Here is a 144,179-nt window from a genome sequence, read left to right on the forward strand (position 1 = left end):
ATGTTTAAAATCCATGCATTGAAGGAAGAATATATTACAGCCCATCTGTGGTCCCTGACCCTAACCTGGCATCACCCACAGGAGAGCATAGGTCAGCGTGTATGTTGTACAACTTGACGGTTTTACGGGCGTTCGCTGATGCTTGCAGTCGCCGAGAAAATCGCAAAGTGGGACAGGCCCTTTAAGCTCTTGTTAATCTTTTAAATTGCTTTGCTTCCAGAGTAAAAAAACATCTGGTGAGGCTAATTGGTGTTCCTGCGTTGGAGGATAAACAAGGCCTCTTATAGTAAAAAATCTGATAATTGTTTCACAATGTGACCTTAAGAAACATAGAATTGGAACTCCAGAAACAAAGAACAGCAAATGCTGGTTTATACCAAAGATAGACACAAGATGCTAGAGTCAGGCAAGTCAGGCAGCATCTCTGGAGAAAAGAGAATGGGTGACATTTTGGGTCAGGATCCTTGGGGGAAAAAAAAGGGGGGGGGGAAGGGGAGAGAGAGAGGTGAAGCGCTGGAGGCGAGGAAGGACCAGGACCAATCTGGGCGTTGTTGGTTGGGGAAGGTGTGATCTCAAGCAAAATAATGTGGATCTGGTAAAATGTGTCGTGAGAAGGAAGGGGGCAATCGGGGAGTTGAGTATGGAACTCTATTTGGGAGTTCCATTGCTAGAGTCTCAGCAAGTATCTTCCTGCTAGTATTGCTGATCTGATTTTTAGAAAAAAAACACTGGTTTCATGTGGAACCCTCATTAATGTTCCAAATAACAATAATGTTGGTTTGAAGATGTTTAAATATTTTGTTTCTTGCCATATGAAACATTTGATAGTCTATTTATGCCACATCCAGCCAAACTAATGAATGCTTGCAGGCAATAATGCCTTACGCAGTGGTGTTGGGAAGAAATTTCACGAAATGACCTGATGATGAAGTTGCCACAAACAGCTGTGGAGGACAAGACATTGGGTATTTTTAAAACTGAGATTGATAAGCTGAGATTGATTAGTAAGGACATCGAATGGGGAGAAGGCAGGAGATTGGGGTTGAGAGGGAAAATAGAGCTGCCATGATCGAATGGCGGAGCAGACTCGATGGGCAGAATGGCCTAATTCTGCTGCTACGTCTTACAGTCTTATAAAGTTGCTACTGTTGTGTCTCACCTTCATAGTCTAATTTTTATTTCGTTACTTTATAATTTAATATATTTGGCCCATCAGTTAATACTCCATGAATCAGAGAGACCAGGAAGATGCAAGCCTTATCATGCTTTTTCTAATTAATCTGCTGAATAAAGGATTTATTGTTCACATGGCATCCTACACTAATAAATGCAATCATTGTGCATAATAGTTCATAGCAAGTAGGTGAGTAGCTGTCCCATGCAAGAAAGAGTCTGAATTCTAACATTGCCTGTTGGAAAGTATAATCATTTCTTTGTGTGCCCATACCTTAGATGACTGCATGGGCTTGACGTATTTGGCACATTAAATGTATTTGTATTCTGTTGCCTCTATCACCATCGAGGAACGATGAATATCACAAGCAGCAGCTGAAAATATGAGTAATCTTCAATTACATTAACTGAGAGTCAAAAAAAAAAAGACAAGTTCAAAAATGCTTTTCGCAAGGCAAGATGTGAACAAAATTCCAAAGTAGTCGAGAAACTATGAATCGAGATGCACCCTCCCATATATATTTTGTCTTTGTATTTTCTGATATGGATGATTGGAATACATTGCAATGATATTCTTGCAAATTGGATATTTCTTGGGGCATTGTATGTATACTTGACCCTCGTGTTTGGAATGGTATTACCACCACTGCCCAATTGTTTCTTAGACCATGGGATTGGAGATTCCAACTATGGCCAGATCACAAAGACTAAAATTCCAGAAAGGCAATGCCAATACAAACCACCCAGTCATCCCTTTCAGCATTGCATTGCCACTATCAGCTCATTGTAAGCTTTCTCTTCTCACACAAGTCCTCGATAAACCGTACATGTAGGATGGTGGGAAACTAGGTTTAGTCATAAGAATTTTGCAATCTTTGTTTCAAGATCCAGGCTTAAAAAATCCCAGCACTGACAACGCCAACTTGCATTTATATGGCATCTTTAATGCGGTAAAGTGCTCCAAAGGGACCTTCTTTGCAGGAACTTTATTGCACAAAATGAATCACTGAGCCACGTAAGGCAATATGAGGTGAAATTATAGAGTTGGGTTTGCCATAAAGGAGAGGAGAGAGTGAGTGTGTTTGAAGGACAGAATTCCTGAATCCAGGACCAATGCTGCAGAAGCCAGTGCTGCCAAAGATGGATTAAAGAAAGCCATGAGATACCAAGTGCCAGAATGATTTAGTGATACAGTGTGCAAACTGGCCCTTTGGCCCATCGAGTCCATGCCAACCAATGATCCCTTGTACACTAGTTATCCCAGTTATGCATCCTGCACACCAGAGATGGTTTACAGAAGCCAATTTACCTACAAAGCTGCACGTCTTTAGAATGTGGGAGGAAACTGGAACACCTGGGGAAACGCACGTGGTCACAGGGAGAACGTACAAACTGTACTGACATCTCCCGTAGTCAGAGTCTCTGGCGCTCTCAGCTAGCAACTATACCGTTTGCCACTGTATCATTAGCGGAGCAGTAACTCAAAATATATCAATGAAGTCTCTACAGTTCTAGTCACGTCGGCTTATACATACTAATGCATTTGGATCACACATAGATGAGTATGATGTAACTGAATTGACATGGACAAACAAGAGATAGTCTGCCACAAATTGACAGTGGTTTATGTATTGAACAAAAGCTACAGAAATGGTCACAGTTTGTTACTGGGGACGAAATTATGGATTATTTAAAGGTCTCATAGACATAGAAACATAGAAAATATGTGCTGGAGTAGGCCATTCGGCCCTCATGTAAGCAGCAAGTTTGAAGAATACACACACAAAAAAAAAAATATATACATCTTACGTTGCCAATGTAATGTGGGCATGAGTTTTCCAAAGAGAGCTCTTGGAGCCCTGTGTTTTTAACCACATTTGAGAAACTGCAACGATCCAAACAGCTGGCAACTCTTATCCATAAATGTAAGATCTGTTGAACTAGGCTTCCTATCTTTCCATATATCCCACTGAACTTATGAGGTTGTAAATGGGGTTCGATATGGTCAAACTTGAGCTACATGCCATTTAAAAAGTAAAAATAGCCGTAAATATTTTCGTATGGGGTAGAACAACAATCCAAGCTCATACTGAAAGAAGCTACAGTGCTTAACAGCTGTGGAGATCAAATAAAGCCAAAAAATGCAGAGGGGAGGGGGTTAAGTTGTAAAATATGTTGTTTAAATCTTCAAAAGTAGTTTCTACACAGCACAAAATTCTGATTAGGTTGCGATTTCGCAGGGCTCAGAGTACAAAGTTAAAACAAGTTGACCTCTTCAATCATTGAATAACACCCAGAAACAACTTCTCTGGGGTACTTAAGTAAAACACCATATGCTGGAGTAATTCAGCAGGCTCTCTATGACACTCTAAGTCTCTATGACAAATCCAGGACTAGAGTGTTGCAGGAATCTAGAAGGTTACTTGATAGAGAGTCATAGAGTGATACAGTGTGGAAACGGGTCCTTCAGCCCAACTTGCCCACACCGGCCAACAATGTCCCGGCTGTAATGTCTTCTGTAAGACCTTGTTGTGACTAACACAATGAGTACACGTCCGACATCTAGTAGGAAAAGTTTATTCTGCAATCAACTGAAACTTCAGGAAGGTCACGAGGCACAGGTACATTTACCAGCTTCTGCTTTTGGCCTCAAGGGGCACTGGCATTTACATTACATATTACATTACATATACATCACACCAGCTACACTAGTCCCACTTGCCTGTGCTTGGTCCATATCTCTCCAAATGTGTCCTATCCGTGTACTTGTCTAACTGTTCCTTAAACGATGGGATAGTCCCAGCCTCAACTACCTCTACTGGCAGCTTGTTCCATACACCTACCACTCTTTGTCTGAAAAAAAATTACCCCTCGGATTCCTATTAAATTTTTCCCTTTCACCTTGAACCTATGTCCTCTGGTCCTTGATTCCCCGGCTCTGGGCAAGAGACTCGGTGCATGTACCCGATCTATTCCTCTGCTGATTTTGTACACCTCTATACTATCACCCTTCATCCCCCTGCACTGCATGGAATAGAGACTCAACCTCTCCCTACAGCTCACACCCTCTACTCCTGGCAACATCCTCTTAAATATTTTCTGAACCCTTTCAGGCTTGACAATATCTTTCCTCTAACATGGTACACAGAACTGAACACAATATTCAAAATGCAGTCTCCCCAGCGTCTTATACAACTGCAACATGACCTCCCAACTTCTATACTCAATACTCTGACTGATGAAGGCCAAAGTGGCAAAAGCCATTTTTGACCACCTTATCTACGGGCGACTCGACTTTCAAGGAACCATGCACCTGTATTCCTAGATCCCTCTGCTCCACAACACTACCCAGAGGCCTACCATTTACTGTGAAGGTCTTGTCCTTGTTCGACATCCCAAAATGCAATACCTCACCCTTCTCTCGATTAAATTCCATCAACCATTCCTCCGCCCACCTCACCAATCGATCCAGGTTGTGCTGTAATCTTTCACAACCATCATCACTATCTGCAAAACCACTTACTTTTGCACCATCAACAAACTTGCTAATCTTGCCCTGTATGTTCTCATCCAAATCATAGATGTGGTTGACAAACAGTAACGGGCCCAGCACTAAACCCTGTCACAGGCCTCCAGTTCGAGAAGCAACCTTCCACCATCACCCTCTGCTTCCTTCCATGGGGCCAATTTGCTATCCATTCAGCTATCTCTCCTTGGATCCCATGCGATCTAACCTTCCAGAGCAGCCCACCATGCGGAAACTTGTCGAATACCTTACTGAAATCCATGTACACAACATCTACAGCTCTGCCCTCATCGACCTTTTTGGTCACGTCTTCAAAAAAATCAATCAGATTTGTGAGACGTGACCTCCGACGTACAAAACCATATTGACTATCCCTAATCTGAGCTGCTCCACCCATACGCTCCTGCCCGGTCCCTCAGGTCAGCTGGTCAGCTGCTCCTGGAGGTACCGAGGTCTAGTCGGAGGCTCAGAGGGGATAGTGCCTTCTCTGTTGCTGCTCCGGCACTCTGGAACACCCCGCCGTTGCACATCAGACAGGCCCCCTCACTGTCCATCTTCAAATCCAGTGTTAAAACACATTTGTAATCCCTGGCTTTTGACCATGCCTGAGGCTTTGCTTCTGTTTGTGGTGTTTTTGATGTTTCTTTATTTTACATGTCTTTTCCTACTATTTCTTTTGATTTTTATTTTTGGTGTGTATTAACTTTTTTGTCAATGATTAGTGATGTACAGCACTTTGTTGCAGCTATGTTTGTTTTTAAAGTGCTCTATAAATAAAATTATTATTATTATTATTATTAATCAGCCCTTGCCCATCCAAAAGCCTGTATAACCTATACCTCAGAACACTCCCTAGTAACTTATCAACTACAGATGTTAAGATCACCAGCCTATAGTTCCTAGCATTTTCCCTGCAGCCCTTCTCGAAGAGAAGCGCAACATTTGCCACCCTCCAGTCTTCCGGCACCTCCTGTATTTAAGGACGACTCGTAAATTTCAATCAGCTCTCCTGCAATTTCCTCTCTAGTTCCCCCGCAATGTCCTCGGATATATCTGATCTGATGGCATGGACTTGGTGGGCTGAAGGGCCTGTTCCTGTGCTTTATGACCCCAGGACACATCGTGTGCACATCTGTGACCATCATTTTTATAAACTTTATTTTTGGGGTGTTGGTGTAAAACTAGTTGGCATGGAGTGAGATTGATGTCACTTGTCATGTCATTATCAGAATCAATCACTGCCTGCATCTTCTCTCGCTGACTTGCAGCTGCTGGAGGTCTTTTGTTCACCATCAAATAACCAAATTGGAATTAGTGATGGGAAATCACAGCATCACATTTGTTGCAGGATACACCCAAACCAAACTAAAACACTGATACATCCATGCTGGGAATTCAACTAAGTACAGTACCACAGATGCCTTGAAGTCAAACTGCTCAAGCACCTGCTACACCAGGACATGGAGACGTTACACAAACACTCTGTAGAAATCAGTCAGTAAATAAGGCTTACCAAAATGCTGCCTGGATTAGAGGGTATGAGATACAAGGAAAGAGTGGACAAACTTGGGATAGACAGAAAATGCTGGAGGAACTCAGGCAGCATCTCAGGAGAAAAGGAATAGGTGATGTTTTGGGGTGAGACTAGCCTCACTGCGGCATGGTGGCACAGCCATAGACTTACTGCCTTACAGCGCCAGGTCTGAACCTGATTCCGGGTGCTGTCTGTATGGAGTTTGCACGTTCTTCCCTTGACACCGTGGGTTTTCTCCGGGATCTTCGGTTTCCTCCCATATTCCAAAGACCTACAAGTTTGTAGGTTAATTGACTTGGGATAGGTGTAAATTGTTCCTTGAGTGTAGGGTGGTGTTAATGTGCGGGGATCGCTGGTTGGTGTGGACTCGGTGGGCCGAAAGACCTGTTTCCGCACTGTATCTCTAAACTAATCTAAAAACTAAACATCTATCAAAAGAAAAATGACTACCGTCAGAACTGTTTTATCTGGTCCTCTTTAGTCAGAGGATGGTAAATGTGTGGAATTCATTGTCACAGAAGTCTGAAGAAGCCGTCATTGGGTAATTTTAAGGCGGAGATAGACAGGTTCTTGATTAGTATGGGTGTCAGGGGTTCAGGGGAGAAGGCAGTAGAATGGCGTTGAGAGGGAAGGATAGATCAGCCACGGTTGAATGGCAGAGTAGACTTAATGGGGCGAATGGCCTAATTCTGCTCCTATAACTTATGAACGTATGATGAGTGCTGTCCTTCAGCAGCCTAAGAGTTAAAAGGGGATGCATTCACTAATGAATTCCATTGGCTTTTTGTGGGCGTAGGTTTAGTGCGGAAGCAGTATGTGAGATCTCATTTACAAACATTGCTGGGCAGCTCAGAAAAAGGGAACTAAATCCCTGTAATTATCTAGACTATAATTCTGTTCATCACCACATTGCTGCAGTAAATGGATTTTTTGCAGAAAATAACTGAAAACAACATGAAGTCCCAGCTCCTTGTTTTCCTATCTCTCTTCTGTTTCTGGACTGCCTTCTCTGAGGTAATAAATATTGCTTTTAGACCTAACAGCATGTGAAGTCTTGGAATCTTTGCTTGCATGTCTGAGCACCTACTCCTTTTTGGATTTCTGATCTGCTTTGCTAATTGTTGTGCAACTTTTAAGTATAGTTGTATGTACAGTGTCTTCTGTTGAAATATAAGAAAATTACTTGCAATATCTCAAGCTGTGCGAATTGTAGTTGGTCCAGTTGTAGACAAATGTTTTTATATATAATTTTCTCATGGGTTTACCTGTATTGCACAGAACGCTCGCAGTGAATTTTGTTGGTATCTGTGATGCACGTTGCTCAGTATACACGCTGTTCATGTTAAATAATCGATGAGCAATAATGGATGCTGACTTTTATATGTTGCTGAGTTGATTTATGGTCAGCATCTGATAAATAGTGAAACTCTGTTTATGTATTCAATCCCAAACTCTAAGAGAGAATACGAGTGTCAACTTCTCTCTTTGTTTCAATCTGTTAAAAAAGGAGTTTTAATGTTAATAAAGTCTAATTCACTTCATAGTGTATTGAGCTTTTAGTAGCGATCAATCATGAGTGATGACACAAAACGGCAGGAAAGACTATTTTCGTCTTTTTATCTATACTTGCTCTGGAGGGAGAGCAGCAAAGGTTCACAGGTTGAGTCCTAGAATGGGGGGGTCAAATTGACTACTTTCTTATATTCGCATATGTACAGTATTGTGGATGAAATACTTATAGAAATACCATGCAGGTAAGGTAGCATTTGTGGAGAGAGAAACAGGGATAACGTCTCAGGTCGACCTTCTTTCATCAGAACCCAGAAATGTGAACAAATACAACACAATAAGAAAGGGAGGGAGGGAGGGAGGGAGGGAGGTGTATTGCTTTTATATACTGTACATCTTTGGATATCTCAAATCATTTTGCATTGTTATAATGTAAATTCATAATTGTAAAAGATGATGTTAATATCCTAACAGATGGAAATGAAACTTCTGAAAATATAGTTTACTAAAAATATAAACGTTTGTCAGCACTGGGACTGTTTCGAAGAATGAGAGGGGACCTCATTGAAACATACAGAATAGTGAAAGGCTTGGATAGAGTGGATGTGGAGAGGATGTTGCCACTCGTGGGAGAGTCTAGGACTAGAGATCATAGCCTCCGAATTAAAGGGCGTTCTTTAATGAAGGAGATGAGGGGAAACTTTAGTCAGAGGGTGGTGAATCTGTTGAATTCTTTGTCACAGAAGGCTGTGGAGGCCAATTCAGTGAATATTTTTAAGGCAGAGATGCATAGATGTTGATGTTGATTAGTACAGGTGTCAGAGGTTATGGGGCGAAGGCAGGAGAATGCGATTAGGAGGGAGAGATAGATCAGCCATGATTAAATGGGTATTGATGGGCTGAATGGCCTAATTCTACTATCACTTCTGACTTATGACATAAGTATGAGTTTTATTGATTTTGCCCAAGGGTGAAGAAAGGAAGAAATAGACAACAATTGTTTATATGTTGGTTTCAAGTTTAGTTTAATAATCTATATTTTAAACTATAAAAGAGTAGGCAATCTGTATATTCCCTTAAACAATCTGGTCGAGAAACGGAATAATTGACCAATATTGTGTGCAAATCGGAAAATGTTAATTTAAAAAATGAATTCAATATCAAGAACAAAAAGAAAAATGGAAAGAATGAACAGATTGTCACTTTTTAATAAAAATCTCCAGTACTAGTTTAATTCTGAAGGAATAGGATGCCACAGTTTTTAATGTTAATATTCAGTACCAGGGAGTTGTTTTGTCATATTTGTGACATTATATAAAAAAAAGAGTCCAGGCTTAATAAGCTTACTTTCTGAGGATTTTAATGAGGGCATATCAAAAAAAAAACATATTTCACATTCTTCAAGGGCTTGATTATACTGTTAGGGTATAATATTGATATCTAGTGTATGGATACTGTTATTATCTGGAGTATAATAAAGTGGCACGGTGGCGTAGCGGTAGAATTGCTGCTTTACAGCGCCAGAGACCTGGGTTCAATCCTGACTACGGGTGCAATCTGTATGGAGCTGATATGTTCTCCCTGTGACTCCGGGTGCTCTGGTTTCTCGCCCCCCCCCCCCCCCCCCCCCCCCCCCCCCCCCCCCCCCCCCTCCCAAAGAAGTACTGGTTTGTAGGTTAATTGGCTTCAGTAGAGTTATAAATTGTCCTGATGTGTAGGATAGGATTAGTGTATGGAGTGATCACTGGTTGGGGCGGACTCAGTGGGCCGAAGGGCCTGTTTCCATGCTCTATCTCTAAAGTCTAAAGTAAAGTCTAATAAAGCTTTGAAACCAGGCTTTCTAATTTACCCGTTTATAGTTAATGGCAGTTCCCGGACATTTTACCACTATTTGGACTGCAATATCTGGCTCAGTACATTTATTGCACAACTAAATCCCAAGGGATCCAGCTTAAATAGGCAGTTTATTCTAAGGGTCATGAGAAGCAACCCGCTGGCCTCTGAGTATGATGCCAGGCTCTTTAGTGTTCAATATGAACTGTATACTGACATTATTCCAGTTATCGGATAATTCAGCATCTTTAAACATGAAATTCATAATTGACTATTATTTGATTATCTGAAATGTTTCGCTAGATGTTATTTTAGTGCAAAAAAAACATCATTGCTCTTGGACTTTACACAAAACAACTAAGAATTTCGCAGGGAAGAACACAGCGGGTTTTTTTTAAACGTTTTAACAATGTTATCATTTGGCTTGCAGCTTTTTGGCCCCTTCCCACAACACATAGTTTTGGAAGAAATGTTGAGTAGAAAGAAAAACATTAGATCAAATCTTACAATGCTGAGCACATGGAGGCTCTAACTGCTGTTATACAAACAATAAGGGGAAGCAGAGGATCTTTTACCAATTGGCAAGCTGCCACGGCTTGCTGGTGGCCTGCCCTTGGAGTTGGCACAGGCATCTGCTGGGACTCTGGTTCCCAGTTGTCAGGAGAGACCTGGAACAGTTGTGGACCTCACTGAGTGTGTGTGTGGCTATCTCCATCTCCTGCGTTGCCTTGGTAACCGGTGAAGCCTTCTCCTGCTGTTCAGTCGCCATTACAGCAATCCTTCAAAAACACTCAGCCACTCTCAAAAATAAATGATTAAAGAGCAAGTTTATTATATTAAGCATATATTATATTATTATTATACAAATAATCATAAGATGTCCCATCTAAGCTAGTCACATTTACCTGCATTTAACCCCTTATAACTCTACACCTTTCTTATCCATTATTATTATAATAAGATTATTATTAAGTTACTCCAGTATTTTGTGTCTATCTTTGGTATACACAAGCATCTGCAGTTCCCATGTATTTCATAGGCGTGGGTCCATGTTATGCCTGTATTTCTATGTTCTTTATTTTAGTTTTAGTCAAGAACTCTCCCTCAACTATATTTCCCGCTACATTAATGGAGTTAATGTTGCTTTTTTTTTTGCACTTGCACAGAAAATGCTTTTACTGTTTTTGTCAAATGTCACCTTGTTCTCACTTTCAGGTGTCAAGGTGGCAAACAAAAATAATTCTTCATGCTCTATATCTGGAATTTCCTTTCTCTATCCTGATCTCTCTGTCTCTGTTTCAGGGGAGAGACACACAATCAATATCCATTACCAGCCCACAGACTCCTACAACTATCTTGACTACACCTCCTCCCACCATGCTTCCGGTAAGGACTCTGTTCCATTTCTCCATCTCTGATGATAAGACTTTTCCCACCAGTGTTTTTTTTATCCTTAACCATGGTGTCCTCTCTGCTATAGATGACAAGACTCTCTGAACAGTGACTCTTTTTATTTCTCTCACATCTCCTCTCCTTCCAGCTAGAACAAGATTCTGGGTTCCTTTATCACCATCTCCCAGCCTCCACATTCAATAGATCATTCGCAGTTATTTCCACTACTTTCAACAACATGGAACCTGAAGATGCATCTTTCCTTTCCTTCCACTTTAAGATCATAAGGAATAGGAGTAGAATTATGTCATTCACACCATCACGTCTACTCCACCATTCAATCATGGCTAGTCTATCTCTCCCTCCTAACCCCATTCTCCTGCTTTCTCCCCATAACCTCTGACACCTGTACTAATCAACAATCTATCTATCTCTGTCTTAAAAATATCTACTGACTTGACCTCCACAGCCTTCTGTGGCAAAGAATTCCACAGATTCACCATCCTCTGACTAAGGAAATTTCTCCTCATCTTCCTAAAAGAACACCCTTTAATTCTGAGGCTACGACCTCTAGTTCTAGACTCTCCCATTCGTGGAAACATCCTCTCCACATCCACTCTATCCAAGCCTTTCACTATTCGGTATATTTCAATGAGGTTCACCCTCAGGGGACCATTTTGAGGGGATAATTCCTTTTGTGATTCCCTTTTTCAGATTCAGATTCAGATTTCGATCATTAATCTCCACCAAACATTCCCCTTCTGACAATTGCCCTTGCAATTGCCAAAGAAACAACACCAACGCTTTTATCTCTTCCTTTCCTGTTGTCCAGGGACCCAAGCAATCCTTCAATCTGAAACAGCGATTCACTTCCAATCCATGCATTGCACTTCGTACTCACAATGGGGCTTATTCTACATGTTGAAACCTAATGTAGATTAGATGACACATGTGCCCTTGGAGCTTGCATGTTTCTGTTACTTTAATGCTCCATTTCATTCTCATTCTGACCTCCTACACTCTGCCAACAAAGTCAAACCTAAGCTCAAAGAACAACACCTCACCTGGGCATGTTGCAACTCATGGGACTTTGAACAATTCAGCAACTTAATTCAGCAATAAATAACTTTTCCTGTCCGAGTAAGAATTGTTAATGTAAGGTCAATCAGGTTTTCTCCCTCCACAGGTGCCAACTGATCTGCTAGATATATTTTCAGCATTATCTTTTGTTTCAGATTTCCAGCAATTGGCTTATTCAACTTCCCACACATTCTTTATTCATTTTTTAACCGTCCCAATTCACCCATGAACTGGAATGCTCAGAAAATCCTGGACAATCTTGGTCTTCTTATCATTGTCACTTCTTTGTTCATTTGACACTCTCCCTTTCTCCAACCTCGACTAAAAACGTCATCTGTCCATGTTCTCCAGAGATGCTGCCTGATCCACTGAGTTCGACTTTCAACTTTAGACTTGAGAGATACGGTGCAGAAACAGGCCCTTCAGCCCACCGAGTCCACACCAATCAGCGATCCCCATACACTAGCACTATCCTACACACTAGGGACAATGAACAATTTTACTGATGCCAATTAACTTACAAACCTCCACATCTTTGGAGTGTGGGAGGAAACCGGAGCACTTGGAGAAAATCCACACGGTCACAGGGAGAATGTACAAATTCTCTACAGACAGCACTCATAGATAGAAACCAAACTGGGTCTCTGGCATTGTAAAAGCCCTGTCCCACGGTACAAGTTCATACCAAGAGCTCTCACGAGTTTGCCCTGATTCAAACTCGGAGATTTACGGTAATGGCCACTCGTCGGTACTGGGGGCGCACGTGGACATTTTTCAACATGTTGAAAAATCTTCACGAGTCTTCCCGTGCTTACCTGCCGCTAGCGAGTCTTCCCCAGTACCTGCCGTTAACGTTACGAGCCGCTAAGAGACGTCCCCGAGCTCCGACGTACCCGCTACGTTCATTCTCCGTGCTTACCACGAGTTTGATTTTTTTTTTAACTCGGGAGAGTTCTTGGAATGAACTTGTACCGTGGGACAGGGCTGTAACTCCAGCACTTTGTGTCTTTATTTTTGCCAAAAACATTAACTGTGTTTTCTCTCCATGGATTCTGCCTTCCTTGTTGTGTATTCCCTGCACAATTTACCTTTATTGAAAACATCTGGAAATGTTTGGTTTTCAAATAGAAACCTAGCATGCACTTTCCTCCACTTCCCCTCTTCTCCAGCTGCTTCTTCCTATTGAAATCAATGGATTGGTTGAGTCCACACCAGGTGAACTGAGACAGACTCAGTTGGTAGGTTTCCAGGCCTAAATGCCAAGAGATCGAAGGTAGTCAACACTTCTCCTCTTGGACTCTGTGAGGTGTCTTGCTCGGAGCTCCCAGTCAATGCAGAAAGCTTCAGTTGTGTTCGTGAGCCATGAACTTTTGCCCAGTGAAGTGAATCCTGAGCAGAGCTGCTGGCTTTTGAACAGAAGATTGAGGCCAATGTCTGATTACTTGCCTTTTGGAATCTCTCTGTTTATTCAAGTTGTGTAGTGTCTGGAAAAACCAAGTGCGGTGTAAAGGAAATGCTACAACCAGAATATAAATTCTCTCTTACTTGTGTCAACATGAGTGTGCTAACTTTGGGAATCTTTAAGAGTCCATTTGAACCATATTAACCTGAGGTATCTTAGACCATAGAACAGTACAGCACAGGAACAGGCCTTCAGCCCACATTGTTTATGCCGAACACGATGTCGTTAAACTGATCTCATCTGTCTGTACATGATCCATGTCCCTCTATTCCCTGCACTTCCATGTGCCTGTCCAAAGTCTCTTAAATCTGCCTCTACCGCCACCCTTGGCAGTGCGTTCCAGGCCCCCACCAATCTCTGTGTAAAAAAAACTCGCCCTGCATGTCTCGATTAAACTTGCCCCCTTCAGACCTTATTGCTTGCCCTCTAAAGTAGGACATTTCCACCCTTCCACATTTCCATCACCTTAAAGATGATGATAACTATCCCATTCAGTTGAAGTTTAATTTAGTTTAGTTTATTACTGTCACGTGTACCGGGTAAGAGCGAAGATCTTTGTTGCTGCATGTTATCCAGTTAGCGTAAAGACTATACATGATTACAATCAAGCCATCATAGTGTGTACAGAGACAGGATAAGGGAATAACATTTATTGCAAGTCTGATAAAAGATATTCGGAGAAGATATTCTGAAGAAGGGTCTCGACCCGAAACATCACCTATTCCTTCGTTCCATAGATGCTGCCTCACCCGCTGAGTTTCTCCAGCATTTTTGTCTACCAAAGATATTCAGAGGGTCTCCAATGAGGTAATGGTTGGTCAGGATCGCTCACTAGTTATTGATAGGATGGTTCAGTTGCCTAATAAACCACCGGGAGGAAACTGTCACTGAATCTGGAGGTTTGCACTTTCACACTATAATACTGAACGGTTTTTGCTGACAAAATGGTAAAGATTTGTGTTCCAACCCAGGCAAGCCATGTTAACTTCTCTGGATAGTGGTATGTATAAAGTATATTCTAAATAATAGCAATGGCCATAGTAGGTGCCATAGGACAAAGATCTTTTAAACATTTACAGGACATGGTCATGTAAAATTATGCCACAGAAGAATATTATTAAACAGATGGAATTGTTCCATGATTAATTATGAAATTGCTCAATAAATGCTGTTTCAAACTTCTTCACTATCCCTTAAACCAGGTGTCATAATCTTGGTTTTGGTTTAATTTATTGTCACGTGTACTGAGGTACAATGTAAAGCTTTTCTGTCGCATGCTATCCAGTCAGCGAAAATACTAATCTATGCTATACTATACTATAATACTATTGATAATACTATATATATGATAATACTATACATGATTACAATCAAGCCTTCCACAATGTACAGGATAAAGGGAATAACAATTAGTGCAAGATAAAGTCCCGTAAAGCCCAATTAATGATAGTCTGAGGGTCGCCAATGATGTAGATGGGTCAGGACCGCTCTCTAGTTGGTGAGAGGACAATTCAGTTGCCTAATAACAGCTGTGAAGAAACTATCCTTGAATCTGGAGGTATGCGTTTTCACACCTGTACCTCTTGCCTGATGAGAGAGGCGAGAAGAGGGTGAGACTGGGGTGTGACTCTTCCTTGTTTATGCTGGTGGCCTTGCCAAAGCAGCATGAAGTGTAGATGGAATCAATGGAAGGGAGGTTGGTTCGTGTGATGGTTTGGGCTGCGTCCGCAAATCTCTGCAATTTTTTGCGGTCTTGGGTGGAGCTACTCCCTAACCATGCTGAGCTATGCAAAGGCTGACTGTAGTTTAGTTTACTTTAGAGATACAGTGCAGGAACAGGCCCTTCAGCCCAAAGTGTTCGCGTCGACCAGCGATCACCCCGTACACCAGCACTATCCTACACACGAGGGACAATTTACAATTTATTACCGAAGCCAATTAACCTACAAACCTGTACGTCTTTGGAGCCTGGGAGGAAACTGGAGCACTGGGGAAAACCCACGTGGTCATGGGGGGAACGTACAAACCCCGTATAGACAGCACCTGTAGTCATGATTGAACCCAGGTCTTTGGCGCTGTAAGGCAGCAACTCTACCTTTTGTGCCACTGTGCTGCCTTCAACACGCTATGCCCACAATGTAGCTTTCCTATTTCTTTCAACCCTCTCTTTGTACTTGTGTTGCGTTGTCCAGCCTCAGTCTGTTCCATTGAAACTGTTACTTTGCTGACCCTGAATCCAGAAACATTCACTTAGAAATGCCCAATATACAATCCCTTCAAGCTGCCTCATTATTATGCCCCCATCACAGAAGCCATTCACCTCGTACTTTGTCAAGAAATGATTGGGAGCATTGGATATATACAAAGACAATAAGACTGGGAGAAGGAAATTGCCTATCATTGTTCCGACTAACGTACTTGCTAATGATATTTAAATGATCAATGCAATTAGATTTTTTACCAAAAATTGTAAGGTTTTCCTTACTAATATTAAATGTAGAAGTAGTGTTAAGATAGATTGAACATGACGCATATGGTCTGTGAAAAGACAGGACTCAGTGCTCCTTGTCCTGTGCATTATTACATTCCCACATTGTTGCCGTTGGTTTGATGTCTTTATTTATTCAAGATTCCCAATGCCTTCTTTTTGTCTTTTCTATTCATGCGAAGGATGTAGATCACTTCGGACCAAAAAAAATAGTATCTCAGTCAGAAACTCCAGGCACCACAGTGCCTGTGCTATCAGTTCGACTACCTTACTATCAATGTCCTTGGATCCCTTAACATGCTCATCAGATGACAGAAGATGAGGAGGAATTTATTTAGCCAGAGGGTGGTGTATCTATGGAATTCATTGCCATAGATTGCAATGGAGGCCAAGCCATTACATATTTTTAAAGTGGACGTTTATAGGTTCTTGATTACAAAGGGCTAAAACTCAAAGGTTATGGTGTGAAGGCAGGAGAATGGGGTTGAGAGGGAAAAATAGATCAGCCATGATCGTATGGCGGAGCAGACCCGATAGGGCGAATGGCCTTATTCTGCTCCTATGTCTTATGGTGTAGTTTGGTTTAGTTTAGTTTATTGTCACGTGTACCGAGGTACAGAGAAAAGATTTTGTTGCGTGCTAACTGGTCAGCGGAAAGGCAAAACATGATTACGATCAAGCCATCCACGGTGTACAGGCACATGATTAAGGGAATAACATGAATAATATTTAGATATTAGATAAAGTCCAGTAAAGTCCATTCAAACATAGTCGGAGGGTCTCCATTGAGGTAGACAGTAAACTCAAGACTGCTCTCTAATTGTTGGTAGAATGGTTCAGTTGCCTGATGTTATGATCTTATGAACTCAGTATTGCACCAATCTGCAGTATGACACCAACTAGCTTGTGTTGTGATCACTGCACTCCTTATTTCTGCAGACATTCTGCTTGACATTTGTATTCAGTAATAATACCGCGTAGGTTCACGAGGTTAATTCCTGGGATGGCGGGACTGTCATATGTGGATAGAATGGAGCGGCTGGGTTTGTATACTCTGGAATTTAGAAGGATGAGAGGCGATCTTATTGAAACATAAGATTATTAAGGGATTGGACACTCTAGAGGCAGGAAACATGTTCCCGATGTTGGGGGAGTCCAGAACTAGGGGCCACAGTTTAAGAATAAGGGGTAGGCCATTTCAAACCGAGATGAGGAAAAAACGTTTTCACCCAGATGGTGGGAATCTGTGGAATTCGTTGCCTCAGAAGACAGCGGAGGCCAATTCTCTGGATGCTTTCAAGATAGAGTAAGATAGAGCTCTTAAAGATAGCGGATATGGTGGTGAGAAGGCAGGAACGGGGTACTGAACATGGATGATCAGCCATCGGATCACAGACAATGGCGTTGCTGGCTCGAAGGGCCGAATGGCCAACTCCTGCACCTATTGTCTATTGTCTATTATCTAATACTTTCTTGCAGGCCTCCTTGGGGTGGAAGATTGCATTCTTCACGTGGTCCACCCTGTTTTGACGAATGCAATCAACCCGGTGTGCACAATCAAATAAGATCAAATAGAACAAGTTGTCCTACAACTTTAGGCTGTGCACGCCATACACAAGAAGAAGAAGAAGCAGGCCTCCTTAATGCAATCTCAATCTTTTAGTCTTGGATCACCTGGGGTTAGGCTTTTAACTGGGTGTTTTGGTGAAACCCATCAATTAGAGGTACACTGGGAGGCAATCTGGTGAAGCATCATATGCAACATTGATGCTCTTTGAACCTTTGTCAGTATGAAACCTGATGACATCTCTCCCTGCAATGACATATTACCGTGTACATTGTATCTGTTGGTATGTTCGGTGCAGAATGCATCATGTATTCAGTCGCACATGCAGTTTAGAGTCACTGCAGCAAGAACGGAAGTGGTTAATGGCTCCCACATTATATTCTGAAGCCCACTGCTTATCACTAGAAGCAATCGTTCTTAGCTCTCCGAAATGAAACCTTTATTTCTTCTGTTGCAACTGAAGTTTTGTTTGCAAGCTTTGTTGGGACCTGTCAATGAAGCCGATGGCTTGCATCTTCACTCTAAAACAGGATTTCCTTCCACTGAGCAGGAAGGAACTGCAGATGCTGGTTTAAACCGAAGATCTGGAGTAACAAAAACCTGGAGTAATTCAGCAGATGACACAAACAGCTGGAGTGAAACGTTTAGTCCAAAACACGAGTCTCATTTTAAAGATTCTGTTCATCAATGCAGATACTGTTCTTCTGGCAGTTTAATTGAAAAGTGGCAACTGCGTGACCCATATGTAGTTTTAAACCATTCATTAGACATTAGACCCAAACCTAAGTTATAGGTTTGTGCCAGTTAAAGAAGTTAACCACAACCTTTTCAGTTTATTATTTTTACAGAAAGGCATCATGGAGCTAGTGTAAGGAAATGGTCGCTCTGAATTGAGAACATGGTGAAACATTTTAATCGTTATTATTCATAGCCCCTTGATAAATTTGTTCTTAAGATGGATGCGGCCTGTGGGGTGGGGGGGATTCCCTGAGCTAAAGGATTTCTTTGAAAGGGAAACTGACGTTTTCTGAACAGCTCAGCTTGTGTAAATTGTTAAACAACCGTTTACATAAACAGATTGAAAGCAGGGTCTTTATTCTCTGCAGTGCTTGGGGTTAGACCTGACTAGGTCTAACATTCAAACATTACAGTAAATTGATTATCGGAGAAATGTAAGGCAACCACAATATCTCTCATTACATTGGCTGGCAGCAGATAATGCACAGTAAGACTCATTCATACATACTCCTGGGTTTCAGTACAAGTAAAACGATATCTTGAAGTAAAAAACCTGCACAGCCTTATCATCCATTTTTCATTAATTGATGGTTGGTACATTTGTTCGATTGATCCATGTATACAAGCTAGATATTAATAGCCTGTGCTTTTTGCATGTGCTCATCGTAATTTTTCAAAAGGAAGTGAGCCTGAGAAACTAATAAGACCAGTGTCTTAATAGTTGTGCTAGGATTTCGACAGCCACGGATCTGGGGTGAAACTGCACTGGTACTGGTTGATGGATGCCACTATGGTCAAGAGTTTTCTGGTGTGCTTGGATGCATGCACCCCTGATAAAGACTAAAACGTGTTTGAGCTTAGTTTATTGTCACGTGTACCGAGGTACAGGGAAAAGCTTTTGGTGCGTGCTAACCAAGCGGAAAGACATTACATGATTACATTGATCCATTCACAGTGTACAGATACATGATAAAGGTTGAGGCCAGTTCATTGGCTATATTTAAGAGGGAGTTAGATGTGGCCCTTGTGGCTAAAGGGATCAGGGGGTATGGAGAGAAGGCAGGTACAGGATGCTGAGTTGGATGATCAGCCATGATCATATTGAGTGGCGATGCAGGCTCGAAGGGCCGAATGGCCAACTCCTGCACCTATTTTCTATGTTTCTATGTTTCTAAAGGGAATAATGTGAATAATGTTTAGTGCAAGATAAAGGCCGATCAACGATAGTCTGACGATCTCCAATGAGGTAGATCGTAGCTAAGGCCTCTCTCTAGTTGTTGATCAGATGGTTCATTTTCCTGATTACAGATGGGAAGCAACTGTCCCTGAATGCGGAAGTGTGCGTTTTTTCCACACTTCTGTATATCTTGCCTGATGGGAGAGGGGAGTGACTCAGCCTTGATTATGCTGGTGGCCTTGCCGAAGCAGCGTGAGGTGTTAATGGAGTCAATGGAAGGGAGGTTGGTTAGTATGATGGTCTGGGCTGTGTCCCCAATGCTCTGAAATGTCTTGCAGTCTTGGATGGAGCTGTTCACAAACCTTGCTGTGATGGATGCACCCCGATAAAATGCTTTCTACGGCGCATCTGTAGAGGTTGGTGAGAGATGTTGGGGACATGCCATTACCCCTCAGCCTCCTAAGGATGTCGAGGTGTTGGTGTACTTTCTTGACCATTGGTTCAATAAGGGTGGTCCAAGACAGGTTGCTGGTGATATTTACTCCTACGAATTTGAAGCTTTCAACCATTTCTACTTCAGCACCATCAATGCAAACTGGAATATGTTTACTGTTTCGCTGCCTGAAGTCGATCGCTATCTCAAGATTCAAGATTCAAGATTCAAGATTCAAGATTCAAGATTCAAGATTCAAGATTCAATTTATTTGTCATTTGGACCCCTTGAGGTCCAAACGGAATGCCGTTTCTGCAGCCATACATTACAAACAAATAGACCCAAGAAACAACATAATTTACATAAACATCCATCACATCGCTGTGATGGAAGGCAAAAAAAACTTATCTCTCCACTGCACTCTCCCCCCCCCGATGTCAAAGTCAAAGCCCCCGGCTGGCGATGGCGATTGTCCCGCGGCCATTAAAACCATGCTGGGTGGTGCAAGGCCGCACACCGGGTCTTGATGTTAGAGCCCCCGGCGTGCGCTCGCAGAGTCCTGCAGCCATTCCAAGCCGCGGGGGGCGGTGATGTCAGGCCCCGCTTCAGGAGCTCTTCGACCCCGCAACTCGGGCGGGAGAAGTTGCCGTTGCGAGAGCCCTGAAAAGCGGTCTCCCTCCAGACACCCGCGGGCTCCCGGTGCCGCCGTCCGCCAGACCCGCAGTTGCAGCCTCCGAATCTCCGGAGATCGGGCCGCAGCAGCAGCAGCGCTCCACCACCGCTCCACCCGCTCTGGACTTGGTCAGTTCCGCGACGGTGAGGTGAGTCGTTGGCACCAGAGTCCCCGGTCTTCTCCTGTTGGAGGCCGCTCCTCGTTGCAGCCCCAACGACAACGGAGAACCGACAAAGAAAAGGTCGGGTCTCCCGTGCAGGAAGAGATTTAAAAGTTACCCCCCCCCCTCCCACCCCACCCCCCCCCCCCCCCCCACACACACACCCCAACAAAAAAAATAACAAAAACTACATAGAAACATAGACAAAAAATAATAAAAACGCAGACGGGCTGCAGAGGCCGCTGCTGGCGAGAGTCGCGCCGCCCACCGGAATTTGTCTTGCTGACATTGAGAGAAAGATTGTTGCCTTGACACCAGGTCATGACGTTCCATCAAGACTTGCTGGTTGTTGCACAGAAAAATGGATGGGAGTGTTGGGGATTAGTGGAACGGGTGTGTGTGTGTGGGGGGGGAGTTATAGAGGGTGTATGGGGTGGAAGAAGTTGCTGCCAGTTCTTTGAACTACAGCCCCTCTTCCCAAAAGCAGCAGTCATAGAGTCATACAGCACGGAAACAGGCCCAACTTGTCCATGCTGACCAAGTTGCCCATCTATACTAGTCCCTCCTGTCCACATTTGGCTCATAAAGAGTCTACACCATGTACCTGTCCAAATGTCATTTGAATGCTTCAACTACCTCCTCTGGCAACTCGTTCCATACATCCACCATCCTCTGTATGAAAGTAGCTCATGTTCCCAGTAGATTATAATCACAATTACGCTGGAATGCGGCACCTTCTGCAAGAAGATAATACTCGTGTCTCCTCTGATTTGATTGAATAGCACGCAGAACAAGTGGTGCACAGTGTTCAACTGAGAAGGGAGTTGAAGCAGGTACCATCACAACATTTAAAAGACATTTGGACAGGTACAAAGGTTTAGAGGGATAGGGGTCAAACATGGACAGGTGGGACTAGTCTAGATGTGCATCTTGGTTGGCGTGGTCAAGCAGGGTCTGTTTCCGTGCTGTATGACTGTGATTCCACTGCTTTTGGGAACAGGAGCAGTAGTTTAAAGAACTGGCAGCAACTTCACTGTATCTGTACTCGTGACAACAAACTAAACTTCAAATGTTTTTAAGAATCTCTTCTGTACTCTAATCTTTTGGTGATTCTATCCGGGGTCTGCACAACAAGACCTCTCGATTTTTAAAGCAGGGTGCTTCTACCGGATAGCAAAGATGCTACCCTCACAAATGAACCCATGGATCAAGGCTTGGAATGAAAGCATCCATGCATTGACAGAGTTGCCAACCACAAAATTAATGTAAGAACAGATGTGAATTTTTAGGGCCATTGTTCCAAATGGAATTCTGGACCATTCCCGTCCCATGCGGTGGCTGATGGAAAAAGACCACAGGCAGGTCATTGAGGTTTCAGAATATTATTCCCATGGAGTTGCAACAATTTTCCAAAGATGGAATGCATCACTTACTTTAGTTTACGTCACAGTGGCCCCCATGGAAACAATGGCTATATGGCATTCTAAATCATGTAGCAATATCTAAGCAATCATTAGTTTCCCAGTGAAATGACTTAAGGTCACGATAAAATTAAAATTGCAGTCAGCAATTCTATTTTCTTTTACACAACCATTTATTTGACTTGCAGAAGAAAGGAGGATATCATTCAAGGTAACAATTAGACCATTTTCTAAACGGGGTGAGGATTCATATCAGGAGTGCTAGTGCAGGATTCCCAAAAGGTTAATTTGCAGAAGGTAGACACAAATAGGATTGGAGTAACTCAGCGGGACAGGCAACATCTCTGGAGAAAAGGAATGGGTGACGTTTAATTTGCAGGTTGAGTCATTAGTAAGGAAGGCAAATGCAATGTTAGCGATCATTTCGATAGGATATCCCACCTGCCCTTCATCATTTTTTCCCCGTTAAGATGCTGATGGTATGAGTGTACAGCCCTCCTTCAGCACACATGTCATCCCTTTGCATTTCTTTCAGGTAGCCTATAACTTCCCACTAGTCTAAGCTCTGGTAGCTATGTGACAGCATGGTGGCGCAATGGTAGAATTGCTGCCTTACAGCGCCAGAGACCCGGGTTCGATCCTGACTACAGGTGCTGTCAGTATGGAGTCTGCACGTTCTCCCTGTAACCGCGTAGGTGTTCTCCGGGCACTTCGCTTTCCTCCCACACTCCAAAGACGTACTGGTTTGTAGGTTAATTAGCTTCGGTAAGTTGTAAAATTGTCCCTAATTGTAAGTTAGTGTACGGGGTGATCGCTGGTTGGCTCGGACTCGGTGGGCCGAAGGGCCTGTTTCTGCACTATATCTGAGCAGTCCTGAACTACTATCTATGTCATTGGAAACTCTCTGACTATTCTTGATCGGACGTTACTGGCTTTATCTCGCACTACACATTATTCAAGTTATCCCCTTTATCATATATCTGTACACTGTGGATGGCTTGATTTTAATCATGTATTGTCTTTCCGCTGACTCGTTAGCACGCAACAAAAGCTTTTCACTGTAGCTCGGTTCCAATGTGACAATAAACTAAACTCAACTCATCTCTAAAGTCTGAAAGTCTAAAGTTGAGCAATAAGTTCGGGATGAATCTGACAATCATGGCCACCAACTCAGATATTGGCTCTGGATTGCAGAGGAGGGATTGAGAGGTAGTATAATTGTGTGGTGAGTCTCTAGGCATAAGCAGCTTGCAACCAGGCAGGGAGAGAAGGGTCAGAGGGCGTGATTGGACACGGAATTTTCTGCTGAGATTTTTGACAAGAGTTTCTATAGCCAAAGCTTGCTGGGCGTGCAGGCAAATGGTTTGGAAGGAAAAGGACATGGCTAAAAATAATATTTGAGAAATCTAAACTGCAACCACATCATTCCCCAAAGACGTAAGAAATTCTGACCACATCTGACAATAGTAAATACCACACTTCTCTCCAACCATCTCTTTTTTTCTAATCAATCGCCAAGAGATGTGGAAGCCAATGAGAATTCCTGTAAATTGTGATGTTAGTGTAGGTGGCTTATTTTGCTACTTACAATAGTGATGTTAATGGGGATCATTGGAGTCCTGAAGAAGGGCCCTGACCCAAAATGCCAATTGTCCATTCCCACCACCGATGCTGCCTGAGCCGCTGAGTTCCTCCTGCACTTTGTGTTTTGCTCCAGGTTCCAGTATCTGCAGTTCCTTGCATCTTAATTGAAGTCCAGTTTGTAATCTGTGACATCAAACAAGTAGTTAAAAAACAGACTGCTTGAGGAACTTAGCGGGCCAGGCAGCATCTGTGGAAGGAAATACGTTTTGGACCCTTCTTCAGACTCCATTTCCCTGCACAGATGCTGCCTGACTAGCTGAATTCCTCCAGCAATCTGTTTTTTACTCGAGATTTTAGCATCTGCAGCCTCTTGTGTCGGCATCAAACTAAAGTCACACAACTGAAAAGATCTGTTTTCTCTGCGCACCTTCAGCCTGTGTGAGTGAGGGACAAACTATTGTCCAATTCAATTAACCAAAGGGTGCAATTTTTGCCCTTGACTGACACAGGATAATTGGAAGCAACTTGACACATGTAACACCAAAAGAACAGAAGTGTTTGAGTCCAATGTCATGTCCACAATTTTTTTTTACATTTGTTCATTAGATACCAAATAATGGATCATTAACAATCAAAAACAGTACCAGATATTTAATTATTTCCAAGAAAGAGGTTCACAAGTCAAGGTTAATTGGCTTGGGTAAAAATTGTAAATAGTCCCTCGTGTATAGGATAGTGCAAGTGTATGGTGATCACTGGTTGGCGCGGACCCGGTGGGCTACAGGGCATGTTTCCACGTTGAATCCCTAAACTAAACTAAACTAACAGTCCAAATGTCGTAACAAGCAACTGCAGATGCTGGTTTACCAAAGAAAATCACAAAATAGCTGAGAGACACAATATGGATAGGTGACGTTTCACAGTGACAATAAAACGTTGTCTATCCCTGTTATCCAGAGTTGCCTGACCCGCTGAGTTACTCCAGCACCTTGTGTCTTTTTTTTTTAACAAGGAAGGATCTTGGTGCTGCACACGTTCAGAACTGGGCAAATTCCTGAATGTGGTTGATTTCATTTCCTACAGACGATTGTAGTGAATCTCTTGATCATCAGAGACCCAGATAAACTTATAGATCCAAGATATTATAATGCTGTTAATCCCTGTCTTTATCTCGGTGGATCATCTAGTCATTGTCTTTCATTTATCACATGTTGGCAGCACAAAGGTTTTTGATTTACATTAAATTGTCGATGCTCCAATTTCTTGCTCACTGGTTAATTTTGTTTTGTGCCATTTGTTACATGGGCCATCCTCGTTCTCCCTTTCTCTTTGCATCTCTCACTTTTGAGTTCTAAACACTAAACCACTGACACCCAATGCTTACTAAAAACAACATTGTCTCGTGCATGCTTAACATTTATTTGTCTTTGGATTTGTAACCATGTTATTTTCTCGAACAGGATATGCCAAAGGACATTGACAAAGAGGATGGTCTCCCGGATGATGTTCTGAAGATAATTGGACAAGCAGACATCCAGAGTATTGGTGACCTGGAATATCTCCTGGGTGTCGAAGCCAAAGGTCAGTGGGGCACAGAAACATTGCCAATATTACGGGAATGCTGCCAGGACTCGAGGGCCTGAGCTATGGGGATAGGTTGGGCAGGCTTGGACTTAATGCCTCGGAGCGCAGGAGGATGAGGGGTGATCTTACCGAGATGCATAAAATCATGAGGGAAATAGATAGGGAGAATGCACAGAGCCTTTTACCCTAGCTAGGTTAGATTGCTGGGCCAGTTTCCATGCTGCATAACTGCACGGCTCTATGGCTCCAATTTACAGAAATTACAGCATGGAAACAGGCCCTTCGGCCCCACTCATCCTGCACATTATGTGGTTGTGTGGTTGCATGGAAGCTTAGCTGACTGACTGATAGAGGTAAATCTTATTAACATCATGTCGTGGAGACTGATGCTTTTGCAACGTTTGCCGGCTTGGAGATAGTTGGGAAATCCGGTGCTGCAACTGGATTTATAGGTTTCCAGCAGCTGCTGTGGGTATCCTGTTTTGAAAGCAGTAAGGATCTCGGCTTTGATATCGATGAAGAGTAATCCGCTGCAACTAATACCTTAGTTCTGAGAAATGCATTTCAAAACTTTATGCAGCTAGTGTTGAGTGGTGTGTTGCGATGCCCAGAGTAGGGGAATCAAGAACCAGAGGACATAGGTTTAGGGGCGGGGGGAAAGATTTAATAGGAACCTGAAAGGTAACTTTTTTACACAGTGGGTGCATGGAATGAGCTGCCGGAGGAGGTAGTTGAGGCAGGTTTAAAGCAACATTTAAGAAGCATTTAGATAGGTATGTGGATATGTTTAGAGGGATGTGGGACAAATGCAGGCAAGTGGGACTAGTGTAGATGAGGCATGTTGGGTGGTGCGGGCAAGTTGGGACGAAGGGCCTGTTCTGCGCCGTACGACTCTATGACTCTAGTTAGCACATTTAACAATGAAGGGTTATATTTCAAGAGTGGCTTTTCTGTTCCTCATTTCTTTCTGCGTTATTTGATACTGGCTGCTGCTGCTGATTCCTTACTGCATTGTTGTCCATTTGACATCTGCAGACTTTGAAGCTGCAGGTTATTTTTAATGATGCTTTTAGTAGGTTAATGGGCCTGTCCCACTTGGGCGATTTTTCAGCGGACTGCCGGCGATTGTCAAGCTGCCAGCAGTCGCCTGAAAAACCGGCAACTGGAACGGCGACTGTCAGAGTGGAACACAAGCGCGCACACACACACACACACACACACACACACACACACACACACACACACACACACACACACACACACACACACACACCACACACACACACACACACACACACACACACACACACACACACACACACACACACACACACACACACACACACACACACACACACACACACACACACACACACTTCTTCACCAGCCCGTGTGAATTTTTTAGACAGCGCTGCCCCCACTTGCAAGGTGATACAGACACACACTGCGTTGAACAGGAAGGTTGGCGCTGTAATTAAGAGGGCTAAAGCACAGTGTATGGTAAGTTCTTTAAAAGAGGGGGGAGAAGGAATGGAGACAACTTTTCAGAAGCCAGAGATACACAGCTGTGAAGCTCGGCGGACCTTTAACGTTACCGGTCGGTTATCCTTGGTTCTGAAAATTACTGCTTACCTTTTTTTCCCAATGAGCCAATGAAATTCACCAGTCGGCACCGGCTCCAACCTACGAGAACCTCCGAGGACCTTCGAACTCCTGGCGACCCACCTACGGCACGAGAATTCTCGCTACTCTCCATGGCGGCTCCATTCGTGTTGAAAAATGTGCGCCGACCATAATGAGGCCGCGACTAGTTCCCAGAATGCGGGAACCCCTCGCGACCATGAAGGTGACTGCCCGGCAACTACATGTGGCGACTGCATAGTCTCCTGCAGTCGTCTAAAAAGTTGCCTAAGTGGGGCAAGCCCATAAGGGATTAGCCATTCAATCCAAATGGGGCTCACTTACAAAATGAACACCCTGGATTCATTCTATTGTTAAGGGCATCTTTAATCTGTGCACAAAATAAGTGTTTCACATACCATTTTGGACTGTAATCTGTACACTCAACATTATGTACATATATTGTCTGGTCTACTCGTGTTTTGCAAGCTGTTTAAACCTTGAGCACCGTTAATTGCAGGGATATCACTTTAGAATCATGAAGCGAAATTATATACTGTGTTTATTTTCACTAAAGCAAAGGAGGGATTGGAATTTTAATTGAAGCGCATTAAATGATTAAGCGCTTGAATGGGAGAATTTATTTCCTCATCTTGGGGAGTCCCAACAATTTAAAAGAGTCGGCGGGAAATGAGGAGATAGTTAAAAGATTTGGGGTTACACAGATAGATTTTGGGAAATATTTTGATAAATGTTTGGAAAAAAAATTATAATTTTGAAGGAGAAACCATTGCAATTTTCAGTGGAAATTGGATGAATAGTGTCTGTGTGGCGCCTATCACTTTTGTCATGCTCCCAGAAACGATAAAGGTGTATTTTTTTTATGCAAGCTCTCTGAAAAAAATAGTAAACAATAGTCACTTTTCAAAAAGATATTGTTTGGAAGCCACTCAGCAAGAAATCAAATTCATTGCAATCAGGCTAATTTATCAAATCCCCGACATGGCAAAAATGTAAGATGTCTTACTCTAGACATGATGTAAGCTCTTACATGCCTCTTGTTTGATTTTTTTTTCTGTTTTATAATTATAGGTTGCTTAGGAACTAAAGCTAATCATAAGTAGGTTATTATCCTTTGCCTCAGAGTCAACGCATTATTGACGGGGAATTCCCCTCAAACAAAGCAGTTGTACCTATTTGTTCTTGTTTGTGGGAAAAAATTACACAAGTGTGGTGGGAGTTTTTGACCTCAACACATAGGAATGTCTATTCCCTGTAAAAATCTGAACACACCTTACTTTCACAATTAAATGCAGACACTGATCACAAACCCAGACCGTGACATTTCTATGAGAGGCGGCTGAGGCAGGAAATTCAGTGTGATCACTGCTCTGAGGAGTTTTAATGGAACAGGCAGGTAAATAGTGGATGAGGGTGACCCACTGAACAGAGGCAAGGCCTCTAATTACTTGAGTAAGACTCGGTTGAATTTGTGTATAGTATGTCTGATCTGTTTGGACAGAATGCAAAACACAACTTTGTACCTCGATACACGTGATTCGATACACGTAAATCTCAATCTAAACCTAAACTTAAAGTGGGTTTAGGCCTTGTGATCTTGCAGCTTGGTAGCACAGAGTAACAGCATGTGTTCTGTCCCTATGAGCCACATAGGGGAGTTCCCCATGTGTTAGAGATATCAGAGAGAGAGAGTTAAAAATCAGCCCAATTTCCTTTTGAAAGGTGCAGTTATGCAATAAAAAGATGAATTACTGTACTAAACGAGCTAAAAAAAAATTACTGTAAGAAAAAGAGCATAGATTTGCAGACATGCCAAAATAGCCTAATAAACCTAGTTACTCTCAGCAAACAATGCTTGCCGTCTGAAGTGTGAAGCAGGGTCTCGATCTGAAATGTCACCCATTACATCAGGGATGCTGCCTGTCCTGCTGAGTTATTCCAGCATTTTATGTCTATCTTCAGTTTAAACCACCATCTGCAGTTCCTTCCTACAACAAAACAATGCTTCTATATGTTTGTCACATATAATTTACAGTATGGAAAGAAGCCATTCCTCCCATCAGGTCCATGTTGGCTCTGAGAGTGTTGTCATCAGTTCAACTCCCCTCCATAATCCCCCAATCCCATCACCAGCGCTCCCTCCCAATTCCCTTTGCTATCTCCCTACATTAGGGGTGATTTACCTCCCAACACATACTTACTACATGGGATGAAACTGGAGTTCCTAAGGGAAATCCATGCATTCTCAGGGAGAACTTGCAAACTCTACAAAGACAGCACCCGAGATTGGATTTGAACCCAGAACCGTGGAGCTGTCTGGCAGCAACTCTGGCTAAACCACCGTGCTGGCCTATCCTTGAATTACACCACCATTCCATGCCCCGTGCTTCATCTCAAAGCTATTCTCCATGAAAATAGTTATGACAAACATTTTGGCGTCAACCAGAAATGAAACGAAATGATGAATATTCACAGATAAAACATTTAACCATCAACACATTGACACACGCGTGCAAATTTAACACGCATGCACATATTCCTGCACCTTTCGCATGCAATACCTTGCTAGACTCCTTTATTTTGATAAACCTCTTGTTCTGTTGTTACTGTTACAGTATTGGTAAGTTAATTGGCCTCTGTGAAATTGCCCCTAGTGGTTGGGAAAGTGGGATTACATAGAACTGGTGTGAACTAGTGATCGATGGTCGGCATAGATTTGATGGGCCAAGGGCCTGTTTCCATGCTATTTTGAACTACATTAATAAAGCTGAAGGAGTTGACAGTAAATTGCAGATGTAAAGTCTTTGGATCACACATTAATGACATTTCAGCTCTTTGTTTTTATTTACTGATTAGTAATTTTTCTGATGAAGTCATCTTTATTTGAGTAAAAGTCACCTCAGCTCTCTAACCTAATAAGTTGCACACATCCCTTCCACACACAGTTATAATCACGGGCAGGCCAGTTCATTATTTCTCAGTTCACATTCCTTCAGAAGGCTGTAGCTGCCATGACACAATGTCACAATGGCACATACCCGGCATTCTTTGCAGTAACATTATACCTCACCCACAAATAATTTCACTGACCTCTTAAGACAATAACATATCAAGAATACGTCATGGTCCAATGCAAACATCTCTTCTGATGCATTCCACTTTCACCACACCAGAGTCCTACTAAGTTCCTAATAGCTGCTGAATCTGTTTATTTTAATACCTGTCAGAACAATGTACTGCTCATACCCAGACATTACACACTCACACATTTAGGGCACATTCTATGATGATATAATTTATATTTTACGTTCTAAGAGTTAAATTCAATTAATGCAGTTGTCCTTCAGAATGATAAATAGAGTTATGTAGTGCACTTTCTTTCAGAAATAGGCCTTCCAGTCCACTGAATCTTCATGGACTAACAAGCATTGCCTTTTTTTAATCTAATACTGATCCCATTTTAACCTCTCCACATTCCCATCAACTCCCCACAGATTTTACAATTCACCAGCTCACTTGGAGGTCAATTTACTGTGGCCAATTGACTTAGCAGCATGGATATTTGTGGAATGTGGGTGGAAACCAGAGCAATTGAAGGAAACATAATCCGTCCCAGGGAGAACATGCAAACTCCACACAGACAGCACTGGAGATCAGGCTGCACGTGTCCAAATGGAAACTACATGGGAAATCCTTGCTGCTTTCAACATTTGTCATCTGAACTGCATTTTCTAACATATTTTATGAATTAAAACATTTAATAAAAATTTTAAACTTACATTGACACGCAGATGAATGGGTTATAGTTGAAAGCCAATGGCAATTTTTAAGGTGGAGATTGACAGATTCTTGATTAGTACGGGTGTCAGGGGTTATGGGGAGAAGGCAGGAGAATGGGGGGAAAGATAGATCAGCCATGATTGAATGGCGGAGTAGACGATAGCTAAATGGCCTAATTCTGCTCTAAGAACTCCAGAAAATATGCTCCTTTTTTAATTTGTTTCCTTGGAGTTTTGGTATCAAAGTTGATGTTTGAAACACTTCATCATGGACACTGTTTACCGTGGCAATTGTCAGAATGAAAAGACCTTTAACCTGATAGTTTGATTTTGGATCCAAACCTTTCAGGCTCCAAACCCCAAACCTTACTATTCATTCAATCGTGAAGCCATGGATGATTTAATAGTAAAGCCATTTTTCGCCATTTGCAGAATCTTTAATCCATGAATAGAATAGAATAACCTTTAATAATCCTTTACAGGAAATTACAGTGCCACAACAGCTTCAAGACAGACATAACACCACACATTTCAACAGATATCTTCAATACATAATAAGTTAAAATTTTTGTGCATTATAAAACCTTATAGCAGCTGGTATACAAGACTTCCTATGTCTCTCCGTTTTGCACATTGGTGCAATCAGTCTCTGACTGAAGATGCTGCACTTGATCACCTTCAGGGCGTGGAGTGGGTGAGTGGGGTTGGTCATTATTGAGCCTAGTTTTTTCAGAGTTCTGGCCTCTGCCACCTGCTGGACCGTTAGTTGCTCTGCCCCAACCACTGAGCCGGCCTTCCTGATCAGCTTATCCAGTCTGTTTTTGTCCGCTATTCGGGCGCCTTCTCCCCAACAGGCCACAGCAAAAAACAGAGCACTGGCCACCACTGAATGGTAGACACTGCACAGTAGGGGTTGACAGATATTAAATGACTTTAGCCTCCTTAAAAAATACAGTCTACTTTGTCCCTTCCTGTACACCGCCTCCATATGACTCTTCCAGTCCAGCTCACTGTCAAGCTGCACACCAAGGTACCTGTGGTTGGCGACCACCTCCACCTCAGTGCCCCTGATGGTGATTGGTGTTGGTTGAATCCTCCTCCTCCCCCTCCTGAAATCCACAACTATCTCCTTCGTTTTTTTGGTGTTGAGATGGAGATTATTGTGTGCACTCCACTCCACAAAGTTGTTAATTGTGTCTCTATACTCCTCCTCATTGCCCCCTTTGATGAGGCCTACAACAGCTGTGTCATCTGAAAATTTCTGCAAAAAGCAGCTGTTGGTGTTATATTGACAATCCGCTGTGTAGATGGTAAACAGGAATGGAGCCAGCACAGTTCCTTGTGGAGCCCCTGTGCTGCTCATGATGGTGCTTGAGACATTGTTCTGTAGGCGCACATACTGTGGTCTGAGGAAAAGGTAATCCAAACACCACAGTACCATTAATGGATCCACCTTCATCTTCTCCATCTTCTCCCCTAGCAGTCGAGGCTGAATTGTGTTAAAAGCGCTAGAGAAGTCAAAGAATGTAATTCTTACAGATGCATCAGGGATGTCCAGATGTGTGTACGCCCTCTGCAGCATGTAAATAAGGGCATCATCGACACTGATGTTGGGCTGATATGCAAACTGTAAAGGATCCATTTGAGTTGACACACTAGTCCTGAGGTAGGAGAGGACAAGTCTCTCAAATGTCTTCATAATATGTGAAGTGAGCGCTACTGGTCTGTAGTCATTGTGGTGAGTGGGATAGGTCTTCTTTGGGACAGGTACCAGGCAAGATGTTTTCCACAGCCTTGGGACCTTCTGTAGACGCAAGCTCAGGTTGAACAGGTGTGTTAGGATACCACACAGCTCTGAGGAGCAAGTCTTCAGTAGCCTTGGGCTGATGTCATCGGGCCCCACTGCTTTCCCTGGCTTCAGTCTGTCCAGCATCATCTTGACCTGCGCAGTATGAAGAGTCATAGGTAGGGCTGGTGGTGTAGTAGTAGGTGGGAAGGGGGGACCCCGTGCAGATGACATCTCAGGAGTATTGGAGAGAGGGAGGGGAGATGGTGAGGAAGCATCAACGGTCAGCAGACCAGGTGGGGGAGGCTGGGATGGTGTGGGGCAGTCAAATCTGTTGAAAAATCTGTTCAGATCATCAGCCAGACTCTGTTCACCATCAGGCAGTGTACCGCCCTTCTGCTTCATACCCGTGATCTTTTTCATTCCAGCCCATACCTGCTTCACTCCATCTTGCTGCAGCTGTCGTTCCAGTTTGAGCCTATATGCTTCTTTCCCCTCCTTAATCCTCACCTTCAGTTCCCTTTGAATTTCTTTGATTTTATTCCTGTCACCCACCCTGAAAGCCTTTTTCTTCTCATTTAGTAAGGCCTTCAGGCTGCTGGTAATCCATGGTTTGTTATTGGGGTAGCAACGAATTACCCTGGATGGCATGATGTCATCATAACAGAAATTGATGTAATGGGTAATGCATTCTGTTAGGCCGTCAATGTCTTCCCCATACTCCTCACAGAACACATCCCAATCTGTTGTCTCAAAACAGCACCTTAGGGCTTCATCAGCCTCAGGATACCAGTCTCTTAATGTTCTGGTGGTGACAGGCAGCCTCTTGGCAGCTGGGGTGTAGGAGGGAGAGAGATGTAGCATGTTGTGGTCTGATCGACCAAGAGGGGGCAGTGCAGTACATTTGTATGCATTTTTCACATTTGCATACAAGAGATCCAGCGTTTTATCACCTCTAGTTGCACAGTCAATAAACTGTTTAAAAGTGGGCAAAATCTTAGAGAGGCAGACATGGTTGTAATCTCCAGACACAACAATGAACGCCTCAGGGTACTTTGACTGCAGTCCAGCGATAGTGGTGTGCAGCACGTCACACGCGACTTCCGCCTTGGCAGATGGAGGAATGTAAACAACAATGGCTACCACCACAGTGAACTCCCTGGGTAGGTAATATGGTCTTAAACTAACCGCTAAAAGTTCAATGTCCTTGTTACATATCTGTTCTTTGATAGTAGCATGATTAGGGTTACACCACTTGTTGTTGACGAGCAGTAAAAGCCCCCCACCTTTTTGCTTACCGCTAGCTCCGGGGTCCCTGTCTGCTCGTATCGTCCTGAAGCCGGTAAAACTGACCAGAGAATCGGGCGTATTTTCCGTCAACCACGTCTCTGTCAGGCTAACGATGCTGCTCTCCCGGTACAATTTCTGGTACCTGACCAGGGTTTCTAATTCGTCTAATTTGTTCGTTAGGCAGCAAACATTTCCCATGGTGATAGATGGTAGGGCTGGTTTAAAAGTCTCTCTCCATGTTCTCGCCAACCTCCTCTTGTTTCTCTTCACCCCTGCACGCGTTCCCCGATGTCTCTTCTGTAGGAGTTCCTTCGGTATGTCATGTTGAATCCCGAATATTGAGCCATGTACCAGGCTTAGCAGTCCCTGACGGGTGTATACCACGGCAGTTTGTTCCGTCCGTCCGGTTGATATCAGGCACATATTTCCACTCGGATAAGAACTCAACAACACGCGATAGTTGTGGCTATAACACTTATACGTAGTCTATTAAAATAGACTATTAAAATATTATTAAAAACTATACTAAAATATTATTAAAATACTAAATAAACATACACTACACACAGCTGCACGCGACAGGCTGCCATCTCACCGGCGCCATTTTCTCCTCTGCACAACATCTAACAAATGACAAACTAACTAATGACAAGTCAAGTCAAGAAAGTTTATTGTCACGTGTCCCAGATAGGACAATGATAATATTAAACCTGGAGTGATGGCCTTTCTGAAATTCTAAGTGAGATATTTTTAATGACTTGCTCATGTAGAAATTTCAGGAGGTCTGCTGAACTTGGCATTGTGACCTGACATTCTGGTTTAGAGCTGCAGATTTTATGTCTGGGTTTTGTTGTTGTGTTTTCCATTGGTATCCAGGTTAAATTTCTGACTTGATGAGGAACTCTGCCTCACAAAGGATTCATCCGCAATGGGACAACCAAGTTACTTGATCTTGTCTTTTAGTCATTCCTGAGGCAAGGGAAATGAAAACAGGAGTGTCTTTAATCAAATGCAGTCAATGGTCATGGTGTGTTCGAATACATAAAGCTGTGATTTCGGTGATTGAATAAAATTGACGGGTGGAGTAGAGTTGCTGCCTTACAACTCCCGAGACGTGGGTTTGATCCTGACTATGGGTGTTGTCTGAATGAAGTTTGCACGTTCTCCCTGTGACCACATGGGTTTTCTCTGGATGCTCCGAGTTCCACCCACATTCCACCCACCCACAGATGGGCAGGTTTGTAGGTTAATTGGCTTCTGGAAATTCTCCAAACTGTGTAGGGTAGAATTGATGTACGGGTGATCGCTGGTTGGCGCAGACTCGATGGGTCGAAGGGCCTGTTTTCACACTGCATCTCTAAAGTAAATTAAAATGCCCTGCGGAGCAAATGTTGATCTAGTGAGTGGAACTCTTGACAACTAAAATCTCGAAGGTAGCCCAGATTCCTGATTGGATTTGACCATTCATAGAAGAAAGAAGATTGCAACTGCTATGATTAAAAAAGCACAAACTGCGGCAAATTTCAGAATTTAGCATTGTTACCTGAAGGTTCTGATTTATAGCCCTGCGGAATTTATGTCTGGGATTTGAGGTTGTTGTGTTAGCATTCACGAACCTCATTCCCATGTGGAAATTCTAATAATGAGTGATGGGCCATGAGCTATTCTCATCCATACAATATCAATGCAATACCATTGAGCAGTTGAGGCTCATTTGTAATGCTTATCTCCTGTTCTGCTTTGTTTCCTGATGCTTCCTTCTTGCTGAAGCTTATTTTGCTGTGGATTTTCTGACCCCGAGCATGTTGAGAGGAGCAAGAACGGAGTCTATGTCAAAGGCGCTCACTCTGTTAGCTTCCCTTCTACGACTGCTTTGAGTTCTTTCATTTCATTCCTGTAATATTTTAACCTTAAAGTTGTGTATGAAACCTCTTGAAATAAAGATTTGCATTGTGTAGTTTCAAAAATGCTGACACTTGCTTTTATAGATTTTGTATAGATTTTTTATAAGGATGGAAACTCAGCATTGTGTCATTGCCCAGCTCATCTTGAGGAGGTGGATATAGATTTACATTCAATGCTGATGATCTTAATGGTTCCAATGACTCAATGATACTTTATTGTCACATGTTCCTAGATGCAGTGTAATTGTATCTTCTTCTTCTTCTTGCGTATGGCGTGCACAGCCTAAAGTTTAAGACAACTTGTTCTGTTTGATCTTCTGTTTATGCACGCCAGGTTGATTGTATTCGTCAAAACAGGGTGGACCAAGTGAAATCCCACCACCCCAGTGAAATGTTATCATAATGTCGAAAGGTTACATCTCCAAAAATTAACATCTATTCAACGATATGTTTAATGAATGTTTAATACCAATATACCAATTATTTACATTGCATTATTTTTAATATTCTTTCAACAGATCCTGCTGGCATCAGACCCAGATCCAGAACAGGTAGGCCTAATGTACAGAGCCTTGTGTGTTTAAATGCAACAAATAATAAGGTGACCAATACACTATTTAGATTTAAAGCTGCATTCAGTGGTAAAATGTGGAAACAGTCTAAAAAAGCACTGGGAAGTGTGATGGTGGTGCAATCTTTCTCTTGGTTGGTATCTCCTGCAGTTGTAACGTCATCCACTTAATGAGTTTGTTTAACCAAACTCGCAGAGAGTGACTTCGCTCTCAGGAAAGGCCGATCTTACATCTGCAACTAGTGTGAATGGGTGATTGATTGTCCGTGTGGACTCGATGGGCCGAAGGGCCTGTTTCCATGATGTATCTCTAAACTAAACTAAACTAAGCTAAACGGCAGCACGGTGGCGTGGCAATAGAGTTGCTGCTATACAGCCCTTTCAATGCCAGAGACTCTGGTACGATCCTGACTATGAGTGCTGGCTGTACGGAGTTTGTGGGTTTGCTCCGAGATCTTTGGTTTCCTCCCACACTCCAAATAGGTACATGTTTTGTAGGTTAATTAGCTTGGTGTAAATATAAATTGTCCCTTGTGTGTGTGGGATAGTGTTAATGTGCGGGGATCACTGGTCGGTGTGGACTCAGTCGGTGAAGAACCTGGTATTGTGCTGTGTCTCTCGACTAAACTAAACTAGACTAAACTAAACTAACCTAAGGAGTTAATTATAATTGACAAATCAATGCCATAGCTGCTATATTGAGTGCTTTGTTGCCTAAAGATCTTATCAAAAGGGCTGGAGCGGCATCACAATAATCTTATACAGCTATTTATACACAAGTTACGAGAAAGAGGATGGTGTAAAATTGGAGACCCTAGTGGGTTCCACCTTTCCTTGATCATCGTTACTGGCTTTGATTTATATCTTTTCATGCCTTTAGTTTCCCTCTCCCTGACTCTCAGACTGAAGAAGGGTCTGGACCCAAAACGTCACCTATTTAATTTCTCCAGAGATGCTGCCTGACCCGCTGAGTTACTCTAGCATTTTGTGCATTTTGTTCGGTGTAAACCAGCATCTGCAGTTCCTTCCAGCACATCGCCAACTGTAATTGGTTTATATAAAGTAACGTTTTTTAATCCCTCATTTGCTTTCAATTCTACTGCCAGTATTTATTAATCATTCCTATTTTCGCACCTGATGTTCCTCTGGCACATCACATGTGGGTGAGAGCAAGTAGTACTGGCAGGCTTCCTTCCCCAATGGACACAAATGAATGGATTGAATTTTAGCAGCATCCTGGCAGCTTTTATGATCACTTTCTGTGGCTGGTGTAGAGATCCCCAGGGTAAATTAAGTCAATTATATACCTTGCATGGTAGTAAGGTTGAACCTATGACTGCTGAAATGTTGATTCAGCAGCCTAACCACCAGACTACAAGAGATTTGACTAAAAAGCATATTTTTAACATAACTCTTTCCTAAAAATCTCTTCAAGCAACCAGGTGATACCGACCAAGAAAGCAGTGTTTATGAAACTTCGTGAAAGACTTGCATTTCCTAGACATTTGGTTCACGAGAGGCACAAACCAATTTTTCCATTTTCACACTGGAGTGTAAGGTTTATGTTATTGTCAATAAGTAATAAACAATAAGCAACAAACAGGCGGCACGGTGGCACAGCGGCATAGTTGCAGCGCCAGAGACCCGGTTTCGATCCTGACTGCGGGTGCTGTCTGTATAGAGTTTGTACGTTCTCCCCATGGGTTTTGTTCGGGAGCTCCGGTTTCCTCCCACACTCCAAAGACATACAGGTTTGTAGGCTAATTGGCTTGGAAAAATTGTAAATTGTCCCTTGTGTGTTATTGTGCGGGGATCGCTGGTCGGTGTGGACTCGGTGGGCCGAAGGGCTTGTTTCCACACCTTATCTCTAAACTAAAAACACGATGACTACATATTAAAGTTTTAAGCACAATTTACTATTGATGTTGTGTTAAACTGTGTCTAAATCATGTTTGATCCAAATGATGTGGTTTCTTTCTGTTTCTCTGAAGTCTACATCAGTTTGGAAATGTTCCATTGGGAATAAATGATTGCTATTCCTTCAGTAAAGTGGTGCAATGAAAATATAATGAGACCAGCTAGTGAGTGAAATGAGAAATGTCAGCTTTCATGCTATGGTGCAAAAGCTGAACTGGATGAGGACAAGTGTTCGGTAAACACGTTGCGGAAAATTCCTGTCTTCCAAGTGGTTTCACTGTCGTGCGAGGAGACCTGGAAAGTTAATGGTGGTGTAGATTTCCCAAAATATGCTATTTTTCAAGCATTTACATCCAGTCCCAACGACCAGCAGACCTAAACAAACAGCATTCACTTTTTTTTAATGCAAGGAACTGCAGATGCTGCTTTACAACAAAAAAAAAGTCCAAGTGCTGGATTAACTCAGCGGGTCAGGCAGCATCACTGGACATGATTAGGATAAGTCGGGGCCCTTAGAATTGAGTAGTGAAGGGGGGGGGGAGGGGGGGGGCACTGGAAAAGAGGTCAAAGGATGGTAAGTGATAGGTGGATACAGGTGAGAAGGGTTTGATTGTCAGATGGGGAGCCAATGGCTAGAGATAAACAGGAGACAAAATGGTGCCAGATAAGGGAAGAAGAGTCAAATGTGAAGCCAAAAAGCTCTTTCTGTTAAAATGTGCCATAAAGTTTTCATATTTCCACCATTATGGTACATTTTAAATTCAGTTTTTTATACATCCAGGTGATTTTATGGTGAGTGGGAGCAAAATAGTTTAATTGGTCAGCCAAACACAAAGTGCTGGAGAGACTCAGCGGGTCAGTCAGCATCCGTGAAGGGAATGGGTAGGCAACGTCTCGGGTCAGGACCCTCTTCCTGTTCATTCCCTCCCCAGATGCTGCCTGACCAGCTGAGTTTCTCCAGCACTTTGTGCTTTGTTCAAGATTCCAGCATCTGCAGTACCTTGTGTCCCCAGCTAACTCCCCAGTCTGGTCATTTTCTGCCTGTTACTCTCATCCGTACTTATTTATCTCTCAGCCAACAGCCACGAAGATGTCATCCATTCAACACCCAACACTGAGCCCTCTACCTACTCTGATGCTGATGGGACAGAACTATTCATAATTGACTTTAGTCATGGAGAGTCTGAGCAGGGTGGGCCATATTGTATGAGCTCAGTTTGATACTTTACCCAGATCATCATCGAATGATGTGCTTAGTCCTGCAGTAAATTTTACTGCTCCTGATCCATGGCAATAAACATGCAGTGAACAAGAGTTTCGACATGAAACGTTGCCTATTTCCTTCTCTCCATAGATGCTGCCTCACCCGCTGAGTTTCTCCAGCATTTTTGTCTACCTGCAGTGAACAATAGTTCAGTGAAGCATCATATGTCTCGTTTTCCTTATCCCTAACTGAAGAAGGGTCTTGAAACGTCACCCATTCCTTCTCTCCAGAGATGCTGCCTGTCGTGCTGAGCTACTTCAGCTTTTTGTGTTGATCTAATAGTTCAATGAAGATAGACACAAAATGCTGGTGTAACTCAGTGGGACAGGCAGCATCTCTGGAGAAAAGGAATGGGTGACATTTTGGGTTGAGACTCAGGCGAGAGGGAGACATAGAGATATGGAAGGGTAAGGTTTGAAAACGACTGATCAAAGGGGAAGATGATCAAGGAAAATGTAGAATGGTTCATTGTTAGCTGAGGAGAAGGTGACAACAAAGTAAAATTTAATCAGGAGGACAATGAAACTAGTTGGAGAACTAGGATGGGAGAGGGACAGAGAGAGGAAAAGCAAGGATTACTTGAAGTTAGCGAAATAAATATTCATACCGCAGGGTTGTAAGATGCCCAAGCGAAATATGAGGTGCTGTTCCTCCAATTTGCGTTCGACTCACTCTGACAGTAGAAGAATGGTTCTTTATTTTCACTTGTACCAAGGTATAGTGAAATTCTTTTTTAGCAAGTGTCTTTTTAGACTTTATTGCAAATTATTGTGATGGGTATGAAATACATGAACAATACCCAGGCTTTGGTAGGGTTTGGATTGGCTGTGGTTTATGGAGTTTTAATTTTAAATCTTAGCAAATCTCATATTCATGAGTATCCAGTATTGGTTTAAATGAGAAATGCCAGGCATCCTTTGTGTGCAGGAGAGAAGCACAATATTATTGCACGTGTGAAACATTTGAATAAGTGAGCATTACCCAGTTGTCTCGCTTGCTATTTTCAGTATCAAGATAACTTCCAGATTCAGAAGATTCACGGTTCAAAGCTGGACAATGAAAAAAAGAAAGTGTTTCAAGAGTGCTGGAGATGATTTGGGTTTAAATTTCTGAGTTTCACTGACTGGATTATGTTGTGTCTACATATACAATCAATACCATCTCTTCTTCCTCGTTGTCATGCATTCTTTCTTGTTTTCGCCCCCTCTTCCTCAGCAGCTTCCTGATTGTGTCCAAGAGATTGTGGATTGATTAAAAATTATTCATAAAGTCTTCAGTAAACCAAAAAATGCTGTCAATTCCAGGATAAAAGTCGCTGCATAAAACATCCCGTGTCGGTGTTTGAAGTTAATTGATATTGGGAACTACTGTACATTGATATGTTTGTTATTTCTGTACGGTTTTACTGGGTACTTTTGCTGCGAGCATTTTAATGGATCTTTATCTTCTGGGACTTTTGTGGTCTGTTCTATTTTGCTGCTAATGGCCACTTTGTTCTTGAGCTCTCAAAGAACGACTTCAACTTTTAACAAGTTGCTGCAGCAAGGATTTCAGTTCAGAAAAGGATCTACAGTATGCAATCTGCTCTCTTTACCAGGCACACTAATTCCAAGATGATGTATCTTCCTTCAGCTATTTTACAGCTGGGGTGCATCGGATTTCCTAATCTTCGTATATTTCTGCTCTTCAGAATCAAAATGTAACCGAAATTCACCCAGGTCGAGGTGAAAATTCTTTGGCTGTTGGGTTTGTGTTATTCTCCACCCTCTTGCCCGCAACCTAACCTGGGTTAACGGAAAACTTTTTGGGACTTTCTCTTTGGTTTGTTTTTCTTCTGCTATTTCTGCCTGGTCTTGCTGAGTTATTTTTTTTCTCCTGCTGGGTTTATCCTTCCTGCCTAAACTTGCCTGACCCTTTGCCTGGAGGAGGCTGTTCTCTCGACCCGTTCTTGCTCAATCTTCCCCCCCCACCATGGCATCACCGAAGAACCAGGAGAAAACGAATGAGAAACAACCCCGGTAAAGTGGGGAATGGTTCGGACAGAGGAGAGCATTAACTTGGGGAATGGAGCAAGCAAGACGAAGAAAAAAGGAGCACCAGTTATCAAGTAAAGGAACAAACTAAGGAGAGGAAATCAAAAAACGTCTTCCCGTTAGCTCTAAGCTCAAGCAAGCTCTATATAAACGTCTGAATGAGAAAAATAAAACTGGGGCGAAAGTTAAACAAATGAAGCATTAAATATACTTGGCCCGTTTCTAATTTACAGGCACAAATATTTTCAACTCTCAATGCCAAGGCAGCCAATCTATAAATAGCTCTGACATTTGTACATTTTGGAATAGTGTTAACAATTTGTCTTCCATCATTATATACTGCATTCAGTCAAATGTTAAGGATGTTCTGGGGCAACATCCATTGATTCTGCCGTCCCACTGTTTAACAATCCCCGCTGGGGCAGTATCATACTGTCACGTATGGAGATGCTCCCTATTTTATTTTACGGTCAGCTGGGCATTTAAAATACCCAGCCATTTAAAATACCCAACCATTAATAACTATGCTGGCGAATCTCTGAAACAATCAAAATTAGATGACCGGGCTGCACGGTGGCGCAGCAGTAGAGTTGCTGCCTTACAGCATGTACAGCGCCAGAGACCCGGGCATGATCTCTGCCTCAGAGGGTGGTGGAGGCAGGTTCTATGAATGCTTTCAAGAGAGAGCTAGATAGGGCTCTTATAAATAGCGGAGTCAGGGGATATGGGGAGAAGACAGGAACGGGGTACTGATTGGGGATGATCAGCCATGATCACATTGAATGGCGGTGCTAGCTCGAAGGGCCAAATGGCCTACTCCTGCACCTATTGTCTATTGTCTAAATTCACTTAAGCAGAGTTCCTGTCTAATGGAATGTGTATCTAATCCCTAACGGGGGCCTTCTGCTTAGCTGCCCTTATGATGGAGTTGCAGACTGGCAGGAAACCAATGCTCAGAGACCCTGAAGTATGTTTCAAGTACAGCTGGGACCTAGCTGAAACTGTACAGATAGTACGATATCTTGTTAACATCTAAAAGATATTTGGATAGGTACAATACATAGAAAGGAAAGGTTTATTTTAGTTTAGATTATTTATTAGTGCCACGTGTACACAAGAGATAGGGAAAAGCTTTCTGTTGCATACTATCCAGTCAGCAAAATAAACTATGCATGATTACAATTAAGCTGTCCACAGTGTTCAGATACAGGATAAAGGGCATTACATTTAGTGCAAGGTAAAGTTTAGTTAAGTCGGATTCCAGACATTTGTCACCCTCTTAAACGTACCTTAAATGTTTATGTGCCTCTTTTTTTAATTTGTGCTCCTTGCAACTATGTTCCCTTGTTTGCAGCTCTACCACCAGTACAAATATCACAACATCTACCCTGTCAGGCCCACTCACAATCTGTGGTCTAAATTAGGGATCAGATTACACAGCTTGCAATGAGGATTGCCATAATGCCAACTTGATGCTCATCTTATTTTGTCCAAAACGAGCGCACCTATTAATTATGCAATCTTTATGCATGATACATTCAAAATAATTCAAATTTGTAATATCCTCTCTAAAGGCAGACGTTGAAAGCTGCCACATTCAATACTCATCACATGTGTTTTCCCACCATTTCAATTATTTTCCTTTCATGGTTTAATTCGATGTATTTGATTATCTCACCCCTTTGAAGATGCTTCTAAAGGAAATGTTTTATATTAGCAATATGATTCATTTCAACAATCTTCCAAAGAATTAGGAAATTAATTAAAAAAAAAGTATTATGATTCCATATGCACAATGAAAAGTTTTAATGAAAAGTTTTCACTAATTTTCAAAGTGATTGACATTTGACCCTTGAGATGAGGACATGAAGACATTAGCTGATAATCATTTAGCGGACATATTGATATCCTTTATTTTTAGGGAGATATTAAATTATTTAAAATAAACAGTTAACACATACTGTATGTTAGCATAACATAATTCAATAACACTGCACAATGTGTCTGTGTGCTTATATCTCTACAATATCAAGGCTCCGTTTTGATTTATTTAATGATACAGCATGGAAACAGGCCTTTTGGCCCACCAGATCCATGCTGTCCATTGATCACCTGTTTACTTCTATGTCAGTATCACTTTTGCAGCCCTGCCTACACGCTTGGGGCCATTTACAGAGGCCAATTAACCTACAAATCCGCACATCTTTTGGGAGGAATCCCAAGTGGTCACAGGGAGAAGGTGAAAACTCCACACGGACAGCACCCGAGGACAAGATCAAACCCGGTTTTCAACCCCAATAACCACTGCTCTTGCCTCACCGAATATTTCATATGATATTATAATATAGTCATAATATTACTTTACACTTCGATGCCCATTGACTTTCCAGGAATTTTGGAAACGTCATAAATGTTCCAATTTTAATAAGGGTTAAAGGATCTGTGACCCAATGCATAGTTATCATGTTTCATATTTATTCATACTTCAAGTCATTTCATATTTCACACAATGCTAAAGGAGGCTCTTTGATCCATTAACTCGATGCTGGCTCTCAGACATTCCTGTCACTTCTTTCCCTGTAAACTATTCTTGCTGTGTCCATCAATTCCCTATTGTTTCTCTTGCTATTCACCTTGACTACAAAGGGAACTTATATAATGGGCTAACCTGCAACCCAGCACATCCACGGTATGTGGCAGGAAACCAAATAACCCAGAAGAAAACCACGTGGTCAAGGGTAGAGCATATACACTCAATAAAGATGGTCCCCGAGATCAGGGCTTAGGTCACAGAAACAGGGAGGCATTCTTGTCTCGCTCTTAGCCTATCAACACCAACCATCCCTCGTGTTAAGTGACATAAATGAGGCCCAACTTACATCGTGAGCTTACAATTGGCAGCACAGTGACGATGCTGGTAGAGATGCTGCCTCACAATGCCAGAGACCCGGGTTTGACCCTGACCTTGGGTGCTGTCTGTGTGGAGTCTTCATGTTCTCCCTGTGACCACGTGGGCTACCTCCGTGTGCTCGAGTTTCCTCCCACATCCCTAAGATATGCGGGTTTGGAGGTCAATTGGCCTCTGTAAATTGCCCAAGATGTGTCGGATGAGAATGTTGGATAACATAGAACGTGTGAAACGGGTGATTGATGGTCTTTGTATCCTCAGTGGATGAAGGGCCTGTTTCCATGCGACATCTTTAAACTAAACTAAACTAAACTGTATCAGATAGACACAAAATGCTGGAGTAACTCATCGGGTCAGGCAGCATCACTGGAGAAAAGGAATAGGTGACATTTCTGCTCTCGATAACTCAATAACGTCTCAATAGATGACGTCTCGAACCAAAACGCCACCTATTCCTTTTCTCCAGAGGTACTGTCTGACCCGCTGAGTTACTCCAGATATTGTGTCTATCTTCGGTGTAAACCAGCATCTGTAGTTCCTTCCAACACATAAACTCTAGTGGCGTAAAGACCTCTTCCTGACCCCTCCCTGCCCATCCAGTCCCACAATCCAGACAGAGGTACAGCAGTGTCCACAACCTAAACCTACCACATACCTCGAAGGGATGTGTTTGATAAACACAATTACTATAGTAAAACACTCGACAGCCGTAATTCAATGGTGGTAATTTAAGTGATTTAAAAATTAAATACAAATAATTTAAGCTGTTTCCTCCCTAATAATGAGCATGCCCACTGACTTTTGCAAATTACTGGAATTAATGAAGGTAATTATTATTTCCCCACAATCTTGTCAGTCTTGTCTGCAACTTGGCTGCAATATTTTGAAGTTTATCCCACGATTTAGATAGTGCCTAAAAACAGTCCCCCAGGCTCAGTTCCCAGTTCACAGGCTCCAACAATTGTCAGAAATATAAAAAAATGGGTGCAGGAGTAGACCATTCGGCCCTTTGGGCCAGCACCGCCATTCAATATTATCATGGCGGATCAGTACCCCGTTCCTGCTTTTCCCCCATATCCCTTGATTCCTTGGTGGACAAAAGTGCTGGAGAAACTCAGCGAGTGCAGCAGCATCTATGGAGCGAAGGAAATAGGCAACGTTTCGGGCCACAACCCTTCGAAACCCTTTTGTCTACCTTCGATTTTCCAGCATATGCAGTTCCTTCTTAATCTTGATTCCTTTAGCCCTAAGAGCTAAATCTAACTCTCTCTTGATAATCCTTTAATAATCAACAATCCACTTGTGGGCTGATGACAATGAGTGCACACGTAAAGCAATAAAGTCCCTTTGGTTTAGTTTATTGTCACGTGTACTTACTATAGGTGCAGTGAAAAGCTTTTGTTGCATGCTAACCAGCAAGCAGAAAGCCAATACATGATTACAATTGAGCAAGCCACTGTGTACAGATACATGATAAAGGGAATAAAGTGAATAATGTTAACTGTGCAAAGTAAAGTCCAGTAAAGTCCGATTAAAGATAGCCCAAGGGTCTCCAATGAGGTAGATTGTAGCTCAGGACTGCTCTCTAGTTGTTGGTAGGATGGTTCAGTTGTCTGAAAGAGCTGGGAAGAAACTGTCCCTGAATCTGGCAGTGTGCGTTTTCACACTTCTGTACCTCTTGCCTAATGGGGGAGGGGAGAAGAGGGAGTGGCCAGGGTGATTATGTTGGGGGTCTTGCAGAGGCGGTGATGGAGTCACTGGAGGGGAGGTTGGTTTGTGTGATGGTCTGGGCTGCGTCCACCGTCGATAACAATACTGAATCTGTGCCACGTATTTTGCGTAGAGAATAAAGAGGGCTGATATGTTGTTGCCAGAACTCCGAACTTGGATGCTTTTGCAGTGTTATGTAATAATTCTGCATAAAAATTGGCTCCTTGATGCTGTTAACCACTCAAGTCACGTCAAATTCAACAATCTCTGGCATCTTCAATCCCTGTGAATGCCTGCCCAGGGCTATTATCTCATCAGCTGAGCATTTTGCACAACCACATGATGTCTCGTGGTAGATGTGGGCTCGGCATTACATGCTAGTTGAACTGAGTGAGATTTGTTTGTGCTTTGTGTCTTTTAAGGTGTGCCACGTTGGCGGGATTCATACAAAAGTACTCACGATTACCTTCGACACCAGCCTCGCAATGACGAACACTCGCCCCCGTGGCATCACCCAGTATTACCACAAGAGCTTCAGCCACAGAACCAGCAACCAGCATTTAAAGAAGGTCTGCTAGTATTACTACTAGTCGATGCTCATCTTCCATTTCCTGCTTAACAGCAAGTGCACGTCAACTTGGAGCACCTCTCTCCTCGAATCCACCGCCCGCGACACTTTGCTGCCTTCACTCATCACATTTCCGGCCTCTGTCACTATCTCAACTCTCCCCTTCCCCCATCCACTTGACTCCATCTTCCGATCAACCGCTCCTCACTTGGATCCGCCTATATCGCTTGCCGGCACTTCCCCAACTTCTCTCTCCTCACCACTGCGTACCGGCTATCTCCCCTCTACCCTTTCAGCCCAGGTGGAGGGTTCTGACCCACAACGTCGACGGTCCATTTCCCTCCACAGATGCTGCTTGACCGGCTGAGTACCTTCAGCAAATTGTTTGTTGCTCCTGGAGCACCATTGGATGAGATTAAGCTGGCCTTCCTTCAACTTGCGGGGACCTTCTTCTGTCTTCCTCCTGACTTACTACATGTGTTTGTAATTGAAAACATTTTGTCTTGGTCCATGAACTGAACGGACGATTAACCATTTTATTCCGAAGCTGCATTTTTTCATTTGTCGAGGCCTTATGATCATTTGATTCCTGGAAGAACACCTTATATTTCTGATTCCAAAACTATGTTGATGTTATTCTCACCTGGTTGCCACAGATTTCCAGAGACTTTTCTCTTTTCTGATCCTATTCAATTAGAATAAATCTAGCGAACACCGTTCTGGAGCAGAATTTGGAGAACACTAAGTCATAACAAGTCACCTCTACAATAAGTCATCTCTGCATTTAAAATGTAACTTGGAGGACTTTAATTCAACTTATAAGATTTTAAAAAATCAATTTTCTAGCAAAACAGGTCATCTGTGCACTCAGCTACAATTTGAAAGCCAACTTTATTCTTATTATAAGTAGGAGTGTTCCCTTGTCAGTTACTGCTTGGATCAGCATCACATTTGGGCGGCATGGTGGTGCAGTGGTAGAGTTGTTGCCTTACAGTGCTTACAGCACCAGAGACGGGTTAAATCCCGACTGCGGGTGCTGTCTGTATGGAGTTTGTACGTTCTCCCCGTGACAGTGTGGATTTTCTCTGAGATCTTAGGTTTCCTCCCACACTCCAAAGTTGTACAGGTTTGTAGGTTCATTGGCTTGGTATAAAAGTAAATTGGCCCTAGTGTGTGTAGGATAGTGTTAATTTGAGGGTCGGTGCAGACTCGGTGGGCCGAAGGGCCTGTTTCTGTGCTGTATCTCTAAACTTAACTAAACTAAAAACACTAAATTACTTCATTGCAAGAACAAGCTTTTGAATCCTCAGCAATTCACACTCTTTCAGTTGTAACATTTTGGACTTTCTTATGAAAGGAGTATGTTTATGAGCTGGTGAGGTGGACAATATGGACGCCAAGGTAGGCATATCCATATGCCAATATTTGGGAAAGTGTAGCAGATTAGAGAACTTGATAAGGTTGCACGTCAACGATGGAACTTTCACACAAGAATGAGAACATTACTTGCCCTAATCTGCTTTTTACCAGAATAGACACCAATCTCTATCATCTCTTGGCCAAGTGTACCAAAGTGTATTAAAAACAGTGTACTAATTACATGCAGGATATTGAGAAGGGAAAATGAATCTAGATGGCTATAATTCAGTTGATGGGTAAGCACATGAATGTTGCCCAATTTTTAAAAAAAGTTAGTAAAATCAGATGCTTCCTTCTTAACATCTGGGGGCGGACCGGTGGTGCAGCGGTAGAGTTGCTGCCTTACAGCGCAAGAGACCCATGTTCGATCGTGACCACGGGTGCTGCCTGTACGGAGTTTGTATGTTCTCCCTGTGACCGCGTGGGTTTTCTCCGGGTGCTCCAGTTTCCTCCCACACTCCAAAGACGTGCAGGAATGTAGGCCTTGGCTTTGTAAAGTAGTAGATTGTCCCTAGTGTGTAGGACAGTGCTAGTGTACGGGGTGATCGCTGGTCGGCGTGGACTCGGTGGGCCAAAAGGCCTGTTTCCACGCTGTACCTCTAAAGTCTAAAGTCAAATGCAAATCTGCCTTGCTGAAAGAATTTTCCAAACTGAAACAATGTAGTTCAGTAGCATCCCATGGCATGGCATTTGCACTGTGGAGATGTTTGAGAAGAATGCTGACAGTTGTTAAAAGCACCATTGCTGTTGTTCACATAAAATGGACGAGAAACACTTAAGTTAAAATCTAAAAGAGGTCCAAATATAGTTGGTACACAAAATTGCTGGAGAAACTCAGCGGGTGCAGCAGCATCTATGGAGCGAAGGAAATAGGCGACGTTTCGGGCCGAAACCTTCAGACTGAAGTCTGAAGAAGGGTTTTGGCCCGAAACGTCACCTATTTCCTTCGCTCCATAGATGCTGCTGCACCCGCTGAGTTTCTCAGCAATTTTGTGTACCTTCGATCTTCCAGCATCTGCAGTTCCCTCTTGAACTCCAAATATAGTTGCATTGGCCTTAATCCTGAAGATAATTTCAGGTTTGGGGAAACTGTCTAGTAAAAGCAGAGCACGTGATCATCATTAGATGCGGTCGAGTGCGATGTCTTTAACAAAGAGTGAAAATAAAGTACGAATAAGTGAAAGTGACAGAATCAGGGTGCTGCAGTCTTGTTTCCCCAGAATTAGGTATTTAATGTCCAACATGCTTGTGGCAACTGACAGGTTCATTCAGGCTGGCTGCAGATGTGATTGTCCTCATAGGGATGTCATCTAGGGACAGCAAGCCATTACAATGGTTCAATGGTACTTTTTCTGTTTTTTCACACTTTCCGTTTAATTAAATAACCTCGCATTTCCTCACATTACACTCCTGTGGCAAATATTTCCCCACTTATCTAATCTGTCTATGTCATGTTGTAGACTCTGCGTTCTCCTCACAATGTTTTTTCCATCTCCTTGTATCATCTGCGTGCAGGTTCGTTCGAACCCAGGTTCGATCCTGACCTTGGGTGCTGAGTTTGTAGGTTGATAGTTTTAGTAAATTGCCCCTGGTGTGCAGGGAGTAGAAAGTGGCGTAACATAGAACTAGTGTGAAAGGGGGATCGATGGTCGGCGCGGACTCGATGGGCCAAAGGTTCTACTGCTGCACCTTTCAATCGGGAAAGGAAGCAATTCAGAGGAAATTCACTCAGTTGATCCCTGAAATGAAAGGCAGAAAACTGCAAAGTGAAGGATATAGTCAGGAAGAAGAAGGAAAGACAGCAATATAAAGGGCTCAATTGCAAGGAGGCATATGGACAGAAATGGACACAAATATTTAATGCTGCTACATCAGAATGTGATTTTAGGTGGTGGTGTAAAGGCCAAATCTGTTGAGGTTACATTGACCTGTTATAAAACAATGAAGATCTGGATCCAGTTTAGGTCTTTACACTAAAGCAGGTATGGGAAGGTCCATAGAGGGTGCAGAAAAGATTACATAGGATCGTCACAATGTAAGGGGTCAGATTGGAGAAATTATGATTGTTCTCCTTAGAGTTGTGGGGTCATGTGCGGAATTGTCCAGGACTGAAACAGAGTGAATGAAACAAAAAACGTTTCCTTTGGCAGTAACGCCAGCTTTTGGAGGATGCAGATTTAGAGGAAAAGGGAGGAAGAGCCAAAGCTGATTTGGGAAAAAATATTTTTCACGAATCAAGTGATCTTGATCTGGAAGTTACGGTCTGAGAGAGTGGTGGGAGAAGATTGAACTTGCAGGATTGTGGGGGAATAAGGAATGGGGATGACACGAATGCTGAGGAAATAGCTTGATCAGAATCAGAATAGTACTTTATTTGCCAAGTATGTTTTGCAACATACGAGAAATTTCATTTGCCAAGTCAGTCATACAAATAAAAAGCAACAGAACACTCAAAACACATTTTACCATGAACATCCATCACAGTGACTCCTACATAATCCTCACTGTGATGGAAGGCAAAATAAAGTTCTAGTTCCTTCCCTTTGGGAAGGTATGATGATACTCTGTTAACAAATGACATTACTGTCAACTCCAGTGCAATCTATGTTACTCTTCTAGAAAGATGTCAACTTTAACTTTTGTGTCTTTACCTTCATGGAAATGGAAGAAGGTTGTACTATAATAAGTTTCTTGGCCTACACGAGGTCTGCAGCCTCACATCGCTTGAAACTTTGGTTCAATTCTAACCTCCAGTCCTGTCAGTGTGGGATTTGTTTGTTCTCTCTGTAACAGCATGGGTTTCCTCCGGGTGCTCCGGTTTCCCCTATTTCTCGAACACGTTTGGGTTGGTAGGTTAATTGGTCACCCTAAATTAGTGGGTGGTAAAAGCTGCGGAGAATGAGGTGAAATAAGGAGAATAGTGTAATTGGGTGGTTGATGGTTGCCATGGACACAGTGGCCGTGAGGGTCTGTTTCCACGTTAGATGACTATGATCCTTGAAAACTTGTGATATGTGTCACTAGGCATATAGAATTCAAAGTCAGCAAATTACTTTCATAAGTAACGTATCAAATTGAATTCCATTCCAGTGACTTTATTCAATGGAGAAGGACAGAGTAGGACTTATTTTAAAGCAGATCCTTGAAAGTAATTGAGAGACATTTAGTTTAGTTTAGTTTAGAGATACAGTGCGGAAACAGGTCTTTCGGGCCACCGAGTCCCCGCACATTAACACTATCCTACAAACACTAGGGACAATTTACACATACACCAAGTCAATTAACCTACAAACTTGTACGTCTTTGGAGTGTGTGTGGAAACCGAAGACCTTGGAGAAAATCCACGTGGTCGTGGGGAGAACGTACAATCTCCATACAGATAGCGCCCATGGTCGGGATCAAAAATGTATACGTGACGTTTTGGGTCGGAACCCTTCTTCAGACTGATTGCAGGAGGGAGGAACTGGAAGCAGGAAGAGACCAAGACAAATTTGTTCCGTTCAGTTCAGTTTGGGCTGGTAACATGACTTCGGGAAGGGTGGTTCCGATAGGCTGATTGTTGGCTTGGGATGGTGTGATCCCAAGATGAATACATCGTTGTGAACTGTGGAACTGGTTCACCAACTTTTAATGGTGGAAGGGGGAGGGGAGTGTTTGTATAAGTTACCTAAAGTTAGAGAATTCAACGTTCATACCGCTGGGTTGTAAGCTACCCAAGCAAAATAAGAGCTGCTGTTCCTCCAATTTGCATATGGCCTCACACTTTCATAAGGCCAATCAGTCAGTCATGGAGATATTTGTCGTAACAGGCAGAGAAGGACTGGGATGAGGAAAACATTTTCACCCAGAGAGTTTTGAATCTGTGGAATTCTCTGCCACAGAAAGCAGTGAAGGCCAATTCACTGCATGTATTCAGGAGAGAGTTAGATATAGCTCTTAGGGCTAATGGAATCAGGGGATATGGGGAGAAAGCAGGAACAGGGTGCTGATTCTGGATGATCAGCCATGATCATAATGAATGGCGGTGCTGGCTCAAAGGGTCGAATGGCCTACTCCTGCACATATTTTCTAAGTTTCTATGTCAAAAAACACCATCTCTGGATGAGTCCATGATGAGTGTTTGGCGGCACTGGGCCTGTCCTCGCTGAAGATTAGAAGAATGAGCAGAACCTCATTGAAACATACCGAATAGTGAAAGGCCTGAATAGAGTGGATGTTGAGAGGATGTTTCCACTAGTGGGACGGCCTAGGACAAGAGGCCATAGCCTCTGAATAAAAAGGTCATACCTTTAGGTAGGATATGAGGAGGAATGTATTTAGTCAGAGGGCAGCAAATCTGTGGAATTCACTGCCACAGAAGGCTGTGGAGGTCAGGTCAATGGATATTTTTACAGTGTAGATTTATAGATTTTTGATCAGGACGGGTATCAGGGGTTATGGGGAGAAGGCAGGAGAATGGGGTTGAGTGGGAAAGATAGATCAGCCATGACTGAATGGGTCGAATGGCCTAACTCTGCACCCACTGCTAATGAACATGAGTCAGAATAACAGGCACACATATTTTGTTTTCTGGGAGCTAGGTGCTGTGTTAGGGGCAGATGTATGCAATGTGCATTTCCATTCCCTGGAGGAAATGGAAAGGGCATTTCTTGTCACAACTAATGCAACATTCTATTTCTGTTGTCAGCCCAACCAGGCGGGGAGTTTAGGAATTCAAGGTAGAATGGGCAACACGGTGGCACAGGGGTAGAGTTGTTGCCTTACAGCGCTTACAGAGCCAGAGACCTGGATTCGATCCTGACTTGTCAGTACGGAGTTTGTACGTTCTCCCCGTGACCTGCGTGGGTTTTCTCCGAGAACTTCGGTTTCCTCCCACACTCCAAAGACGTACTGGTTTGTAGGTTAATTGGTTTGGTATAAATGTAAAAGATTGTCCATAGTGTGTGTAGGGTAGTGTCAACGTGCAGGGATTGTTGGTCGGTGCGGACTCGGTGGGTCGAAGGGACCACTGTATCTCTAAACTAAACTACCACTAAAAATAGGCGAGAATGTACTTTGAAAGCAATAATTTTTCAATTTTCTCTCCTCATAATCAAAGTGCACAGCAGACCAAAAGCAGCTGGATGCAAAACAAGAATAGTCACGGTCGATGTTCCTCGGTATAAAGTGGACCCTACTTCAGTGGGCTTCTTCCTGTGGCCATCGTGTGTTGAAGTTCAGCGCTGTTCCGGTTGTTGTAACACCAAGACTTATAAATGCATTCCGTCTCATGCAAGTTACAGATCCTTTCAGGTAGGTACTGCAACGTGTTTAGATTCTGTAACCACAGCTTTTTATAAGATTTCGAAAGTCTGCTCAGTATCCTGTCAATTAATTCCCAAGGTAACTCCACTCAGTAAGTCAATACTGTCCACAAAGATAATATAGTTAAGTTCTGGCGTACGCAAATTCAATATGTTTAGCCAAACTCCTTAAAGGTTCAGGCAAAAACACTTCAGATTCTTGGGTGCTGGGGCTGAAACAAGGTGGATTCATGGGCATTCAATGGAGCTATATTTGGAATAAAAGCTAAAATGAGACATTCCAACATCTCATGATTAATTTCGGCAACATTTGAAGAAAACTTTCCATAAACCCCAGTCTGCCCACTAATTAAATAGAATTGCAGGTTCATCAACTTCTACAGATGCGCCGTAGAAAGCATTTTATTGGGATGCATCACAGCATAGTTTGGGAACTGCTCCATCCAGGAAATTGCAGAGAATTGTGGATGCAGCCCAGACCATAATGCAAACCAATATCCCTTCCATTCACCATTTACCTCCCTCTGCCACGGCACGGCCACCAGCATAATCAAGGATAAGTCTCATCCCGGACATTCCCTCTTCTCCCCTCTCCCACCAGGCAAGAGGTACAGAAGTGTGAAAACACACACCTTCAGATTCAGGGACAGCTTTTTCCCAGCTGTTATCAGGCAACTGAACCATCCTATCACCAACTAGAGTGGTTCTGAGCTACCATCTACCTCATTGGAGACTCTCGGACTATCTTTAATCAGACTTTACTGGACTTTATCTTGCACAAAATGTTATTCCCTTTATCCCGTATCTGTATTCTGTGGATGGATTGATTGTAATCATGTATAGTCTTCCCGCTGACCAGACAGCAGGCAACAAAAAAGCTTTTCACTTTTGTAAACTAAAATAAACTAAATTCAAAAGTGTCATTCCAGCAAAATAATTTATTTTTTGATTCTTGTCATCGATGCCTTCTAAATTAGAAAGCTGCTCACTCAGTAGCCACACCTGTTTTGAAGTCCAATATTTGTATGCTAAATGTGTCTGCTCTTTATTTGGCCCATTTCTGGACTAGAGAGATATTTCAATATTTGAAAAGGGCCACCATTGAGACATGGGTAAATATTTCAGCCATTTTTACTCCACGAACGTTGAATTAGGTCAATGAGAATCTGTGGTGCTAGTGTTGGCTGAATGAAGCCAACTCTCATTTCCCCATTCAAACATTTTCATGACGTATTTTTTAATTTCCTGAACAATTTTCCTTCAAGGTAGAGCCAAGTAATGGTGTATCATGTCCTGGTTTCAAGGTTGCAAAGTGTGAGTTGTCCTAACTGAAATAACCGACATTGATTCGGAAAATTTACAAAGATTTGCTAAGTTTAAAGTTAGTTTATTATTGTCACAGTTACTGAGGCATATTGAAAAGCTTTTTTGTTCCATGCTATCTAGTCAATGAAAAGACTATACATTTACCACAGTTGAGCTGTCCACAGTGTACAGGATAAAAGGAATAATGTTTAGTGCAAGATAAAGTTTGGTAAAGTTTGATTAAAGATAGTCCAAGAGTCTCCAATGGGGTTGATGGTAAGTCAAGACTGCACTCTAGTTGTTGGTAGGATGGTTAAGTTGCCATGGTCAACGCTGGGAAGAAACTGTCCCGGAATCTGGAGGTGTGCGTTTTCAAACTTCCCTACCTCGTCCCTGATGGGAGACGGGAGAAGAGGGAGTGATGCGGGTGAGACTCATTCTTGATTATGCTGGTGGCCTTGCCGAGGCAGTGTGAAGTGTAGATGGAGTCAATGGAAGGGAGGTTGGTTTGTGTGGTGGTCTGGGCTACGTTGAACACACCGAAGATACAAAAGTGACTGATGTGATATCCTAAAATTTCAGCCACGAGATGGGGTGGAGCGTAGGGTGGTATTGACAATAGTTATTATTGTCAAGTGCACTGAGATACAGTGAAACACTCTGGTGTGTATAACATTGTGGTCAACTACTAACTACAATTCAACTTGTTAGCGGCTGGGATCTCTATGGTGGAAAGATAGGCAAAGAAGACACCAGAGATGCAGGGAATTAACACAGAATCCATAATTTGAAGATTAAAGAAGGTAATTGTTTCCACTAGAACGTAGATTTGCATTGGGTAATAATTGCAGAAAATGGGGGAAATAATCTACAGATCAAGCAGGGTCCGTATAGAGTGAAATACAACAACTTTCCCAGTTCAAATCAAAGTCATCAATCTGTTTTCTCTCCACAGTTACTATCTGACGCTGAGATCTTCCAGTATTATGTGTTTTATTTCAGAGTTTCAACATCTGCCCTATTTTGCTTTTTGTGTTTGGATATTTCAGTTTGTAAGCTCTACAGGATTTGGGACAGAATGCAAGAAAAGGAACTGGCCCCAACCACATTTGTGCACAACACCTACTCACTATTGACCAAGCTTAAGCAACCTGGCACTTAATGAAACACATCCTTGTGAATGTGCTTACTTTGGATGTACATTAAGTCAAATTTAACCTAATTTAGGCAGCGAGAATCAAAAAAATACATTATTTCGCTGAAATTACATTTTTTTTAGAACATAGAACTAGTAAATAATAACCTGCAATGCTATTTAATGAGTGGGCAGACTGGGGTTTTATGGAAAGGTTTCTTCAAATGTTGCCCAAATTAATCATAAGATGTTGGAATGTCTCATTTTGGATTTCATTCCGAATTCAGATCTATTTAATGCCAATAAACCAAGCTTGTATCAGTTCCAAAACCCAAGAATCGGAAGTGTTGTCTCCTGAACCTTTAACCTGTCTTAACGTTTTGAATTCATGCAAACCATGAACTTGACTATATTATTTATGCAATCTTGTTTTTTAACTCTTGGATCTGCTGTTATTCAAGGATTCAATGGTGCTTTTATTGTCACCTGTGGAAACGCAAAGTGAAATCATTTTCTTATAAACGGTCCAGTATAGTATTACCCTAACTAAGCACATCCCCGATTAGCAAAGTGTGCAGAATTAGTTTACAGAGATGCAGGGAATTAAGTCAGAATCCATAATTTGAAGTTTGAAAAAGGTAATTCTTTCCACTGCCATTTTCAAAGTCCAGTCCATGCTCTAGTTCCCTATCCGGACGAGTCCCAGGCTGCTGCAGGCTTCAAGCCATCACCTTCCTTGGATCCGACATTTCTCTCCTCGTCCGTCCGTTATTGTGCCCCGCAGCCAACATCAAGGAATCCTTATTTCATTGCTGATGCCATTTCTTATGTTTCTTTGCCTATATACTTCACGGAAGTATTGATAGAAGCAATTTGGACTGAGTACTATTAAGTACGATTAAGTACTATTCTTAATTTGCAGATTGCCAAGTTATCTTATCGATATGGTCGGAAAGAACTCACCATTCACACTGTAAGCATCAGAGAGCATCTAAGCTGTAACTGTACAGAGCTCGCAAAGCTACATCATCCAAGGTGAGGGGCCACATTTTACTTCCAATTGACTCGATGTCACACGGTCTTTGTTCTAAGTCACGGTGGGTCGCAATGTTTTGGATACAGCCAGCTTCAGATATCAAAAGATTCATACAATTTTCCAATCCATGCCAAATATTATTTGTGTAGGGTGATGCTAGAATTTCTATGATGACACAAAATAAACCAAATGTGTCAGGCAAACAATGGAACTGATGTAAAGAACACAGCAAACATTACATTTTCCAAACACACTAATAATAAGATAGAAGTTAACACACCATTATTTGTAAGCACAGATCCAAAGTTGTTTTGCTGTTAAGAGCAATTGTTGTCATAAAAGGAAAGACTGGATAGACTTGGTTTATACTCTCTAGAATTTAGGAGATTCAGAGGGGATCTTATAGAAACTTACAAAATTCTTAAGGGGTTGGACAGGCTAGATGCAGGAAGATTGTTCCCGATGTTAGGGAAATCCAGGACAAGGGGTCACAGCTTAAGGATAAGGGGGAATCCCTTTAAAACCGAGATGAGAAGAACTTTTTTCACACAGAGAGTGGTGATTCTCTGGAACTCTCTGCCACAGAGGGTAGCTGAGGCCAGTTCATTGGCTATATTTAAGAGGGAATTAGATGTGGCCCTTGTGGCTAAGGGCATCAGGGGGTATGGAGAGAAGGCAGGTACGGGATACTGAGTTGGATGATCAGCCATGATCATATTGAATGGCGGTGCAGGCTCGAAGGGCCGAATGGCCTACTCCTGCACCTAATTTCTATGTTTCTATGTTTCTATTAACCAAAGTGTTTAAAAGTGCTGCCATAAACTCCAACTAAAGAAATGATCAGGTGTAGGAAGGAACTGCAGATGCTGGTTTAAATCGAAGATAGACACAGAGTGCTGGAGTAACTTAGTGGGACAGACAGCATCTCTGATGAGAAGGAATGGGTGATGTTTTGGGTCGAGACCCTTTCTCAGACTGAAATAAATGATCAGATTGTTTGGCTTTAATGAAATAGATTAGGGAATAAATATTGGCCAGGATACAAACTCTCCTGGTTCAATGTTTCTTTATTGTCACGTATGGACAGCACAGTGAAGTTGGAACAAATCTTAATTTACTCGGATGGATTGGTCTTTATTCATGTTAGCTCTGGAAACAGGCCGTAGATAAAGTGAACATTGTTACTTTTATAGATTGAACAGTGAAATGATCATTAAAGATTTATTTTAACACCATTCACGGAACATACATGTGACACAAGATAGACACAAAATGCTGGAGTAACTCAGCGGAACAAGCAGCATCTATGGATAGAAGGAATGGATGACATTTCAGATCGAGACCCTTCAAGAAAGGGGGAGGTGATGCGACAAGTGTAGCATTTCTTGCGGTTGCAAGGGAAAGTGCCAGGTAGTACGGATGGGAAAAGCTGTACAGTTTTATGTTCTATTAAACCACTTGGCAGATCTTTACCCTCTCACTCAGTCTTTCTATAATCTCTGTTCCATTCCCACACTAGAGGAATGGGATTTCAAAGTGAATATCACCTGGTGAACGTGGTCTGGGAACATTTGCTACTTACACGAATAACAATCAGCACTCAGATCTTGGAATGGAGAAGTGCTCCACCTAGCGTCAACAATATGAATAGCCTTTTGTTCCAATGAATCCACACGTAACAACGTGGACATTGTAGGCTGCAAATGCTGGTTTACTAAAGATAGGACAAAGTGCTGGAGTAAAAAAGTGCTTGACCGCTGACTTACTCCAGGACGCTATGGAGCCTTTTACAACGTAGAGGCTAAATATGTATCGGGAAACGAGTGTGTTCAGAATGCAAATGAGACCCTCAGCTTCCAGTTGCCCGTCACTTCACCTCATTGCTCAACATCTCCAGTGATCTCTGTGCCCTTAGACTTGCACATTTTCCAGTGAAGCTCATTATGAGCTGAAAGAAAAGCATTTAATTTACCAGCAAATGTAAATTAGACTCTTCTCCACTCAACACTGGGTTCAAATGTTGGATCATTCTTTGTTCCTCCATCTATACCATCTCCTGTCACTTTTGTGGGGAAGAGATCAATTACCATTTCATTTTGACTTGCATAATGTTACCATTTGTCATCCCACAATCATGTATATGCTTTCCCCTATCTTTCCTCCTCTCCTCTGCCATTCTCTACTGTGACTTGAAAATGGTACCAAACATGGCAATTCTTCTACACTGCCTCAGCGTATTATTTCTAAACACTGGTTGTTTAATCTAAGATGTTCTTATGCATATTAATACTTTGTGTAAGAAGGAACTGCAGATGCTGGTTTATATCGACGATAGACACAAAATGCTGGAGTAACTCAGCGGGACGGGCACCATCTCTGGTGACGTTTCGAGGTGAGACCCTTCAAAGAAGAAGAATGTCACCCATTCTTCTATGCAGAGATGATGCCTGTCCCGTTCCAGCATTTTGTGTCTACCTTCTTTATACTAATACTTTTACCGAACCATATGCAAAAAAGAGTTTCACCGTACCTTGGTGCATCTGACAATAAAGTACCATTGAACTATTGAACATTTTAAGTCCTCTTTACCTTTGGCCTTTCCCATTCCCAATCAACTTCCAAGTTAACTCTCTCTGTACACGGATGCTGCCTGACCTGCTGCTTATCTCCAAGGTTTTTGATTTCACCCAAAGAGTATTATCTCATCAATGCACTTCATATGTTTTCTACAAGAGTTACAAACCAGGGCTTCAAGAGTTGCAAAAGATATAGCAGGAAACGGCAGGAAAGTCACAGTAATTGAGAGATTTTTTATATGAATGAATTAGACTATATAAAAGAATTACGAGTGGCATAGATAAGGTAGATAGTCAGAACCTTTATCCCCAAGGTGGAATTGTTCAACATTAGAGGGCATAGAAATAAAATGAGAGGGGAAACTTTTAATGGAGATGTGCGGAGCTTTTTTTTACACAGAGAATGGTGGAGGCCTGGAACGCATTGCCAGGGGTGGTGGTGGAGGCTGATACGACAGTGGCATTTAGGAGACTTTTAGATAGGCACATGGAAGTGCAGGGAATAGAAGGATATGGATCGAGTATAGGGAGATGAGATCAGTTTAACATGGCATCATGTTTAGCATTAACATTGTGGGCTGAAGGGCCTGTTCCTGTGCTGTACATTTCTATGTTCTATGTTCATAATTGATTTTTGCAGTCTGGATTATGGGAGCGTGTGCATTATACAGTTGTCCTCTGCTTCTGACCAGCAGTCTAAAGCAGGAAACAGGTTATAGCCTCCACAAGAGGCTGTAGTGGAGCCTGTGGGAATTCAGAGTTTGGATGTGAAATATTCTCTACTTCATTTAAGGGTTTCATTTTTGCAAAAAAGACCAGAGATAAGACATTCCCAGTTTGAGAAACTATTTGCACTATTGACAGGTCACAGGAAACATAGTTCAAGATTCTTAGAAACATGGGAAAATCGTGCATATTGTTCCAAGCTGGGTTATTGAGTCTGTGCCTAATTATCCAAAGTGCCTATTATCTTCAATAGGTTTATAATCACACTGGTGTAAATCTTGAACTTCCCGAGATCACTGTTACCATTCCTCCATCAGATTGACTGCAGCAGCAGTTCATCATCTCCTTCTCAAACATAAACAAACAATGGGTTGGAAATGTCGGCCTTGTTTACGACGCCCATAGCCTCTAACTGAATAAATAAAAGCACTGTTAAAAGATGCCACCACTATAGAACAGTGGGCTGGCACGGTGCACAGCGGTAGAGTTGCTGCCTCACACACACCAGATAATCCTGACTATGAGTGCTCTCTGTACGGAGTTTGTACCTTCTCCCTGGGACCGTGTGGGTTTTCTCCGGGTGCTCCGGTTTCCTCCCTCATTCCAAAGAAGTCCAGGTTTGTAGGTTAATTGGCTTGTGTAAATTGTCCCGGGTATGTTGGATAGTACTAGTGTACGGGTGATTGTTAGTCGGCATGGACTCAATGGCCAATGGGTCTGTTTCCACGCTGTATCTTTAAACTGGACTAAACTAAACTAAACTACAACGTGACATTTAAAAGATGCCATCACTATAGAAAAATACCTTGTACAGTACGCATTTTGTATCTCACGTATCTTAGAAAAAGGACCTCATGAAATATTTAAACTTCCCCTGTTCAACAGGAGAGGTGTCAAATTCACCTGGGTTCCTCTATCAGCAACTATCACTATCTACACAGGTCTGGTTGCAGAGTGAATGTTCCCCAATCTTGATCGGCAAGCACCGCAGCCTCAACCTGTAACAAAGGCTTTCAGTGTCTTACAGACTGAATTGTGTTAAATTTCACATCAGTCAAACCTTTAACCTTCAGAAATGGGAATGGATATACCTGGGTTTTATGCCTAAAATGCGCACATCCCAGGAATAGTTGAGACTGGTGAACCACCTTTCATGTTTCAGTCAACAGAGGGAATATCATATTAACCTTGGCTGCAGGTTAATATGATATTGGGTAATATTATGGCCAATAATGAGACCCAATATCATATTATCGGGTGATATAATCCGTGGGTTAAGGGCCAACACTTGATTCCACTGAGGAGCTGCTTTGGTGCTTGAACAAGTGTTGAGATGCATTCAAGCAGCTAATCCTGAATACCATAATCATGTTGTGTGGATGGTGGTTTATATCGAAGATAAACATAAAGTGCTGGAGTAACTCAGCGGGTCAGGCAGCATCTTCTAGAGAAAAAGGATGGGTGACGTTTTGTTTCGGGATCCTTCTTCAGACTGAAAGTAGGGGGGAGGAAATTGGAGGTAAGAGAAGGCCGGAACAAAGCAGGGCCAGCAACAGATGACCAAGGGCGGGTGGAGACAATAGTGGCCCATTGTTGGCTGGGGAAGAGTTGATAAACGAAGGGATTCAAGGACGTGAACTGTGGAACTAGTAGGATGACTAGGGTAGCGGAGGCGGGAGAAGGGGAAAGAGGGAATGCAGGGGTCAAGTTAAAGAAATCTTGTAGAATTCAAGAAATCTGTTGAGAATTCGCTAGAATTCAAGAAATTAGAGAAATTTACGGTGGCGCAGCGGTAGAGTTGCTGAGTCCCAGAATTGATCCTGACTATGGGTGATTGTCTGTATGGAGTTTGCATGTTTTCCCCGTGTCCTGTGTCGGTTTTCTCCGGGGTCTTGGTGTCCACCCACACGCCAAAGATGTACAGGTTTGTAGGTTAATCGGCTCAGTATGGTTATAAATTGTCCCTCTTGAATGCGGAATAGTGTTAGTGTACGGTGGGCTGAAGGGCCTGTTTCTGCACTGTACCCTTAAACTCAACATTTTGTTTCTTTTCCAGGTTCCCCTCAAAATATTACAAACAATCAACTGACAACTGAGAGGCAACCTTTGAGCTGGCACACAAGACTACAAAGCACGTCAATGAGAAACAACTAATATATTGCATGCATTAAAGAGGCAGTATTCTCTTTCACTCTTTTTGGACTATGCAGGCATTCTTCCCTTCAGCCCAATCCCCAATGAAGGCCATGTGGAGCTGGGGCGAATGGGATGTTTTGTGCTATGGATTCTTGCTCACATTGGGCCCTGCCTGGTCCACATGTGATGTGCAATAACGGACAAGAGCTTCCTTGCCTTTTCTACACCTCTCCACGGTCTACACCTCTCCAACTTGCGGCAGTCTCACAATATACGGAGAGGAGCGACCCTCAGACTGGCGACTCTGGATAAGAGAGACATTTTGTTTAGTTTCTAAGCTTTCATTTTGCTGGTAAGGGGCTTACGGTTCACACTGAAGATCTGTAACAAAAAAACTGCAAACAGATATATAATAAAGCAAAAAAAAAAAAAAAAGTTTTGGTCTGGCCTTAATTTCTGCAAAGTAAGTCTAAGTAAGTAAGTAAGTCTAAGTGATTGTTGAATGAATAATCAAAGCAAGTGATAATGAAGGTATCCCGAGTATGAACAGATAAAATATTCAGGTCACTCTCCTAGATGCTAATATTGAACCGGGAACCTCTAAAGTATCTGTGCATCTCCAATACTGGCCTCGATCATTTCCCATTTTAATGGCTCTATCTTCAGTAGCAGTGCCTTCAGCTACCAAAGTCCTAAATTTGGGGGATTTTGCTCCCTAAACTGCTCTGCCTCTCTATTTCCATTGCAGGTGTTCCTACATCTATTAATTGGGGGTAGCAATGAAGATTTCCATCAACTTTTCCACCCTGCAGGAAACTGAAAATATTTGCGCCAACCTTATTCAGCATTCCTTTTACACACAGTTAATCATGGAGGAATATACTTCAGATAGACACAAATTGCTGGAGTAACTCAGCGGGTCAGGCAGCATCTCTGGGGAAAAAGAACGGGTGGCGTTTCTGGTCTGGAACCTTCTTAAGACTAGCAATATGAAGAAGGGTGCCGACCCAAAACATAACTCATCTTTCTGCTCCAGAGATGCTGGCTGACCCGCTGCGTTACTCCGGCACTTTGTGTCTAACTTTTGTGTGAACTATCATCTGCAGTTCCTTGTTTCTACAGAAATGTACTTCAATGGGATAAAGATCAATTGACGTAGCATCAACATTGATGAGATAGATTTCAAACGATACTGATTTAGACATTGAAAGAAATTCAAATCAAAAAAATGATTCTCGGAGGCAATAAAAATCAGTGAATAAAAGATTATTTTTAATTCCCCCATAAGAGATAGATATCTTCCTACAAACTAAAGACCATTTTCTTCATTAAAAACAAATAGTACATTTTCAATGCAGAAAATGCTGAATCATTATTTTATATTATAATTTTAACTTATATTTTACAAGCTTCCCTGTTACAGGGTGAATAGTCAATGTTTTTCACCTGATGAAGTCAAATGGTGCTGATGAGGAGAAAAGTAACACTTGTTTATCCAGTCCGTAAGAAGGGTTCCGAAACGAGATGCTGCCTGACTTGCTGAGTGCCTCCAGCACTTTGTGTTTTTGCTCACGATTCCAGCATCTGCAGTTCCTTGTGCCTCTGCCTTTCACCCTATGGTCACAATGGTCATGACCTGGCTGTGTGTGTGTGTAGGTTGGTCAACAGGCATAAACTCTGCACTGAACTAAGTCTGGTTGCCATGACAATGAGATGCAGACCAGTGTCAGTGAGTTCTCAACCATAGTCACACCGCCCCTTCATTATGAATACACATCCAAAGTATTTAGTGTAGACATATTTAAAAAATAAATGAAATATCTTTTCACCAATAGGTAAAAACTACCACAAAATCTTGGGATATCTGGTAAAAATATTAGCAATTGGATTTAGGTGCGGCACAGTGGTGCAGCAGTAGAGTTGCTGCCTTACAGCACCAGGGACCCGGGTTCGATCCTGACAACGGGTGCTCTCTGTGCAGAGTTTTTAATTTCCTGTGCTGTTCTTTTCTATGTTCTGTGTAAAGGTTCAATGTTCTGTGAACAACGTCAAGCTTCTATGCTTCAGGTGGAGTCCATGAAATTTGCTGCTTCAGCTCCCCGTGGTCCAATGTTGGCAATTCAGCAGAAAGGTTTATGCATTGCCAACTTGCACTGGTGCCTATCAATTCAATCATTCAGCTGCAGTCACTGCCCTGCCCATCCCCTGGCCAACTGCTGCTGGCTGCATACAGATGCTTGGCCGGTGGGTAGGTGCTAACTACATATCGAGCTCAGGCATGGGTACAACTTGTGGTGCAGGTGTTGCGGAACAGAGGAGTATTCTTCAAGATCATATTCTACCTCTCGGAACAATTCAGCCGAGAGTGGTATTGACAATCGGAAAGACAAAAAGAGTTGTGTATTGGGGAAAACTGTAGGGAGTCACTGATTAGGGAGTGAGAGGACTGTGGTGTGCTTGGTTTATGTCCTGCCCTATTTTGACTTCTGGTCGAAGTTCAGATTGGCTGGGATTGAGAATCCAAGCAGAGCTTGGTCACTTTCAGTCAGAGCAGATATGTTGTATCAGGAATCAGAAAATCAAAATTAAATATCACCTATTCTGGACATTGATGAGGATAAATTTCTTCTGTAAACTTGTCCAAAGCACCGTCATAGGGTCATAGAGTCAAAGAGCATGAAAACAGGCCCTTCAGCCCAACTTGCATATGCTGCCCAACATGGCCCATCTCCAATAGTCCCATCTACCTACATTTGGCCCATATCCCTCTAAACCTGTCCTATCCACGTACCTGTCTAAATGTTTCTTAAATGTTGTGATAGTACCTGCCTCAACTACCTCCCCCGGCAGCTCGTTCCAAATACCTACCACCATTGGTGTAAAAACGTTTCCACTCAGGTTCCTATGAAATCTTTCCTCCCTCACCTGAAACCTATGATTCTTGATTCCCATACTCTGGGTATAAGACACAGTTTTTGTGGTACAGTGGCGCAGTGGTGAAGACAAAGTAAAGCCCGAAGGTGCAGTGAAATGAATTTGCCGAGATTTGCCTAGTGTTGCTGCCTTCAGCGCCAGAGACCCCAGTTCGTTACCGACTACGGGTGCTGTCCATACGGTGTTTGCATGTTCTCCCCGTGACCACGTGGGTTTTCTCTGGGTGCTCCTGTTTCCTCCCAAATTCAAAAGATGTACAAGTTTGTAGGTTAATTGGCTTCGGTAAAATTGTAATTTGTCACTGGTGTGTACAATAGTGCTGGTGGTGATTGCTGGTCGGCGCACACTCGGTAGGCCAAGGGGCCTGTTTCCACATTGTATCTCTAAAGTCACATTCCGCTCAGCATCTTATACCTTCTATAAGATCACCCCTCAATCTCCTGCACTCCCAGGAATAAAGTCCAAGCCTGCTTAACCTATCCCTATAGCTCTGGCCCTCGAGTCCTGGCAACATCCTCGTAACATCAGAGCATGCACATCTCTCTAGGATGTTTCCTCATCCAACTCCAGTTTATAGATTTGTAACTGGACATGTGTTACAGCCTCAGGGATGGAATTAAAGCTGGTGCCCTAGCGATGATACTGATGTGCCAAGTTTAGCAGGGAGGTCCATGCCCCATCTGGTTGGGCGTGACTGGCAGTGGGACTCGTAGACGCTGCAGAACGCAACATTTAACCTATGAACTGGGGCTCCACCTACTGGTTGAGGCGAGAAGGGAAATAACGCAGAAAAAACCCTGGAAATTCAGATGGACGGGGCCAGTCACCAGTTAGTATATCTTCAGCATAGGCTTAAAGTGGCACGAGGTGTAATGCAAATGCTAAGACATCAACTGAGAGTTTGTTTCTCAAGGGCGTTCCATCCTCAATCAAGTCGCAGTTCTTGCTTTTATACGTAACTCCCTTCCCTTGACGTTAGTGGCCTGTCACCTGGCCAGCAGGCTGCTATTGAAGTCCATGACGTCAAACGCATCTCCCACATCGTCCGTGACCACGTCGGCTCCACCGTGCTGTTGCACGCATTCCCACACTGTCCTCAGTATTGAGCGCAGGCGTCTGTCGAGAGCGAGCAGGTGAGGCTCAGTCAGCACCGGGCTGAGAACGTCAAGTAGCAGGGACTCCCGCATCACATCACTGAGTTGATACCCTGGCTGTGACAGAAGCTCCAAGCGCAAGAGGGTCGACTTCTTTATTCTGTAAAACAGACAATTGAACGATCAGGGTCCCCAGTTGGAAGATAAAGGCACCGATTTGATGGTGAGAACAATTGTAAGTCTTGCAGCAAAAAAGGAAATTGTTTTAGCCAGAGGGTGGTGAATCTGTGGAATTCATTGTCACGGATGACGGTGGAGGCCAAATCAATGGATATTTTTAAGGTGGAGATTGACAAATTCTTGAGCAGTACGTGTGTCAGGGGTTATGGGGAGAAGGCAAGTGCATTGGGTTGAGAGGGAATGATGGATCAGCCATGATTGAATGGTGGAGTATACATGATGGGCCGAATGGCGTCATTCTGCTCCTTGAATTTATGAACATATGGAAACTATTATCAAGTAAATACAGTAGGAGAGTCATATCCACCATCTGTACTTGCGCAGTTAAATACAGAAGTCTGGACATTATTGGCTGAATTTCATTAATCCTATACAAGCCGTTGTATCAAAGTGCAGGATTTGACATTCAAACACTTGAAGAGTTTTAACTGCTGGACTAATCTATTAGTTTAATTTAGAGATACAGCATGGAAACAGGCCCTTCGGCCCACCGAGACCAGGCTGACCATCAATCACCTGTTCACACTAATTCTATGTTATCCCACTTTCCCATCCACTCACTACACACTAGGGGCAATTTATCTACAAAACCACACACCTTTGGTATGAGGGGGGAAGCCCACGCAGCTCAGAGCCGGGGTTTCTGGCGCTGTGAGACGGTACCCGGACGTGGTGTCGAAGAACGAGAAGCCGAAGCAAAGAAGTTGAAGCCAAATAGCCAAATGGAACCAAAGCCGAAACGCCAACAAACCGAAAGGGCGAGACGCCTAAAAGCCAACTCACCGAATGCCGCTCTGCCGAAAAGTCAAATAACGGACATGGCGTCGCCGGGGGATGGAACTTGTCAGCGATTGTTCCAGACCCCCGTGTCCATCGCATAACTGGCTGGTGGAGACGGGAGGGTGGGGGTTATTTTCCCACACAAGCCATTATTTGACTTTTAGGCAAAGCAGCCATTCGGTTAGTTTGCTTTTAGGCGTCCCGCCTTTTCGGTTATTTGGCGTTTCGGCTTCGTTTCCATTCGGCTATTTGGCTTCGACTTCTTTGCTTCGGCTTCTCGTCCTTTGACGCCACGTCCGCACATGCTGTGAGACAGCAGCTCTACCCGCTGGGACCGCCCACAAAGGCATGTTGTTTGAGTTTATCCATTCATTGTCTTAATAAGACCAAAGCACCATGTCAAACAGTATAACACCATGTCTTTACAGACCCTTAATCTATCCGAAACGTCACCTATTCCTTTGCTCCGCAACTGACCCGCTGAGTTGCTCCAGGAATTTGTGTCTATCTTCGGTGTAAACCAGCACCTGCAGTGCCTTCCTACCCATATAATGCAGACAGAGCCGCTGTTAGATCAGACCCAAATTATACCTGATGCATAGACACACCATTTTGACCCAACTCCCCCTCATTTATATAATATATGTGGCTTTACCTGCAGCACTGAATGAGGGGGGCGAGGATGGAGAGTTCATCGTGTGAGTGTTTCCCAAACCTAACAAAAAGAAGGAAATGTGTTACAGGCTGCCGTGCCAAAGTTGGCAGATGTTATCCAGATGTACTGACTGGCATGAAGTGGTCAGAAATGATTTGGTACAGGTCCACCACCGATTTTCCGGCACCCTTGGTTCCAGAGCCTTGCCAAATTTTACGTTTCTCCAGATCAACAGAGGTAATGGTCTGGGGGTAATGGGGGGGGGGGGGGGGGGGGGGAGCAAGATACCGGCATGCGAAGTTGGCCACGGTAGTCGGCTATGGGAATGGATCTGCTGGCTCTGGTCAGGCCGGAGTTACGGAGTTCCATAGTTCTGGAGCTTTGGCCGCAGGGGGCAAATGCTACTCGCCCATCAGAGCGGACGTCCAGATGAGGTCAAGATCGGCCGCCTCAACCGACTAGGTACCATATTTTTGGGGCAACTTCGCCGGTGGGGTTGGGGGGGGGTTGGATGATTTCAAGTGTGCCCTCTCATAATTTTATCCAGACTAAAGGAGGTGCCAGACCACCAGTTGCCAAATAATGTGTGGTGGACATGTATTAACAGGCAACTCCAATACAAGTTCCTGAGCTTTATTAGATTGACGTGCTGAAATAAGCACACATTTAAATGAACGCTATATCAAACCATGGCCTAATCAATGATATGAGTCTGTCCTGCCTAAACTCATCTGCCGTGACAAGCTTTGTCCATGTTTTTGTCCCTCTTGACTTAACTAGCCGGCCTTCCATTCTTCACTCTGGCCAAGTTTAAAACCATTCAAGACTCTCCTGTCCACATCTTAACGTGTAGCATTCTCTTCAGCCATCACTCCTCGCCTTGGTGGCTCATATGGGCTCCTGGTCCACCAATGCCTTGGTTTTGAAATGAATATCCTGCTTTTCAAATTTTTTAATGGTCTCATCTCCCCCTTGATCTGCAACCGCTAACAATCCTTAGAGTTACTCGTGCTCCTTCAATTCTGGTTTCTGAGGCATCTCCAATTTTAATTAGGCCTCGTAGCGTTGTGTTGTGTTGAGGCCTGAAATCTAAAATTCTTGCAAAAACTCTCTCTTTGAAGACTCTTACTTAAAACCTTCCTCTGATGAACCTTTTTATAATCTGCCCTAATGTTTTCATATGTGAGCAGGTGTCAAATCTTGATGGAAGATGCACCTGGGAAGAGCCTTAAAACATTTTGCCACAGTGAAGGTGCAAGATAAATATAGAGTTGTGGCTTTGCAACAGGCTGGACCCAACAAAAGTAAATGCAGCAGTGCAGATTTGAAATAAGTCTTTGTGTCTCTAATACTCAGTGTCTTTCATTAATTCTGGGGGTTCTCTTGCTTGTTGAAGGTAAACAGGAAGTTCCAGGGGAGCAAAAAGAACATTTTTTTTCCACCTAGGCTTCTTTGCAAGGTGGGTGATAGGTGCCTGGCATATGTTGCCGGGGTGGTGGAGGAAGATGCGATTGTGGCATTCAAGACTTTTGGACAGCCACGTGGATGTGAGGGGTATGGATCAGGCAGGTGAGATTAGTTTGGCTTGGCATCATATTCACAACAGACATTGTGGGTCGAAGGGCCTGTTTCTATGCTGTGCTTTCTATGTTCTCCAAATCAGAGCAACACAACCTGGAGAGTAATCAGTGATACAGTAATCCTTGGTTGTGATCTTGCACAGTTATCTTACTTAGTTTTGTTTAGAGGTAAAGTCGTGAAACAGGCCCAGTGAGCCCACGCCGACCAACGATCACCTGTTTGCGCTAGTTCTAAGTTATCCCACTTTCGCATCCACTTCATACGCACGATGGGGCAACTTAAAGAGACAAATTAAACTCCAAATCCGTATGTCTTTGGGATATAGGAGGAAACAGGAGCACCCGGAGAAAACCCACAGGGTCACAGGGAGAATGTGCAAACTCTGCATAGACAGCACCCAAGGCCAGGGATTAAATCCATGTGTCTGGCACTGTAAGGAAGCAGCTCTATAAGTTGCGCCAATATTCCGCACACTAGGGTATATTGCAAGACCTCAGGTAAGGGTATGTCACTATTGCTAAAAAGGGTTAAAATATTTTATTATGGAATCGGCACATATTATATTAATTGCATTTTATACTCAAAGATAAGCAAAGGTTTTACCCTCTGGCATTGTCGAAGTGAATGATATAGCCATCCTTTCCAAACTTTGTGAAGACCTCAAAGTGATGGCGATCCATATTTCCTGGAAGCAAATTTAGAAACATTGACTGAAGGTAATGCAGTTCACCAGAGTTGTCCTTATAGCCCTTAAGATATCCTTCCTTAAAATATTTACTTTGAGGCCTGACGAGCAGTTTAACAAACTTTAACACAATTTGTGATGAAGACAGGATATCATTAATTTGAAATATTCATCACTGAATCTAAAACGAAACCTGCATATCAACAACCGAAATGTGTAGGAAGCTGATGCTAGTGTAAGCTGAAGATAGACACAAAAAGCTGGAGTGACTCAACGGGTCACTCCGGGTGACGTTCCTTTTCTCCAGAGTAACGTTCCTTTTCTCCAGAATTGCTGCCTGACCTGCTGAGTTACTCCAGCTTTTTGTGCCTATCTCCTGTAAATCAGCCCAAGGTGGTTTTTCTTGTTCTTTTCATCCTTCGGCAGTTTCTCTTACAACAATTAAAAAATAATATTCTAGAAATTGGATGGTATACCTTTGCTAGTTTCAGTGCCAAAACGACTTCGCCAGGAATGAGATGTGATACTTTCCCTTGCAACCGCAAGAGATGCAACACTTGTCCCTTTACCTCCCCCCTCGACTCCGTTCAAGGACCCAAGCAATCGTTCCAGGTGCGACAGAGGTTTACCTGCACCTCTTCCAACCTCATCTATTGCGTCCGCTGCTCTAGATGTCAGCAGATCTGTATCGGTGAGACCAAGCGGAGGTTGGGCGATCGTTTCGCCGAACACCTCCGCTCGGTCCGCAATAACCAAGCTGACCTCCCGGTGGCTCAGCACTTCAACTCCCCCTCCCACTCCGTCTCCGACCTCTCTGTCCTGGGTCTCCTCCATGGCCACAGCGAGCAGCACCGGAAATTGGAGGAACAGCACCTCATATTCCGTTTGGGGAGTCTGCATCCTGGGGGCATGAACCTCTATGAAAATTCTACCAAAAAACACTGTGGAGAAGACAGTTTGATGGCTGCCTTAGAATTTAAGCCAAGTGAATTTTTGTTACCAGGTTAACGAAACATTTTTGCTAGAATTGTTAGCAGATACGGTACGCCAGATATAGAATTCTCCCAATTTTGTTAGTCCTTGCTCATCAGTCTCCTCCCTCAGCTTCCTCAGTCCCCCTGCTGGTTCCCAGTCCTCCCATCCCCCCCCACAGCCTTCGGGCTCCTCCTCCTTTGTCCTTTCTTGTCCCCGTCCCCCATCAGTCTGAAGAAGGGTTTCGGCCCGAAACGTTGCCTATTTCCTTCGCTCCATAGATGCTGCTGCACCCGCTGAGTTTCTCCAGCTTTTTTGTGTACCATGAGATGTGATAAGTTTAGTTTAGAGATACAGCATGGAAACAGGCCCTTTGGCCCATCGGGTTCATGCTGATCATCGACCACCCATACACACCAGTTCTATGCTATCCCATTTTCTCATCTGCTCACTACTTACCGCAAGCAATTTACAAAGGTCAATTAACCAACAAGCTCACACGTCTTTGGGATGTGGGAGGAAACTGGAGCACCCGGAGAAAACCCACACTATCACGGGGAGAATGTGCAAACGCCGCACAGATAGCCCCCTTGTTCAGAATCGAACTCAAGTCTCTGGCGCTGTGAAGCAGCAGTTGGCAATACAATTGTCTATTCATTTGTCTATTAAAATACATACAGTATTCTGAACTTTTTTTGTTGTTTATTATGATAAGATCATAAGTGAAAAGAGCAGAATTAGGCCATTTGGCCCATCGTCCACTCCGCCATTTAATCATGGCTGATCTATCTCTCCCTCCTATCCCCATTCAACTGCCTTCTCCCCATAACCTCTGACACCCGCACTAATCAAGGATCTATCTATCTCTGCCTTAAATATATCCACTGACTTGGCCTCCACAGCCTTCTGTGGCGAAGAATTCCACAGATTCACCACCATGGGTTTTACAGAGTAATTTGTTTACATATATCCGTTGTGCTGCTGTGAGAATTTCTTTGTTCTGTTTTAGGGACATATGACACTAAAACACTCTTGACTCTCTCCATCACTCCCCCACCCTAGTCGTCCTGCTCGTTTCACTGTTCACACCCATACATCTCTTCGTGATCACCTCTTCCGCAGCCAACAATGGATCATTGTGGGCTCCACCTTTCCCTGGTCATCAGTGCCGACTCTGATTTGTTCAGGATTCTTTCATACCTCTAGTTTCCCTCTCCCCTGACTCAATCTGAAGAAGGGTCTCAACCCAAAATATTACCAATTCCTTTTCTCCAGAGAAGCCATCTGACCCATTGAGTTACTCTGGCATTTTGTGTCTATCTACACAAAGAACATTCCGGGCTCAGTTCCATGTTGTCATTTCTGGGGGAGTGATTACACATGCAAATCTAAGCACAGCTTGTTCCGGCATCAAATATAACCTTTGTAGGTCAGCCACACTTTCCCCAATGTATGAAACCTATCCCCATCGCTTAGATACGTTTTTCCTGTCAAATAGTTACCTGTTAAAAAGTCAAAAATGGCCATATCAATGATGTCCAACAATCTACTGCCTGCATTGTATGGAGGAGTTCTTTTGATCAATTGACAGTAGTTTGGATTGGTTTCCCACCTAAAGGAAAAAAAGAGCAAGCAATTAGGATAGTGTTTGAACCTGTGCCCAAAACTAACATTAATCGCCTATCAGAGCCAGTTACTGCGTACAAAACTAGGGACAAGGAATTGGACCCATTATGCTTCTCTTCATGCACAAATGGGAACTAGTATTGACCCTGGCACAGAGATACATAGCTGGATGCATTTTCACACAAGTGACAACATATTTGAATCTAAGTGGTGGAGTAATTCTGTGCAGATAGGCTGCATCATTCCCGAATGAAGGACATAAAGGCCTACAAACCACTGCCAACAAACCTCCAACCAGCTTAAGTAGGAATAGTGGATAAATGTGAGGTTATCCATTTTGGTGGCAAAAACGGGAAAGCAGATTATTATCTAAATGGTGGCCAATTGGGAAAGGGGGAGATGCAGCGAGACCTGGGTGTCATGGTACACCAGTCATTGAAGGTAGGCATGCAGGTGCAGCAGGCAGTAAAGAAAGCGAATGGTATGTTGGCTTTCATAGCAAGAGGATTTAAGTATAGGAGCAGGGAGGTTCTACTTCAGTTGTACAGGGTCTTGGTGAGACCACACCTGGAGTATTGCGTGCAGTTTTGGTCTCCAAATCTGAGGGTATGGAGAGAAGGCAGGTACGGGATACTGAGTTGGATGATCAGCCATGATCATATTGAATGGCGGTGCAGGCTCGAAGGGCCGAATGGCCTACTCCTGCACCTAATTTCTATGTTTCTATGTTTCTATGAATGACTGAAAATGTTAAACAGATTTCTCCCTTCCCTCTCCCGAGGCCTCTTGTGTCTGCTGTAGTTTAATGTGGGGGTGAAGGGGCCTGTATATTGTCCTTAGGGTATGTCTGCTATCCCTGAATATGCAGCTAGTAGAGCTGTAGCCTCACATTGCCAGAGACACCAGTTTGATCCTGCCCGCACGTGGTGTCTGTGTGCAGTCTCCCTGTGACCCTAGTGGGTTTGCTCCGGGTACTGCAGTTTCTTCCCACATCACAAAATAGACGTGCGGGTTTATAGGTTCATTGGCCTCTGCAAATTGCTCCTGGTGTGAAGGGGGTGGATGAGAAAGTGGGAATGACATAGAACTAGTACGAACAGGTGATCAATGGCCGGCATGGGCGCGATGGGCCGAAGAGCCTGTTGCCATGCTATCTCTTTAAACTAAAAGACGTTAGCCCAGCCAAGACAGTTGACAGTAATTGCTGATCAGCTCATTGTTTATATTTATTGATCAGTAATATTTCTGATAACGTCATCTTTACCCGAGTGAAATAAAACTTGCTTATTACCCAATGCAAGTCAAATATTTCATGTGCATATTGACGTAATTGGTAATTAATCAAATTGAAGGGAAAGCTTGCAAGCTGCAACCAATGCACTGAGGTGACAAGAAAAAAGCTGGGCATGAATTCCAGCTTGACTTCATTTTTTACAATCCTCCTGTTACCAGCGCTAACTAAACCTGTTACAGTGCAGCTGCAAACATGTGAAGACTGAGATTCTGCTGTATCTCCCCAAAGAGGAATCAAACACAAAGTAGCTCAAAGGCCTTACTCTGCTTTGTCTGCAAATGTGTAGGACCTGCTCCATGGGTTCTTGATCTGCTCTCGTTGGGCGATGTAGAGGTCGGGCAGGAATGCAGACACAGACCCTTCCAGCTGCTGTGGTCTCCCACACGCTGCGTACTCCGTCTTACAGGAATACAGACATTTCGAATAGAAACAAACATTGTTCTCTGGCAAAAGAACAGAAACGCCATTTTTATTCATTATCTGGTGTCGTCGAGATCATTACGGCGGTGGGCCACGTGGATCGGGCGCCGCTGGGGGCCCCACAGAGGCTGAGCATGTGGATCAGATGCAGCCTGCAGCTGCCATTCATAAATTCCTAATTTGTAGGAGCAGAATTAGGCCAGACGGCCCATTAATTCTACTCCGTAATTTCAATCATGGCCCATCTATCTTTCACTCTCAACCCCATTCTCCTGCCTTCTCTCCAAAACCTCTGACTCACTTACTAATCAAGAATCTGTCAATCTCCGCCTTAGAAATATCCATTGACTTGGCCTCCACAGGTGTCTGTGGCATTGAATTCCACCAGGGGGCGCTGCACGATGGCTGCCTCGCCAACGGTCTGTCTTCGTCTTTTCCCTTCTTTGTGTTTTAGTTTGTTATAAAATGTATGTTTTAGCTTATCTTTAGTTTTTGTGTTTGTGGGTGGGGGAAACTTTAAAAAAAAAATCTCGACGGAGATGAGACTTTTTCCGTGTTGTATCTCCGTCTGCACTGCGGCCTAACATTGTGGAGTTGGCGGCCTCCAACTTCTAGAGCTCCAAAACCGCGGAGCCTGCGGACTTTAACATCTTGGAGTTGCCGATCCCTTTGCCAGGGGTCGGCCTTTGGTGCTCCAACCTGCGGGAGCTGCGGACTTTAGCATCGTGAAGCTGGCGGTCCCTGGCTAGGGACCGGTTTCGTGAACTCCAAGCCGCATGAGTTTCGACCATCCCAATGCGGGAGCTTGGTCGACGGCTATGGATGGTTCGATTCCCGTGGGAGGAAGGGAGGAAAGAAGATGAGGTTTATTGCCTTACATCACAGTGGGGAATGTGGAGGAGCCGCTGTGGTGGATGTTTATGGCAAATCTTTATGTAATTGTGTGCTGTTGCTATTTTGGTATGTCTGTATGACAAACCAAATTCCTCGTATGTTGCAAAACATACTTGGCTAATAAATTACAATCATGATTATGATTATGAGATTCACCATCCTCTGCCTAAAGAAATTCCCCCTCATCTTTCTAAAGGTATGTCCTTTTATTCTGAGGCTATGGCCTCTGGTCCTAGATTCTCCCACTGGTGGAAACTGCGGAGGCCAGGGACAGTGGAGAACATCGACACACCAACCTAATGTCGCCGCCACGATCACAGGCCTTAAGGCCAAGATAAGACACGCTATAGTTTAGAACTTAGGGATACAAGATAGCGTTGGAAGCTTCTGTGTGGAGCTCCAGTATAATCTATTCTTCTTACACTACAATCATTGCACTCCTGTACTTGGGCACGATTGTGGTAATGCTTCAAAATACCTTTAATCAGAACAGGGATGAGTTAGATCGAATACTATTGGAATCTGCATACTACTCGTCAGACTTTTTGAGCAAAATTGGAAGGGGTGATTCCTCTGGGATCAGAGAAGAGTGTGGGAAGAGAGAAAGGATAGGGGGCGGGACAGGGCAGGAGGAAAGGGAGTTTGATAGAGATCAGAAATGGGTAGAGGACAATTGTTGGGAATGGTTGGACAGTTGTTGGTATTTCTAAACGGAAGGAGAAGAGTGGCATTTACGGGGAAGGGAGAGATCATGAGGGTTAATTGAGGGAAAGGATGGTCGGGGTGGGGTCAACGAGTCTGACTAGACCTTCTAAACCAGTACAGACGTCCTCTGCAAGCGAGGACCTGCACCATTGATCAAAGCTCACCACCCATGACAATGATAACAGAATAACACTCTTGTTTATTTAAAAATGTGTTTGAATGTGGTTGGCCACGTGATCTCACCCTGAAGGTGAGAGAGGAACAGTTTAAAGAAGATGTTTAGTTTAGTTTGGAGACACAGCATGGAAATAGGCCCGTCGGCCCACTGAGTCCATGCGACCATCTAGCTCTGTGTTATCCCATTCCCGACATACTACAGAGGCCACTTAACCTTCAAAGCTGCACGTCCTTTGGGATGTGGAAGGAAGCCGGAGCACCCGGAGAAAACCCATGTGGACACAGGGAGAACATGCAAACCTCTGCTGGACAAGGTGGTGAGTGCCTTGAACATGCTGCCAGGCACAGTGGTGGAGGCAGATACGATCGTGGTGTCTACACGTCTTTTAAATACGCACATGATTCTGCAGGGAATGGAGGGATATGGATCACGTGCTGGTAGAGGAGATTAGGTTTAACCTTGCATCATGTTTGGTGTGGACTGTGGACCTGTGGGGCCTGTTCCTATGCTGTACTGTCCTAGGTTCTAATTATCTACATTTGTGGCATAAATGTGCAACGGTTTAAATGTTCCCACTAAAAGGTATTGCTTCAATGCAACATGACATTTGCATTCTGAGGAGCTATTGAACTTCCGCCTATTACATAAATATTCTGTCGTAAGGGCAGAGGTCATCCTCATTACCTGGCGAGATGAAAAAGCTCCCTTTCAAATCTTCATTTTGGGTCAGATCTTGAATTTCTTTACTGAGGTGAATTCTTCTGCCAGCCACAGGGGGAACCCGACGGAAATCGAGAATCCTTCCAAGGGAAATACAAATTCATCAACAAGTACAATCGGAATAATGTATCGTTGAAGCAAAAATATCTCATTCTTTGGGGGTGCAAGTTTAGAATGTAATTGTGTATTTGCTTCTGCATGTGTGTGTGCATGCCTGTTATTTTGTGTGTGTGTGTGTGTGTGCAAACCTGTGTATGACTGCATATGTGTGTAGTAGGTGCATGATCGTAAATGTGTATGTCTGTGGCTGTTTATGCGATTGTGTGTTTAAATGTTTTGTTTTTTTAGTTTTAGAGATACAGTGCGGACAAAGGCCCTTTGGCTCACCGAGTCTGCACCGACCAGCAACCCCGCACACTAACACTATCCTACACACACACACTAAGGACAATTTACAATTTTACCAAGCCAATTAACCTATAAACCTGTATGTATAAACCAGAGTTGCTGCCTTAGAGCGCCAGGGACCCGGGTACGATCCTGACTACGGGTGCTGTCTGTACAGATTTTGTACGTTCTCCCCGTGACCACGTGGGTTTTCTCTGGGAGCTCCGGTTTCCTCCCACACTCCAAAGACGTACAAGTTTGTAGGTTAAGTAGATTTGGTAAAAATTGTATTTGTCCCTAGTCTGCAGTGCGTGCTAGAGTACGGGGATCGCTGGTCGGCGTGGACTCGGTGGGCCGAAGGCCCTGTTTCCATGTGTATCTTTAAACTAAACTAAACTAAATGACTGGCTCCTTAACTTAAAATTGCATCCCCTCCTTTTGATGCAGTGGGTTGAGTGGATCGGAGGTGGGTGTGGCAGAAGTGGTAAATGTGCTTTTGGCACAGACACAAAACACGCAACAAGCTGTCCATTGCACGCACTGGGAGTTTTCTTTATTGTGACTGAAGCTGAATCTCTGAGATAAATTCAAAGTCCACGTTGCTCTCATTCCACTGCCCTGTAAGTAGATGGTAATGAGTTGCTCCTGTGAATGGATAATATGGGGCAGATGAATGCAGCATTTTTGTGAACTTCTCATTTCCACAGTTGTGGTTCTCAAAATCAGATGCGAATTAAAACCAAAATCACTTTGCCTTCCAATTCCTTTCAAAGTAGATGTGTTTTGTAGATCACTTCTTTTTTAAGCACACAGAATCATAGAAATTCAGCAATTTACAGTTATTGTTAGTTTTTATCCGTTATCTTGAGGACAATCGATTTCACACGCAGGATAAACCAAGACCTTACCTGTCCAAGTGAAAAGCAGCAATCTCAGCATTATGCCTTTGAATGTCAACAAAGTAAAAAACATCTTCTGGGGTTTCCTCTTCTCGATTCTGTCTGAGATAAATAAACATAACCCATCTGAGTGAGTATGGGTCTTTCATCGTACAATGAGTGAAAGGATGACATCTTGCAGTTGGTGTGGATGCAATGGTCCTCCTCCCTTCCCTTGGCTCACCAATTGCTCCTTCCCATTACTTTCCTTGGCTGGTCCTGGCTTTATACAGCCTGTGGCCAGCTGCAGGAGATGCCCACCTCCCCATCCAGAGTATCTTCTCTTCAGCTTACTAACTACCAGACTATTACTTTGCTGTGCCCAGAGCCCACCTCTCCACCTCCCGCCATGATGAATTTAGTTTAGTCTAGCTTAGAGATACAGCATGGAACCAGGCCCCTCGGCCCGCCGAGTCCATGCTGATCATCCATCACCTGTTCACAATGATTCTACGCTATACCAATTATTTCATCCATACTCTACACACTAGGGGCAATTTACAGAGGCCAATTAACCTACGAACCCGCACGTCTTTGAGATGTGGGAAACCCACACGGTCACAGGGAGAATGCGCACACTGCACACACAGATAGCACCTGAGGTTAGGATCGAACCAGGGTCTCTGGCGATGTGAGGTAGCGGCTAAATTGATCATTCAATCAATGTAGGTGACTATTGTTACATTGTTGCAATATAATTAACGTGACAGCTAACATATAAACAGCAAACCCTGAAATACATCATAATAATATCCATATAGTTCACTTTAGTGATGGTAATTGTAGATAAGCTTCCTTGCTTTCCTTCAAAATAGTGTCATTGAATCTTCTACATTATCTTAAGATGGAACTTCACTTCAATGCCACTTCCAGACATGTTATGCGGCTGCAAGAATCAATTTCATTGTTTTGTTTAGGTAATGTTTGACAATTATGTTTGACTTGTCTCTTGACAACTGAAAACCAGCACCTCCATCTGCAGAGGACTCGTGCCTCAATACGTTAGAATGTTATAGAGTCAGATAGTTATACATTACTGGGGCATCAGGGATGACATTAGGTTTGGCAGTGACCACACTGACCCGACTCTCACAGTGGGGTGAACTCACAGGGTTTATTTTATTTACAATGGTTTAGAAAGTCCAGGCCCACATGTCCGGGTAATGTTGCGGGTAATGTTGGCAACCTCGGGTTTGCCCCGGCAGCTCAGTGCTGGTGTTCGGAGGAGGAGGCGAGGCAATCCCAGGTCTCTCCCTGCGGTTCAGCCTTGTCTCGAGAGGAGGCACTGGTGGTGTCAAGGTCTATCCTGGCTGCTCAGCTTTGGGCTTGAAGAAGCAGTGCTGGCAGTCTCTGTGTTATCCTGGCTGCCAGGTCCTTGCCTGTGTATGTGGCTGCAGTCACTTGTTCTAAATGGGCATGAAGAGGCACTGACATCTCAGGCTTGCCCTGGCCTCAGTAGAGGCGCTGGTTGTCCAGGGCTTCTTCCCAGCAGCCCAGTCTTGACCACAAGATGGCGCTGGATGTCTTGGGTTTGGCCCAGTGGCTCAGAATTTCTAGAACCAGCGACAGGGGAACAGAGCTAGCAGGGAGGTGCCCCACTTACACTCCCTTCCACTCTCTTTTCTTCCCGTCTTCTGCTCATTCTCTCAACTTTACGCTTCTGGCTAGAATGCCTGGGTACTATAGGGAATAGACTGACAAGGTTCAGGTGGCCAACCAATATCAGCTCATTGGACCCAGCTATTACCATTAATGCTGCAGATCGGCCTCTCCTGGCCAGTCAGCTGTAGGTAGGGTTCAGAGTGGCATCGAGGAGAGAGAGCACTGTCACAGCACTGAAACAGGCCCTTTGTCTGAACTTGTCCTTGGTGACCAAGTTGCTCAACTAAACTAGTCACAAGTTCACAAATTACAGGAGTAGAATTAGGCCTTTCGGCCCAACAAGTCTACTCCACCATTCAATCATGGCTGATCTCTGCCTCCTTGCCCATTTTCCTGTCTTCTCCCCATAACCATTGACACCTGTTTAAATCAAGAATTTATACATCTCTGCCTTAAAAATATCCGCTGATTTGGCCTCTGCGGCCCTCTGTGGCAATAAGTTCCACAGATTAACCACCCTCATGGTTTTATATACTCCTCAACCTCCTGCATACTGGGGGAAATGATCCAACCTAACCAGCCTCTTCTTGCAACTCAAACCTTCCAGACCTGGTAACATGTCAACTAAGATATTTATGCTCAAGTCATTGGGCTTCATTCTCTAACTTTGTCACTCTCAGAGATGTCAATGATCAATGATACCCAGAGCTGATACAATAATTCCTGATGTTCTGAATCCTTAAGTTCATGAACATCAGTCACACGTCTAGAATAAGCAAAGACTGGAGTGTGTCATTGTGCTGGAACATGCTGGAGTTGTTCCGTGCTATATGTAACCTCATAGTTTGTATACATCTTTTAAATCCCGAGCCAGTATAGCAGTGTGTGTAATAGATTCCAACTTACTTCTACATTGTAAAAGGGCAGGGGAGTCTTTATATTAAACTTGGGAGTTTTTGCAACGTCTGCTACAAATACATATGGAGACTAAAGAAAGGCTGATAGAAGATCCCACTTACAAAAGAATATAGAAAGCGTATGGTACCATAGAAAGCATACAGTACCGTATAGCGGATGGTATTATAGTTCTCAAGGTAGAATTTGGTTTGCCAATAGAACTGAATTCTGTTCAACAGTTCAATTCTGTCAATTGCTCAACAGAACAATTCTGTGAGCAAAAGCCCAGATGAATGACATAAATGACACCTCTCATAACCCCGACCTTTGCATAAAACTACAATGTACATTTGGTCATCCCATTTATACCTTCGAAAGGGAAAATTATATTGTATCAGCTCAGAATAGAAATATCATCTCTTTGGGAGAAAAGTGACAGATTCAGGCCCTAACGCAGAGACTTGAGCACAATAGTCTTGGATAACACTAATGTAGTCCATCAGGAGTCTTCCACAGATGAAAGTGCTGCTTTTCAGTTGAAGCACTGAAGTGAGCATATTCTTCACTGACGGGTGTTGGTGAATTAACTTACCTCATGGGTTTGTAGATTGCTTTTCCAAAATTCTGAAATCTTAATAGCAATTTCAGGTGGACTCCACTTGGCTTCACAACTTGTGGAGAAAATCATAAAGTAAATTATAACAGATGAAATTCTGTCCATCTACGAAAATGTTTCACGTGAAGCAGCATTTTCAGATGCAACACACTATCCGACATCAAAGCATATTTTAGATTAGCGATACAGCATGGAAACAGGCCCTTCAGCCCACCATGTCCATGCTGACAAGCGATCACCCGTACACTAGTTCTATCCTACACGCTAGGGACAATTTACAGAAGCCAATTAACCTACAATCCTGCACGCCTTTGGAATGTGGGAGGAAACCGGAGCACCTGGAGAAAACCCATGCGGTCACAGAGAGAACGTGCAAACTCCCTACACTCAGCACCCGTAGTCAGGATCGAACCCGGGTCTCTGGTGCTGCGAGGCAGCAACTCCACCGTTGCGCCACTGTGCCTCCCTCAGACTCAGAATGAAAAGTTTGCCAAGTCGTGTGGCTTTCTTACAGTTACAAGGATAAACCAAGGATGAACTCAAACAATATATTTCTCTACGTTGGTCCTAATGCACAATCTTTTATTGCCTTAAAACCACTGTCTTTTGTGGCCACGAACAGCATTTGATCCGACATGAATTCCAAGGCAATGAGTTAATTTGGGAAATGACCTTTCCATCAATACCCAATCTAGAATACACGGCAGAACCGAGGTCTAATGTGCATGAATGGTGGGGGTTGGAGGATATTGTGACAAACGTCTGCTAAATATCATGTGCTAAAGTATTGCGAGAACCAAATTCAACAGCCTCCTCAGTTGGCCTTACATTTCAATTAGAGGTCTGTTTATTTTTTGGCAGATGTGAGAGTCAGTCTTGACAGGAACAGTCTGAATTACATTAACAGTTGTGTTTTATTAAAAGGAAACCATGTTTAAAGATTAAGTGAAGTTCATCGAGGATGCAACTTGTGGGCTGAGGGAACTAGCGAATGCCAGATGTACTATGTACTCGGATTTCCAAGTAAAGCTACACATAGAGCACAGGCTCACGGTATGGAGGGCAATGTTATGGCATACATAGAGAATGCGTTAACTAAAGAAAAGTAGTGAGTGAGGAGAAATGGTCTGTTTTAGATGCCAGAGGGAGCAGTGTTAGCTCTATAATGTAAGGTATTTCGAGAGAGGGAGTGTCTTGCATCAACGTTTATTAAAGATATAAAAATCGGGGGGAATGTAAATAGTGATTAGTTTAGTTTAAAGATACAACACGGAAACAGGCCCTTCGGCCCACAGTAGGTTCTGGAGGTTGTACGGGCCCGCGGTGGGTGCCGGAGGTTCGTCGATGACGTGCCGCCGAGAACAAAGAGGGACGTGGCGCGGAGGAGCCAACGAGAAAGAAGTGGGACAATGGCGTGAGGGGCAGCCAAGAACAAAGGAGGTGTGTTGGGGGGGGGACGTGGGGGGGAGGGGGGGGGGGGGGGGGGAGGGGGGGGGGGCGCTAAGATCAAAGAGGGACGATAGGGCATCACATTGAACACTTTGTAGTTTTGTGTCGAAGCCCTTTTGGTGGCGACTCTTTGCATACCTTGTGTATGGTGAGCAAAACAAAGCATTTCCCTGAGACACGTCACATGTGATAATAAAGTATCAATCAACCAATCAATTATTGAAGGAAGGAAATAGTTGCTTTTGCAGTATCATTAGTTTGATTCAATTTATAGAAACATTAGTTAGATTAAAGATGAAGCAGATTGAACCATAAAGCCTTGAGTTTAGAGGAATGAAACATGGCTTCACGTAAGATTATTCGGATTGCTTATATTTTCTAAATGGCTTTAGCAAAATGGCTTCAATAATTTTCCAAGCTTCGTCTTCCAATGGGATGACATTTTAGTTTGAGTTTAAACCATTTCCCACGTAAGAAACCAATCTGACACTGTTTTGTTATAGATTCGGTTGTGGCAAAAGGACAAGAAGATAGAAACAAAATGCTGGAGTAACTCAGCGGGACAGGCAGCATCTCTGGAGAAAAGGAATGGGTGGCGTTTCGGGTCGAGTCTGAAGGAGGGTCTCGACCCGAAACATCACCCAGAGATGCGGCCTGTCCCGCTGAGTTACTCCAGCATTCTGTGCCTATCTTCAGTTTAAACCAGCATCTCCTTTTCTTTCCTACCAAAGTAGTACAAGAAATCTCATCTCACCCAGAACAGTAACTAGCTCTACTCCAGGTTATTGGTCTGTAAGATTCAGCCATGATGGTAGCCTACAACTAGTTAAATATTAGGTAAGGAATAGTTCACATAGTCCATTTAATTCACCCTATACTAGGTTTGTCTTGGACCCTCACAGGCAACTTTTATCCTTCTGCTCCGTGTCGAGTCATAAATCTAATATGGGCACATTTGAGTACAAGGTCCACTTCTCTACTTCCTTAAAGAGACAAACACCACTTTATCAGATGCAAAGTGTTTATACACTTCTGCCAAGGAGAAAACCATACATGTGTGGGTGGGAAGTACTGCAATGTATTTATAGTAAACATGCACACTACAGAGCACAGTTGAGCTGATTTTGAATCAATCTGTAACGTGAGGAGCCATCAAGGGTTACAGAGCCAAAAAAGTTTTAAACAAAAACTCATTCATCACAAGGATCAGTTTGAACAAATTGTCAGTGGGCTTCCTTGCCATAGCTGAATGTGAAAAGGTTTACAGCGGTACTAATCGTCCCAGAGAACTCCAACCACAAGTAACACAAAGTCAAGTTGCTCTCATGTATATTGACTCATGTTTGCCCGTCCCTCGGTCAGAGCAGCAGTAACGTTTACTTTAGACCAGCACAAACACTGCAGTTATTGCACAAGGCAAAGGGTGAAGGAGAGTGTCCTCATTCCAAAGCATCATTCACCACCCTCTCTCTCAGTTACCTCACTTGGTTCTGAGGTTTGAAGCAAAATACAAAATCACTTTACTTCACCCATGACAGTAAAGGAATATATTCATTAATAAAAATTAAAAAAACAAAACAATTATCTTAGATCTTCTTCTAAACCTGAAATTAAACGGGGATGCGAGTTTGCCACATTCTTTCAGTAAATTGTACAGGGTCGAGTAAGTTAAATGCTCTCCTACCTTCTTTACAGTTGCACCTTCCCCTCAAAGCCTTTTCGTCATATGTATAATCTACAAAATATGCAAAAAGTAATTTATTTATTAATGAAAGTTGTAATCTCAGGGGCAATAAGACTTGCATTTTGGATACTCCTGAGGCAAATTGCAGCTTGAAGCTGCCGCAGAAGTGACAGGTCAGATTCATGGTACAAGACAAGCCTGTTTCCAATGCCAAAGCACTGAAAGGTGCCTTGGGTGGGGGTGGCAACACAAACCACTCACGCCTATCTACACACAGCTTGCCATTCCAGTCCACAGGATCCTCATTACGTCAGTTTGACCTCCCGGATTCTTAACTAGAATGGAACATATTTAAGTTTTTTTTAAGAAAGCTGCCAATCCTACAAATGTACTACATCTTGAGTGCAATTGAGCAGAACACCCTTCTACATAATGAGATTTAACTTCAACAGCAAGCAGTGGGCTAAGGTGCTACCAGCTATTAATCTGTACAGTAGCAGATGGCTTCAGTGCTGATGAATGTATAACCGCTGAGAATGTTGGAAGAGTTTTTTTGCACTGTTCTTGTTTTGCATATATATTTTTTATTCTGAATAAAATATATTTTGGGGGGAAAAAAAACGTAATGTAACCGCATTATTGTAATTTCAGGTGTTTAGATTTTGTTTTAGTTTAGTTTTAGTTTAGAGAAACAGCATGGAAGCAGGACGTTTGGCCCTGACCAGCGATCCCTGCATATTAACACTATCCTATACACACTAGGGGCAATTTACAATGATGCCAAGCCAATTAACCTATAAACCTGTACGATTTTGGAGTGTGGGAGGAAACCGAAGATCTCGGAGAAAACTCACGTGGTCACAGGAAGAACGAACAAACTACATACAGACAGCACCCGTAGTCAGGATTGAACCCGGGTGTCTGACGCTGTAAGGCAGTAGTTCTACAGCTGTGCCACCGTATATTTAGTGTATGGAGAATTGATGCAAAAGAAGTCCTTTTCGTTTTCCAAACAGATATCATAAGAGGCCAGAATTTTTAAAAAAGTTCTAATTAGTGTAAACTTGTTAAAAAGTTGACACAGCCAGCTTTTTTTCTGAGTAAGTAAGGGAGAGAAGTCTAAAACTAGAGGGTATAGGTTTGAGGTGAGAGGGGGAAGATTTAAAGGGGATCTGAGTGGCATCTTTTTCACACAGAAGGCGTCGCATGTATGGAGCGAGCTGTCAGAGAAAATGATATAGATGGGTACAATATGACTCTTAGAAAGACTCTTGCACAGGTATAAAGAGAAGAAAGATTTGGATGGGCAGGGGTCAGACGCAGACAGGACTAACGATTAGTCAACTTGGCTGGCATGGACATGTTGAGCCAAATGACCCATTTCCATGCTGTCTGACTCTCTGACTCTAAGTCAATATCCAGAAAAGGAAAATTAAACATTTGGGTTTATGCGTCACCAACATCAGAGTTCACAACGGATCACTGACCTCAGTGTCATCAGCAATAAGGTTATCACCAACTCATTGGTACGATTTATTACTAACTTAGCTCCGCCATACTTTGTGCAGTGAAAAGGTGCAACCCCATGGGCCAAAACCTGATCAATATCCTGGAAGTGTGAGGACACATCGTCCAAGTGTGTAGAAGCAGAGAACAGCGACAGGCTTTAAATGGACACTTCTCATCAGTGTTCAATAAGGAAAAGGATACAAATGGAACTGCTGATGCTGGAATTTTGAGCCAAAACACAAAGTGCTGGAGAAACTCAGTGGGTCGGTCAGGCAGCATCTGTGGAGGGGGTGGAAAGGCAACATTTCGGGTCGGGCGATCTCTTCAGACTCCGACCCTAAATATTGCCTGTCCATCCCCTCCCCGGAAACTGTCTGTTCGTTCTCCTTGTGACCTAGTGGGTTTTCTCCAGGTGCTCCGGTTTCCTCCTCTAAAGACCTACAGGTTTGTACGTTAATTGGCTGAGGTGAAAAAAAAATTGTCCCTAGTGTGTAGGATAGTGCTAGTGTACATGACGATCACTGCTCAGTGCGGACTCGGTGGATTAAATGGCCTGTTTCCGTGCTGTATCTCTGGCTGACCCATTGAGTTACTCAAGCACTTTGTTTTATATTATGTAAACCATCATCTTCCATCCCTTGTTTCCACATGTTAACTCTCTCTCTCTCTTCACAGACACTGTCTAATTTGCTATTTCCAGCATCTTCCGGATTTTGTTTTAAGATCCCCAGAATGCATTTTATTTTTGTGTCAAAATTTAAAATAATCAACAAACTGTTTGGCATTATGCAAGTCACTGAACATGCATTCAAATATTCAAAAACTAAAATGACTAGTCAGAATATTTGCAATAAATTAAACAGGATGGAAATTTGTGGGCGATTTAGCTTAGAAACAGAAAATAGGTGCAGGAGTAGGTCATTCGGCCCTTCGAGCCTGCACCGCCATTCAATATGGTCATGGCTGATCATCCAACTCAATATCCTGTACCTGCCTTTTCTCCATACCGCCTGATCCCTTTAGCCACAAGGGCTACATCTAACTCCCTCTTAAATATAGCCAATGAACTGGCCTCAACTACTTTCTGTGGCAGAGAATTCCACAGATTCACCACTCTCTTGTGTAAAAAAAATGATTTTCTCATCTCGGTCCTAAATGACTTCCCCCTTATCCTTAAAATTTGACCCCTTGTTCTGGACTTCCCCAACATCGGGAATAATCTTCCTGCATCTAGCCTGTCCAACCCCTTAAGAATTCCCTCAATCTTCTAAATTCTAGCAAGTACAAGCCGAGTCTATCCAGTCTTTCTTCATATGAAAGTCCTGACATCCCAGGAAACAGGAATAGTAATCAGTTTATTTCTTTTGGTTGAACTCAACTCAAACCAGTTCATTTCAGTCAATCAATTTTATTCAATCAACAGCAATTGCTTTTGTCTGGAGATGAATGATTTCCAAAGATCACAGTTGTTGTTTAATAATCATCAAGACTCAATTTCTAAAAACTCTCACCATGTTAAGAATTAGAATGGAGCTGTTACTAAATCATATAATAGTTTTTCCAGTGATGTTTATTGCTATTTGTAATGTGATTTTATGCCACTAATTTGGGGCAGCACAGTGGTGCAGCGGTAGAGTTGCTGCCGGATTTACAGCACCAGAGACATGATTACTGGTGCATGTTCTCCCCGTGACCGCATGGGTTTCTGTGTCCGGGTGCACTGGTTTCCTGCCGCACTCCAAAGACGTGCAGATTTGTAGTTTAATTGGCTTCTGTAAATTGGCCCTAATGTGTCGGATAGAACTAATGTGAACAGGTGGACTCGGTGACCGAAGGGCCTGTTTCCATGCTGCATCACTAAACTAAACTTAACTAAACTAAACTAAATGACCAGTTAAATTGTGTTCTTTATTAGTGGATAGAAATGCCCTATCAGAAGTTACTGGTTGTGTAATAATTGTAATAACACCTGATGTTGCTTAATTTCTAACTGAATGCCTGGTTAGCAATGGTTTACAGTAAACCTCACACGCCTAAAGGCAAGTCCTATTGATGAGCTGGTCTCATAACCTGTTGACTCATCCTCCCTCAGTTTATTGAGTTCACAGCTGACGCAGCTGTGACTATGATTCATAAACATGTTGGAATTTTCCACTTGCAGCACAGACACTGACAACCCAATGAATAAGCAATTTAACGACTGATGCTCAGAGTGGAAAGAGGCTTGGAACTCAGGATTCACCACTTAAATGTTATGCATTGATGATAGACACAAAAAGCTAGAGTAATTCAACGGTTCAGGCAGTGTATCTGGACAAAAGGAACAGGTGACGTTTCGGGTTGAGACCCTTCTTAAGAGGGTGCTGATTGAGCAGAGTCACATTTTCATGTTTTTAGTTTAGAAATACAGCATAGAAACAGGCTCTTTGGCCCACTGAGTCCACATCAACCATTGATAACCCATTCACTTTTGCATCCACTTCCTACACACTAGGTGGGGGGGGGGGGTAATTTACAGCAGCCAGTTAACCGACACACGTGCACGTCTTTGAGATGTGGGAGAAACCCGGAGCAGCTGGTGGAAACCCATGTGGTCACTGGGTGAACGTGCAAACTCCACACAGAGAGCACCAGGATCGAATCTGGGTTTCCGGTGCCGTGAGGCAGCAGTTCAATCAACTGCGCTACTATGTTGCCAGTTTTCTCTGGCGAGATGTTTTATAACGACAGTGCTGATTAGACATGCCCACCCCAAATGCCCAATGATGCTGGGCATTAGCCGCTTTTGATTAAATTGAGGGGGGTGAGGGGTGCCTACATACTTTCCCAGAATGCCCAATAATGACAAAATGCTCAGAGTAATGTGCTTGGGGGGGACAAAAGACAAGATACATTTTGGACCCCTTGAGGTCCAAACGAAATGCCGTTTCTGCAGCCATACATTACAAACAAATAGACCCAGGGGGGGATCTCTCCACTGGGGGGGGGGGGGGATGTCAGAGTCAAAGTCAAGCCCCCCCGGCTGGCGATGGCGATTGTCCCGCGGCCATTAAAACCACGCCGGGTGGTGCAAGGTCGCACACCGGGTCTTGGTGTTAGAGCCCCCGGCGTGTGCTCGCAGAGTCCCGCGGCCATTCCAAGCCGCGCGGGGCGGTGATGTCAGGCCCCGCTCCAGGAGCTCTTCGACCCCGCAACTCGGGCGGGAGAAGTCGCCGTTGCGAGAGGAAAAGCGGTCTCCCTCCAGGGACCCGCGGGCTCCCGGTGCCGCCGTCCGCCAGACCCGCAGTTGCAGCCTCCGAATCTCCGGAGGTCGGGCCGCAGCAGCAGCAGCGCTCCACCACTGCTCCACCCGCTCTGGACTCGGCCAGCCCCGCGACGGTGAGTCGTCGGCACCAGAGTCCCCGGTCTCTTCCTGTTGGCCATCTTCCTATGGGGCCGTTGGAGCATTGCATCTCCAATGTTCATGAGAAAGGTCTCAATGGGCTTAACCTCAATAAACAAGCAAAAGAAGCACACAAACAATGGACACAAAATGCTGGAGTAACTCAGTGGGTCAGGCAGCATCTGTGGACAAAAGACTGATTCAGACTGATTGTTGTCCCCACTCTCCCTTGTACAATCAGTCTGAGAAAGCGTCCCAACCCAAAACGTCATCTATTCCTTTTCTCCAGAGATGCTGGCTGACCCACTGAGTTACTCCAGCATTTTGTGTCAATCTTTGGTGTAAACCAGCATCTTCAGTTCCTTTTTATATCCAAGGATGTATCCAGATGTTACTAAAGCTTTGTTTGTGCCTGTAATACACTGGCAGCATAACACTGGAATTAACTACAGGTATGGAAGAGGCTTGCATGGAGTATAAACCAGGGAGATTGTGTGTAGGAAGGAATTGCAGATGCTGGTTTACATTGAAGATAGACACAAAGTGCTGGAGTAACTCAGCGGGTCAGGTAGCATCGCTGGAGATTAGGGATAGGTGATGTTTTGGGTCAAAACCATTATTTGGTGCTGTGTCATCCACTCTTGTATTGAGGGGCAATTCATTCTTTGCACCAACTGTAATCAGCCGTAGATCCTATCTTTCTCTATCAGCCGCAGTGCCGAGAGTCCTTACCAACTTCGCTGATGCCGAGAGCGGACAAATCTTCGAGCAGGGGATCGAAAGAAGGTTCAGATCGTGGATACAAGGCGTAGCGATCGATGGCCAAGTGGAACCGTAGCCAGTTGGAAGCCAGGTAAACCTGCGAGCTGTAAAACGCACCCGTCGCAATCCCAGACCGTCCTCTTTTCCTTTGTGTAAAGAAAACATTCAGTTAACAAACCACTTGATGAAAGTTTTCCTGCTATCTAACCCCCCTCCCCCACTCCTCCACTCCCCCACTCCCCCCGCTATCCACCTATCACTTACTGGGCTCTGTACAGCTTTCTCCCCCCACCCCCACCCCCCCCCCTACTTCAATGCACCCCTACCTACTTCAACACCTCCTCTCCTTACCTGTATCCACCTATCACTTTGCCAGGCTTTGTCCTGCCCCAGATAGACACAAAGTGTTGGAGTAACTCAGCGGGTCAGGTAGCATCTCTGGAGAAAAGTGATGGGTGACATTTTGGATTGGGAGCTTTCTTCCTGTGCTGCCCTGCCAGCTTCCTGACATGTCCTGCCCCACCTCTTTCCCAGCTTTCTCCAACACTGGCTCCTGATTGACTGCTCATGGGCTTTAAATATAAGCACTAGTTGCACATTTGACGTTGGGACCGTGTGGGATCGGCAATTGGGATTTGGAAGATTAGAATGTAAAGGCAAAGAGTCAAACAGTCCAGCGGCATGTTCAGATTGCTCGCTGAAAAATAATTTAAATTCTTAAATTCATAAGTCACAGGAGCAGAATTAGGCCATTCAGCCCATTGAGCCTGCACCGTTCAAACATGGCTGATCTACCTTTCCCTCAACCCCATTCTCCTGCCTTCTTCTCTTTTGCTACACCTTTACTACTCAAGAATCTGTCAATCTCCACCTTAAAAACTGCCCATTGACAGCCTCCACAGCCGTCTGTGGCAATGAATTCCACAGATTCACCACCCTCTAACAAAATAAATTCCTCCTTTCTAAAGGTAAATCCTGTTATACAGAGGCTATGACCTCTGGTCCTACACTCACTTGCATCCTAGACCTAGATTCTTGGTGATACAAGGAACAATAAACAGCAAGGAAATGTTTTGTGTGATAGCAGTGAACAGCAAGGCTGAATTTTATGACAAGAGATTCTTTGGTTCTTCTATCCGAGGATGTCTGGAAGTACAAATTCATAGTTCCCTGAAAGTGCAGCACGATGGCGTGACGGTAGAATCTCTGCGTTATAGCACTTACAGCACCAGAGACCCAGGTTCCTTGTCTGTACGGAGTTTGTACGTTCTCCCCGTGACCTGGGTGTGTTTTCACAGAGAACTCTGGTTTCCTCCCACACTCCAAAGACGTACAGGTTTGTAGATAAATTGGCTTAGTATAAATGTAAAAATTGTCCCTAGTGTAGGATAGTGTTAATATGCGGGGATCGCTGGTCGGTTGAGCCCTGATGGGCCGAAGGGCCTGTTTCCGTGCTGTATCTCTAAACTAACATAAACTAAAAGTGGCAACACAGGTGGATAAGGTGACAAAGTAGGCATATTGTACGCTTGCCTTCACCAGTATATATGTTGGTAAGTCACGTTTCAGTTGCATGAAACTTTGGTTCGATCACATTTGGAATATTGTGTGAAGTTCAGTTCATCATACTATGGGAAAGATGTGGAGGCCTTGAAGAGGTTGCTATACAAGCTCAGCAGGATGTTGCCTAGATTAGACTATTAGCTATGAGGAGAGGTTGGACAAACTTGTATCCTCTGGATCGGAGGCTGAGGGGCAACGTGATAGAAGTATTTAAAATGATGAGAGGCATCGAGAGGGTAGACCTTCAGAATCTTTTTACCCATATGGGTGGAAATGTTAAATGCTCGAGGGGAGGTGGGAGAAGCAGACACAATAGCAATGTTTAAAAGATATTTAGACGGATGCATGAACAGACAAGGAGTTGAGGGATATGGACCAAGTGCAGGCAGATTGGATTATTGTGGATTAGTAACATGGTCAGCATAGACATGGTGAGTCAAAGGCCGGTACCTATGTTGCAATGCTCAAATGTCCTAAGGCCAACAACATCAAAAGTGTTTCCTCTTGAAGTTTGGACAACTTCATACCCTTCACTTCCCTTATTCCTCTGATACTTTAAATTCTTCCCATAATTTAACGTAATTGAAACCAAGCTGAAGGGAAAAGGCCACAAATACCTAAGGAAATTGCTCAGTAATGATCTACCTGACAGAAATGTTATGATAAATCTGTTTTTTTGGGAAATGTAATTCTTCAGTTAAGGCTAAGCCCAGAGGGAACAAAACATCTCCTTCTGCTTTCTGAAGATTAGATTATGAATAAAATGTTATCAAATGGAAGAAATCACTTTTGCACACTCATCACTGTTGCATGCATTAGGTTGAAGCCTGCAGCCATCGAACAGTGCCATGCTCACAAGGTATTTCGATGTTATAGCTATGGAACTGTAGTGATTAACTTAGACTGTTGCACCATTAATCCTTAGGGATGAGTGATTCATGAGTCTGTAAGTCGAAATAGTAAAATAAAAGTTACTCTCTGTAGTAGAAAACGGGCGACTACTGGAATGTTCAAAAACCCATCTGGTTCACTGCTGCCCTCTGGGAAAGGGAATTTGTCGCACCTACTGGTCAACACACACAGGACTCCAATGTGTTAGTTCAGTGCAGCTTAGAGATACAGCGTGGAAACAGGCCCTTCGGCCCACCAAGTCCATGCCCACCATCAATCACCCACACACCAGTTCTATACTGACTATGAAAAATTGACAGAAGCCAATTAAACTACAAACCTGCATGTCTTTGGAATGTGGGAGGAAACCAGAGCACCATGCGTTCATGGGGAGAACATGCAAACTCCACACAGACAGCACCTGTAGCCAGGATCGAATTAGGGTCTCTGATGCTGTTGGGCAGCAGCTTTACTGCTGCACCTCGTTGCCATCCCTGGTTGAATCTTAAACTGCCTTCAGAGGGAACATGGAATGGGCAACTAATGCTGTCATTACCAATATGGGTCACAGTTAATGATAGATGCACAGTTTGCATCCATTGTACATCAGAACCATGTTGACATTCGCATTTTGATTCATTAATACAGATAGTGTCACAGAGATAAACAGCATGGACACAGGCCTTTCAGACCATCGAGTCCACACAACCATCAAACACCCATCTTTACTCAAATCCGATCTAATCCATGTTATTCTCTCATCCTGTCTAATCCACACATTAAGGACAATTTCCATAACCCATCAACCCCACACTTTTTGGACGTGCAAAGAAACCAAAGTACCCGGAAGAATCTAATGCAGTCACAGGGAGAACATGCAAACTCCACACAAACAGCACCGGAGTTCAGGATTGAACCTCTGTCACTGTGAGGCGTCAGCTCTGCTAGCTGCACCATTTAGCACATTTTTCGTTTGTGCTTCTCATTATAACTAGTGTGTCTAATTGTTTTGGTCAAGAATGGATGGTGAACAGCTTTGAATTATAAACGCTAGACTTTAGTGCTGCCTCATTTTTAACACTATCTTAACACTGATTGTGATTCTGGGTTTTATGCAAATATAATATATTTCGCCATAAACAGAGTGAAGATGAAATATTACATGGCTTTTGAAGAATTATCTCATAATCATATTTGCTCAAACAAAAATATTTCCCGAAGCGTATTTAATGGAAAAGATTTTAATCATTGTAGAATCTGACTGTGAATAACACTTTGATATTGGTTTTGTCAGAAAAATCCCCTCTATTTTCACCCATAGAGTTGTGAATCTGTGGAACTCCCTGCCACAGAAGACAGTGGAGGCTAATTCACTGGATGTTTTCAAGAGAGAATTAGATTTAGCCCTTAAGGCTAAAGGAATCAAGGGATATGGGAAAAAAGCAGGATCGGAGCACTGATATTAGATGATCAGCCATGATCATAGTGAATGGCGGTGCTGGCTTGAAGGGCCGAATGGTCTACTCCTGCACCTATTTTCTATGTTTCTATGTTAGGCTTTCCAGGCTGATGTTCACATTCCTGTTAAAGTTGCAGGCTTTCCAGGGGTTCAATCCTGATCGGTGTGTATGTGCGTAAGTTCTCCCCAATAGTGTAATGTGCAACCTCAGATGGTTGTCATGGATTTGACATGGGTGCACTAATGGGCCTGGTTCCATGCTGGTCACGCTTCTATCCCTCGATTACTCCTCTAAACTAAACTAAATTAAATGTAAAGTTTTCAAGATAAATCTGATAATGCCACCTTCACATGAACTGTGTGCATCATGTGCAAAGCCCAAAAATGCAGATTTGTAGGCAATCTACCTGTCAAGGGCACCTTCTCATGGAGAGAGGCTGGTTCCAACGTTTCTATCGTTTTCACAGGATAGAAAGGCAGATCAGTCAAGGGCTTACTGGAAGCAAACGTTTTCACAGGAAAGATTCCTGGATGAAAGATTCTGAGACGAGGCGGCAAACCATTCAGGTGTGGACACTAAAAGCCGGAGTAACTCGGTGGGACAGGCAGCATCTCTGAAAAGAGGGAATGGGTGATGTTTCAGGTCGTAACCCTTCTACAGACTAAGTCTGATGTCACGGTGGCGCAGCGGTAGAGTTGCTGCCTTACAGCAAACGCAGCGGCGGAGACCCGGGTTCTATCCCGACTACGGGTGCTGTCTGTACGGAGTTTGTACGTTCTCCCCGTGACCTGCGTGGGTTTTCTCTGAGATCTTCGGTTTCCTCCCACATTCCAAAGTGTTTGTAAGTTAATTGGCTTGGTAAATGTAAAAATTGTCCCTAGTGGGTGTAGGACAGTGTTGCTGTGCAGGGATTGCTGGCCGGGGCAGTCCCGGTAGGCGAAGGGCCTGTTTCCGCACTGTATCTCTAAACTAAACTAAACTAATCTAAAAGGGTCCCGACCCGAAACGTTCTCCATTCCTTCTCTCCAGAGATGCTGCCTGTCCCGCTGAGTTACTCCAGCTTTCTGTGTCTATCTTCGGTTTAAACCAGCATCTGCAGTTTCTTCCTAACCATTCAGGTTAGCTAGCTTAGCCATCTGGAGGAAAGCTGTTCTGGAACTCGTTGCCAACTATTTTGCCATGTTGACCACGACCCTACTCACCACAATGAGTCGCCATTTCTAACGCCCTCTGGGAGATCTTCAATTGGAACAAGCCGTACCTTCTTCACATGAAGTGCATTAGAGTGTGTGTGTGTGGGAGGGGAGGGGGGGGGGGGGGGGGGGGGGGGGGGCGTGAGGGAGTGTAAAAAATGTGAGTAATGTTTATTTTTCAATAATACACCTGTGTAAGCAACAATCATCAATCATAGTGCAGAGGCTTTTCCAAGTGCTCAAGGTTTGAATCAGGGGGCTGCCCGACTTATATGGGCATAACTTCCTCCAGGTGCAATAGTGATGTACACACATAACATCCACAGACATTAAACCGATGGATGAGTGTTGTGCCTGTGTTAATGAGCCCTTACTAAGCTTGGGAGAAGCATCAAAGATTCCTAGAGACCATGGGAATGTGTAATTAGTGAGCTAAGAACAAACAACTCACCACAAGTCCCTCAACACTCATTTCCTCAATTGCTTTAACATTTTTTTTTGGTGTTGTCAGTATCCGCCCATCCACGAAAGATGATGGCGCGGATTTGACGTTGTCCTGAAGATAGACACAAAATGCTGGAGTAACTGAGCAGCAGGTCAGGCAGCATCTCTGGAGAAAAGGAATACGTGACGTTTCGGGTCAAGACCCTTCTTCAGACTGAGAGTCACGGGAGGTATGGAACCTCCCACAGCTTCCACAGGTGAAGTTGTCTCTGGCCGTTGCATTTGGGAGTGTGTTGCTGTTGCTGTCGATCACTTGAGATGTTGGTGCCTGGTCTCCAGGGTCTTGAACCTCCATATCCACCTGGAGGTCCTTTCTCCACCTCCCCCAGTCTTCAGCAGCCTCTTCCCAGTTGTCAGTGCCAATGTTAACTGTTGTCATATCTCTTTTTAATCATCCCCTTGAAGCAAAGCTTTGGTCTTCCTCTTGGCCTCCGTGCATTGGCAACGTGATATGTATAATAATGATTGTGAAGAAATTCAGGCCCTTCGGTTTTTCCCCGTTATCCCCTTAAAACCCTTTTCTGGAATGGAAATATTGGCTCCATTTTCATATCAAAAAGATTTGGGGTAATTTTGCTTTTGTGAAGTCAGACAAACCAGTGGATCGAACATAGTACATAGTACAGTACAGCACAGGAATGGGCCCTTCAGCCCACAATGTGTGTGTGCTGAACATGATGCCAAGTTAAACTGATCTCATCTGCCTGCAAGGATCCATATCCCTCTATTCCTTGCACTTCCATGTGCCTAACTAAAAGCCTCTTGAATGCCTTTCTCGTATTTGCCTGCATCTCCTCCCGTACCAATGCGTTCCAGGACCCCACCACTCACTGTGTACAATACTTGCCTCACACATTTCCATTGAACTTTCCCCCCTCTCACCATAAACATCCACCCAAGGAAAAAGGCTCTGACTGTCTTACCCTTAGTTTTAGTTTAGTATCTAACTTCTAACTCAGACTATCTTTGATCGGACTTTACTGGACTTTATCTTGCACTGAACATTATTCACATTATTCCCTTTGCACGATGGCAGCCTCGCCAACAGTCTGTTTGTCTTTTCGTCTTTATTTTGTTGTTATTTTAGTGTGTTTTAAAAGTTTGTGTTCATGTTCTCTGGTTTGTTTTATGTGGGGGATGGGAGGGGGGGAAGGGAAGGTCGGGGGAAATCTTTTTTCAATCTGTAACCCTGCCAGAAAAGCGAATGTCTTCCGGATCGTATCTCCGGTCGCTCAGCGGCCTAGCATCATGGAGCTGGAGGCTTTGGTCGGGACTGACTTTGAGCCCCACCACGGAGCAGTGGACGTACCATTGGAGCCGATCCCTTGCCAGGGGTCGACGCTCCAACCGCGGCCTGTGGATTTAACCATCGAGGAGCTCACAGTCTCAGGTAGAGACCGATGTCAGGAAGCTCCAATCGACGCTGAAGGTTCGACCAGCACTGACCCGGGGTCCGATCGCCTGGCGCGGGGGAGCTGAGATTCCCCCAACGCGGGAGCTTGATCGCCCTGACACGGAGGGCCCCGTCGGATAAGGACGCCAAGATCGCCCCATCAACGGAAGGCTCGAGGCCTCCAACAAAGAAGACAAAGAGAACAAAGAAGGGAAGAAATGTCACTTTTTTTTCGCCTTCCATCACAGTGAGGAATGTGGAGGAGCCATGTTCACGGAATGTGGCGGAGTCACTGTGGTGGATGTTCACGTTAAAATGTATTTTGTGTGTTTTGTTGCTTTTTAATGGTAGGACTGTTTGGCAAATCAAATTCCTCGTATGTTGCAAAACATAAAGTATGATTCTGATTATCATCTATCTGTACGCTGTGGATGGCTCCATTGTAATAATGTATTGTCTTTCCGCTGACCAGTTGGCATGCAACAAAAGCTTTTCACTGTATCTCGGTACATGTGACAACAAACTAAACTAAAACTAAACTTCCTGCCCATGCCGCTCATCGTTTTATATATTTCTATCGTGTCACCCCTCATGTTGCAGAGAAATGGATGACGGCTGTAGACATTTTAAACAGGCTGTTGATCCCGTTTCACAGTAAACAGCGTCAGAATTACCTACATTATCTCTAACTATCCTGCAAGAGCATTCTTTTCATTTTATCTCTGCCTGTGTCTTTTGCCACGTCATCACCTGTTCAGCACTATTGGTTTCTGAGATGTCCCGGAACATATTGTGCTAACACATCTTCTTATATATTCTGGGTGATGATTTCCATAACAGTTCTACAGTACGTTGAAGTTGGCTTGGCTATAATAAAATGTTAATTTGTATTGAAATGTTGCCTCGGCCAGAAAATAAAGCCATTGTTCTCTTCTACATCATTTATTATACATTGTTGGATTAGCCAGTTGATAAATGTACTTAAAATTCTTCATGTTATATCTCAGAAATATTTAATGAAAGCTGATAGCAGATTTATGTACATATAAACACAGCTTTTCTGTAAGTACCTATCAAGGTAAGAAATGCTTCAGATTATATTGTGGTATCAAAACTAGTGCTAGTGGGGAGGTGCAATAATTTAAATCAATTTCATTTAAATGAAGTTCTTTAGACTGAAGTTGTAATCACTGCACATACCTCGAAAACTGATTGAATGTTGCTGAAAAAAGGAGTTTAGAAGAATGAGGGGAGGGGAGGGGGGGTCACATTGAAACATGCCGAATAGTGAAAGGCTTGAATAGAGTGGATGTGGAGAGGATGTTTCCACTAGTGTTCACTTTCACACAAAGGGTGGTGGGTGTATGGAACAAGCTGCCAGAGGAGGTAGTTGAAGCTGGGGCTATCCCAACGTTTAGGAAATGCTGGCAGGTGGGACTAGTGTAGCTGGGACATGTTGGCCGATGTGGGCAAGTTGGGCCGATGGGCCTGTTTCCATACTGTATCACTCTCTGACTCTATGACCCTAGTGAGAGAGTCTAGGACTAGAGGTCATAGCCACAGAATTGAAGGACGTTCTTTTAAGAAGGAGATGAGGAGAAATTTCTTGAGTCAAAGGGTGGTGAGTCTGTGGAATTCTTTGCCACAGAAGGCTGTGGAGGCCAAGTCAGTGGACATTTTTAAGGCAGTGATAGATTCTTGATTAGTATAGATATCAGAGATTACGGGGAGAAGGCAGGAGAATGGGGTTAGGAGGGAGAAATAGATCAGCCATGGGCCGAATGGCAGAGTAGACTTGATGGGCCGAATGGCCAAATTGTACTCCCATCACTTATGACCTTATGGTTATTGTAGAGATGCAGTTAGAAAATGTTGGAAACACTCAGCAGGTCAGGCAGAATCTGTGGAAAGGGAAACAGTGTTCACAGTTCTGGTGGAAGATCTTTAACTCATCAACTGCCTGACCTGCTGAGTGTTTCCAGCCATTTCTGTTTGTATTTCAAGTTTCCCAACAACTGCAGATATTTGATTTTCATTATTGCCGAGTCTCTGAGCTACTGTAAAATGGAATATAAGGTCATAAGGAATAGGAGTAGAATTAGGCCATTTGGCCCATCAATATGAGAGTGAATGTGCAACAAGATTACCACAAAAGCAAACACAAAATGCTGGAGTACCACAGTGAGTCGGGGAGCATCTCGAAGAACATGAATAGGTGACGTTTCATGTTAAGACCCTTCCTGAGGTGTCCTCCAGAAACCTGCTGAATTACTCCAGCACTTTTGTTTTTGTTTGGGGAGTCTGCACCCCCGGGGGCATAAACCAGCGAAATCTGCAGTTAGTCCTTGCTGTCTCCTGTGCTGTCTCCTCCCAAAACCCCCGCCCCCGATCAGTCACCGAAACGTTGCCTATTTCCTTCGCTCAGTGCTGCTGCACCCGCTGAGTTTCCAAACAACAAAATGCCACATTCAGCATGAGTAACAACAATGCTTTGGTATGTTATATCACCCCTGTACAGACTTCACGATTTATCACAGTTAGTTACAGGAAGGATTCCAAAGAGTTTTAAGAATTTTAATTGATTCCTAACTGGAAGGTTGTCAACGCGCAAGTTCCTGTTTAGACTAACATTTAGATGAATGATTTTTCATTCATCCAACATTAATTGGCAACATTTGTTTCTTGAGAGAAAAACTGGAATCTTCTGTTATCATTATAAAATAAGAAGGAATTCCCCCAACATGTGGAATTAAATATATTCATTTGCAAGTTCAAGATATTCTACAGCACATTTAAGACAATAACATACTCACTGAAGAATCATTGTTTAAGAGTTGGGAAATGTGCACCTCGGGATCCCAGAAACATTAACCAAATAATTTATTTTTGCTAACACAAGGAGAATGCAGATGCTGGAATCTTGAGTAAAAAACAAAGTGCTGGAGGAACTCAGTGGGTCGGACAGCTGTAGATGGAAATGGACAGACAACGTCTGGGGTTGAGCTTCTCTTTTGTGATGCGATTATTATTATTTGGCTGGAGCCAAGCTTGTCTGCTGTTTTCCATCATCTCATGCCATTGGGTTCAGAGGAGGTTTATGAGAATGATTCTGGAGGTGGTTGGGTTAATGTATGAGCAGAGCTTCATGTCTCTGGGCCTGTACTTCTTGGAGTTCAGAAGGATGGGGGGGGGGGGTCTCATTGAAACTTGAGTTTTTGCTGCTCCAGTTGCCTTGTTCTATCTGGGACACGTGACAATAAAACACTCTTGACACTTGACATCCCAAAGGTGAGATGGTAAATTCTGTAAATTACCCCTCAGAGTAGGTGAGTGGCAAAGGATGGGCATATGTGAAGGAATACGTTGTTGGATACAAGTGAAAATTAATGCAACAATGCACCCATAAGATTGTGCTGCTAGAGCTGGCATTGACTTACTGGGCCGAATGGCGTTCTTCTGCATTGCAATAAGTAAACAAATATGTTTTTTTCAGAGTTGGTGTTGGGTAATAGTCCCTCCTAATCACAAGATTCAAGTATCTTCTGAATACAACGGTGGCATTCAAGCGGCTTTTGAGCAGGTACATGTGTATGTATGCAGGGGATGGAGGGATATGGATTAAGCGTAGGCGGATGAGAGTTGGTCTCGACATCATGTTCGGGACAGACATTGTGTGCTGAAGGGCGTTCTTGTGCAGTACTGTTCTATGTTCTATCTCTAGCCATTCATTGGGTTTCTCTCTCACACAATAGGTTAGGGGAGTAAGGCTGTCACCCATCTCATCCAGACCTCCAGCCTGGGTTTCTACTACCTCCAGTGTTCCCTCTCCAGCTTCCCCTTTTTGCACTGGGACTTTGCACACCTCCAGATTCAGGGACAGTTTCTCCCCAGTTGTTATCAGGCAACTGAACTGTCCTATCAACAATTAGAGCAACTATCTACCTCATTGAAAACCCTCAGACTATGTTTAATCGTATTTTACCGGACTTTATCTTGCACAACGTTATTCCCTTTATCATGTATCTGTATACTGTGGAAGGCTCGATTGTAATCATGTTAAGCCTTTCCGCAACAAAAGCTTTTCACTGCACCTCAGTACACAAATCAATAAACAAAGCAAAACTTTTAGTTTATTTCCCCACTTTTGTAAAGATCTGAACTCTTCTTCCTGTGACCATAGGATTTTGTTGATCTCCCTTCATAGCGCATGGCTATCAGTAAAAAATGTCAGTTCAGACTTTGGCTTAACTTTTCCAAATGCCTATTCTACCCTATTGGCACCCAAGTTCATCATGACTGAGTCGTCCTTCACACGCCTGTAGTGCACAATTGCCAGATACATGTGTTGATTTAATTTAAAGTCAAAATCAGCATCTGCATCATTTATGTGGTGTGTAACTTTACTCAGTTGACTGTTGCCACTGTTTTTCATCTTGTAGTTCCCAGAGCCTTGCTCCTTAGTTGCACTCAAAACTGCAATTTGCAGCTTTCATTATGTTTATTTTCAGACCTCAACATGTGTGCTGTCAGGAGGTACAATGTGTATTTTCGAACAGAGTCAGTGTACAGTCAGTGTGGAGCCATTAACAATAGAGATCCCTCGCTATTTCTCATTATAAGAAAATATTTTGCTCGAAGACTGGGTTTTTGAGGAGAGATACACAGTGTCAATCTCAGATACTTGAGGAGATATCAGGATGGCGGCACAGTGGCGCAGCGGTAGAATTGCTGCCCTACAGTGCCAGAGATCCAGGTTCAATCCTGACTACGGGTACATTGTACAATTTCAAACTAAACAGGCACACACCTTCAACAACAGAAAATGGATTAGTTGTGCGATTTACAGTCAGTAGGGTTTAAATATTATGTAATAAAAAGGAACTGCAGCGGCTGGTTTCTATGAAGGATAGACATAAAATGCTGGGATAACTGGAGTGGCACAGTGGCGCAGTGGTAGAATTGGTGCTTTGCAGCGGCAGAGCCCCAGGGTCGATCCTGACTATGGGTGCTGCCTGTATGGATTACGTTATCCTGGTGACCATGTGGGATTCCCCCAGGCGCTCCGGTTTCCTCCCACAGTCCAAAGACGTGCAGGTTTGTAGGTTAATTGGCTTCTGCCAATTGTAAATTGTCTCTAGTGCATGGGATATTGCAAGTGTATGGGGTTATTGGCATGGACACGAAGGGCCTTTTTTCACACTGTATCTCTAAAGCAAATCTAAAGATGTGAAGATTCAGGAATAAGATGTGAAAGGAGATAACGTCAGCAAATGCGGGGATCAGAATGGAAAGTTGGGTCGTCATCAGTTTATGGCGACAAACACCTTGGGGATGTGTATTTCATGGACATAATGATCTTTAGGAGGGAATGAGGAGAGATAGATAGGGAATTAGGAGGTAAGGTTGCAAGGTGAATGTTTCATCTGATGGGTGGTTCAGAAGGTGAATTTGCCAGATGTCTTCATGATGTCTTCAGTCTCAGCAACAAAGAAAACCGTGAGATCCATGCACTTGTTGGTGTGAAGAGGGGAGGAGATGGGGGAGATCTGTCGAAGAAAGCAATTGTATTGGCTGTCCTCTTTGGTTTACGAAACAAGACAAAATTAATTTTAAAGTAAACGACATTTCAGGCTTCAGACAGCTGACGATGGTCAAAATAAAGCAAGAAATTCCTGGTCCACTGATTAATCTATAACCAGAAGATCTGTCTCAGGTGTCAGTCATCTTGTTTTGGGTTTAGTAGTGGCTGTCAATAGTGAGAAAATTGCCTGCAAATCTTCTTACGTTACAATAGCGACTGCTGTTCAAAAATCGGCTTAGAATTGATCGGAGATCTCCTGAGGCTAGGAATGGTGCTATATAAATATTGGCTTCCTCTTACACTTCAGTCTGATAATTTATGAGGTCATTTGAACCTCTCATGATTTCTTCTGATAAATATCCATTGTTATTGGTTTGAAAGGATATCGCTGATGTGAAAAGCCGCTGTAAAAGTCAATCGATGGGCACAAGTGATCAAATGCTTCCTCTGATTTAAATTAGACACCAAGAATAAAGGCTATGATTGACGTCACAAAATATAGGCTTTGTGCAGAAAAGGTAAAAATGTTCCCTGTCATAAAAATACTTCGACTCAAGGGTATAATAAAATGAATTTTGGCTAGAGTTTGTTTTCAACTATAATTGCTCACAAAATATATATGTTATAATGCCCTCAACTTTAAAATACACTGTTCATGACCTCAGTGATATTTCAAGTCGGTATTTACAGCCGCCAGTCATAAACAATGACTTCTCAATGGAGATAGACACAAAATGCTGGAGTAACTAAACGGGTCAAGCAGCATTTCTGGAGAAAAGGAATAGGTGACGTTTCGGGTCGACACCCTTCTTCAGACTGAGAGTCAGGGGAGAGGCAAACTGGAGGTATGAAAAGGTACAGAACGAACTAGAGCCGGCACCAATGGCTAAAGAGCCCACAATAGTCCATTGTCGGCTGTGGAGGAAGAGGTGATAACGAAGGGATGTGAACAGTAAAACTAGCAGGATGACTAATGTGGGAAAGGGATGGAAAGAGAAGGAATGCAATGGGCACTTGAAATTAGAGAAATTAATCTTTACACCGCAGTTCTGAGCTGCCCAAGCGAAGTATGAGGTGTTGTTCCTCCAATTTGCGTGTGGCCTCACTCTGGCAGTGGAGGAGGGCCCAGGACAGAAAGGTCAATATGGGAATGGGAGGGGAGTTAAAATGTTTGATGACTGGAGAATCTGGAGAAAATAAAATCTACTGTTGGATTGAATAAAGCAAAGAAGACCAAATAAGCTCTGATATTGTGTCATGAATCTGAGAATAGAAAAATGTTCACTTGTTGAAATGTTACACAGATTGGCAATCGATAAATAAATTACATTTTTTTAATGAAAGGGCAGGGAGGGGGGTTGTTTATTTTTCCTGAATATGATTTAAAAATTATACAAATAAAATTTGATTTTGCAAGGACGTAATGTGGCACTTAATTTCACTGCAGCCCGTATCTGTAAGACATCCAGTTAAATTATTCTCTTAGTAATGACAAAAAAGTGAATGCGTTTTTTTTGCACAGATGATTAATTCCCAATTATCAATGTCAAATCTTCCAAATTAGATGAATATTGACACCAACAGGAGATTGTGTGGTAGGAAATGCTAAAGATGTCTACTTTCATTGTATCATTTCTCCTCTTGAAATAACCTGCTCAATATTTTCTTAATATATCACAAATTACACATTTCCTTACCAAGGATGCTATTAACATGTCATTTACTATTATTCCAACATAGTATGCATGCAAGTGAAAGTTGAGACCACAGGCGTGGATTTGATACTCTCGTACCTGCATGCTTTGACCTGCAGTAGGGAGATTTAGTCCATTCACTCAGACCCAAACAGAGTTGAACGTGACAGTAATGACTATTCAATCTTTTGAAATCACTACATTGAATATGGCAGGTTCTTTAAGTTTGGAAACCATATGCTGACTCAACTCCTGTATCAGTTTGTTACCTGATACATCTTCCCCTTTATCTAAAGATTGAAAACAAACCAATCTACAGGGATGCAATATATATGTCTCTGGATAAAAAGTGGAGATTATGTCCTCAATGTAGAACTTGACCTAAGACTATCTTTGCGTGTGACTGATTCAAGATATGTATGTCTGCAGACATCAGGTGTCACCTTGGACTGAGGTTGTATCTCACCCTAATGTTGGGTCTAGTCTTGTTGCAATAATTTGTACTGCTTCATCCTATACCACTTTATCTTCAGCAGTCCACTGATGTGGTTGGGAACTCAGACTCTTCCATAGATGAGGCAAAGGGAGACAGGAGAATGGGTCATGGGTCCAGTAGCGTACCCTTGTTTGCAGGGATCCGTTTACATACAGGGCCTGGACGCAATGTTCTTAAACTCTGTCCCAAATGTCCATACTCCACCTTTAAATCTTATCGTTTTTTGTCTGTCTGGTAATTGCTGAGTGGAGAGGAGGGTTTCCATTTCGACAGTCTGGTGTTGGGCATGCCAAAGATGTAGCTAACTCATGGAGCTGACTGAAGAGTATATAGGTCTTTCCCAGTTTATAAACTGTAGACTTTAGACTTCAGAGATACAGCGTGGAAACTGGCCCTTCGGCCCTCTGTGTCAGCACTGACCAGCGATAACCCTGTACATTACAGGTAGACAAAAATGCTGGATAAACTCAGCGGGTGAGGCAGCATCTATGGAGCGAAGGATTAGGTGACGTTTTGGGTCGAGACCCTTCTTCAGACTGACGTGGGTTGGGGGGGGCTGACCAAAATGCTGGAGAAACTCAGCGGGTGCGGCAGCATCAATGGAGCGAAGGAGTAGGTGACGTTTCGGGTCGAGACCCTTCAGACTGATGTGGGGGAGGGGGGGGGGGGACAGTTTCCTCCCACACTCCACAGACAGCACCCGTAGTCAGGATCGAACCTGGATTCTGGTGCTGTAAGGCAGCAACTCTACCCCTGTGCCATTTTCCATGAACACATCCCAAGGCTAGCACACTCCAAGATGGACATACTGAGTCTTTGTTGAATTGTATACGTTAAAGTCTCTCCCATTATTGCAGCTCACGGGGCTGGAACCCAGACCTCCCTTGGACCATTATGATTTTAATATAATTCATATAATGCTATCCATACTTTATAATCTTTTACTTAAGACCGTAAAACATAGAGGCAGAAATAGGCCATGCAGCCCATCGAGTCTACTCCGCCATTCGATCATGGCTGATCTATTTCTCCCTCTCATCCCCTTTCCCTTTCTCTTGCCTTCACTCCGCAACCTTTGATGCCTTTACTAATCAAAAAACTATCAATATCTGCTTTAAAAATACCCAGTGACATTCCACAGCCGCCTGTTGCAGTGAATTCCACAGATTCACCATGCTCTGGCTGACAAAGCTCATCCACATCCCCATTCTAAATATACATTCTTTTATTCTGAGGGTGTGCTCTTTGGTTCTAGACTCTCCCATCACTGGAAACATTCTCTCCACATCCTTTGTAGTGGACCTTAAATTATTTGGTAGCTTTCAATTAGATAATTCTTCTAAACTCCAGTTATAATGACAATATTTAAGAGGCACTTATGGGCACATGTACAGGCAGATGCTGGACGGATATAAACTATGATGATGTCGGAAGATAGGATGAATTTCATCCTCATGGTAGCACAGACATTGTTGGCCGAAGAGCCTGTTCCTGAACTGTACTGTTCTATGTTCTGTGTAAGTGCAGTGAAGCATCATGGCGTGTCTTGCAAAGGATACATTCTGTACCACACTATGGCAGACCTTTTGTTCATAGATTTTTATATAAATTTGCAAGTTAGCTTTGGGAAATTAAAAGGTCAACTCTGCTTAATTAAACAGGATTTTTCAGTGAAATTAGCCCATAACAAAATACCTCTAACTTGCAGAATAATTGTACTTGGAACCGGTTTAGCAAGTTCGAAAAGTGCAATGTGCAGGCACTATTTGAACATGACATGACCAGAGCCATTGGCATACAGTCACAGAGTCATAGGACAGGCTCTTTGGCTCAGCTTGTCCATGCTGACCAAGGTGCCCCATCTACACTCATCCCACCTGCCCACATTTGGCCCATATCCCTCTACAATGGCTGGATTTTCTGAGTGTCCATCCATTCTATAATACCTGGGGGAAAATCTTGAAGGCACAGTGGCGCCACTGGTAGTGCTGCTTGCTCACAGCAATGGAGACCTGTTTTTGATCCTGACATTGGGCTATATCCTGACTATGTGGAGTTTGCACGATCATCAGGTATGATAGTTCACAGAACAATTACACCAACACTCCTCTGGCCCTAATTGTATTCCCACTCCACCTAACAACTGGAGCCTATTCTATCCCATAAATCCATTCATTCACTCATTGGAGACGAGCTCCATTGGGTCTGTGAGGCAGAGGCTCTACCTGCTGCGCCACTCTTTCAGCTCATTGTGAGACCAACATCCACAAAGTCAAAATGACTCCCTTCGCCGGCTCAACACAATGAGTTGATGTCGAGCCAACAACTCTTAATGCCAGCTAGACAAGGAGATAGTGATTAACATCAAGAAGTGAAGCAGTGCATATGCCCTGGTTTGCATTGAAGGTGCACAAGTAGAGAGGGTTGAAAGTTTCAAATTCCTAGGAGTAAATATCACTGGCAACTTGATCTGGACCACCTACATGGAAGCAATGGCCAAGAAAGCACACCATCGACTCTACTTCCTTGGGAGGCTGAGGAAGTTCGGCATGTCCCCAACAACTCTCACCAACTTCTACAGATGCGCCGCAGAGAGTATTTTATCGGGATGCATCACAGTATGGGTTGGGAACAGCTCCATCCAAGACCGCAAGAAATTGCAGAGAATTGTCGGACAACCCAGACCATCACACAAACCAACCTTTCGTTGACTCCATTTACACCTCACGCTGCCTCTGCAAGGCCAGCAGCATCATCAAGGACCAGTCGCACCCCTGCCACTCCCTCTTTTCCCCTCTCCCATCAGGGAAGAGGCACAGAAGTGTGAAAATACACACCTCCAGATTCAGGGACAGTTTCTTCCCAACTGAACCGTCCTACCAACAAGTAGAGAGCAATCGTGAGCTAATTGGAGATTCTCAGACTATATTTGATCAGACTTTACTGAACTTAACCTTGTACTAAACGTTATTCACTTTATTCCCTTTATCATGTATCTACGCCGTGGATAGAAACATAGACATAGAAAGATAGAAAATAGGTGCAGGAGTAGGCCATTCGGCCCTTCGAGCCTGCACCGCTATTCAATATGATCATGGCTGATCATCCAACCCAGTATCCCATACCTGCCTTCTCTCCATACCCCATTGATCCCTTTAGCCACAAGGACCACATCTAACTCCCTCTTAAATATAGACAATGAACTGGCCTCAACTACCTTCTGTGGCAGAGAAAATGATTATCTCATCTTAGTCCTAAAAGACTTCCCTCTTACCTTAAACTGTGACCCCTTGTTCTGGACTTCCCCAACATTGGGAATAATCTTCCTGCATCTAGCCTGTCCAACCCCTTAAGAATTTTGTAAGTTTCTATAAGATGACTCGATTGTAATCTTGTATTGTCTTTACGCTGACTGGTCGCCTATTTCCTTCGCTCCATAGATGCTGCCGGACCCGCTGAGTTCCTCCAGCATTTTTGTCTACCACATGGGAACTGGGATATTTCCCTGAATGGCAATTTACAACCAGACACAAAATGCTGAAGTAACTCAGGGGGTCGGGCAGCATCTCTGGGGGACATGGACAGGTCACGTTTCGGTTTGAGACCCTTCAGACCGATTATATAATAGGGGGGGCAGGAAAAAAGGTGGATGGAGGACGGGACAACCCTGGCAAGCGATAAGTGCCTGACCCGATGAGTTACTCCAGCACTCTGTGTTCTTTATTGTAAACCAACATCTGCAGTTCCTTGTTTCTCCATTAAACGACCCAGTGTGCACTTAATGTGAAAACGAAATACTCAAATAGTGACAGTTTACATTCTCAATGGAAGAACAGCGCCTGAATCAAACCATGCATCGTGAACTGTGGCCGCTGAATTTCTTTCCACGTACGGTTTCGCCCAAACTACACTGACTGGCACTAGACTAGACTAGACTGTTGCACTCGCTTATCCGTTTCCCATTTGTGTGGGAAGGAACTGCAGATGCTGATTTACAGCGAAGAACGACACTCAAATATATAGTAACACAGCGGGTCAGGGAACATCTCTGGAGACAGGGAAATAGGTGACCTTCAGGGTCTACACCCTTCTTCCCCTCCCCATACGCTGCCCGACCCGCTGAGTCGCTCCAAGCACTTTACCTGTTCGCCCGTTTAGCCTTGTGATCGTAGTATTTGACGGCGGTGTCTTTGTCCAACAGGAGGTCTCCGAGCCCTCGCGTCAGCGACTGCACCCGGTAGAAGGGGTGCGAGAAGAGTTGTCGGAGTTTGGAGAGAGTTGGGCTGAGCTGCCAGTGTGCCCGGGCTGCGCTGCTATCGTTGCCCGCGGCCGAGCCTGGCGGCCGGGCTCCGCTTCGAGCCCGCAGCTGATCGCACTGACACTGGCCCGGAGCGAACCTCCGCCGCTGCTGCTGCTGCTGCTGCAACTTGGGCAAGATGTTGAAGAGCAGGTCGACCGTGAAGGCCGTCGAAAGGAGCAGGACAGCCAGCAATCTGTTCCTTCTGCCCCACATGGTTTGTGTCTCAGCCGGTGAGTGCTGTGCTTGCGAGAGAGGGAGAGAGAGAGAGAGTCTGTCACAACAGGAGCCACGCTCCACCAGCTGAGCCGCACAATCTTCTTAAAGTGACACCACAGCATCGCTGCCCTTGTGAAAACCTTACACGCCCACATCCCCTTCCACGCGTGAATGTATGCAGCCGCCCTCATTCTGAGGTTTAGTGTAAAGGAAGAAGGGTAGGGCTGATTAATAAGTGTGTCAGGGGCTATGGGGAGTAGGAGAGTGGTGAGGATGGGGTGGAGAGGGATATATATACCAACCATGATTGAATTGTGGAGTGGACTTGATGGGCAGGTGTATATTAGAGAGCAGTGTTGACTGGTTGCATATTGAATGGCTTGGCTCGGTAACTCCAAACCCTATATTAGAGAGCATATTGACCGGTTGCATCATGGTTTGGCTCGGTAACTCCAACGCTCAGGAACGAAGAAGATTGCAAAAAGTTCATGTTCATAAGTGATAGGAGCTGAATTAGGCCATTCGGCCCATCAAGTCTACTCCGCCATTCAATCTTTCCCTCTTTACCACATTCTCTCACCTTCTCCCCATAACCCCTGACTCCCGTACGAATCAAGTGAGAGCACTGACCACAAAAGGTGGGAACACTGCCCAGTCCATCATGGGTTCTGACTTCCCCACCACCGGAGGGATCTCCAAGAGTCGCTGCTTCAAAAGGGCAGCCAGCATCACCAGAGACCCACACCACCCTGGCCATGCTCTTGTTTCGTTCCTGCCACCGGGAAGAAGATATAGGAGCCTGAAATCTATAGTCCAGGTTCAGGAGCAGCTTCTTCCCTACAACTATCAGGCTATTAAACATTACAGCCTCCAACTTGATTGTGAACTGTACAGACTTGGGGACATTATCTTTGCACTGTTATTTGTCTGTTCTTTATATACTTGCTGAAGTTTTTGTTTATTATGGATTTTACAGAGTGCTATGTTTACATATCTGTTGTGTTGAGAATGTAATTGTTCTGTTTCGGGACATATGACAATAAAACACACTTGATTCTTGAAGGATTTAATTAGAACCGGAGTGACAACTTATTCACACAGGTGGTGGTTACATGCAACAAGCTGCCAGAGGAGGTAGTTGAGGTAGGTACAATAACAACTTTTAAGGGACATTTGGACAGGAAAGGTTAAGAGAGATTCAGGCAATGGGACAAGTTATTTGGTCGGGCATGGATGAGTTGGGCTGAAGGTCCTGTTTCCGTGTTATATGACTCTATGACTTTATGACAGTAAAAGTCAGAGCAGATGGGAAGGGTTTTGGCCCGAAACATTGCCTATTCCCCTCACTCCATAGATGCTGCCTCACCCGCTGAGTTTCTCCAGCACTTTTGTCTACCATGGAATAAATAAGTTGGACTCAGGCTTATGGGGAGAAGGCAGGAGCATGGGTTTAAGAGGGAGAGATGGATCAGCCATGATTGAATGGTGGAGTAGACTTGATGGGCCTGCTCCTGTCATTTATGAACTTATGAACTAGCAAATGTCTGACAGGAAATAAGCACATGAAAAATTACCATGCTGTATCTCATTTAACAATCAAAGTAGATTTTAAATATGAATAATAGGCTTTGGAAAAAAAGGAGAGAAGAATAAATAAATCTTGTTTCTTAGGTTACTTTTGGCAGAGGTTAAGCAAATATTATTTTGGATATTACATCTAAGAGAGCCAATTTTGGGGGAAATATTAATAACCAACTATTTAAATTAAACAGTTATACAAAGGCAATCGCGGAGTTACAAAACATGTAAACAGGCCATTTGGCTCAACTTGCCCTTGCTGAACAAGATGGCTATCTGCGCTAGTCCCACCCTCCCGTATTTGACCAAATCTCTTTAGAAATCATCATTAAGCTGATGTTATAAGTTTTTGGCAACCTCTGGCCAATTCCACTGGGGATTATAGTACATAGGGCAGGAACAGGCCCTTCAGCCCACACCGTCTGTGCTGGGCATGATGCCAAGTTAAACTACTGCATATGATGCGTGCCCCTCCATTGCATATACGTACCTCTCTAAAAGCCTCTTAAATGCCACTATCATATCTGCCTCCACCACTACCCCTGGCAGCGCTTGCCAGGCACCCACCACCTCTTTGTAAGACACTTGTCCCACTCATCTTCAAACTATCCCTATCTCACCTTAACTATCCCTATCTCACCTTATCTCAAGCCATACCCTCTAGTCTTTGAAACTTGGGACAGAGGTTCTGATTGTCTACCCTATCAAGGTCATAAGTGATAGGAGTAGAATTAGGCCATACAGCCCATCAAATCTACTGCTCCATTCAATAATGGCTGATCTTCCTTAGGAGGCTCAAGAAAGCCCACCTGTCCCCCCAGATCCTGACCAACTTTTACCGCTGTACCATAGAGAGTATCCTGACCACCTGCTTCACGGTCTGGTACAGCAGCTGCACTGCTGCGGACAGGAAGGCACTACAACGGGTGGTGAAAACCGCACAGCACATCATCGGTGCCCCGCTCCCTGCCATGGATGCCCTCCACCAAAACGGTGTCTGAGACGGGCTGGGAAGATCATGAAAGACCCCTCACAACCCCAACCATGGAGTTTGCCATACAGCCCAGGTCAACTATCTAAAAGCTGCTATAACAACACAATACATGCTGAACTCGGATCCCGACGATATCTCTGGTCCCTCCTTTGTTTACATTCTGTATTTCTCCTGTATCTTCCCTCTCTTTATATGTACCACATACGGACTGACTCAAAACTGCATTTCGTTGTACTGATACTTGTATTTGTGCGATGACATTAAAGCTGAATTGAATTGAATTGAATTGAATCTATCTTTCCCCCCTAACATTCTCCTGCCTTCTCCACATAACCTCTGACACTTCTACTAATCAAGATTCTATCTATCTCTGCCTTAAAAAATATCCACTGACTTGGCCTCCACAGCCTTCTGTGGCAAATAATTCCTCAGATTCACCACTCTCTGACTAAAGAAGTTTCCTAATTTCCTTCCTGAAAGAACGTCCTTTAATTCTGTGACAAAGACCTCTAGTCCTAGACTCTCCCACTAGTGGAAACATCTTCTCCACATCTACTCTATCCAAGCCTTTCACTATTCTGTATGTTTCAAAGAGGTCCCCCCTCAATCTTCGAAACTCCAGCAAGTGCAACTCCAGTGCCGACAAGCGCTCATAATAGGTTAACCTACTCATCAATGTAGAATAGAGCAAAAATATTCAGCCATTTAAAGTTCAAAGCTAAATCTGGGTGAAATTCTACGATGTTTAATGCCACTTTATGTGCAATCTGTCCCACCTTTCAGTACAAAAGCACAGTGCAGCCTTTACCATTATTATTTTCCTCATGGTTTCCTTCAAATTAATAATCAACTAACCTTCTGTGAAAATAATCTGCAAGTGTTAATACTTTTCATCATGAAGTGATAAAAATAACCTAGACAATTATAATTTGACACATGGTACTAGAAATAGTGCAGAAACAGTGTGTTGTGCATGCATGCTGTAACATATAGATGCAAGTGAACCTATTAAAAGGACAATGAAGGAAAATGAACAGGGTCACTCTGAGATGATCAACCAATACTGTACTTAGATTTTCAACCTAAGGAAAAAACATGATTAAACAGCTTGGAAAGAAGCTTCCAATCAAAATTTAATGACTAGGAGCTCCGAGTGTGAATATCAACATACGTTTTTTGACTCAGAACACTGTAATCAAATGAGTGACTCGCTTTATAGAACATGGGAGGACGTTAATATTCTTATTAGAGGAACTGGAAGTGCATCTATACACTAGCTTACTCATCACTGAACTTAGCTGCTGACAGAGTCCTGCATGAATGTAGGCTTAGAGAGTCTACGGCAGGAGAGATTGGAGGTTACAGTGAATATTGCACCAAATCCCAACCATAAAACCCACGAGGATGATTCCTGGTCATGGAGGAGCTGGGAGTTCAGGTGCTGTGTTTAAATTAACATTTTTAATAAGGCATGCACATTTTTACAGTCTGAAGAAGGTCTCGACCCGAAACGTCGCCTATTCCTTCTCTCTATAGATGCTGCCTCACCTGCTGACTTTCTCCAGCATTTTTTGTCTACCCATATTTTTACATAATGCTTTGGCTTTCTCTTTCCTGTGTGAAATGGTATTCGGAGTTGCTAGCTCCTTTCCTGCAAAGTTGACGTTTGAGAGCTACTATAATATTTTTAAGTTATAATATCTGTGTGTGTATTAAAAAAAAACACGTTTTCAAATGACTACATTTTCTAAGCCCTGCTTATCTCTGTAATTTTCTTCAGCTCCATAGATCTTTATGGTATCTGTAGAAACGAGGAATTGTAGATGCTGGTTTACAAAAAAAGACGCAAAGTGCTGTAGTACTCCAGAGGGTTGATGCAGGCGAAGAGGGATTTCTTTATAGGCAGATGGTTGCAAAGGCCGGAGATAAAAAGACAGAGGCATGAGACAAAAGGATTGAAGAGGTGCAAATTGTGAAACTAGATGAAGGAATATAAATGGAAGGGGAGTGAGAGGAGAGAAATAGTTGCGAGCTCAGGTGATCCACAGGGATAGGGGGTGGGGGAGGGGAAGTACATGGGGGTGGAAGGATGATTATGTAGGTACCTAAAGTTGAAAAATTCAATGTTCATACCATTGGGTTGTAAGCTACCCAAGTGGAATGTGAGGTGTTGTACCTCCAGTTTCCGATGGCCTCTTTCTGGCAAAGGAGGAGGCCCAGGACAGAAATTTCCATATGGGAATGGGAAGAGGAGTTGAAATGTTTATCAACCATGATATCCAGCATGCCTTGGTGGAGTGAGTGCAAGTGTTGGACGAAACGGTCACCGAGTCGACACCGATGTACAGGAGGCCACATCGGGAACGTCAGTTGTACTAGATGAAGTTAGACAAGGTGTACGTGAACCAGCCTTCCTTCCCCACCCCTCCCCCCAACTCTCCCACCATCAGTATGAAGAAGGGTTTGGACCACCTATCCATGTTCTCCAGAGTTGATGCCTGACCTGCTGAGTTACTCCAGCATTTTGCATCTTTTCCTATTATCTGTGTCTCTTCTAATTTTGGTTCTTTGTATATTTACTCTCTACGTCATTGGCACCAATGTTTCCTGCAGATATACCTGGGTTGAGGAGTTCCACACTTAAATCTTCCCAACTCTTAAGTCCTTACAAAAGTCCCTTAAAGGTACCTCGCCAAAACCCTTCATATCTCATGTGATTTCTTTTCAAATTTCATTTGATTAAAGTACCATGAAACACTTTGGGATGTTTTCTATATTAAGGGTACTTTACCAATACACATATTTTGCTGGAAAAGAGACACAAATGGAATCAAATACAAAAATTGTCAAACATGATTAACAATTGGTTAACAATTCACGTCTATAACATGACTCCAGTCTTTACATTGATCATAAGGCATTCATGAAAGAAATATTGTAAAGTTTATAAAATGTACATTTAAACAGATTTTTTTTCAATGACTTGACAGAATTAAAAATCAGTGACTGTGCATATTTATACAATATCAGAGTAACAAATTAATTTGAAGCTTTGAAAAATGTGAGAACTAACAGAATTTAACTTGAATATCCATTGTCCCTTTGTTGCAAGAATTTGAATGAATGAGGCCACACGTGAAACAATGGAATCAACTTTATAATATTTGTATTGAGACCAGTACATAACATACAGCATTTTGAAACACTCCATCTAAGGATTGTTAGTGAATATTTAACTGGAATTGGAAGCTTTCCATAACATGCAAGAAAAGATGAGAGGGAAATAAACAATAGATCATTTATGTGGCCAAGGAAACACAATTTGACCTGTCTGCAATTAAATTGTTAGCTTTTTAACTGCTGGGTGAAGTCTCAGGTTACTACTACTTTAACAGACCATTTTTTCCAGAAGCATCACAAAGCCAGAATTGTTTCTAAAAGCACACAGTCTGTGATGAAAGTGGAGATATTTTGATTACCTGTGGCTAAAGTTTAAACAAATTTGAGAATCTTTTGGATGGGCATGTGGATATGCAGGGGATGGAGGGATATGGATGACAGGCAGACGGAGTAGATTAGTTTAACATAACATCATATTTGACATGGACATGGTGGGCCGAAAGGCCTGTACCCGTGCTGTACCTTTCTTCATTCCACATTTATTTTATTGGTTTGAGCAAATTTATGTAGTTCAAACATAATTTGATTAAGCAAAGTAATATCAGTTTTAGTTTTTAGTTCTAGAGACATAGTGCGGAAACAGGCCCTTCAGCCCACCGAGTCCATGCTGACCAGTGATTCCTGTACAACAACACTATCTTACACAATAGGGACGATTCCCAATCTTTACCGAAGCCAATTAACCTACAAAACCTGTATGTCTTTGGAGTGTGGAAGGAAACCGGAGCACCTGGGTAAAACCCACGCAGTCACGGGGAGGACGAGCAAACTCCGTACAGACTGCATTTGTAGTCAGGTTCAAACCCAGGTCTCAGCTGCTGTAAGACACCAACCCTACTGCTGTGTCACCGTATACTGGTCAAATGCAATGTTAAATTGAGGTCGATTCTAAAATCCCAGTAAATCCTGAAAAACTACACAATTATTTAAATTAGGAAATATAATGCAAAAATAAATGAATTAAATCTTGTACTTCAACTAATAGTGACCTTAGCTTTATGTCAATTCTGCTATCTAACTTACATGTTATATATTAATCTATGACAAATACAATAAAACACATGTACATTTTGAACAAAATATAAACAGTTCTGTCTGATTTGTGTCATCTTGCCCGAGGAAATGTCATTGTGCCCTGGTGATGTAATTAAAATTCTTGGTAATATTTAACCTCACTCCAGGTATACTTCGATCAAGGCCAATAAAATAGTTTATTATAGAAAATTACTTTCAATGTTAAGTCAAAACAAGTTTCTTGTCATATGCACAAGTATGGTAAGGTGCAGATTCAATGAAATCTTGCCTGCAGCAACATCACAGGTACATAAACTCAGACAACACACAAAAACATCAATGTACCTAAATGACACATTATGTGTAGGAAGGAACAGCAGATACTGGTTTACTCCAAAGATAGACATAAAATGCTGGAGTAACTCAACGGGTAGGGCAGCATCTCTAGAGAAAAGGAATAGGTGACATTTGCGTCAAGACCCTTTGTCAGACTGAGGAAGGGTCTCGCCCGAAAAGTCACCTATTCCTTTTCTCCAGAGATCTGCCTGACCTGCTGAGTTACTCCAGCATCTTGTGTCTCAATTACACATTCATTCTACAGTATAGTGAAAAGAAAAATAGACCGTTCAAAAACAAGACATTGGTGCCAAAAACTCAATTGGGAAACTGGTCTCTGCTGGTGCAAGAGGTGGACAGTACTGTTGTTGAGATTGGATTTGGATCGTATATGTTGATTCAAGAACCTGATAGTTGTAGGAAAGTAACTGTTCGTGAATGGTGGTGTGGGGCCTCAGGCTTCTGTACCTCTTGCATGATGGTGACTGCATGAAGAGGGCAAGGCCTGGCTGGTGAGGATCTATGATGGCAGATGCTGGCTTCTTGTGGCAGTGCCTCATGTACATGCTTTCGATGATGGGGGGATTGTGCCCACAATGGATTGGGCGGAGTCCACCATTCTCTGGGGCTCTTGAGAACCAGTGTGTTAGACCTGCCATACCAGGCCATGATGAATCCAATTAGGATATTTACTGCAGTGCATCAATTGAAACGTGTTAGAGTATTCGCAGACTCTTGTCAATTCTCTTTAAACTTCAAATAAAGTAGAAGTGGTAATGAGAACTTCTTCTATACGCTGGGGTCAGGACAGGTCATCCAAGGTGTTAACGCCTCGGCATTTGAAGTCAACGATCTGTTCCTTTTTTAGCTGACATTGAGCAGGAGGTTGTGGCACCACTCAACCAAGTCTATCTCTTTCTCTCCGCTCTCCGCTGTGCTGATCCATTATCACCCCTGACTCGGGCATCAACCGCGCTTGGTCTGTAGCCTTCCAGCTGCCGGGATGCACCGCAAGGCGGCTGAAGTCCCCATGGATTTGCCGGGCAGCGGCAGAAAGGACCGGCGGTGCCGCGGAACCAGCCCAGGAGACCCGGTGACCAGACAAAGGAAGACTCGGTGAGCCACAGACCATAGGGGGGTGTGCCACCGAGCTCCCCATGGCCACATGCAGAGGCAGGCCAGGCCTGTCGAAACCAGCGGAAGAAAGACTCAATAGGCCGCGGCCTGCAAGGGGGAAGGCTCGGTAGTTGCCGAGCTGGGCCCCAAAAACCGGAGAGCCAAGGAGGAGGGAGCAGCTGGTAAAGACGGACGCAAGGAGAGGGACTGGTTATTACCTCCAGCACCTTCAAGGTCAGCTGCAGGAGACACCCCCAAGTCACAAGGAGTGTCTGGGCTAGGATATTGATGACAGTTTGCGGGCTGAGCCGGTCGTGGGGGATGGAGGAGGCCCTGCAGCATCCTGGGGCTTACCTGGATCCGGAGCTGCTCAAGAGCATCAAGTGTGCTGATCCCATATGGCAACTCATGCATGTGTGATCTATGCAAAACGATTTTCACAGTGCACAATTTACAGGTGACAATAAAGCACCATTGAACCATACGTCTTGAGTGTTTGTCTAGAAATCTCTCAACTGTTCTGAGAGAGTGTACCTCTCTCCACCACCCACTTGGGCAGTGAATTCCAGATTCCCACCCTCTGGTACAAAAGATCCCTCGTAAACCTCTGGCCTTTAAACCTCTAAAGCCCTCCAGGTTTGATACCTCTGCCATTTTGTTGTAATCTTTCATGCACCTTGTGAATGTCTGAACATGTTTATACAATATTATGAAATCAATACATTTCAAAAATGTGGGCAGCACAGTGATGCAGCTGGTAGAGCTGCAGCCTCACGGCGCCAGAGACCCGGATTTGATCCTGACCTTGGCTGCTGACTGTGTGGAGTTTGCATGTTCTCCCTGTGACCGCATGGGACCGCATGGTGCTCCGATTTCCTCCTACATCGCAAAGACGTGCAGGTTTTTGCAAATTGGAGGAACAGCATCTCATAGTTCGCTTGGGCTGCTTACAAACCAGTGGTATGTATTGATTTCTCTAACTCCAAGTAACTCCTGCGGTCTCTCTCTCTCCACCTCTCCCCCACCCGTCGTACCAGCTTCAAAGTCGTCCTGTTGAGTCTCATTATATTTGTACTCATTCTCACCTATCAAACAGCTGACAATGGCCTATTTCCTTTATAATCGTTACTTTTTTGCATATCTTTCATTAATTTATTCTATATCTCTCTATATCTCTCGTTTCCCTTTCCCCTAACTCTCAGTCTGAAGTCTCAACCTGAAACGTCACCTATTCCTTTTCTCCAGAGATGCTGTCTGACCCGCTGAGTTGTTCCAACTTTTTGTGTCTATTTTTAGGTTTGTAGATTAATTGACCTTAGTGTTTAGGAAGCAGATGCAAAAGTGGAATAACATCGAACTAGTATGAATGGATGATCGATGGTCAGAGTGGACTCGGTGTGCCACAGGGCCTTTTCTTTCAATCAATCAAAAATCAATGAAGAATAATCTGGATCTCAACCCAAAACATCGCCTATTCCTTCTCTCCATAAATGCTGCCACACCCGCTGAGTTCCCATAGATACATAGATACATAGAAAATTGGTGCAGGAGTAGGCCATTCGGCCCTTCGAGCCTGCACCGCCATTCAATATGATCATGGCTGATCATCCAACTCAGTATCCTGTACCTGCCTTCTCTCCATACCCCCTGATCCCTTTAGCCACAAGGGCCACATCTAACTCCCTCTTAAATATAGCCAATGAACTGGCCTCAACTACCTTCTGTGGCAGAGAGTTCCAGAGATTCTCCAGTTTTTCTTTTTTAACTAAGAATAATCTGGGGGTGTTTAAATGATGTCTGGAGAAAGATGAAATAGTAGCAACTTTGGGAATATGATAGCTGATTGATAGTGAGACCAAAGGTTGCATGTGCTCTGTCATCCAATTCCTTTAACACTTGAAAATATCAGATTTAGTTTTAATTTTGTTTTAAATTGTCTGATCATGGCAGGGAGTGTAGCAAACAATACCAGCACTGTTTCACTTCCGGCCCAATGCCTGTGAGGACTTATAATTACATGGTTGCTCTTCATGATCACAGGTTGTCGCAAAGTACCTTATCCCGAATGAAATACCACTGAAGGCGGAGTCAATGACGCAACAGGAAACGCCGCAGCCAATTTGAGACACAGCAAACTCTCACAAACAACAATGCGATAATGACCATTTAAACTGTTTTTCTTTGCTGATGTTGAATGAGGGATAAACATCACCGAGGAATAACAAAGTGTAGAAACAAGGAACTGCAGATGCTGGTTGACAAATCAATGACACAAAGTGCTGGAGTAACTTTAGCAGGTCAGGCAGCATCTCTGGAGAACATGGATAGGTGATGTTTTGGGTCGAGGCCTTTCGGTGAAGAAGGATCCCAAATGGACAAGTCCCCTGTCCATGTTCTCCAGGGTTGCTACATGACCCATTGAGATGCCCCAGCGCTTTGTGTCTTTGTCATGAGGAACAACACCCGGTCCTTCTGTGAAATTGTGCCTCACTTCTGAGTACTTACAACATGACTCTATTTGTTGAACTAGGATGGAGCTTTCGAGTTATGTGGAGAGTCCAGATAGTTTAGATTTGTTTTCCTTGGTTGAAGAGGCCGAGGGGTGATCTGATTGAGATGTACAATATTATAAGGAGCATTGAAGGGGCTGAAAGTGAGAGACTTTTCCACCTGGCAGAGGTATTTAAAACTGGAAGGCTTTTGAAGTTTGAACGCCAGATGTTTACAGGGGATATGAGGAAGTACTTTTCCACCCTGGTGGTTGAACTGCACGGTGGCATGGTGGTGCAGAGGTAGAGACACAAGAGACCCAGTTCGATCCCAACAACGGGTGCTTTCTGTAAGGAGTTTGCACATTCTCCCCATGACCATGTGGGTTTTCTCCGGGTGCTCCGGTTTCCTCCCACACTCTAAAGATGTACATGTTTTAGGTCAATTGGCTTTGTGTGAATTGCTTGTGTGATGTTTGTGTGAATTGAATTGTTTGTGCGTCTTGTAGGAATTGTTTTGTGTGTATGGCTGTAGAAACAGAGTTTCGTTTGAACCTCACTGTATCTCTAAATGCAACTAAGAATTAAAAAAAATAGACTGTAATGAATTGATGAGTGGGTGTTGAAGGATAGCAGTGTCGTAACATTTGAGAAACATCCAGACAAACACCTGAGTCATCAAAACATTAAAGGCTACAGACTAAGGGCTGGTGAACGGGATTAGTGTAGGCAGGTACTTGATGCTAAGCATGGACTCGGTCGGCCAGTGAGCCTGTTTCACTACCATTGAGATTTAACATCTGATATTTTACTAAACCATCCTTATCAAAGTACTTGGGAGTTAAAGAAAAGAACTTCACTTCACAGGCAAAAATATTTAATATTTCTTATGAGAAAATAATAATCTGCCTGTGAATGAATTCATAATGAAGTTTTTCACTGTATTTCAGTTCATGTAACAATAATAATACAGGTACAAGATCGTTACTGACACTATAGTTTCAATTCTATAAATAACATTTCTAATTTCAGATTTTTGTTGGGTTTCTTGTTTGATCTTTTGAAGGTGGGTTTCTTGTTTGATTTTTTTTCGATTCTAGATTCTTAGGAACCCAAGTCCCTATAGGATATATTAGTTTTAAATCGAAGAATAGTTCCTAGCTCAGTCCAATAAATGAGACACAATTTCTTTTTAGAAGTATACTAGACTAAGTTTCAGCTTCACACGTGAGGGCTGGTCCCCCAACGCAATATTTCACCTCTCCACCAAATCCAATATTGCTGGCTAGTGGGGAGCACACTCACACACACTCACACACACATACACTCACAAACACACACACAGACACCCACACATACACCCACAAACACTCATACACACACAAAAACACATACACACACACACAAACATGTACACACATAAACTCACAAACACACACAGACATTCACACACACACACAAATTACTCAATCAGCGCGACCTGCCCACTAAGCGGAAGTCACGAAATGAGCGGGTCTTTTGAACCAAACGCATTCAGACCTAATAAAGCATTTATTCCTTCCAAACACAGTCGGACCTAATAAAGCATTGGAGTATCAAGCACAGGCAGGGCTGCAGGCCAAACAACTCATGGCATTGTCATTAAGGGCTAACAAATCATTTATTGCAAGTACATTGCAGACTCACAGTTCAGTTGATTCACAGCTAAGAATGAGAGTCGTGACCTCTCCCTCGTGATCTTACAGAGTGACTGAGTCACGTCCAGGCATCCCGGGTTTTATAGTCCAGCCCCCCGGAAGGGTGTTACCTTCATCGCGGTGATTGACAGGCGAGAGGGTCTTAAGGTTTTTTAAACACTCATAACTTTTTTATTTTTCATCAATGGGAAAAATCCTCGGGGCCTGCTCAGCGGAGGAGGACTGTGAGTAAGATGGCCAAAAATCGTAGCGATATATGGTAGCGTCTTTTCTAAAATCAATATAAAGCGCAGACAGGAAGTGGTAAAGATGAGACTTTTAATTATATACAGTAGATGGAGCAGTGTATGATTCTCACCAGCTTGGAAGAATGTTTACTCTGAACTCTAGTAACACTGCATTTTTCTTGTAAACATTTATTGGAGTTGTTCATTCTTGAAATGGATCCGACACAGTCTTCATATATTAAATTATTCTGCCATCATCATCTACAAATACATTTCATTACAACTTACTTTCCCTATTTGATCCTTTTTAAACTGTTCCGGCCTTGCTTATCTATATTACTAAAAGTCTGTTCTTGACCGGTTTTGGCCATCTGTGCTGCGATTTTCGAGAGAACGCCGCCACCTACAGCCGTCATTTTTAGCCACCTTGCTCAGAGCCGCCCTCCGCCGCATGTGCGCCGAGGATTTTTCCAGTCGATGAAAAATGCCAGAAATATTAATGATTTTACAAAATTCCCCATTCTCTCTGCTGCACCCCGCTGGCGGCAGGAGGGAGGGATTATAAAACCAGGAAGTGGTGTGCCTCAATCAGTCTCTGCAAGTGGTGTGCCTCAATCAGAGCTCTGAAGGACACTGAACAAATGTCTCCACAGCTGTGAGTACCCATAATGTGGTTTGAAAATGAATATATGGTTAGTTGGAAGTAAAAAAGCACTGCCTGCAAATGGTTGTTTGGGTTTGGGTTGAAGTAAAAAGGCTCTCTCTCTCTCTGTCTCTCTCTCTCTCTCTCTCTCTCTCTCTCTATCTATCTATCTATCTCCCTTTCTCTCTCTCTCTCTCTCTCTCTCTCTCTCTCTCTCCCCCTGTCTCTCTCCCTCTCCCCCTCTCTCCCCTCTCCCCCCCCCTCCTCCTCCCCCCCTCCTCCTCCTCCTCCTCTCCCCCCCTCTTCTCCCCCCCCCTCCTCTCCTCTCTCCCCCCTCTCTCTCTCCCCTATATCCCCCTCTCTCTCCCCACCCTCTCCCTCCCACCTCTTTCTCCCCCCCCCTCTCCCCCCCTCTTTCTCCTCTCTTACCCCCCTCTCCTCTCCCCCCCTCTCCTCTCCTCCTCTCCCCCCCCCTCTCCTCTTCCCCCCCTCCTCCTCTCTCCCCCCCTCTCCTCTCTCCTTCCTCCTCTCCTCTCTCCCCCCCCCCCCTCTCTAGATGTGGCTGCCAGTTGGGGGCTATGTGTCAGTAGACAGGGTGGTTATGGGGTAAAAGGAGCAAATTAATCATATTAATATAATATCAAGGGGGGTAATTAGCATGATGTGGGGGGGGGGGGGGGGGGTAAGTTAGTGTGTGTGACGCCTCCCCCCCCACAACCGCACGTTGGGGGAACAGACCCAACGGGTCTGCACTTGGTCTAGTATAATATAAAGCATTGCTGCACTTTCTTGCCATACGTGTGAGTAGGGATAAGATTCCTGTGAGCAGTAAGAACAATAAAGCAATGGTGACTCAGTGACTTCATGGATAAGGCATCAACCTAGGGAGCTGGGGATTTTGGGTTTGGGTCTAATCTGGGTCTCCCCGTCGCATCTTTAAATAGTGGCACGATGGCACAGCAATAGAGTTGCAGCCTTACAGTGTCACGTGACTATGCGTGCTGTCTATACGGAGTTTGTACATTCTCCCCGTGCCCACATTCTCCCCGTGGCCGCGTGGGTTTTCCCCGGGTGCTCCGGTTTCCTCCCACACCCCAAAGACGTACAGGTTTGTGGGTTGATTGACTTTGATAAAGATTGTAAATTATCCCTTGTGTGAAGGATCGTGCTAGTATACAGGGGACCGCTGTTCGGTGTGGACACAGTGGGCCGAACACCTTGTTTCTGTGCTATATCTCTAAAAAATAAAAAATAAACTAGCTTTTCCACTCATTGACCATGAATGAGCAGTAGTGTGAGCCGCCAATGGAGACTAAGCTTGGCACACCAAAATATTTATTTAGTTTTTAAGTGAAATGGGTTGCTGGAACCGAGTCAAGTTTTCACTGAGCTGTTAAACCCTCGGATGGAGCTATTCAGATTCAGCTTTAAAGACATCGGAAGTAGGAACTCGCTATGCCAAGTACAACATTTCTTTCCTGACTGAAGCTAGAGAAAAAATAGATACTATGATCACAGTGTCTGTGCTTCTGCAATAATTACCTATCATTGCAATGGACAGCTTTAATTGTATCCCCTCATTTTAAGCAAAACAGTCTCAGTCATGTACATCAAAGATTTGCACCATCCACAGAGATGCAGTGTAACGGCTCTTATGCTGTCGGTTTTAGCTGTGTAGAATGTGCTTTCACAGGCAGCAGTTGAGGCAAGAATGGATAAATATTGGAATAAGGGGTTATTGTAGCAAGGTAAGGGTGGAGCAGGGCGGCTGCTACGGAACAGAACAGAGCAGACATTCGCAAAGGATTATCACAGGCACAATGGGCCAAATGGCTTTGTATGATGTAGATCTTGGTGTGGGAACCTAGGCTGAAGGACAACAGTTTATTTCAGTTTCAGTTTATAGATCTAGTGTTGAAACAGGCCCCTCGAGCCACCGAGTCCACACCGCCCATTCATCACCTGTTCACCATAATTCTATGTTATCCCACTCTCACATCTGCTTCCTCCACACTTGGGGCAATTTACAAGAGGCCAATTAACCTACAAACTCGCACATCTTTGGGATGTGGGAGGAAACTGGAGCACTCGAAGGAAACAAATGCAGTCACAGGGAGAACATGTAAACTCCACACCGACAGCACCCGAGGTCAGGATTGATCCCAGCTCTCTGGCACGGCAAGGCAGCAGCTCTACCAGCTGCACCACTGTGCTGGATTGTAAGAACAATTGCAACATGAATTTCTATACTTTATAAATAGATGAGCTGTCATGTAAAAAAAGAAACAAAGAGTTGGAGTAACTCAGCGGGTCAGGCAGCATCTCCGGAGAACAGGGATAGGTGATGTTTCGAGTCGGACCCTTCTTCAGACTGATTGTGGTGGGAGGGGGAAGAAAGCTGGAGGGGGAAGAAACTGGAAGGGGGGGGGCAAGATAAAGCCTAGTGAGTGATAGGTGGATACGGGTGAAGGGTGTTTTTGATAGACAGTTAGTTGAGCAAAGACCAGGGATGAAAGACAGAACGTGTGAGATCAGAATGGAAGAAGTGTGAGTTGTGAAACTAGAGGAATATAGGTGGAAGGGAAGGGTGAAAAGGGAGAAATGTGTGTGAGTCCAGGTGGGACACAAGGTGGGGGTGGTGATTATATATATAAAAAAGAGGGGATGTTTATAGGTTAGTTACCTATATTGATAATTCAATATTCATACTGTTAGGTTGTAAGGCTGTGGAAATGTGGAATATGAGGTGCTGTTCCTCCAGTTTGCGTGTGGCCTCACTCTGGCAATAGAGGAGACGCAGGGCATAGAGGTCAGTACGGGAATGTGAAGGGGGCTTAAATGGTTAGCAACTGAGCGATCCATCAGGCCTTGGCAGACACCATTTACACCTTTCTATACTTATCTTACAATTGTTTTTGTCTTTTCCACTCTGGCCTTTGTCCAACCATCAAAGTACCCCTCCCCCTTCACCTGTATCCACCAATCACTTGTTAGGCTTTGTCCTGCCCATCCTTCCAGCCTTCCAGCTCTCTACCCCCCACCCCCCCCCCCCCCCCCCCCCCCCCCCACCCCACCCCCCCCCCCCCCCCCCCACCCCACCCCCCCCCCCCCCCCCCACCCCCCCCACCCCCCCCCCCCCCCCCCCCCCCCCACCCCCCACCCCACCACACAAGCAGCCTGAAGAAGGGTCCCAACCCAAAATGTCATCTATCCACCTTCTCCAGAAATGCTGCCTGACCCTCTGAGTTACTCCGGCATTTTGTGACTATCTTCAGCATCTGCCGTTCCTTCCTATCCATTATGGGGTTTGTGTAAATTGTCACTCTCCACAAAGGGGTACCTATCAATTTGTACTCTTCTATAAGGCATTCAATTGTAAAATGTAATCAAGAATTCTGCGGCCGTATACAATGCCAATTCAGAGGCCAGCACAAGGTTTTCCCATTCTGGAAGCCTGTGAGCTATTTTGCTGGTAAATAGATTAACTGCAGACATTGACTACATATATTCATCACAGTGAACATAACACAGAATACAAATTAAAATGCTGATGATTCAGTTATTAAAAATATCAGACCATTTGACACGGGGAAGGCGTGGGCATTAGCGTTAGACATTGCATGTCACAATTACTGCCCCGATAAATGCCAATACAGTTTTCAGTCTGCCCTGTATTGTGTGCAGCACAACATTCAACATCATTCTGAGCTGTGTAATGGGGTTGTGCAGTAGAAAGGAACTGCAGACGCTGGTTTACACTGAAGAAAGACACAAAATGCTGGAGTAACTCAGGCAACTGAGATCAGGCAGGATCTCTGGGGAAAAGGAGTGGGTGGCGTTTGGATTGAGAAAAGAAGGATCTTGACCCGAAGCATCACCTATTCCTTTTCTCTGGAGATGCTGCCTGACCCGCAGAGTTACTCCAGCACTTTGTGACTATCTTGTGCAGTAGTTTAATTGCACGTGGGAAGCTCTATCAATAATTAGAAATGATCACTGTAAATGCGGCTCATATGAGTATTAGGTAATCTCTCCACAAATGAAGTGGGTAGGCCATGCATCACCTTCAGCTCAGTGATAAAACCCCTGTAAAGGATGCCGTGCAGTGCTGGCCAAGATCAAAAACTTAGGATGAAAGTTGTAACCCTCAATGTAGCATTCAGCCATGCCATCTTGGTTTTTACGGAGTAATTCACCATGGACATAACAAATAACCTGATTTCCGCACTGTTCAAGCTGGGAAATCTTTACACGCAACATGAGAATCAAATTGCCAAACAGAAGATAAATTCTGCAAAGGAGATTCTTTTTGAGGATAAATAATGGTAACACTGGGCATACGCAATGTCAAGTGGATGATAAAATTGTCAAAAATTGTCTAAATGTCATAATGTCAAAATTCTCACCAACATCCATGACACCACCAGGCCTACATCAGTCTTGACGAGTATTGATAATAGAAGTTCAATAGGAATAGGGTCATGTTGCAGTTGTTTCAAACATTGGTGAGGCCGCATTTAGAGTATTGCGTTCAGTTCTGGGCACCATGTTATAGGAAAGATGTTGTCAAGCTGGAAAGGGTTCAGAGAATATTTACGAGGATGTTGCCAGGACTAGAGGGTCTGAGTTATGGGGAGAGGCTGAGCACGATGGGACTCTATTTCTTGGAGTGCAGGGGGATGAGGGGTGATCTTATAGAATCAGAATCAGAATCAATTTATTTGTCATTTGGACCCCTGGAGGTCCAAACGAAATGCCGTTTCTGCAGCCATACATAACACACAAATAGACCCCAGACACAACATAATTACATTTAACATAAACATCCATCACATAACTGTGATGGAGGCCAAATAAACGTATCTCTCCACTGCACTCTCCCCCCCCCGATGTCAGAGTCAAAGTCATAGCCCCCGGCTGGCGATGGCGATTGTCCCGCGGCCATTAAAGCCACGCCGGGTGGTGCGAGGTCGCACACCGGGTCTTGGTGTTGGTGCCCCCGGTGTGCGCTCGCAGAGTCCGCGGCCATTCCAGCCGCGCGGGGCAGCGGTGTCAGGCCCCGCTCCAGGAGCTCTTCGACCCCGCAACTCGGGCGGGAGAAGTCGCCGCCGCAGAAGCCCCGAAAAGCGGTCTCCCTCCAGGGAGCCGTGGGCTCGGCGCCGTCGTCCACAGACCTGTAGAGAGCCTCCGACTCTCCGGCAGCAGCAGCAGCAGCAGCAGCAACAGCATCAGCAGCAGCAGCGCTCCTCCACCGCTCCGGACCCGGCCAGCTCCGCGACGGTGAGGTGAGTCGACACCTGAGTCCCCGGTCTCTTCCTGTTGGAGGCCGCTCCTCGTTACGGCCTCAACGACGACTGAGACCCGACGAGAAAAGGTCGGGTCTCCAGTGCAGGGAGAGATTCAAAAAGTTTCCCCCCCCCTCCCACCCCACCCCCCCACACACACACCCCAACATAAAATAACAAAACTACACAGAAACACAGACAAAAAATAATAAAAACGCGGACAGGCTGCAGAGGCCGCTGCTGGCCAGAGCCGCGTCGCCTACCGGTGTATAGAGGTGTATATTATAGAGGTGTATAAGATCATGAGAGGAATAGATTGGGTAGATGCACAGAAAATCCTGGCCAGAGTAGGTAAATCGAGGACCAGAGGACATAGGTGAAGGGGAAAAGATTTAATAGGAATCTGAGGGGTAACGTTTTCATACAAAGGGTGGTGGGTGTATGGAACAAGCTGTCTGAGGAAGTTTTGAGGTAGGGACTTTCCCAACGTTTAAGGAACAGTTAGGCAAGTACATGGATAGGACAGGTTTGGAGGGATATGGACCAAACGCGGGCAGGTTGGACTAGTGTAGCTGGGGAATGTGGCCGGTGTGGGCAAGTTGGGCCGAAGAGCCTATTCCCACGCTGTTTGACTCTATGACCACCTCTCGATATCGACTTACTTTAGTGTTCATTTTGAAACTGATAAAATCTTATTTAAATAATACCAAGACCACTCCACGTACTCTGCATGAATAGGATAGGTTTAGAGGGATATGGGCCAAACGCAGGCAGACTGGACAAGTGTAGCTGGTCAAAACATGACCTATGCATGTTCTCCAGAGATGCTGCCTGACCCGCTGAGTTACTCCAGTATTTTGTGTCCTTTTGTGCGTTAACCTGATCTGGAATTCACTGTTTCTATAAGAGATTATTCCTGATTGGTCATCACACTGGGCATGGTGGTTGTGGGATATGGGACTGAGAACCCTGGTTGTCTTTTTCTTCGTCCAGGATACCCTGGATCCCATCTCCCACCTGATGCCTCCGACCTCTCTTCTTGTGTTCTACAATCACCCCTTCATCCCACTGCACTTCTGTTCTCACTCATCTCTCTGGCATCCTGCAGCTAACATGCATTTCCCTTGAGTGCTGCTTTTCCTGATGTGTGCAGGTTGGCCTTTGATGCTCTTGAAGGGGAGCAAGCCACAATAACAATCTCTTAAAGCCCATATTTTGCTGTGAATTTGGACCTTGGCATCAGCACCAAGCACAGCACCAATTTAGCACCTCAAAAATGTCCAATTTCTGGGCATCTCTGCTTTAATGCCTTTGTGAAAAGATTCCAGAAATCAATAGTAAACATCAGGTCCAGCTGCCGCATTTATCAGTGGCAAGAACACAACACGGCTAATGCATTTTTCACATTGTTAAGACTGAAAAGTTTAAAATCAATACCAGTCTTAAATATTTTGAAACCACTGACAGTTTCCATCAATGTTCCTGCATTTCAACAGACGTGCTTGATGAAGCAGAATACATCTCCAGGATCTACCCAAATTGGACTTTTACAAAATGTTCTGTGTGACAACAAAGAACTAATCAAGTGAGCTACTCGAGATGCTGAAAAATCACTCTCACTGATGGATGTAAATTACGTTCTGCGATACACCATGCAGGCCGTCCTTAGCCCGATGGGTGCAGTAATGTATTATGTTTTAGGAGAATCGATGATTTAATTTTGATTTGATTTTATTTGTCTGAGAGGGACCTGTCGGGGTGCCGCCGAGAACGGAGAGGGACCTGGCGGGCCGCCCTGTGGCCACGTGCGGCGACAGGCCTGGTTCACCGCTGAGAGAAGATAAGACTGCACTAAGAACTCCTGAAATCTTGTCGGTGCTAGTAACCTGCCGACTCTTTGGTTACTTTAGTTTAGTTCAGAGATACAGTGCGGAAACAAGCCCTTCGGCCCACCGAGTCCACGCCAACCAGCGATCCCCGCACACTATCACCATCATACACACACCATTGGTGTGTGGATACTGCCCGTAGTCAGGATGGAACCCGGGTCTCTGGCGCTGTAAGGCAGCAACTCTACTCCTGCGCCACCATGCCGCTGTGTACGGCCTAGGTGAAGTCTGCTGTGTGATTTTACCGGATTGTATGCCAAAACAAGGAATTTCACTGGACCTAGGTAGGCGTGACAATGAAGTATCATTGAATCATTAAATCATTGAAACCCAAGCTGATCTTTCTGTTGGTACACAAAAATGCTGGAGAAACTCAGCGAGTGCAGCAGCATCTATGGAGCGAAGGAAATAGGCAACGTTTCGGTCCGAAACTTTGCCTATTTCCTTCGCTCCATAGATGCTGCTGCACTCGCTGAGTTTCTCCAGCATTTTTGTGTACCTTCGATTTTCCAGCATCTGCAGTTCCTTCTTAAACACTGATCTTTCTGTTAACTGACTGGTATCAGCTGGAGGAAATTGTGCATTTGTGCTGAATTTGCAAACTGGTTCTTTACCTCCAGGGAATGACTAGAGTAAGTGAGAAAGGTGACATGCATGTCGCAAATCAAATAAAGTCGATAGTGGTAACGAAGGCATACGGTATGCTTACTTTCATAGGTCGGAGAATTAAGGAGACGAGTCAGGAGGTCATGATGCAGGTTTATAGGACTTTGCTGAGGCTGCATTTGGAGTATTGTGTGGACTTCTTGTCACCCCAATACAGGAAGGGTGTGGAGGCTTTGGAAAGGGTGCAGAATAGGTTTACCAGACTGATGTCTAGGTTAGAGGGTATTGGCTATGTTGGACAGACTTGGATTTTTTCTCTGGAATGCTGGAGGTTGAGGGTAAACCTGATAGAAGCATATAAAAATATATTAGAGCGATAGATAGGGTAGACAACCTGAACCTTTTCCCCCATGGTGAAAATATCTAAGACTGGAGGGCATAGCTTTAAGGTGAGAGGGCCAAGGTTGAAAGGAGATGCTCAGGGCAAGTTTTTTTACACAGTGGGTGGTGTGTGCCAGGAACAAACTGCCAGGGATAGCAATGTGGACAGATGCAAAAGCAGCATTTAGAATATGCATAAGGATATGGAGGGTAGGGAAGGATGTGCAGGCACGTGAGATACCTGTACTGTACTGGGCCTGTACCTGTACTGTACTGTTCCTAAATCACCTGCAAGTACGTGACAGGCCCCTTGGATAAAAGGCAGCATTCAAGTCATGTGCAGAGGTAGGTGGAGAAAATAAGTAATTACCAATGGCAATTTGGACATTGCACAATGCCATATTTCCAAATTCACCACCTAATGATATTTCCAATCATCATTTCAGCTTTGCCAAATGTTAAGTTTAATGTAGGTATCATGATCCCTCTGAGTCATTTTGTTCTTATTTGATCAAAACCTCAGGTGGATGAGAACCCACAATTGCAGCTTGAACCCACAGACATGTAGGCAAACACATGTTACAGTTGCATAAGATGTTGGTGAGACCACATTTGGAGTATTGTGTTCAGTTTTGGTCGCCATGTTATAGGAAAGATGTTGTCAAGCTTGAAAGGGTTCAGAGAAGATTTACCAAGATTATTCCAGGATTTTATGGAAGCAAGCTACAGGGAGAGGCTGAGCATGTTAGGACATTATTCCTTGGAATCCAGGAGGCTGGGTGGTCTTATGGAGGTGTACAAAATCATGAGTGAATAGATTAGGTAGATGCACAGAGTCTCTTGCCCACAGTAGGGAATTAAGAACCCGAGGACATATGATTAAGGTGAGGGGGGAAAAATTAAATAGGAACCTGAGGGGTAACTTTTTATACAAATGTATGGAACGAGCTGCCGGAGAAGGTAGTTGATGCAGGTACTATCGCAATGTTTAAGGAGAATTTAGACAGGTACATGGATAGGACATGTTTAGAGGTATATGGGACAAAAGCAGGCAGGTGGGACTAGCGTAGATGGGGTGTGTTGGTTGGCATGGGCAAATTGGGCTGAAGGGCCTGTTTCCACGCTGCATGACCTAAGACAGAGAACAGCTTGGTTTTAACCAGGCCTTGTTTCCATGATGTAGCTTTTAGCTCACTCCCACATCATATTCTAACAACTTATGGCAAGTGAAAGTGTACTAAAGCTCTAAAACTTCATGATTGTTGTTTGAACTGTTGCAATTGGATTTCTCTACAGTTCCTCGCAGTGTAGCAAAGTCAGGAAAAGCAGCTCAAAATGATGGAAACTCAGCACTAACTCTTGACAAAAGTCTGAAGCATAATAAGGACCTGCCTATTGCCAAAAATAAAAGTTATGATATGTTGCAGAATCAATAAATACGGCAGCACAGTGGCGCAGTGGTAGAGTTGCTGTCTTATAGCGCCAGAGACACGGGTTCGATCTTGACTATGGATGCTTACTGTGTTGAGTTTGTATGTTCTCCCCATGACCCGCGTGGGTTTTCTCCGGGTGCTCCGGTTTCCTCCTACACTCTGAAGACGTACAGGTTTCTAAGTTAATTGACTTTGGTAAAATTGTAAATTGTTTACAGTGTGTGTAGGATAGTGTTAATGTGTAGAGATTCCTGGTCGGCGCGGACTCAGTGGGCCAAAGGGCCTGTTTCCGCGCTGAATCTCTAAACTAAACTAAATTAAACATTGAATGTCATATTGCGAGAATTATATCTGAAGAGCTAATACTGAGGTTGAAGGATTATTAAGAATACTGTCAAATTGAAGAGCGTCCTCAAATCTTATGGTTGACAAGTGATTTCTGAAGATGACATGTAACTTTCCTGGACTGGCTGTGTATATTGCTACATCCAGAGAAAAAGGGTGCTCTGTCTGTGCTGGAAACCCACAGCATTTTCTCTGTTCTCCCTTTTCATTCTAGGTTAAATATTGTTGTTTCCAAATCCTTGGCCACAGTTTTAGGTTCTACAGATTGTGAGTGTGCAGTTTTGGCTGCATTGCTGCATATAAACCTTTTATCTTGTTACAAAAATGCCGGAAAAAAAATACCAATGTTTGAGTTCTATGTTCAATCATTAACTCTCAACAGAACATGTGAACATAAGTCCATGCATTTGGATGAAAGAAAATACAAAATGTATATAAACATGTTTCAAGAAATTAGATTGGAAAAAGAAACACAAGCAATGGAAGAAGGAGAATACCAAAGCCATTCAATTTGTCATCATTAAGCTGGAACAAGTGCATAGAAGATTTACAAGGATGTTGCTTGGACTGCCAGGAGAGGTTGGGCAGGCTAGGACTTTATTCCTTGGAGCGTAAGAGGTTGAGGGATGATTTATAGAGGTGTATAAAATCATGAGGGGAATAGATAGGGTGAATGCACACTCTTACCCAAGGCAAAGGAAGCAAGAAACAGAGGGCATAGCTTTAAGGTGAGCAAGCCTGAGAGGCAATTCTTTTTCACTCAAAGGATTGTGCGTATATGGAACGAGCTGCCAGAGGAGATAGTTGAGACAAATACTACAATAGCATTTAAAAGGCACTTGGACAGGTACATGGGTATGACATGTTTAAAGGGAATGTGGGCCAAATGCAAGCAAATGGGACTATCTTAGATGAGGCACCTTGGTTTGCGTGGATACGATGGGACAAGGACCCTGTTTTTGTGCCACTTGGCTCCATGAGTCCATTAAAAAAAAGACTGTTTTTCTATATTTTCCTTACCGAACCGGATTGCCGGATAAATCGCAAATTGGAGGGACTGCATCTCATATTTCGCTTGGGTAGCTAACAATGGCCTGCTTCCTTTATCATTGTTACTTTTTTGCATTTCTTTCATTCATTTGTTCTATAACCTCTCTACATCACTGTCTATATCTCTCATTTCCCTGACTAGTCTTGACCCGAAATGTGACCCATTTGTTCTCTCCAGAGATGCTGCCTGTCCAGCCGAGTTCCTCCAGCATTTTGTGTCTATCTTCGATTTAGACCAGCATCTGCAGTTCCTTCCTACACTTCTTTCCACAATATATACCATTTGCATCGATCTTGTCTATTCACTTAACTAGTCTAAATTCCCTAAAGCTTTTGCATTCTCCTCAAAGCCCAAACTGCGAAACAGTGTTGCATCGTCGGCAAACTTGGATATATTACACCTGATCATGTCATTCAAATCATTGATGTAAACTATGGACAACTGGGACTCCAGCACTGGTCCCTGTAATACCCCACTAGTCACAGACTGTCAACCTAAGATGATAGAAAATAGGAATAAATGTGTTTCATGTCCATTAACTAATACTGAATCCACCTCAAACAAATCTCAAATTTTAATTTTAATAATCTCTGGTGTAGTACGTTACTGAACATCTTCTTAAAATTCAAATGCAACACACTGACTGGTTTGCCCTGGTCAGTGCTGTAAATTACAACATTGTGGGTACTAGACCATAAAACATAGTAGAAATAGGCCATTCAGCCCATTGAGTCTACCCCACCATTCAATCACGGCTGATCTATTTTTCCCCTCACAACTCCATTCTCCTGGCATTTGTCCTGTACTATAAAGGCCTTGTCCCACGATGCGAGTTTACCCAAGAGCTCTCCCGAGTTTAAAAAAAAATCAAACTCGTGAGAATAACCCTGTCCCACGGTACGAGTTCATTCCAAGAGCTCTCCCGAGTTTGCCCTGATTGGAACTCAGAGATTTACGGTAATGGCCACTCGTCGGTACTCTGGGCTCTCGTGGACATTTTTCATCATGTTGAAAAATCTTCACGAGTCTTCCCGATATTACCTGCCGTTAGTGAGTCTTCCCGAGTACCTGCCGTTAGCGCTAAGAGACGTCCCCGAGCTCCGACGTACCCGCTACATTCATTCTCCGTGCTTACCACGAGTTAGATTTTTTTAAACTCGGGAAAGCTCTTGGAATGAACTCGCACCGTGGGACAGGGCTTTTAGTACGTAGAATGTACGTAACGGGTACGTCGGTGCTCGTGGATGTCTCATAGCGGCTCGTAGTGCTAACGACAGGTACTCGGGGAAACGCAGAAACTCGTGAAGTTTTTTCAACAGTGTGAAAATTTTCCAAGAGTTCAAAAATACTCGTGATGAGGTAGCACGAGTTTGATTTTTTTTTTAACTCGGGAGAGCTCTTGGGTAAACTCGCATCTTGGGACAGGGGCTTGACATTTAAAAGACATTTGGACAGGTATGTGAATGAAGGAAAGGTTTAGAGGGATATGGGCTAAATGCGGACAGATGGGACTAGTGTAGATGGGACATCTTGGTTGGACTGGGCAAGTTGGGCTGAAGGGCCTGTTTCCATGCCGTATATATGACTCCATCAAAAAACAATGGCTGGCAGTTAAAAATGATTTTCCTGTCATAAACCCATGTTAACTTCCCAAACATAATCACTATTTTTTGCTACTTCCTTGACTTCAGACTGGAGCAATTTCCCTCCTTCTGCAGTTAGGCTAACTCACCTCTATCTCCCTGCATTCTCTTTCACTCTTAACAACTGTAGGGTTAGGTTTGCTAACTTATAATCTGTAAGAACTATTCTGGAATTTATGGAATCTTGGAAGATGACAAACAGCCAACTCCTTCACAACACCAGGAAGTACATCTGGAGGATTTATCACCTTTCAGTCTGATTAATTTCTCCAATGTTAATATTTTATTCATGTAAATTTATTTTAAGCACTTTGTGTACTCTGGATGTGCAGTCCTCCATTATTTCTGAGAGGTTTTCTGTGCTATCGTCCATGAAGGCAGACACAAAATATTTGTTCAATTTCTCTGCCATTTCTTCATTCCCCAGAGTAGTTTTTCATGTCTTAGTCTGAGCAAGGGCCACTTTAATTTTAGCTAGTCTTTTCCTTTTCTCATTTAGATAGAAGCTTTTACAATCTGTTTTTATGTTCCCCGCTAGCGTTTTGTATTCTGTTTTTCCTTATTAATGCCTTGATTTTCATTTTGCTGTATCATAAAAGTCTCCTCTCCTCAGATTTACTAATTTCTTGTTGTGTCATGTTTTCCTTTTGATCTAATGTTACCTTTAATTTATTTTGTTAACCATGGCTGGCCTACTTACCTGTTGAGTTTTTTTTTTGCCCGAAAGAAGTACTTTTGTTTTTGCAAAATAATGTAATAATTCTGTAAAAAATTAACCATTGCTCCTTCACTGACATTCCTTTTAATGTCATCCCCAATCTATGTGGACAACCAAAACCCCCACACAAATAAAATAAAATGCTAGAAAATCTAAGCAGCAACTGTGGAAAGAGAAACAACGTTTAGTAGATGCAAGGAACTGCAGATGCTGGTTTGGGAAAAAAAATCACAAAGTGCTGAGTAACTGCCGTTCAGACAGCACCTCAGGAAGATATGGAAAGGGTGATGGAATCCTTCTGCAGATTGATTTTAGTAATGGGGGGAGGGAAAGCTAGAAAAGAAGTGGGGGACTGAACAAAGCCTGGTGAGTGATAGGTGGATAGAAATGAGGGATGTTTTTGCTTGTCAGATGGGTGGACTTGAGATAAACTAAAAAAAGAGACAAAAGGGTATAAGATAAGGAGAGAAGAGGATTGAGATCTAAAGCTAGAGGAAGAGATATGTGGGGAAAGGGGGTGGTTGGGAGCGGTGGAGAAATGGGTGCGTACCCAGGGGTACAGGGATGGAGGGTGGGGTGGGGGGAAGAAAAGTTCTCCTAAAATCCAATACTCGTAGCATTGGGTTGTAAGCTCCCCAAGCTGCATACGAGGTGCTGTTCCTTTAATTTGGCCGAACTCTGGCATTCGAAAGGCACAGGAAATAAATATAAGTATGTAAATAGAAAGGGCAGTTAAAATGATTAGCAGATCCAGCAGTCTTCGGCTGACATCACAGATGTTCACAAAATAAAATCTAGTGTTTGCAACCTTACTTCACACTTCACTTCTGATGAAGGATTGCCTACCCATAAAAATGATCTCCCTTATGATTAGCAGATCCAGCAGTCTCTCGGCTGACATGCTACATTGTATGTATGCACAAAATACGAGCATCTTTCAGTGTCACTGCACACCTATACTGACAATAAATGGCATATCTACTTCTGATGAAGGATTGCCTCCCCATAAAAATGACTGTTTCTCATTGAGCACACACGTTGACGGATCTGCTCAATTTTTTTGTACATTTTCTATTTTTGTTTCAGATTTCCATCAGCTCGTGCCTTCAATGTCTGCTTATTCAAGTGTAAAGAGCCTGGCTTCCGAGAACCGATGAGTTGGCCGATAGGAGAGGGACCTCCAGCCCCTTCAAGATCGGCAGCCTCCTGGACACAAAGGCAGTCGGGTGGGGAGAGGGACGTTGGGTCGTGGGCCTGCAGCTTACCTGGGCTTACCTGGGCTTACCTGGGCTTACCTGGGCTTACCTGGACTTCCCTGGACTTCCCTGGACTTCCCTGGACTTACCTGGATCAGGGGCGCACACGTACTTCCAGCATGTGGACTGATCTTTGGGCCTTTTCTTTGAAAACAACACCAAAATATGGTGACTGTGCATTTCTGGCTTGTGCAGAAGAATGTTACTGTGCTATGCATGTGTGACAATAAAGAATCTTGCATCATTGAAGCATTGAATTGAATGAATCATTCTGAACATATATCACAAATACCATTATATGCTGATCACACTTCTCTAAAAGCCTCTTCACTGCCAGATCACCAATTAGCATTTTAACTTTTCACCATGCCTGACCTAAAGTAGCTTGTTCTCTTGTTGGCCATAATTGTTCAGCCTCAAACTTTCTCTCTTAAAAAACATTATTAATAATATAAATTGCTGCATTGGGTTTTTGAAGACAATTTATTGCTGGGTTATAAAGGGTCCTAGCAAGCCATCTCTTGTACACTTCCATGAATTAATTGTCCATGATATTCCTGGAAATTTGCTTTTCCCAGTCTTTGTGAACATTAAAGTTCACCGTAAAGATTGCACATAGGGAATGCTATATAGCACAACTCAGTAGTGTAGCAGCAGGGCTGCTGCCTTACAGCGCCAGAGACACGTGTTCGATCCTGACTACAGGCGATGTCTGTATGGAGTTTGTACGTTCTCCCTGTGTCTGCATGGGTTTTCACCAGGTTCTCCAGTTTCCTCCCATGCTCCAAAGACATACAGGTTTGTAGCTTAATTTGCTTTGGTAAAATTGCATATTGTCCTTAGTGTATAGGATAGTGCTAGTGTACTGGGATTGCTGGCCAACGTGGACTCTGTGGGCTGAAGGTCCTGTTTCCGTGCAGTATCTCTAAAGTCTAAAGTCTAAAGATTGACTCAACTACGCAAATAGTCACTCCATCAACTGCATCTTATGACGGTCTACTCCATTAACAATCCCTTTATTTGATCTAAAGATTTGTTTTGTTCTTTATACAGAATCTGCAGAAATGCAGTAAAGAATATATTATCAGAGTAGATGCAGTTTTCAAATAACCCAGCAATAAAGTTCTTTCATTAAACTATACAGCAAATTATTAATAATACATTTTCTGATAGCAACCACAAGGCTGAACAATTAAGGCCACCACTGCATATTGCCACTTAACATTTGGTCAATACAAAATCACAGCAATTACAGTAATATGGTTTGCAATTTATTATAATTCAATGGTAGAATGGAAAGCAAGGTTGTAATTTTCAATGCTTATTCTTATTCGTGGTTTTTCTGACCAGATCCAAGTGCTTGAAAGCTGCAGACAATGGCAGTGTAAAAATAGGAGAAGGAACAGAGGCAGTCATTGAAAGCACAGTTAAGCTGGGCCTCAAAAGAGCACAAGAGAAGAACAGCGGGAAAACAGAGTGCATTTTATCAATGTGCATTTTCAAGGCTCATTTTTTACTTTTGCTGAATTTTATGGTACAATGAAAAGGCCTTCGAAGATATCGAAGGACTCGGTATGTTATAGAAAACACAATATGTGACAACTTCATTAAATGGGAGGCCCTATCGCTGTGAATGACTCGATTACAATCATGTATTGCCTTTCTGCTGATTGGTTAGCACGCAACAAATGCTTTTCACTGTTCCTCGGTACACGTAACAATAAACTAAACTCAAACCTAAACTACTGGGAACTTGGGGATTTACAGTGCAACAAGTTTGTTGAGATTTGTTTAAATTCTGGATGAATTCACGTCTTCATTTAGATTCTGGATGAATTCACATGTGGTTTTAAGTATCATTGAATAAACTGAACTTCGTAGCCATCAAGGATAGATGTTGAAATTATAGCTGATCTTGTCTAACCTGAGCCTTTAGACCCCAGCACTTGGTGATTTCAGAATTGATCTACAGATCTCTTTGTAAACAAGTACCACTGCAAGTTCACATCTTTAAGGGTGAAGCTTAACCAAAAATAAAACAGAATGTTAAAAACCAAATCGTCAGCAAATGTTAACACTTTAATGAAGATGGATGATGATTTGAAACTGCACTGGCTTCCATTCACTCAACAATCTCACATTCACAATCCCCACATAGACTCTGATGAAATATGTCCATATGTGTGATGTGCCTAATCTAAAAATTGAATGTTCAGGAACCACTTCCCCAGAGGGTGCAGTGGCACAGTGGTAGAGTTGTTGCCTTACAGCGCCAGAGACCCATGTTCGATCCTGACAATGGGTGTTGTCTGCATGGAGTTTGTACTCTCACCCTGTGACCTGCATGGGTTTTCTCAGAGTGCACTGGTTTCCTCCCACACTACAAAGATGGGCAGGTTTGTAGGTTAATTGACTTTGGTAAAATTGTAAATTGTCCCTAGTGTGTAGGACAGTGCTAGTATAAATTATTGCTGGTCGGCGCAGACTTGGTGGGCTGAAGGGCTTGTTTTGTGCTGTATCTCTAAAGTCTAAAGAGCTCTCAGCATGGAATCTAAACAGGCAATAAATGATTCCTACAAATTTGGCAACTTTTAAATTAGTGATACCCAAATGTTTGAAACTAGTTATCTAGTGAGACTGACAATCTCACTATGTGCCTAAAGTGGTGGAATTCTGATTCAATACTTAGGGGGAAATGTTCCCTCTGCTCCCTCGTTGTACACAATGCACAAAGATATCACTAAAGCATTACTCGTTCAGAATGAGCAGCGTTCCCTCTGCAACAATAGTACAAGGACACCTACTGAATGATTCAGAGTTGTTTCCTTCCAGCATACACAGTTCATCCTCAAGGTCCATTCAAAATGTTTCAATGAATTATATCATCCATAAGTGAATTCTGCACTGAATGTCATTCAATTTCTTGCACCTTTGTCAGTTCAGGGACAAACCAGAGCCAAGCAATTGGTTTAAGCTAGGCTTGGTTCTCATCCAACTTTCTTGACATGAGACCAAATTATATCATTTTTTAACAGGGAGGAAGGGTTAAAGAATCACTTTCTGGACAGATAAAGGATTTCAGTAGCTGTAACTGATATAGTTATAAAATAATAATAATAATAATAATGAACCACTATTTGCATAACACATTCGCAACCTCAGGATAATCCAATGGACTACACTGCCAATTATGTAATTTAAAATTGTAATCTGTGTTGCCATCAGTTTAGTTTAGGGATACAGCATGAAAATAGACCCCTCGGCCCACCAAGTCCACATGACCACCTATCACCTATCCACACTAGCTCAGCCATTGGTTCATATATAGTGAATCCCTCAATCTGTAATTCGACTGAATAAGGAATTATTTTATAATTTATCTGTTAAGGAGCAATGAAATTCAAGGCTGTAAACCTGCAGATGCTGTAAATTTAGTTTGGTTTAGAGATACAACATGGAAACGAGATCTTTGGCCTACCACATCCAGGCCAACCAATAATCACCCCTATGCTAGGTTTGTATTATCTAAGTTTCACATCCTACACACTAGGGCAGTTTACATTGTTATTTATCCTGCCTTGATATACACCTTGATAACTGTTGGATTCATTTGGGATTGCAAACAGAGCCTTAAAGTATTATCTTGTCTGATCTTCCGTGTTTCCTGCCCTTTAAATTTCCTTCCTCATTTATTGAATTGACAACACTGAAAACACTTATGTTACCTCGACAGGCTTGATCTTCACATTAACATACCAACCTGTGCATCTTTGGGATGTAGGAGGAAACCGGAGCACCCGGGGAAAACCCACGTTGTCACAGGAAGAACGTACAAGCTCCTTAAGACAAAACCCGTTGTCAGGATCGAACCCGGGTCTTTGGCACTGTGAGATAGCAACTGTGCTGCCCTCTGAGGGAGTGGGTAAAACTTTAGAATGTCTGTGCATAAATCTGAAACAAATTTTTTTAAAATGACAGAAAGACACACTCAGTCAGTATGTGTGGAGAGAGAAACAAAGGCAGCATTTCATGTCCAGAACCTCTCATCAATGTTGGGGAAGTGAGAAGCCAGCATATCTTGCAGAGTGGTGTGTGGGCTGGGGGGTAGTGTAGAGAACATCAGGAATGTCTGTGATAGGGTGAAGATCAAGCCTGTCGAGGTAACATAAGTGTTTTCAGTGTTGTCAATTCAATAAATGAGGAAGGAAATTTAAAGGGCAGGAAACACGGAAGATCAGACAAGATAATACTTTAAGGCTCTGTTTGCAATCCCAAATGAAGCCAACAGTTATCAAGGTGTATATCAAGGCAGGATAAATAACAATGGCACAGCGGAAGAGTTGCTGCGTTTCAGTGCTGGAGACCTTGGTTCGATCCCGGCTATGGGTGCTGTCTGTGCAGAGTTTGTCCGTTCCCGTCGTGACCGCATGCGTTTTCTCTGGGTGCTCCGGTTTCCTCCCACATTACAAAGACATGCAGGTTTGTAGGTTAATTGGCTTCTGTAAATTGTCCCTAGTGTGTAGGATAGAACTAGAGCACATGTGATTGCTGGTCGGCCTAGACTTGGTGATCCGAAGGCCTGTTTCCACGCTGCATCTCAAAACTGAACACGTCGGAAGCATGAAACTGCAGGACACATGTGATTGCAGAAAATCTCAAACAAATCCTGGAAATAGCCAGCAAATCAGGCAGCACTTGTGGAGACAGGAAATCTGGCCAGATAAAACTTTAGACTCTGGACTTAGAAACATAGAAACATAGAAACATAGAAAATAGGTGCAGGAGTAGGCCATTCGGCCCTTCGAGCCTGCCCCGCCATTCAATATGATCATGGCTGATCATCTAACTCAGTATCCTGTACCTGCCTTCTCTCCATACCCCCTGATCCCCTTAGCCACAAAGGCCACATCTAACTCCCTCTTAAATATAGCCAATTAACTGGCCTCAACTACCTTCTGTGGCAAAGAATTCCAGAGATTCACATGTGTGAAAAATGTTTTTCTCATCTCGGTCCTAAAAGGCTTCCCCCTTATGCTTAAACTGTGACCCCTTGTTCTGGACTTCCCCAACATCGGGAACAATCTTCCTGCATCTAGACTGTCCAAACCCCTTAAGAATTTTGTAAGTTTCTATAAGATCCCCCCTCAATCTTCTAAATTCTAGCAAATACAAGCCGAGTCTATCCAGTCTTTCTTCATATGAAAGTCCTGACATCCCAGGAATCAGTTTGGTGAACCTTCTCTGTACTCCCTCTATGGCAAGAATGTCTTTCCTCAGATTAGGAGACCAAAACTGTATGCAATACTCCAGGTGTGGTCTCACCAAGACCCTGTACAACTGCAGTAGAACCTTCCTGCTCCTATACTCAAATCCAATACTTTAGAGATACAGCACAGAAGCAGACCATGTGGCCCACCAAATCCACACCTAGTAGCGATCACCTGTACACTAGCACTATCCTACACACTAGGGACCATTTACAATGTTACTGAAACCAATTAACGTATAAACCCAGGGCCGGCCTTAAGCCGATTGGACCAATTGCTCCCAATTGGGCCCCGCGATTAAAGGGGCCCCACCCCAGGGTAATCTACTCTCAGCTCGGGTAGACCTAAGAAGGGTGTTCAAGAAGGAACTGCAGATGTTGGAAAATCGAAGGTAGACAAAAATGCTGGAGAAACTCAGCGGGTGCAGCAGCATCTATGGAGCGATGGAAATAGGCAATGTTTCTCTTCTTCCCTCCCTCCCCTCTGTCCTTCCTCCCTTCTCTTCTTCCCTCCCACACACATATCACGCACAGACAACTAACACACACACACATCACGCACAGCCAACCAACACATACAACTAAGTTAGGATGGGGTAGAAGCCCAAAGGGGAGGATGGGGCTGATGCCCTATATTTATTGCCTGGACTGGTTTTTCACTAATGGTTATAGGTTTTCCAGGATCAGTTTAATTAAATAACTTTTTTTTCCTTTCACAGTCACTAAAACAATTGGTATTGTAACTATTTACTTTTCAGAGGTGATGTACACATTTTGTTTGTTACTTGTAGGCTTACATGTATGCAATTTTATATTAAAATGTAGCTTAGATCTGTTTGGTCCATTAAGTCGCAGGCACTTTTTAAGTGCACATTTTGATTACTTTCCATTCTACCGTAGAGATATAAAGTCTATAATAGACTTTAATTGTATTTCTATGAATCTACAGACCTTGGCTGGGAACCTGGGGCTCACGAAAAGTATTCCCAATTGGGCCCCGCACCTCCTAAGGCCGGCCCTGTATAAACCTGTACGTCTTTGAAGTGTGGGCACAAACTAGAACACCTGGAGAAAACCCACGGGGTACAAACTCCGTACAGACAGCACCCGTAGTCAGGATTGAACATGGGTCACTGGCATGGTAAGGCAGCAACTCGATCGCTGCGCCACCGTGCCATCCAGACATGAACAGGAAAGGCTGGTTGTCTGAAATAGTTAAATAATGAGTCCCAAAGATTGTACCGGCCCAGATGAAAGCTGAGGGTCCTGCTCCTCAAAGTTATGTATGGAATCAGTGACAGATTATAGAAGGTCAAACACTGATCTAGGGAGGATGCTGGCAATATCTCCACTGCTCGTCTATGGACTAATACCTTGATATCTTTTAGATCCATTT

The 144,179-nt window shown here is 43.5% G+C and overlaps 2 protein-coding genes across 5 annotated transcripts; one reads left to right on the plus strand and one right to left on the minus strand.

Moving 5' to 3' along the window:
• The first annotated feature begins 7,011 nt into the window (after positions 1 to 7,011).
• LOC129708296 (platelet-derived growth factor subunit A-like) lies at positions 7,012 to 62,765 on the plus strand. Of its 3 annotated transcripts, XM_055653966.1 has the most exons (8): positions 7,012 to 7,247; positions 10,878 to 10,961; positions 25,211 to 25,331; positions 36,253 to 36,285; positions 46,560 to 46,706; positions 53,223 to 53,416; positions 56,790 to 56,902; positions 62,262 to 62,765. In XM_055653966.1, exons 1-8 carry the CDS (start codon positions 7,155 to 7,157, stop codon positions 62,299 to 62,301), a joined length of 825 nt encoding a protein of 274 aa, XP_055509941.1. In that variant the 5' UTR covers positions 7,012 to 7,154; the 3' UTR covers positions 62,302 to 62,765. The 3 variants fall into 3 exon arrangements, with proteins under 3 accessions (XP_055509941.1, XP_055509943.1, XP_055509942.1); XM_055653968.1 differs by lacking the exon at positions 46,560 to 46,706; XM_055653967.1 differs by lacking the exon at positions 10,878 to 10,961 and having other exon boundaries at positions 7,014 to 7,247.
• An 829-nt stretch (positions 62,766 to 63,594) lies between these two features.
• Positions 63,595 to 109,967, minus strand: fam20a (FAM20A golgi associated secretory pathway pseudokinase). 2 transcript variants are annotated; one of them, XM_055653969.1, is made up of 11 exons: positions 109,263 to 109,966; positions 90,316 to 90,491; positions 84,693 to 84,743; positions 81,536 to 81,614; positions 78,415 to 78,507; positions 77,084 to 77,199; positions 74,465 to 74,645; positions 72,785 to 72,894; positions 70,229 to 70,310; positions 68,045 to 68,104; positions 63,595 to 66,529 (listed from the first exon to the last, which is right to left on the minus strand). In XM_055653969.1, exons 1-11 carry the CDS (start codon positions 109,631 to 109,633, stop codon positions 66,262 to 66,264), a joined length of 1,587 nt encoding a protein of 528 aa, XP_055509944.1. In that variant the 5' UTR covers positions 109,634 to 109,966; the 3' UTR covers positions 63,595 to 66,261. The 2 variants fall into 2 exon arrangements, with proteins under 2 accessions (XP_055509944.1, XP_055509945.1); XM_055653970.1 differs by lacking the exon at positions 84,693 to 84,743 and having other exon boundaries at positions 109,263 to 109,967.
• Positions 109,968 to 144,179: the final 34,212 nt, after the last annotated feature.

This window comes from Leucoraja erinacea, chromosome 23 (assembly GCF_028641065.1).
Source record: "Leucoraja erinacea ecotype New England chromosome 23, Leri_hhj_1, whole genome shotgun sequence".
Lineage (NCBI taxonomy): Eukaryota > Metazoa > Chordata > Chondrichthyes > Rajiformes > Rajidae > Leucoraja > Leucoraja erinaceus.

Coding starts and splice junctions, on each gene's coding strand:
- LOC129708296 (XM_055653966.1), top strand. CDS start 7,155: ATGGATTTTTTGCAGAAAATAACTGAAAACAACATGAAGTCCCAGCTC. Junction 46,707..53,222: donor GCAACCAGCATTTAAAGAAG/GTCTGCTAGTAT, acceptor TCATAATCAAAG/TGCACAGCAGACCAAAAGCA. Junction 53,417..56,789: donor CAAGTTACAGATCCTTTCAG/GTAGGTACTGCA, acceptor CTTAATTTGCAG/ATTGCCAAGTTATCTTATCG.
- fam20a (XM_055653969.1), bottom strand. CDS start 109,633: ATGTGGGGCAGAAGGAACAGATTGCTGGCTGTCCTGCTCCTTTCGACG. Junction 84,744..90,315: donor TCTCGGCATCAGCGAAGTTG/GTAAGGACTCTC, acceptor CATATTTTGTAG/ATTATACATATGACGAAAAG. Junction 78,508..81,535: donor GCAATCTACAAACCCATGAG/GTAAGTTAATTC, acceptor TATTTATCTCAG/ACAGAATCGAGAAGAGGAAA.